The following is a 122,843-nucleotide window of genomic DNA, read 5'->3' as shown; positions in this document are numbered from 1 at the left end:
GAGCACTTACAGGGCAAACACACTTTTCAGGGGAAGCCAGTGCAAGACTGAGACCTTCAGAAGCTGGAGAAGTGGTTAGACTTAGGCCTTCAGAAGCTGGATTCATTTTAAGTGGGCTAGAGAATTGTCTCGGGGTAGTATTAAATGCAATATTGTAAGGCCAGTATAGAATCAGAGCTTACTTTTGCAAGCACAGAAGAGCAGTATAATTTTGGTGTGTGTGTACACACACACACACACACACACTCACTTCTTCTTCCAGAGTATTTCCCATAGGTCAGTGATGAATTATGGTTTCCAGAATGCTGTAGCTGGGTGCTGTAATGTTGCAAGAACAAACAGAGTGTTTTATTTTTAAGGTGGCTAGAGAACCAATAGGGTGTGTGTGTGTTTGTTTGTTGGTTTGTTTTAAAGGTGGCTAACATTATAAAGCAATAGGTTTCTTTTTTCCTCAGTCTTAGGTTAATGTGATTCCTCTGGCAGACAGAATTTGAATGACTGAGCAAGTTGGTGGAAGTTTGTAGTTTACATGTTAGAAGCATTCTATGCCAGTTCAAAATGACACTAGTTCCAAATTTTAAGCTGGGCATGTGGAATTTTTTAAAAACCCAGGTCTTTGTCACAATGAGCTTTTTTAAAAAGAAGAATAAAAGACTTCAGAACTAATTGCAAAGAACTGTGATTGGTACAGAAATTTCATGTCAAGAGGACAGTGGAATGTCTTTGTTAAAGACCAGCTGAATTATTTATTGTAAGGGGGGAAATGCAGTGCTAAGTTTCTGAGGCTGGCACAATATAATCTTTATGCGGGCAATATTAAGTATTTTGGATACCAGCCGCCTTGTTAGAGGCTGGTTCAAATGAACTTCAAATCCTTTCCAACACTACAGTGGTGGTAAGTGTCTACTTTGGAAGGCAACTGCTGACCACCTGCTGCAGACATTCCTCTTACTTCTAGTTGTCACCAGCTTTCTTGAATTCTGTTTTTGAATGTGCCTCTTAGTTGCAGGCAGCATGATGATGACTCTTCTGCTTTCCCATCGATACCTATATACTCAGTCACCCATCTCCTCCAGTGTTGATTTACTGCTAGGCCAATCTTCTTTTAATGTTGTGTGAGAGGCTGATTTCATTGTCTGGGTGCTAGAACACAAGGTTCACAAAATGGAAAATAGCACCAACCTCGGGTGCGAGGGAGCAGTTTGCAGTAAAAAGCAGTGTGGCAGCAGCAGTGATGGCAGCAGTGGTCAAGTCTGGTTAGGCTCTGGCCTGGGTCTGGTACTGAGCCATGCTCATGCACCAGGCCTCAAATGGAGCCTAGTGAGACCAGGCACGCTTCTGTCGCCAACACCATCACAACAGAAGAGGGGTGAAAATCAGGACCTTTATTTGCACCATTGGGCGAACTGGTGTTGAGTGAACATGTGGCTGGAAAGGCATACATACTTACTCACAGAATACTGACTTACTGGTTTTAGTGAAATGAATGAAAATGGTTAATTCAGGCCTTAAGTATCTTACAGAGAAATTAAGGGAAAATTAAACCTATATGTGTCATGTTGGGGAACTTGACACATTGATTGGCAAATACTCAATCCATGTGTCACATCCAATCATACCAAATTATCAGCCTCTTTATCCCCATTATTCAATACAGATTTCACCAATACGTTTATCAAATGTGTAGGTCTGAATTTCTTCTCTGGCACTTCAGTATCTTGTCTGTCTAATTGAAGGTACTAACACACAACACAATAGATCTGGACTGTGTTACTGGACTAGGAGTCACACTAGACAGTGTGTCATACAACTTATTGCCTTCACTGAGCTGCCAAATGTCATTCAAGTCCAAACAGTCATTCTTTGCCTTAAAACCAGCTTTCAAAAAAGACTTTGTGTGCCTCATTGGAAACAAACAATGGGAGAGATGAATTTTTGCTTCTGAATGTAGACAGCTTTTACTAGCTGGAGAGGTTACATACTCTTTGCTTGGGCAAACATCCAATATGGGTTGCTTCTGTGAAGCTGCTTCACCCTTATACAAACCCTTTTCCTATTGAACTGTTACTGCATTACTGTAGTTTCCCAAATCTACTGTCAAGTGCTGATATTTCAGGAAAGGATGCCCATTACTATCTTCTTTGGTTCAGTGCCATTCGTTTCCAGTTCTTTATTATTATTTCTTGTTTACACAGACAGGTGTTATTGACTGGTTTGTTTTATCCAGACATCGAGTCCCTCCCAAGGACCTGGGATGCCAGAATTTTATTGTCAATGTAGTTGCTGTTGTTATAGATATCGTTGAAAAATATAGACTGTTCCCAGTAAAGTTGTTTTTTGTAATTGGCTGGTGGTGATTTCTGTGGCCCCTATGGTGTTGAGGTGCTCTTCAAGGTCTTTTGGAACTGCACCCAGGGCGCCAATTACCACTGGGAGTATTTTGGTCTTCGTCTGCCACAGCCTTTCAATTTCAGTTGGTATATCTTTGTATTTGGTAATTTTTCTCTATTTCTTTGTCTTCTATTCTGCTATCCCCTGGTATTGCTATGTCGATTATTTTGACTTGTTTTTCTTTCTTCTCGACTACAGTGATATCTGGTGTATTGTGTGGCAGATGTTTGTCTGTTTGTAGTCGGAAGTCCCATAATATTTTTACATTATCATTTTCTTCAACTTTTTCAATTTTATGGTCCCACCAATTTTTGGCTACAGGTAGCTTGTATTTTTTGCAGATGTTCCACTGTATCATCCCTGCTACTTTGTCATGCCTTTGTTTGTAGTCAGTCTGTGCGATCTTTTTACAACAGCTGATTAGGTGGTCCACGGTTTCATCTGCTTCTTTACAAAGGTGGCACTTGCTATTTGTGGTGGATTTTTCAACTTTTGCTCTTATTGCATTTGTTCTTAGTGCCTGTTCTTGTGCAGCCAGTATTAAATCCTCTGTTTCTTTCTTCAAGTTGCCATTCTTAAGCCATTGCCAGGTCTTGGTGATGTCTGATTTTCCACTTATATTGTGTAAATATTGACAATGCAGTGGCTTATTTTTCCATTTTTCTGCTCAGTTCTTGACTTGTTCTTTCTTGTAAGCCTGCTTTGTTTCATTGGTGTTGAATAGTTTCGCGTTATTGACCATTTGAAGTGCATCTTCTTCACTGTCCTTGATATATTCTTCAAGGCCTCTTTTTTCCTCCTCTACTGTTTGATGGACTTGCAGCATTCCTCTTCCACCAGAGCTGCGAGGGAGGTATAGCTTATCGACATCACAGCGGGGGTGCAGAGCATGATTGATGGTCATTATTTTCCTGGTCTTACGATCTAGCATCTCTAGCTCTGCCTGGGTCCAGTCTATTATTCCTGCAGTGTATCTGATAACAGGTATAGTCCAGGTGTTTATGGCTTGTATGGTGTTCCCGCCATTGAGTTTGGACCTGAGGATTTTTCTAACTCTCCTGATGTATTCACTTCCAATTTTTCTTCTAACTTTAGTGTGTGCAAATCCGCCTGGAGAATGCCCAAATATTTGTTATGTTCTTTCTCTTCTGGGTTCTTGATTTTGCTTCCATTGGGCAGTTCTATTCCTTCTGTTTTTCTTATTTTTCCTCTGTTCATTATTAATGCAGAACACTTGTCTAGTCCAAACTCCATTGCTATATCGCTATCTAATATACGGACAGTGTTTAGCAGTGATTCACTTTCTGACTGGGACTTTCCATACAGCTTCAGATCGTCCATGTACAGCAGATGGTTGATTTTACTTGATGTTTTAAATGTTTGGTATCCGAGGCCTGTTCTGTTTAGTATTTGTGAAAGTGGAGTCATGGCGATTACAAACAGCAGAGGGGATAGTGAGTCCCCTTGGAAAATGCCTCTTCCAATGCTAACCTGTCCAAGTGTCTCCCCATTGATTGTTAACTGTGTACTCCACATGCTCAGTGCTTTTTTTATAAATATCTGAATGTTTTTGCTGACACCAGTTGTTTCTAAACATTTTAGTATCCATGTGTGAGGCAATGAGTCGAAGGCTTTCTTGTAGTCAATCCATGCAACACTTAGACTTGTTTTTCTTCTCTTGCAATTTTCTAAAATAATTGTGTCAATTAGCAGCTGGTCTTTCGTGCCTCTGGTGTTCGGACAATTTCCTTTCTGTTCAACTGGAAGCTGTTTGTTAGTTAATAAGTGTTGCATCACTTCATCTGCTATTATTCCAGTTAATAATTTGAACATGGTTGGCAGGCAGGTTATCGGTCTATAATTACTTGGAACTGCATCTTTTGCTGGGTCTTTCATGATGAGATGGGTTTTCCCAGTTGTTAGCCATTGTTCAATATCACCTCCTTGCAAAATGTGATTGAACTGTTTTGATAGTTGTTTATGGAGGCTTGTTAGGTGTTTAAACCAAAAGCCATGCAGTTCATCGTCGCCTGGAGCAGTCCAATTTTTAATTTTCTTTGCTCTTTCACTTATTAATTCTGGTGTTATTATTAGATCTTGCATTTGTTGCTTACATTTTTCGACCTCTTTTACCCAGCCTGCTTTTTTATTATAATACATTGGACTGTCCCATAGTTCACCCAGAATTGCACAGTTTCTTTTTTATATGGTGTTTCTAGGTTTCTTGCAGTTTCTCCTATGCTTTGGTAGAAACGTCTCTGATACGACTGGAATTGGAGATTCTACCTGTGTTGTGTAATTCTGGCTTCGTATGTGCTAATCTCCTTTTACACTGCTGTTTTATTATTTCCAGGACTTCTCTAATTTTCCTTGAATCTAGGTAGTATTTTTGGATCAGATACTGTTTGGTGTTTTCATTCTTCAACTTCTTGTCTTTCATATCTTTCAATTTACTAGCATCCGATCTAAGCCTGGCGATTTTATTTTCTAATCTAATCTTCCATTTAGGTGATGTACTACTTTCTTTTTTGACAGGTCCACTGATCTTATATCCGAACTCTTGTGTTGTTATTGTTGCTGCACTGTACTTTAGTTGGTTTGTTTCTTGCAAATTATTGATTGTTATTTCTGCAAGTGCAGCATTAACATCTTTTAATGCCTGAGCAAGTTGTTTTTTGGCAACTGTTTTTAGAGCTGGAAGTCAAACCCTGGTGGTTGTTTGGTTCATGTGCTCAGTTATTTTTTGCTTTAGTTCTTGTTGCTTTTCTGTTAAACGGCATTTGGGTTTTTGAGGTGAAGGCAAAGGGGAGGTTGCCTAGTTTTGATTTTGAAACAGTTCAGCAACAGTGGCATCCTCTATTTCCAACACTTCCACCTCTCCTCCACCTGCGCCTGAGCAACTTCTTCAGTTGGTGGTAATTCTTCTTCCATATCTTGAGCCTGTGTTGCTCTTTGCAGTTCTTCCAGCTCAACTTCTGTAAATACTTTATTTCTTATTATGAATCTTCTCTGGTCTGCTAGCCTTTGTTCTGTTATTTCTGTATCTGGATGCTTCTCTTTCCAAATTTGGTACATTCTTTCTAAATAACCTCTTCTAATTGGACTAGACTTGTAATAGCAGATCATTATTTCCTTGTTGGCATTTTTTGTATATTTTTTCCGGTTAAGCGACGTTTCTTCCAGTAACCTTGCAGTCTCCAGCCCTAGTTGCTCAACTGAAGATTCTAAGTCCTGTTTCCCACTTGCCACCAGATGTCCAGGGACTATAGCACCTGGCGCAGTCCTTGTTGACCCGGGCGACGACCGATCCGATATAGATTTATTAAGGTTACATCTCACCATATTGTTGATGGGAGAGGCACTCTTTGTCTGGCTCCTTTGGTGAGATCTGTCCAGTATGGTTGGACCTCTGGCATAGCTCTCACCTTCCTCGGAGCACGCAAGCCCCACAACCACAGCAAGGTAGTGCCTCACTGGGGGTATTATATTATTATTATTATTATTATTATTATTATTATTAACTCCTATATTATTTCTTGTTTACACAGTCAGACAGGTGTTATTGACTGGTTTGTTTTATCCAGACATTGAGTCCTTCCTATTATTATTATTATTATTATTATTATTATTATTACACTACATACCTTTTATTTTATTTATTGTTGAATTTGACGATAAACTTGAAGACAATAGAAACTTGAGTTTCTCCTCACAACAACCCTGTGAAGTAGGTTAGGTTGAGAGAGACGTGACTGGCCCAGAGTCACCCAGCTAGTACCATGGCTGAATGGGGATTTGAACTCGGGTCTCCCCGGTCCTAGTCCAGCACTCTAACCACTACACCACGCTGGCTTTATTATTCTCCTCCACTTGTGATCACGTAACCACCAAGATCACACATATATCAGTTTCCTCATCTACCTTGTCTGTCAAAGTATTAAGTGGCTGGCTCCCTTGCCCACCTTGTTTTGCATGAACATTTTGATTCTCAATAGAATACAGTTGTGATGGGGCTATTTTTGTCCATTGCTGAGCAGAGGGGCCACTGTGGGCAGTGTACCCCTATGTTTCCCAGTCCTCAATCCCCATAATCCACTGCAGGAAGGCATGTGACCTCATCTCGCAGTGTAACATGTGCCTGCCTCTTCTCAGTGGGAGAGTCTTTGGTCTCCACTCCTGAGCAGCTGCCCCCCATGAAGTGACAGGTGCCACTCTCTTGTCTGTCTTGTATTTGTCTTGGCTTCTGCCAGCTGCAATTTTCTCTGCCCTCTTTGCTCTCTTAACCCAATCTGTAAAACTTCCATTCTCAATGGGCTCAGTCCCTATTTAATGGCATATCCCAGACCCTCATAACAAATCTCACGATCCTCTTCATCTACATGCAATATACCTTCCTGATCAAAGTCAACATAGTTTGTCAACACTCTAGTGATTTGAAATCTCAAGGAAAATTCAGACACAGACTCTACTTCTTGCTGTTTACAAAAATTGTCTCTTAAGCTGTATAGGAATCAAAAAGTGAGCACCAGTTCTTTGCAAAATATAACCAATGCCTTCGTTGCCCTGGCCTTCCCATTCTGCCATGGCATCTTCTAATTCTGCTCTTGACGGTCTCCCTGCCTTAGGCGCACAAGTCAAGATAAGATCAACCACATCCTGTTCCTCCAGTTGTCCATGAGGCCACACTACAGATGCCCATTCAAAAATATCTTCTTGATTTAAGGGACCCAGTGTTTTTGCTAAAGCCTGCGTCTCTCCTTCATCTAGTCTTCTGCATATTGTTTCAGTCGTCTTTCTAGGGGGAGGGGGAGGCGCCTGAACAATGATTTGGGGAGTGTAAATTCCTCTCCAGTTACTTCTTCTCTGGGTGCTTCCTGTTCTTTCTGATACTGGTTCCTTTAAGAGTATATGTATGAGGTGTGGCAGGGTGAGTAGTCACCGAAGGAGGGGTCTCTTGTTCAGATGTATCTACTTGGTAGGTTTTTCCTGGCCTCGTGGTCACAGCCACTTTTGAGGAAGTGTACCTGGAGGTGGCGCATTGGCAGAGGGAGTAACCTCTCCTCTCCTCTCTGTTTATTACAGCTTCCCATTCTTGCTCCTAAGACTTCCGTTCCTCTAGGGAAATGTCAAGTGGTATGGGTCTCCTAACAACAGAACAGATACATTTTTCTCACTCCCAATTCATCCTTTAAACCCTGCACCAAAACCATATTGTGTGCATGGTTTCCCATGCCTGTTGGTCTGGCTGAATCATAGGCTGCATTTGCACATAACGTGAAAGTGGAGGTTGATGAACTCATGGCTAATGTTTGAAACCGTGAATTGCTTCACAGATGTTTGTCCAACCGTGGTTTGGCAACCTCCGGTTTCAGGGCAGGGTGGCCCTTCCCTACTCCTCAGCCATCAAGGCCATATTCTAGGAACCCACGTGCCGCTCTCGTCACCAGACTGAGGGGGCAGGGTCAGCATGACATGCAGGTGGTCACACTGGCTGCGTGTGGGTGGTGGTGGTGGTGGTGTCAATCATACTCAGTTCACTCTGGCTTTGCTGGATAGCTTCGTCGGGCCAATGACAGTTTAACCCCTTCCTAACTCTACTCCCAGCTATGTCCTCTTAATAAAATTGCAACATAACATGGAATTGTGCACTAGTTCCTTAATGGGCAGGACTGCTGAGGGGTACATCCACATGTGGGGGGATTGGAGGGCACTCATCAAGACAGGGGTGGTTTATTCTTTAACCCCCTAGGCATTTGACTGGATGTGGCCAGCGTTGGGATGGGCGTCCCAGGGAGGCCTGCTTGCCATTCCTGTTCTTGGCTGCCAGATAACAAAGCTTTTCCTCCCTCTGCACCCTGAACCAAAGGACCCATGGACTGACACATCTCCAGGTTGAATAAAAGCAAATCCTCCACACACCATGTGTACTCACAGCACAGTCCACTCTGTACACTGACAAGTCTTGGGGTAGGAGATCCCATGGCCTCCCCTGCTCCATCCAACCACCCAAACCACTTGTCTCCCTCCTCACCACTGACCAGGTGTTGGGGGGAACCGTGCACTTGCATTTTGAAAGAAACACATCAGTTTATTTAAGTCTGCTTTCACTTTGACAGGCACTTTTTTTCATTAGTGTGGTGAGGACAGGTGTTTCCAATCTGATCTCGCTGATGGTGCAGCTGTGGACGATGACACCGTGCTACCATCACTGGCTTAAATGGCGGCATGCCTTTCCAACACCATGTATCTGCCTGCCTTGTCAGTGGGCTGGAGGGAGATGCTCCCAGGTGTGGCTTGCGAAGGCACTTCTCATTGCCCACACCTCTCTGCTGCCACCAGCAAAAGGACTGGGACAGCATCCCAGGCTCCGCTGGATGCCCTTGCACCACCACTGTCACTCTCTGGATGTGCGGGCAGTTCTACGGACTTCTCCAGTAGGATGTCTCCCCTGGACTTGCATATTTTGTGCAGGATGTGGCAGGCCACAATCACGTTTGGCACTAGCTCCTCCTTGACATCCAGCAAGGTGTAGAGGGTGAGCCACCGGGCCTTCAGCCTCCTGAATGCCTGCTCGACCACGATCCTCATGCTGCTGTGATCAAAGTTGACGTTTTCTCTCCAGGGCACCTCTAGGTGCACGATAGGAGGTGATCATCCACTCCTCGAGGCTGTATCCCTGATCCCCAAATATGGGTGGGACCTAGAGAGCCATTGGGAGGAAGAGAATAATTCTTTGTTAGAAGAAGCAGGCTGGGAATGCAGAGAGGAGGACATGTGGCCATGAGAACTGGCTGCAGGAGAATGTCCATTCTGCAGGTCCTGGGAAGCCAGGAGGGCAGGTAGCTTGAATTCTCATCCAGGTTTTGGTGAGTTCAAGACAAAGGAAGCCAGGGCTTGGGCTTTGGGAAGTTTAGTCTAGGGGAAGGTTTGTTTAGTCAGATTTTGCATTAGACTTTTAGTTTATTTTGTGTGTGCTTTGTATATTTGAGATACTGGTCTATTATTGTTTATCTGCAACGTAACTAAACTAAGAAACACTAGCTGTTGTCCATCCAACCAGGGCATTGCAAAAGACTCTATAAGCTTTTAAAGGTGCTTTTGTATTTTCCTACATACTAGTTCTTTGCAAATGGGTACCACAATTTTTAAAGTGTGCCACCCCAACGTCATTCAGGGTGCTTTTTGAAATATTCTTGTAACTTACTGAATATTTTTATCTGTAACTAAAAGCTGAGAAAGCTACAGACAGAAGCAGTCTGTAGCATTTGAATAAAACTGTTTTTCTTTTTGTACTGTTCTTGTACAAGCCTCTCGGAGTGGATTTTTAACTCAGGAGAAAGTGGGGGCTGAAAAGGGGCTTTTTCTCTCTCTGGTGCAAACATGCCTCAGGAGCTCAGCAGTGATTAGTTTTTCCACCACATGTAGGCTTACACATGGAAGATTTTTGTACTTTTCCAATAGCAAAATGTAGAGAGTTTTCCCAGGGAATTCCACTCCAAGCCCAGGGAGGTTCAAGCTATGTAATAGAAAGGAGGTGGCAGCAGCCATTTTTGAAGCTACCAAAAATACAGAAGAGTTTTAGGAATAGCCTTTTCCAGAAAGCGTAGCAAGGAGCTTGCTCTGAGACAAAGGCTATAATCCGCAACAGGGGGGTGCTAGAATTTCCATGTGTATGCCATCTGTACAGCTGATGATGCCTGGGAACCCCTTCTGCTGGAACCCCAGCATCACCTCCTATGGGTCGCTCATACAGATCATGTCCTCCAGGAACATTTCCACCAGGAGGTCCACCACTTCCTTGACTATCTTGCAGACAGTGGAGGTGCCAATAGCAAACAGGTTGCTTAGGGCCAGGTAGCAGTTGTGGGTAAATTTTTAAATTGTTATTGCAAGCAGCTTGCACATGGGCAACATGTGGCACATTACAGTGTCCTGCCAGTGGAGCATGGGCTCTATCTCACTAGCCAGAAAACCAAAGGTTCCCTGAGAAGTGTTCATCGTCCCACTCGTCCGTGTCCTCCATAGACCTCCAGGTGCTGTCGTACCTTGGCAGCACCCACCTCCTTTCCACTGTCCAGTCTTCATGCAGTATGTGGGAAGCAGAGGAGAGGGCCACCACATGTTTCTGGGCTGTTCCGATGGCTTCCGGGAGCACACAATCAGCCCGTCAAATCTGGAGACAGCAAAGAACCTTGAAGCCTCTTCATGGGCAGCTGCTGCCCAGAAGACCCCAAACACTCCAGAACCCATAGCAAGTGCCTCGTTTGATGGGCTCTGTGTCTTGCTTCCTCCTCCATGGTGCTTAGCACCATCTCCATCATGCTGTGAACAGTGATGTTGGGTCCTGTGCCCATCGTCACAGAACTATTCCTCTCTTGCGGCAGGGAGATCGGGTGAAGGTGCATGCCTACATGGGAGCTTTGACTGTGCATGTCACCTGCTTGGGGCTTCCAGGGTGCTAGTGGTGTACCTACCTAACTCGCACAGCAGCAAGAATAAAGGGGTGGTGTTCCAAGGAGGGAGGGAACCTCCAATCTTTGTGCCCTGCCTGGGACAATTTTTCAGCCAGCTGTTTGTGGTGCCAGCATACCATCCTGTTTCATGCCCACAAGGCGCATGAGCAAGCCCCATTTATTCCCCCCTTTTATTTCTGATTGTGTGTGGGGGGGGCCTCTCTTCCGCACAGCTGGAGTTTCCAGGGCCCTCCAAGAATTTAGATGCTGCTATGTGTATGCAGCCCTTCAGAATATCAGCGCTGCCCCCTTCTTTCATCATGGACAGGAACCCCCTTGTCCTTTGCTTGCTGACAATGGATGTGTGGGCTGAAAGAAGTGCACAACCATTTTCAAAGCAAAGAAAGAAGCTTTAGTCCCAGAAACAAACAGCATACTCTTTGCTAACTTCTAATAGGAAAACAACAAACTTGGTAGCTGTGAACATTGGACTAGAAGCTGTGTGTGGGCTTGAAAGCTTGTGGTTTCAGGGTTTACAAACTTGCGGGGGGGGGAGTATACAGCTACTGTAAAGTGCCTTCATTCTAAACAAGGTGGGGTGCAGCTATGCCCACTAGGTGGCATGCATCTGCTCAGGAGCACATAGTCGAAGATTTAGTGGTGAGCCTACATAGTGGAGAAGGATTGGGTGGGGATTTCTTCAGACTCTCCTCTGCTCTGCTCTTGGGGAGCAGTGGCTTGTGCATGGTCATCTCTTCCTGTCTCCCCAGTCCTTCCCTTCGCCTGGGAGCAGCCCAAGCATGAGTGTGGCTGTGCCCCCTTTCATGGTGGCTTTCTTTTTGCAAGGGGAGGAAAGGGTGGGGGCAGTGGATTTCTGAATGCACGCCTGAATTCCCTTACCTACGAGGCTCCTGGTCTGGGGTGGTGTGTGGTAAAGAAACCTTGTCTTGGTGGGGGCCTTGCTGTGTGGTAGCTGCAGGGCTACACCAGAGGGCCCTTCTCCTGCTTGCCCAATGCCCAGGACCCAATGCCAGGTGCAGAGGGGCTTGTGCTGGGACCATGAGCTCCATATGCACAGCTGGCTTGCTGCTTGGACATGCCTGCTGGGCTGACTCCCAATGGCCCTGTATGTGGACTCACAGAGGGAGGTCACTGCGCCACTCCATGGGCTTGTCTGTGACCATAGGTGGAGGGGGAAGTCGTCTCCAGTGGTCCCCTCCCCCCCGGCCTCCATTAAGTTCTTAAAAGCCCAGTTTGGGTGATCTGTGGCCTGTTCTGGGCCTGATCTCAGTGGCGGCGACCATTTTGGATGCTGCCATGCATGTCCACTCAACCCCCAGAACCACTGGACTAGAACGTCCACCCCACTTCTGTCATGGGAACCACAGTACCCCCCTACCCCCCAACCCCAAACACTAGCTAACACATCCACCCCACTACCATCCACAGGAACCACCCCACCCCACCCTCATCCTAAAACACTGCAGGACCTTTTGCAGGAATCATGTTCACTGAGCTGGCCAATCTGGCAGCACACAATGTTCCTCTCCACAGGTGTGCTGACAGGAACTCACACCTTCAGCCACCACCTCACAGGACAGCCATCCCCTGGCAGCTTTGTTGGCCGAACACGACACACCACATCAGATGGTGTGTAGGCAAACAGAAAGGTCTCTTCCTAGGCCTTGGTCCTGGGGCCTGCCAATTCCAAGTCCAGCTCCCTCCAGGATCTCATCCTCTAGCAGGGAGGCCTAGCTGTCCCTATCGAAGAGGTGGGATGGGGACAGTGGGTTCAGGTCTGATATCTGTCTCATCGTGGATTCTCTTTTCTTACCAGAGAATCAACTCTCAGAACCCCTGACACTGAAAACCCAGTGTCCCATGGGCTTGCCATTTGGGGGCTGGCTGGCATCCTATGTGCACTACATCACAACCTGCTCTGGGCCTGGGCCACCCTGGTGCCCCCCAAGTGGAGTTATGGGGCTGCTGAAAGTCCTATTATTCCCTATGGGGAAAAGATTAAAGACATACAAAATACAGAAAAAAATTAAATATCACCCCTTTCACCAATTTATTTGAAATCTGGTTAGTAGCAGGCACCCACTACCGCCTGACCCACTCTTCTGCCCCTGAAACCTCTTTTCTGCCCCGAATCTGCCACAAAGACATGCCAACTTAAAAAAGAAAATTAAAATACCCCATTGCCCAATTTCTTTAAAATATGGGTAGTAGCCTCCTTGCACCCATTGGGCACTACCACCCACCACAACCCACTCTTGGCCACCCTGGTGCCCCCCAAGTGGAGTTATGGGGATGAGTGCCTCCAATGAGTGCCTGCTACTAACCAGATTTCAAATAAATTGGTGAAAAGAGTGATATTTAATTTTTTTCTGAAGTTTGTGCGTCTTTAATCTTTCCCCACATAGGGAATAACGGGGGGGGGGATTAAAATACCCCATTGCCCAATTTGTTTAAAATATGGGTAGTAGCCTCCTTGCACCCATTGGGCACTACCACCCACCACAACCCACTCTTGGCCACCCTGGTGCCCCCCAAGTGGAGTTATGGGGATGCTCAAAGTCCCATTATTCCCTATGGGGAAAAGCTTAAAGACACAACAACTTCAAAAATTATTTAAAAATTACCCTTTGCCCAATTACTTTGAAATTTGGGTGGTAGCTTCCACCCATTGGGAACTACCACCCACCCCATTGTAGTAGTAGTAGTAGTAGTAGTAAGGCTCTTCTTCCCTGACAGTAGTGTTGTCATTTTGTGCAATGTGTTTTAGCTTCATGTTAAATCTTACATCTGGTTTTTGTTAAATCATAAAGCATTGATAAGCGGCATGTCCCCCTCTAACTTCACTTTTTGCCTCTTTTGACCAAAAAGATATGGGATATGTAAAAGGAGCATTTAGGTTTCCTAAGAGCCTAACCCTCATGCATGTCCTGAAGTTTCATCTCCCCAGGCTTCCAGGAAGATCACCTGTGCCTTCCTTTACAGGTAAAGTTGTGCCATCGAGTTGTTGTCCTCCTGGTGACCACAGAGCCATGTGGTTTTCTTTAGTACCCTCCTTTATACAGTTGTGCCGTCGAGTCGGTGTCGACTCCTCGCAACCACAGAGCCCTGTGGTTGTCTTCGGCAGAATACAGGAGGGCTTTACCACTGCCATCTCCCACACAGTATGAGATGATGCCTTTCAGCATTTTCCTATATCACTACTGCCCAATATAGGAGTTTCCTGTATTCTGGGAAAACACACCAGCAGGGATTCAAACCAACAGCTTCCTACTCTCTAGGCAGCTTACTTCCCCGCTTTAGCCATCTCTAAAGACTGACCAATAGAAGAGAAGGAGCCTCTGCCAAGAGCTGGTAGTATCATAAGAACAGCCCTGCTGGATCAGGCCCAAGGCCCATCTAGTCCAGCATCCTGTTTCTCACAGTGGCCCACCAGATGCTGCTGGAAGCCACAAGCAGGAGTTGAGGGTGTGCCCTCTCTCCTGCCATTAGTCCCCTGCAACTGGTTCTCAGAGCCATCCTGCCTTTTGAGACTGGAGGTGGCCTTAGTGTCTGTTGGGAATTCTCTCTGATAAGAGATACCCTTCTATTACAGTAGAGTGCACTGAGGCACAACACAACGGAATCTGCCTAGCATGCATGTATGCTGAGAGTAAAAGAGACTTGGAGCCAGTTCATAGTTTCAAATCAATATATATGGCATTTGTTAGAGAACTCCATTCTAGATAAGAAAGTGAGGAGTTAGGATCTCTAATCTATCTAGCTTGCTGGATGCAGAGGGATGGTTTCTGCATCTCTGCACACATGGTGCAGCGAGAGAGGAGATTGTGTGTTGCAAGGGAGAAGAAAGCGGCAAGGCAGGAAGGAAGTTCCTGAGAGTAGCAATCTACATATCAAAGGGATAGTGTCAGAGCAGTAGAGAAGGGATGACCAATGTCTTGACCCTTCTAGCCCTCTGACTCACTAGTCTGTCCCCCTCTGTCACTGAGACATGAGACAGCACAGAGTCCTTCACTTCCAACAGTGTCAACAGCTACAGTATGTAGTTTCAAATGTTTCAGCACTCAATGAAGCTATTCACAAGGGTGAGCCCGATCCCGGCGCTGCCTCATCCCCAAGCCCAGGAATTTACCCCAGGCTGTAAGAGCGCAAGTGTGTCCTTAACCCCAGCTTTAGGGTCATGTGTGTACGTGGGCTGCAGGCAGCCCGCACACACACAAAGCCGAGTGGCAAGAGTGCCCTGGTGCGGTGCATTGAGGGATGCCAGAGGACTTCCACCTCCAGCTCCGTTCTGCTGCTTGCTGCGGTACTGATTGTGTGTTGGGCAAGCGGCAGAGCCAAGGGACCAAGATCAATCATGTGCAGGGAGGAGCCTTCCTCCCTGCCAGCCTCCTCCCCACCTGCTTATTTTGTCGTGTGTATGGCCTTAATATGTAAGAAGATGCCAGTCCAGAATTGAGAGCAGGTAGTTTAAAAGGGTAGGGGTGTGTGTGTTTTTAAAGGCTCTAATCTATTTCAACTGTCATCTAATTGAAGCATTATTAACAGTGTGGAAAAGAATTATAGGAACAGGTGTACATTATATCACAAAACAATTGACATGTAAACACTGATCAAGTTTTATTTTCTGCTTAGATGATAACATCCAGTTGAAAATAAACAATTAAAAATATATTCTGTTACAAACACATGACAGACTTTAACATCATGCTATAATACAAGGTTAAATTTCATGGTGACATTTGTTTCACGGGCAGGTGTGTGTAAGCAATACACACCTTTTGCACAATGCAATGCTAACACAGCATAACACACTGGCAAAATGTGATGGAAGCCATAATTTCATTTAATAAGGACATGTATGGAACATTTTAAAAACCATCTGTAGCTTATATAAAACTAAATTGAACAATGGTTGTGGTATTTTCAGAGGCACTAGCTGAAATCTCGAAGATTAACACATGTGCACAATTTTGATTCTTTCATATTCAGATCCACTACTGAATACTCTGTTTCACTGAGTGGAATGAAAGAGCCATATTGATCAGAATACACATTAACTTTTGCAGTGCTTCTTTTCTACTTTTGATACTAACAGCATTCAGAACGGTCACAGTAGAGAGAGAAAATGTGATCCTAGCATCATTGATCAAAGTGTCAATAAATGTGCTCTACTTGGGTTTTTCTGTAGTTTTCAACCAACCTTCCAACGGAGTCACAAAAAGGTATTTCAAATTTAGAAAGTGATTTGGCAGTTCCTCAAGTGCCTGTCTGTCTTAATCTGCTGAACCAAAAACTACAGAAAAATGCTGGTTCTGTGTATTGCTTCAGAGGTGGCAGCTATTCATACAGACATATCAAATATTTGCTATCATAATCCCATTTTTCAATGCAATAAACTGTGTGTGCCTGTGTAAAGTAAACTGAAGGACACACACACAAATGCTATGTAATATATCACAGCCTTACATTTTGATCCTAAGCACTTTCAGGAGTGTTATGTCCCTGCAACAGTGTTGTAAAGTCACGTCACTGGGCAGGTGTAAAGGTCCTTAGAAGCAAGTATTTTGCTGGCACAATACATATTAGTACCAGACTGCTCATTATAAAACACAAGACAAACCTCCAAAGTGAACTCAGATTTAAATCATCTTGCAGTAACTTACAACAAATATTTAATTCCAAGACTTAATTTTTAAAAATGATTTTGCAGTATTTTTCCTAAACCTGAGAAACAGTATACCAGTAAGCAAGGCATTTTCAAACCAGTTATGTGTAAAAAATATTTTTTTTAACTAGAAGCTTTGATATAAAAGGCAATAAGAAATATAAAATCTACCCTCCTTTTAGGACTACATCTTCTCTATGGTCATTTGTACTATTACATACAGTACATTCGGTTCCCTACACAGCAAATGTACATACTTGTCCCTGATATTATATTGGCAGTGACAGCAAAATGTTTTACTATCAGCACAATTTCTTGTAGCTTATAGAAACAGCACCAAGATTTATGTAAAACACACACATCCACGTGCAGCTCAACTTTTCCAGAAGCTGAAAAAAGACAAAATCAGAATTTTTCAAAATCCCCACACGTTCTTCCAGAAATCTTCCCAGAACAAAATAGCTCAGCGCAACATGAGAATCTGGGAATATTGCATAGTGCAGGGAGTTCCCCTGTATGAATCCACCCACCCATTGATTGTTTCTTACCCTCACCCTACCCCCCACCCCTGTAATGCAAAGCAAAGCAGACAGGTGTTCATGAACAGTAAGAGGACACATTCACTTTTAGCCAGCAAGGGCAATCTGTGTGCAGCAAAGGTTGTCTTGTGGGTTAAAATCCTGCACATTATTAAAACTGCACACACAGTAAATTCTTGCTGGACTACATATGACCTAACAGACTTCAGTGCAGTCAGTCCTGAAAGCATGAAATCTCCTGTTTGGAGTGACCGAGGAACTGAATCTAGGCGCCCCCCCCCCCTTCTCACCCTGGCCCCTAGCAGGTGAGACAAACACTTGTTTGCCCATGTGTTTCACGAGTATATGTCTGGAGATCCTAATGCACTGCAATGTGCACACAGCCTGCTATTGTGCCTGAGAACCATGCTTTGTTTTTCACTGGTTAAAAAATTTGCTCTCTACAGTTTCATCTGTCACAGTGCAAAAGTACCTTTAAAAAGAATTTTTTAAATGAACACATATGTACAGAATATATGTATGTACCACACACACACACACACATAAATATACAAGTGCATGAACATATTCCTATTCATGCCAAGCTCCACAAAGAGATGGAATGTTTAAAAATTATGGGCAATGTATTCCAGAGAGCAAGCTGGAAGTCTGATCATCCATCTGGAAGTGGACGATCAAATCAGCCATGAGAACCTCCTTCTCAAAAAAGAAATATTGCCAGCTTACATTGTCAACATACTGCAAAGCTTCCTCTCATAATTTAAAAAGAGAAGTCATAACTATACTTTAAACACACAGCACGTGTGTGTGTGCACACACACACACACACACATTTCATATGGCTATTCCCTTTGTGGAAATCTATATAGCGTAGTGATCTGAATATTAACCCCCTGGAGAACCAGATTTTTAAAATGTTAATTGATAATTACAAAAAATATATATTCTTTTTTCCTTTAACTTATTAATTCAGCCATTATTGTTAAAACTTTCATATCCTCAGGGCTCAGGAAATCCACTAGTCTATTTGTCTGTGATAAGTGAGAAATTATGTCTGACAAGTGAAAAAATCCTGACAAGAAATGTACCAACATAGCTCGATGAGTGAAATTTTTGTCTGGCCGATCAACGTTTAGTCTGGCCAACATTTCTTGACCCCTGCAAATCCTGATAAGATTTTTATTATTATTCCTTTGGAATTCAGCTATTTTGGTTCAGCATGAAGATGCACCAGCTGAAGCCATAGTCAATAGTACATGCTGCAGCTTCCCATGAAAATACAACACTGCCTTTTCTGGTACCTTAAAAAAAACATATTAAGTACTCGAATGTACTAATATTCTTTTCCATGGAAAACAAATATTTTGTATTCTGAGAGGAAACTTCTGCAAACCAAGGATGTTTCAGGACTTCACAATGCTTTTTTTTAAAGGACACAATCTGCTGGGAATGAGTTTTGCTGAAGTGAATGGGGCCATCTTCCATCCATTTCTAAAGACACACGATCAGGCAAAACCCCTTGCCATCTTGTGCCCACTGTCTTTGTGAACCTGAGAGGTTGTCCAACAAACACACAGCATGATTGTTGTGCACCCACTGCTCAGTACTTTCCTTGCTTGAGTCTCTCAATGTGGTAGCACAGCTTTAATGCTGGCCCCAGTTTTAGCCCCATATATTTCATTATCATATCACTTCTCAGTAGGAGGAGAGCCTTTCCATCAATTTCCTGGGGAAAGAAGACAGTAAGTATTAATGAACTGGTAAATGTTTGCTTCAGCACGTGGCTTGATGAGAACAGCTCACGACAGCGTGTCATATCTGGACCATAATAGAGTGGGATACAAAGATTGCTCTCATCTGAATAGAAAAATGTTTGTTTCCAATATTTATACAGTTTTCTATGTAAATCTCAAAGCAAGTGACATTTAAACTAGTTAAGATGCTGGGGGGGAAATAGGAGTTTTCACTCCTACAGAGACTGACAATAGTTGATTGCAGCTAATAACCAAGTGTAGCATTGCCCCATAATCAGGACACAAGAACTACAATTTAGGAAATAAAGGCTTTTCTCTCCCATTTGCTTTTAATACAAAAGTAGAATTAGTAGCCAATAATGGAGTGGGGGGCAGACCCATCTCTTGAGCCTGATACTTCACATCCCCCTAAACTCATAGAAAACCAGCACTGTGTTAGATTGCTAATTAAGTACTCTGCAGGGTGGCCTGATTATTATTAGTAGCCTCTTCTCTTTTGAGAAAGTCAGGGTCATGCAACTAGGTAGTGAGGAGCTCAATATAGAATCTATATATTTAATTCGCTTAGCTGGTGCGTGTCCTGGATTTGGTGGTGGAACTCTCGCGACACATTGCGAGAGTTCCTGGGCCTAGCGAGAGTTGAGCGGAAAGAAAAAAATGGCGGTGGTGAGGGCGGGGCGGGCTGCAAAACGTCCAGAGGAGGTGGCCTCGGGGCGCCGGGACGGTCTGTCCAGGCCAGACCGTCCCAGATACGGAAGAGGCGGTGGCCCGACCTGGTGGGAGGTGGCGGGGTGGCCTTGCCTGGCCAGGTATGAGAGGCGGTGGCCTGACCAAGCAGAAGGCGGAGGAGGCGGGACGGCCTGGGCTGGCTGTCCCAGATATGGAAGAGGTGGCGGGCTGCAGGAGGCAGGAGGCATCGAAGGCCAGGATGAGAGGGAAACTTTCCGGCCCGCTGCCACCGCCCCAGCAAGAAGAACCTGGCTGTGGGGGGAGGGGGAGGGGGAGAAGAGAGAGTGGGGGAGGGGGCCGGAGGGAAGGGGAGGGGGGAAAAGAGTGTGGGGCCGGAGGGAAGGGGAGGGGGGAAAAGAGTGTGGGGCCGGAGAGAGGGGGAGGGGGCAAAGAGAGTGGGGCCGGAGGAAGGGGGAGGGGGGCAAGAGAGAGTGAGGCAGGAGGGAGGGGGAGGGGGCAAGAGAGAGTGGGGCAGGAGGGAGAGGGAGGGGGAGGGGGGCAAGAGAGTGGGGCAGGAGGGAGGGGGAGGGGGAGGGGGGCAAGAGAGTGGGGCAGGAGGGAGGGGGAGGGGGCAAGAGAGTGGGGCAGGAGGGAGGGGGCAAGAGAGTGGGGCAGGAGGGAGGGGGCAAGAAAGTGGGGCAGGAGGGAGGGGGAGGGGGGCAAGAGAGAGTGGGACAAGAGGGAGGGGCAGGGGCAGGAGGGAGGGGGAGGGGGCAAGAGAGAGTGGGGCAGGAGCGAGGGGGAGGGGGCAAGAGAGTGGGGCAAGAGAGAGTGGGGCAGGATGGAGGGAAGGAGGCAAGAGAGAGTGGGAGATGGGCAAGGGAGTGGGACAGGAGGGAGAGGGCAAGAGGGAGATGGGCAAGAGAGTGGGGCAGGAGGGAGAGGGAGAGGGAGGGGGCAAGAGAGTGGGGCAGGAGGGAGAGGGAGGGGGCAAGAGAGAGTGTGGCAGGAGGGAGGAGGAAGGGGCAAGAGAGAGTGGGGCAGGAGGGAGGAGGAAGGGGCAAGAGAGAGTGGGGCAGGAGGGGGGGAACAGCAGGCCCCCAAAGAGCGCACAGGTGCTCTGTGCGGGTTGGCTAGTGTGATTTATTGCAGTAAATAGTTCCAAGCAGGCCTGCTTAAATTAAACAAGCACGCAAGCAAATAAACAAACAAAGCAAAGCAGGGGCTAGGTTGTTCCCTGCCTGGCCCTAAATACATTATCATGCAGGACAGGAAAGAACTTTCTTACATGTCTTCTGAAGAGTTCTGCATGGGGTGCTAATGCCTGAGGATCAGCTTCTTTCACAAATCTCATTACTTCATCGATCGACCACGTAGAAGGGTCCTTACTGGGTATTCGGGAAGGTTCCCGTTTTAGTGCACTGAGGTCAGGTCCTGTTGTAGAGCTTGCAGCTTAAATATGGGCAGCAATAAGAAAGAAAAAAGTGCCGTTGATGTAACCACCACTTTTTAGACACACCATACATATAGGAAAGATTTTTAATGCCCATTCATGAATAGAAAAATTACAGTGACATTTCCCTGCCATCCTTGTGAGTGCCTCTCCATATGATCATGGTCACATTTAATCGATCTGAAAGTGTTTAATACTTTTTATTATTTACACTGTACATTTAACCACTTCTGACCATGTTAGAGGTGTATCCATAAGGAAATTTTTACTAAGGAAGAATATGAGATTCCTATTTTCCTACTTATAAATGATAATAGATACTCTCCCTTAAGGCTCCTTCACAAACAATGTTTCTTCCTAAGTAACAGGGAAGAAAACAATATAGACGTGTGAAGTGCCGCATAAATGTTCATTTTACCACAGGTACATGAGTTAGAAAGACTTGAATAGTTACACACGACAATTTACACCATGGTACAACTAAAGCACAGCAAGTTCAACATTAGATGGGAGAACTAGAGAAATAACTGGCTACTAACTCCTGAGATATCAAGAAGAGTGAGGCAAGTACCTAAAGTTCTCTGGAGGGGGACAGACACTTTCAAGAGTGAATTTCTACATCTATTTGGTCATTTCAGCAGCGGATCTTCATTGATCTACAACCAGCCCATCCCTTCTAAACTCACTTTGGCAGCAGGAAGAATGAAACAAAAGGAAGAAGAAATCATGTAGGTTATATGAGAAGATGATGTTAACTCGATTTCTGCATTCAGACATGTTTGCTAACTTTGCACGTTTTGATTCCTTTTGCAAAGCCTTGAATGTCAAAGTGCTTTCAGAGCCCACTCTATTAATTTACACACAAAGAAGCAGAAGAGCAAAGCAGCTTTTAAAAGGTTTGTGTACCTTCAATCCTCCTCTGCAGTCTATTCCTGTTGACTTCATAGTAATTGCTGTTCCCAGCAGAACTTGAGGATAGCCTGCGTAGGATTGGTGCGGCATTTGAGGTAGCAGTCACAGGTGGAAGGGAATTCCTGTAATAGGCTGCACTCCCCAAGGTACAATATTCAGTGGAACTCCGACAGTTAGGACTGGAAGGATTGACTGAATTAAGTGCAGAATCCATTGAGTCTTCAGAAAACCTGTGTTCTTTGGGAGTGCCATTTTCTTCGCTTGGCAGGGTTTCTGCTATATGATTTAACACAAAATAACACCAGTAAGCTACAAAGACACATTGGACGGCATGGTGTTCTTGGACAGTGCAGACAGAGCATTGTTGACACAGCTTTAAATCCCATCTCTTAATAAAATACCTGCCAAAATTGCTTTGACGAGCCAGTTTTTCTTATTCTCTACTCCCTAATCTTTACATTGGGAATAATCATCCCCCACCACACAAAGTTGTTACTAGGAGTAGTGACTGTGATATAGCGCCCTATTCGCCTGCTAGGTATTTCCTCTGTTGTACACACAACGTCTTTTAAATAAACTGGAGGATTGGGAGGCTTTGATTGAATTATTCCATCCTGAGCAGGCTGGATTTAGAAAGGGTCATAACACCATCAACCACTGTGCTACTTTAAAAGCATTAACAACAACAACAACAATTTATATACCGCTTTTTAACAAAGGTGTCCAAAGCGGTTTACATAGATAGATAGACAAGATGGATATCTGTCCCCAAAGGGCTCACAATCTAAAAGAAACACAAGATAGACACCAGCAACAGTCACTGGAGGTACTGTGCTGGGGGTGGATATGGCCAGTTACTCTCCCCCTGCTAAATAAAGAGAATCACCATGTTAAAAAGGTGCTTCTTTGCTCAGTTAGCAGGGGTAATACATATGTATTAAATACATTTAATACATAAATATACAACTGGGCACAGTAGACAACTATATGTTGCTTTTATTGACCTCTCTTCAGCCTTTGATTCAGTCGACAAACTCAAGTTGTGGGGAAAACTTCAGTAGTCAGGATTGATAAGCGTCTCCTTAGACTGTTGACGGAACTGCATACAGGAACTAAAGCTAGGATTTGGGTAGGCAATCAGGGGTCCCTGTCTGAACAGATAACATTAGAGCTTGGGGTCAAACAAGGTTGTCTTTTAGCCCCTTTTCTATTCAATTTTTATGTTAACGACATTGTACCAGCTATGGAATCTTCAAGGTTTTTCCCTCCACCGCTTGGTGGACGTAAAATCTAAATTTTGATGTATGCAGATGATATGGCCCTTATTTCCTAAGCCCAGGTGGGGCTTTGTTGGATGCTCTCTAGTTTAGCTACCTACTGTAAGAATGAAAAGTTGAAAATTAATTATGATAAAACTAAGGTGGCAGCTTTTGGTAACAGCAAAACCAGGCATAAATGGTCAATCAATTCACATCAAATTGAGCAAAGTTCTTCCTTCAAGTATTTGGGTATTCATTTTAATAAAACTCTCATTTGGAAGAACCATTTGGAAACCACTTTGATTGCACATCATTCCATTGGGGCTATTTTGAATTTTTTCTTTTCAAAAGGTGGCCAGCTTATTGCCCCAGCTCTAAAGATTTTTCAGGAAAAGGTAATTCCCCAGATGCTTTATGGGGTTGAGGTATGGGGGTGGGAAGAACAAATTATCTCCCAGCTGGAAACAGTTCAAAATTCATTTTTAAGGCAAATCTTGTACCTCCCCCAGGGTTCCCCTGCAGCCTACCTAGGAATGGAGGTAGGACTCCCCTCTTTATTGGTTAGAATACACCTTGCCTTGATCACTTACTTCAAGAAGTTAGACAATCTTTTGGATTAGCCTCTAGATAAATGTGGCCATAACTACTGGTTGGAAAAGAACCTATGGTCTGCATTGTTATCTTGCTTGACAGGGTTATATTTCTTGCCTCCATCTGCAGAGTTATGGCTTTGGAGTAGAGATAGAATTAGAGATTGGCTGTTCGCACGAGATGCTGACAGGGTTGCCATCATGACACAACGGCTTCTCTTCCTGTTGTGTTTTTCAACATTATAAAAACACAAAATTTGTTCACATATCTAATTAACTGCTATTCTCCATCTCTGAGGAAAGCTTTTACTGCCTTACGTTTCCAAACTATGCTGTTGGCCTATCTTCATGGAAGATTCTCCAAAATCCCTGTGGAGCAACGATTCTGCCCTTGTGGGTCTGGATAGGTGGAGGACATTATTCACTATGTATTTCACTGTCCTTGGTATGAGTCAATTAGAGACAAGCACCTAAGACAAATTATCAATAACTTTAGGGATTCCACTAGGGGATGCCTGACATTTCTCTTGGTTGATATATTTCCATATGTTACCCACCAGGGTGCCATCTTTGCCTTATCTATGAAATTGAGAAAAAAACTCACTAGTTGGGGGCATGGTTCTAAATTATAACTCCTGTTTATTGGGATAATCCTCTTGTGATATATGATAACTGATATATGACTACTGTGGTATGTATCTTTTCTGTTTCTTTTTTTCTTTTTTCTCTTCTTTGTTTTGACCTGTGGTTTTAACAATAAAGTTACAACTGACTGACTGCCTGGTCAGCAAAGGGTGACTGTGATATTATTATTATTATTTCTTGTTTACACAGTCAGACAGGTGTTATTGACTGGTTTGTTTTTATCCAGACATCGAGTCCTTCCCAAGGACCTGGGATGGCTGAATTTTATCATCAATACTGTTGGTTATTATAGATATCGTCGCAAAATATAGGGTGTTCCCAGTAAAGTTGCTTTTTGTAATTGGCTGGTGGTGATTTCTGTGGCCCCTATGGTGTTGAGGTGCTCTTCAAGGTCTTTTGGAACTGCACCCAGGGCGCCAATTACCACTGGGATTATTTTGGTCTTTTTCTGCCACAGCCTTCCAATTTCAATTTGTAGATCTTTGTATTTGGTGATTTTTTCTATTTCTTTTTCTTCTATTATGCTATCCACTGGTATTGCTATGTCGATTATTTTAACGTTTTTCTTTCTTCTCGACTACAGTTATATCTGGTGTATTGTGTGGCAGATGTTTGTCTGTTTGTAGTCGGAAGTCCCATAATATTTTTGCATCTTCATTTTCTACAAGTTTTTCAATTTTATGGTCCCACCAATTTTTGGCTACAGGTAGCTTGTGTTTTTTGCAGATGTTCCAGTGTATCATCCCTGCTACCATGTTATGCCTTTGTTTGTAGTCAGTCTGTGCGATCATTTTACAATAGCTGATTAGGTGGTCCACTGTTTCATCTGCTTCTTTACAAAGGTGGCACTTGCTGTTTGTTGTTGACTTTTCTACTTTTGCTCTTATTGCATTTGTTCTCAGTGCCTGTTCTTGTGCAGCCAGTATTAAACCCTCTGTTTCTTTCTTCAAGTTGCCATTCTTAAGCCATTGCCAGGTCTTGGTGATGTCTGATATTCCACTTATATTGTGCAAATATTGACCATGCAGGGGCTTATTTCTCCATTGTTCTGCTCAGTTCTTGACTTGTTCTTTCTTGTAGGCCTGCTTTGTTTCATTGGTGTTGAATAGTTTCTCATTATCGACCATTTGAAGTGCATCTTCTTCACTGTCCTTGATATATTCTTCAAGGCCTCTTTTCTCCTCCTCTACTGTTTGATGGACTTGCAGCATTCCTCTTCCACCTGAGCTGCGAGGGAGGTAGAGCCTATCTACATCACTGCGGGGGTGCAGAGCATGATTGATGGTCATGATTTTCCTGGTCTTACGATCTAGCATCTCTAGCTCTGCCTGGGTCCAGTCTATTATTCCCGCCGTATATCTTATAACAGGTATAGCCCAGGTTTATATGGCTTGTATGGTGTTACCACCATTGAATTTGGACTTGAGGATTTTTCTAACTCTCCTGATGTATTCACTTCCAATTTTTCTTTTAACTTCAGTGTGTGCAATGTTTTCCGCCTGGAGAATGCCCAAGTATTTGTAATGTTCTTTCTCTTCCAGGTTCTTGATCTTGCTTCCATTGGGCAGTTCTATTCCTTCTGTTTTTCTTATTTTTCCTCTGTTCATTATTAATGCAGCACACTTGTCTAGTCCAAACTCCATTGCTATATCGCTACTGAATATACGGACAGTGTTTAGCAGTGATTCGATTTCTGACTGGGACTTTCCATAGAGCTTCAGATCGTCCATGTACAGCAGATGGTTGATTTGACTTGATGTTTTAGATGTTTGGTATCCGAGGCCTGTTTTGTTTAGTATTTGTGAAAGTGGGGTCATGGCGATTACAAACAACAGGGGGGATAGTGAGTCCCCTTGGAAAATGCCTCTTCTAATGCTAACCTGTCCAAGTGTCTCCCCATTGATTGTTAACTGTGTACTACACATGCTCATTGCTTTTTTTATAAATATCTGAATGTTTTTGCTGACACCAGTTGTTTCTAAACATTTTAGTATCCATGTGTGAGGCAATGAATCGAAGGCTTTCTTGTAGTCAATCCATGCAACACTTAGATTGGTTTTTCTTCTCTTGCAATTTTCTAAAATCATTTTTATTATTATTATTGTTGTTGTTGTTACATTTTATATCCTGCTCTTCCTCCAAGGAGCCCAGAGCAGTGTACTACATACTTAAGTTTCTCCTCACAACAGCTCTGTGAAATAGGTTAGGCAAAGAGAGAGGTGACTGGCCCAGAGTCACCCAGCAAGTATCATGGCTGAATGGGGATTTGAAGTCGGGACTCCCTGGTCCTAGTCCAGCTCTCTAACGACTACACCATGCTGGCTCTTCTGTAAAGGAGAGCATTCTGTAATGCTCTCCTTAAAATAAAAAAAAAGTTGAGCACTCCCGAGTTCTTGTCTGGCTTGAATTTTAACCTGAGCTGGAGAACTCCACTCATGCACAGGACCACTGCTGCTACTGCTCCAGTGATGGGAAGGCAGGGTGTTGCTCATCTCTTCCAGGCACAGGGAATGCTGGGAAATGTCATTTCAGGTCAATAAATGTCTTGGGGGAACTATATTTTCCCACATTCCAGGGGAGGAGGAGGAGGAGGAAAAAAAGAGACTCTGACCTTTCTGCAGCTACCACGGAAGAGAGGAGGGCAGCCAGCAACCAAATAAGGAAATTGGGGAGCAACAATTACAAGCAAATTTAGAGTATTCTGAGTATCTTTTCTCTCCAAGTGTTTCCCTCTTTTGTTCATAATCGCTGGTCCCAATCGAAATTGAGCCTGCGGGGACTCTCCCATCTCTAGTGCCCAGAGTGTTGCATTTGAATGTGCGAAGCCAAAATATTTATAGCACATCTTTGGTTAAAGCTTTTAATTTTCTTCAGCCTAAAGCAAGACAGAGAATTGCAGGTTGTGAACCTTTAATGGTATTTCTTCTCGTCAACTGTACCTTCACACAAAAATGGGCTTCAAGCATGCATGGTAGCCCAATCAGGAACATTCCAAGCCCTCTACGTTTTTTGGTAGTAGCCCCACCCCCTAACCTGCATGACAGCATGGCTATTCCCCTCCTTTCAGTTCTGGAGTCTGCTGTATTAAAGATACACCATCCACCTGCAGAGGGAAGAATGGGCGGGTGTGTGAAGGTACAGGAGTTGACTACCAGAAGGACCACCATTACAGGTAAGCACCTTGCCATTCTTCTAAGTGGTCACTGTAACTCATACAAAATGGGCACATGCTAGGCTGCCATACCTGATGGAGGGAGCAGGTGCTCATGTAGGTGCTCACATAAAAATGGAGTTGAGAACTGCTCAGCCAAAAGCCATGTCCTGGTGTGCCTTATCATCTAGAGCGCAATATTTAACAAAAGTGGATGGAGCTGCCCACATAACAGCCTGGCAAATAGAGTCCAGAGGGATGGCCCAGTCAAAGGCTGTGGAGGTAGCCATAGCACGTGTAGAGTGAGCAGGCAAGCTCATCAGTGTTTTGTGAGCAACTTCATAACTCAGCTTGATAATGGCCACAACGACCTGGAGATAGATCGAGCAGAGGCTCTCTTTCATTAGGATTAACATCATCATAGGTGAAGAAGAGGAACTTAGAGGTGCGGATGGTCTCAGTTCTCTTAATATAGAAGGCCAATGCACTTCTAACATCTAGGGTATGGAGTTTCCTTTCTCCCTCACTAGCCAGGTTTAGGATTAAAAAAACTGGGCGTAATAACAGTTGGGATCTGTGAAACATGGAAACAACTTTAGGTGGAGACTGCATATCAGGGTGTATCAGCACTTTATCCTTATGGAAGAATAGGTAAGGGGGGTTGGACCGAAGGGCCCTCAGTTCACCCACTTTACAGGCCTATGTTATGGCAACAAGGAACACAGTTTTCAAGGTAAGGAACCACATATTGCAAGAGGCCATAGGCTCGAAAGCCTTTCTTGTAAGATCAAGGAAGACCAGTGGTAGATCCCACGGGGGAGAGACCTTGGGTATATCTGGTTGCAAATTAGCTAGCCCCTTCAATTTTTGGATCATAGGGTCTGACCATACGGATGTCCCTGTAGGTGCTGTCCAGTGAACTGCTGTGGCTGCAAGATGTACACGGACTGATGACACTGACAGACTAGATTTCCTTAGTTCCAATAGGTAAGATAGAATATAAGGTTTAGGTGCATACTTGGGAGTCACCCCTATATGTATTGCCTATGCAGAGAATATTTTCCATTTAGCAGCATACGAATGCCTCATTGATATCTTCCAGGATGCTGCCAGTACAGAATCTACATCATGAGGCCACTATTCAGGATTCTCCATGCCATGAGCCTGAAGGTGCAGACATCCAGATGTGACAGTGAACCCTGACGTTGAGCAATGAGATCTGGGAGTTGTGGGAGACCCAGGTAAGTGCCGTTGGATAACTGGAACAGATAAGGAAACCAATGTCTCCTCGGCTACCAAGGCACCATCAGTATACACGATGCCCTGTCTTGCCTGATTTTCCTGGAGTATCCTAGGTAAGAGTGGGATTGGAGGGAACATGTAGAAGAGGTGACTTCCCTAGTGGTGTGAAAATGCATTGCCTATTGAGACATGGCCTGTCCTGCTCTGGAGTATAATTTTGTGGGGATAAAAACATGTCGATCAAGAGCACGCCCCATTCCTTGAATACAATCTGCAGAAGTCCCACGGCCAGGGTCCATTCATGATCCCTTGAGGTGTTTCTGTTTAAGGAGTCTGCAAGTGTATTGTCCTTTCCTCTTATGTTTATTGCTCTAAGTGCAATGTTCCAATGGACAGCCCATTCCCAAATGTGAAGGGCGAGGTACAGCAGACAGTGGGTCTCTGTGACACCCTGAAGGTTGATAAACTTATTCGCTGTGGTGTTGTCAGTCCTTATTTGAACCAATGTTCCCCAGATGTACTGGGCCAGGCCTCTGAGGACTTTGGGAACTGCCTGGCATTCGAGATAGTTTATGTGATGATGTTTCTCTGCTGTGGACCATAAATCCAAGACCTTTATGTTCCGAAGTTGTACACCCCAACCTAAATTTGACACATTCACTGTGGTTCAGGTTGTGGGGGTAGGGGAGCAGAATTCTCTGTGTTTGTTTAGGTTCTGGCAAAATGTCCACCATCGGACTGCTTGGCACACATGTAGTAGCACTGTGAGGACAGCCAATTGAGATTGGCGGCAAGGGTTGTAGGTATCTAGAAACCATCTCTGAAGGGTCCTCAAGTGCAGTTGCAGGACTGGTGTTGTGAAGGCCATCAGGCCCAGCAAACATTGCACACTCCGGGTGGAGTGTCTTGGGTGGTTTATGAGTCATGTGTCTAGATTGAGAATAGCCTGGACCCATTCTGGAGGGAGAAAAAAATAGCCTCTTGAACCAAGTCAAAAATGACGCAGAGGAACTTTGATTCTCATTTGTGACTTTTTGTAGTTTATCCTGAGACCTAAGTCTGATAGGAGGGCTATGGTGTAGCACAAATTGCGCTCTAGGCTGTCCCTGGTGATTCCAGCAAGGAGCCAGCAATCTAAGTAGGGGAAGATTTGAATTCCTTGTTCTTGAAGGTAGGCAACCACTACAGCCATTAACTTGGTATAGACTCGGGGTGCCGTTGAGAGGCCAAATGGCATCAGTTTGAACTGGTATACCAGGGAGCTATCTGGAAGGACAAGAATTTTCTGTGTTCTGGGCAGATTGAAATATGGTAGTAGGAGTCCTCGAAATCCAAGGTTGTGAACCATATGTTCTTTGTGATCATAGGCAGAATGGAAGATACCATGAGCATTCTGAATTTCTTGTATACTACAAAAGCATTTAAATTCCTAAGGTCCATGATGTGTTGCAGACCTACATCCTGTTTTGGTATGGTGCAATATCAGGGCGGAGCAGGGGAGAGGAAATCTGGTGGTGGTATGCCTCTTCACAGGTTCAATAGCATCTTTGGAAGCAAGGGCTGTATTGTCTCTTGAAGTTCCAATGACAGGTGTGTAACTCTCATCCGAGAGTTTGGGGGAAGGGACATGAATTCTATGGTGAAGCCTATACCCAGTGATCCAAAGTGATGCATTCCATACACTCTGATAAGGGTTCGGCATGTTGTGGATTTGAAGGAGTCAAGATCTTTTGCTATAGGCAGAGGATTTGGGCTTAGACTGTGGCTTGTTGAAGGATTATTAGCGCCTGCGATATGGAGTTGACTTAAACTGAAAAAAGGAGTGGTCTGAAGATTGAGATAAGGTTGTGGAGCAGAAAGAGGAGGACCTATTAGATTTGCTGCCCTTATTACATTTATAAAAGGAGGATGGAGCTGTCATAGATTTTGCTGTATTCCTCCACTTTCCCCCATCGCTTCATCCATTTCTCCCCCAAAGAATGCCTGACCATGAAAATGTAAGTTTTCTATCCTTGTTCTTGTTTAGGATTGAGGTTAGATGAGCGCATCCAGGCATGACTACATAAAGTCACAGCCACCGACATAGATCATGCCGTACGGTCATGAAGTGTGTAGCAGCTATTTGGAAAGTCTATAAGCCTCCCCATGGTAAGCCAAAGCAGAGTTCCACTTTTCCTGTGGAATATGGTCTAAATATGGTGCCATCTTTTCCCACAGAAACAAATTATGCCACACCATGCAGGCTAGGTAATTAGCCATTTTCAGGTGGAATTAGATGTGGAGTAAATTCTCCTACCATCTTTCTCCCTTCTCTATTGTCAGGAGCAGAAAAGACTCTATTTTTAGACCTAGACTGTGTTGCCTCCAATATGACCAAGTTAGGGGTAGGGTGTCTCTGCAGAAACTTATTATCTTCCACTTGAACCTTATAAAAACTTTCCAGTTATTTAGATGTTGGTGGCAGCAGAGCCGGTTTTTCCCAAAATGCCTTGACAGCGTCCATGAGTGCTGAATTCAAGGGCAGAAATATAGATTGTGAAGCAATCAGTGGGTCCAAATATAGCGTCTGGAGAAGGTTTAGGTGGTTCTTTGGTCTGTATGCCCAGAGACGTGGCCATATGAATTATTTGTTCTGCAAATAACTTCAGATTCTCAGATGGTGATGGGAGTTTAGAGTCCTCAATCAAATCTGAAGGTGTCAAGCCCAAAGCTAGGTCTACTAAGATCTCCTCTTCTGAGACTTCATTGTCTGAAGGTGTGAAGCCCGAAGCTAGGTCTACTGAGGTCTCATCTTCTGAGACTTCATTGTCTGAATCTGGGTCTGGTACCAAGGACTCTGTTCCCTGTGGGTCATCATCCTTTCCTTCCTTTTGTGGCTGGAAGTCTGGTGGTGGGTTCAGGACTGGGTCATCAGGGAGAGAGGGAACAGAATGGGGAGGTCCCTAGTTGGGCCCGAGGACTGACCAGCTCCTGTGCGATGGGAAGAAGTGGGAGGTACTTTGTTTGCGGTAAGCCCTGTTGGGCCTCCAGGGGGTGACCTCCTATCTTGGGATTGGTAAGCCCTGTGTCCATGGGGCTGTTGGGCCTCCAGGGGGTGACCTCCTATCTTGGGATCGAGACCAAGACCTGCGTCTCCTTGGCAATTGGGACCCAGATTTGGTGTCACAGTCACAGGAAGTACAAACCCAATGGTCTGCTCCTTCTGGGCAGCAGTGTCGGTATGGAGCAGAGCAGCAGTGGTGCTGGTAGTGTTCCTTTTCTGTAATTCCATAGCAATCATCAAAAAAGTATGCGTAATGATCTGGAGAATAAATTGTGGGAGATATGTAAGGGTGATAACTGCTCTTTGACAGGGAGTATCTATAATGCTGGCGCCAATGATGATCTGAGGGAGGAGAGTAGCATCTGGGTGAGTCCCTGCAATCTGGTATTGAGTGCCAGTGTCTAGGTGACCTTTCAGGGGTTTCCACCCCTTCCAAATAAGGTGGCTCCAGATCATAGCCCCGGCTGGGATCAGAGGCCAAACTGGGAGAAGCGTCTCAGGATGCATCCTGATCTGGGATGGAGTGCTCTGGAGACCACCCGTCTGGGCTGAAGTGTTGCTGTGATTCCGGAGGACTTAGGCACTGACCCCATTAGTACTGGTGGCAGGGGTTTCTTCGGAATCTTAGGCAGCTTTGTGGTCATTGCTGTGGGTTGCACAAGCTTGACAACTCCAGTAGACAGATCGGGGAGCCAAAGTGGCTTCTTTTTCTACAGGATCTGTTCTTGAGATATCTCCTTTTTACATTTTGTTTTCAGTGGTGGAACAACTCTCGAGGAGCTTGCTAATGCTGAGGTGCTCAAGAATGGGGCTTTCAGATTTGGAGTTTTCACTGGTTCCAAGGGACATGGAACCAAAGAGTCTGACTTGCTGGCGTCCTCCATTGGAGCTGCGGGGCTAGTCTCATCAGGCACCCCAGTCAGCAGACTGGTATGTGGAGTGGTAGCCATGTCTGCTTTCCCACAATAAGGCACATAGCCTGGATACCCTGTTCTGTCTAGCATGCTTAGTAAATTTTTGGCAGTGCGCACAATGGTCTGCTACATGAGCTTCTCCAAGGCAAATCGAGCAATATTGGTGGCTGTCTGATGAGGGTAGTTAGCTCCACATTGAATACATTTTTAAAAACAAAATCTTTGTCCCCATACAAGTGTTCAAGTTGAGCTCTCTGCAGGGAGAGGAAAGTGGAGAGAGGCAGAGAATGGAGCAAACAAACAACACCAAACACAAAGAAGGAAAAACTAAGGACAATCAAAGATAGAATAAACTGAAATCAATAAAAGGAGTGAAAATTACTAGGCAAAGCGTAGAAAGTTGTAGGAACAGTCTCTGACTGAACATAGCAATGTAAAGTGTGCGGCAGATGATGAAGAACTGAAGGGAAGGGAATAGCTTCACTCTCATGTGGGCTGGGGGCGGGGCTACCACCAAAAAACTTGGAAGTTTGGAATGTTTCCAATTGGGCTACCTCGTGTGCACAAAGCCCATTTTGTATGAGATACAGCGATCACTTAGAAGAACCACAAAGCTGCTGTGATAGGGAACTGCATCTGTAGCATACAAGTAATGACTTAAAAAAACAACCACCCAAAGATGCTACAAGTTACTATGATCCATTCCTAGTAGGATGTATCAATAAAATACTGAGGTGATTATCTGGAAAAGCTTATCACTTTAGCTCTGCTGAAAGCACGGAGGTTTAAAATAAGAGAGGCGCTTCAGCAAAAGCTCGATGGAAGCCATGCTCTCTCAGCTACAAATCCTGCCTTCCAATTGTACAGAAACCGGTTGTGGGTTACTCATTGGTGAGGTAAAGATGCTCTGCCATGTGCTCAGAGGTCCTCATCCCCCCACATTCACTTTGCTTACAAAGGAGCATTAAAGGCTTGCTTGGCTGATAATTAAATACCCTAATCAGGATTGGTTTCAGTTTGTGACTCCTGAAGATGTGGACAAGCTGCTTGGAACAGTGCATCCTACCACCTGTCTACTTGATCCTTGTCCATCATGGCTTACACTATCCAGCAGGGAGGTTGTTGTGGAGGGCCTGGTGGCAATTATTAAGGCCTCTCTGAGGGAGGGCAGGATGCCCCCTCGTTTAAAGGAGACAATTATTAGACCTATTCGTAAGTAGCCTATCTTGGATCCCTCTGAGTTTAATAACTACAGGCCTGTCTCCAACCTCCCATGGTTGGGTAAGGTGATTGAGAAGGTGGTGGCCTCCCATCTCCTGGCGGTCTTGGAAGAAACTGATTATCTAGACTCATTTCAAAATGGTTTTCGGGCAGGCTACAGGGTGGAGACTGCCTTGGTCGGCCTGATGGATGATCTCCAATTAGGACTTGACAGAGGAAGAGTGACTCTGTTGGTCCTTTTGGATCTCTCGGCAGCTTTCGATACTATTGACCATAGTATCCTTCTGGAATGTCTGAGGGAGTTGGGTGTAGGAGGCACTGCTTTGCAATGGTTCCGCTCCTATTTCTTGGGCAGATTCCAGATGGTGTCACTTGGAGACTGTTGCTCTTCAAAACTTGAGCTTTTAAATGGGGTCCCTCAGGGCTCCATATTGTCTCCAATGCTTTTTAACATCTATATGAAACCGCTGGGAGGGATCATCCGGGGATTTGGTGCTGGGTGTTATGAGTACGCTGATGATACCCAAATCTATTTCTCCATGTCAACATCATCAGGAGAAGGCATAGCCTCCATGAATGCCTGGCTGGAGGCGGTAATGGGTTGGATGAGAGATAACAAACTGAGACTGAATCCAGACAAGACAGAAGTACTTGTTGTGCAGGGTCGTTACTCAGGAAACGATATTTATCTGCCTGTTCTAGATGGAGTCACACTTCCTCAGAAGGAACAGGTACACAGTCTGGGAGTGCTTCTGGATTCACACCTCTCCCTGGTTTCTCAGGTTGAGGCAGTGGCCAGAAGCACTTTTTATCAGCTGCAGTTGATACGCCAGCTGCGTCTGTTTCATGACCTCAGAACAATAGTACATCTGCTGGTAACCTCCAGACTTGATTACTGCAATGCGCTCTATATGTGGCTGCCTTTGTACATACAATTAGTACAGAACACGGCAGCCAGGTTGGTCTCCGGGTCATCTTGAAGAGATCATATTACCCTTATATTACAGGAGTTACACTGGCTGCCAATAGGTTTCTGGGCAAAATACAAAGTGCTGGTTATAACCTATAAAGCCCTAAACAGCTTAGGCCCACGGTATTTAAGAGAGCGGCTGCTTCTGCACGATCCCCATCATCCACTGCGTTCATCAGGGGAGGCCTGTCTGTGGCTACCTTCAAGTCGTTTGGTGGCCACTCAGGGACAGGCCTTCTCAGTTGTCGCTCCGAGACTTTGGAATGCACTTCCCGTTGACATAAGACTCTCCCCACTTATTTTAACCAGGCCTTTTAACTTTTGTAATTTAAATATTGTAAACTGACTTTGTTTTTAAGCAGCTTTTGGAATTTTAATTTATTTTAATGTTTTATAGTTGTGAACCGCCCCAAGACTTTGGTTTGGGGCAGTATATAAATGTATTAAATAAATAAATAAATAATCCTGGACACATTACATGGAAATAAATTGAAACCAACAAGGTCTTACTATTACAGAGTAGTTGTGAGCTCATCAGACCCACATCCGGAACTCCCCATGGTCATCTTGGTGAGGCCATCAAGGAGTAAGCAAGGAGTAAATGTAAATAACAGATTTCCCCACAAAATTCAAGCTGGGTGCTGTGGCTGCTGCTGCTGAGGTAGGAGTACTTATTCATTTCCTTGGCTAAAGATCCTATACAAGCCCTGACTGCATGTAGAATTCACATGCATACACACATCCGGGATTTTGGCCAGAGTGTTTCAAACTGCAGTGAAAGCTGTACAACTGACTTTGCTTTGCTACTTTAAGATCACAAAAGTAATAATTAAGCAATAGTTACCTTCTGATGGATGTGCTTCAGTTCTTGGGAGTTTAGGAGACAGTGGGGCAGTATAAGGTGGCGAATCCTGAGAATACCGTTTGGTGTTTCGGTTATCCAGTATTTCCTCTTTTGCTGTAAAGAAGCAAAACAGGGAAATTCATTTCAAATGAATAAGCAGTATGTGTTCATTTTTTGAATTGCCTTATGAAATCTCCAGTTGTTTGCTGCAATAGCCTTCCACCATGAAATGCTTTGGTTGGTTCTTGTACCAGAATACAAAGGGAAAACAATGATTAGAAGTTAACAGTATCTTGCTCACAGACCTTTCTCTGAAAACGTCATGTGGATCTTTCATTCTGGTGTAACTTTTTAATACAGGTATTCCTTTACAGAAATAATTCCAAAGAACTCCTATGGAAAACCATTACACTTGAATTGGATCTAAGACACGGCTCAAATACAGGATGGGTTGTTTATTTCCCAGTGAGAGCTGTGTCAGAAATATATCATGAGCTAGAGAGCTGCAGCTAATCTGCTCATTTCAGCATGCAGCAATTGACATAATAGGCAATAATTAAAATGTGCATATTTAGCCATCTGTGTATCTTTTTCATGAACATGGCAGATGCCACAATTCTTCTGAAGTACTGAAAGCACAACCTCAACACACTACATACAGCTCCTGAAACACTTTTTTGTGGATACAGAAATAATAACGCCAGTGTAGTATAGTGGTTAAAAATACAAGCTATGAGCCAAGATAGCAATCTCACCCCAACTATGAGTGTCCTAGAAGGCCTCAGGCAATCCACAATTATTTCAGGCCCTTTCCCTCATTATTAGTGTGGCGATAATACTTGCCTAACAGTAGAAGGATTACTGAGAACACACATGAAACACTGCTTAACACACACTCTATACATGCTAACTACTATACTATACTACTGCAGTAATAGAGTGTAATTTGAAAAATATTTTTGAATTATGATTGTGCAAAGCAGCCTGGATTCAATCAGCACTCCACCTACCACTACTATGCTACTACTGCTAGGAATATTTATATACTGTTCTTCAACCAAAAGTTCTCAAAGCGGTTTACAAAGAAAAATCAATAATACATAAATAAGATGGATCCCTGTCCCCAAAGGGCTCACAATCTAAAAAGAAACATAGGGTAGACACCAGCAACAGCCACTGGAAGGATGTTGTGCTGGGATTGGATTGGATAGGGCCAGTTGCTCCCCCCTGCTATATATAAGAGAATCACCACTTTAACAGGTGTCTCTTTGCTCAGTTAGTATGGAGGGAGTAATTGGGCTTAGTACTTTGGGAGGAGCTCTGAGCTCTAGCACTTCAAGTTTCCAATTTGGGTTCAATTCAAAAAGTTCCTTTGATTTGAGTCTGACATGTTGAGGGCCACTCCAGTTTAGAAAGACAAATACTCCTGCCCACTCTGTAAGTAAAGGGGCACTGTGGGGTTGGGGTGTAGGTCTGAGTATGAATCAAATCTGAATTGAATCAGGCCCAATCTTATTCATTTTGGCCCAATTTGGATAGTGGTTCAATTTGGACTGAAGCAAATTGGGTCTGATTCAATCCAATCAAATTCGACCTCCAAATCTTCACAGTGCCCTATTTTTTTAACAAGCAATGTGGAACAAAGGTTTCTGTAATGAAAAATGTTTTTCAGGTGATTATCACTAACTATTAATAAACATTAACTTACATTTCTCTCTCATATACACAGTTTATTTGGGACTGACACATTTAATTTAATGTGTTAAATTAAAACCAAAAGCCCACATAATTAAACCAGAAGTCAAGTTATGAATTCAACTGACTTCTATGAGTCAGATCCAACCAAGGCTAAAATTCTTATTCTGCTTGGAAGACTGCAGGTGAAAACAAAAACAAAACTAAAGCCATGCTTAGGACATGGAACCAATACTAAACACAGGTGACAAAGTCTCATTTCTTTGTTGAAGAAGTTCCCTTTGAAGTCCACCACTGTGACTCATAAAAATACGTCCCTGAGGACTGTACAGCCATGATTTTAAGAAACGCTCCTTTAGGACCTTCTTTCAGTCTGCATATATTTTAGAGCTCCTGCAGGCCAATGAACAGCAGACTTGAGGATGAGAGAGAGTATTCCAAACTTAAATTGTCAAATGGTTTTGTCAGCTTCTCTGACCTTCATCTGTAAAAGCCAATGATCTATGTCATGCCTAATGAGCTGCTCTACAAAGAAAAATGTGGTGTGAATCCACCACAGCAGAAGCTCAATATTTGGGGGAAAGGTACAAGCTATACTTTAATTAAATGATGGGGCTTGTTGCTCTTTATAGCAAAAGCTGTGAACATCTAAGACATCTGACTGATGCCTGTGCAATCAAGGACCATGGCAGTCCTATTCCATCACACACACTCCTTGTAAGACTAAAGTGGTAATCCTTTACACCAGGCCTGCTCACCTTAGGTCCCCCCAGCTGTTTTTGAACTACAACTCCCATAATCCTCAGCCACAGTGGCCAATAGCCAGGAATTATGGGAATTGTAGGCCAACATCAGAGATGTAACTTTTGGGCGGTATAAAAATATGTTAAATAAACAAACAGGAGGGCCAAAGTTGAGCAGCCCTGCTTTACACGCTTACAAGGGAGTAAAAATAAAAGTTGTGCCATCAAGTCAGTGTCAACTCCTGGTGACGACAAAACCATGTGGTTTTATTTGGTAGAATACAGGAAGGGTTTACCATTGCCATCTCCCTCACAGTATGAGATGATGCCTTTCAGCATCATCCTATATCGCTGCTGACCAATATAGGTGCTTCCCAAAGTCGGGGAAACACACCAGTGGGGATTCAAATCAGGGAGTATACTCCTCTGAACTCATTTGGGTGTACTTCCAAGTATGCACACACAAGATCAGGCTGTAAAGATCTTATGCAAAAGAAACATGCTTTCATAAACCTTCATTTAATTAGTTTACACTGTGACACACTGTTTCTATCAAGTTAAAGCTCTAGTCTACTGCAACTAAAAAAAACCCAAAAAAACCTATCAGGAATACTAGAAATAAAGCCAGGACAGGGTGGGGAAGAATGGTGCAGCATTACCTGGCTTGTTTCGATCATATTCGGTAGGACTGTGTGTGCTCCCCATGTAAGGGCTGAAGGGCTGACTACTAAAAAGATTATCACACTGTAGGCTGTGGCAGAGTTTCTCCAGGAAGCGCAGGACAAAGGATGCACTGTTTACAGAAGGAAGACTGATGGCGTGCTTCTCTCCATCAAAGGAGGCTGCAGTACAAAGAAAGTACCAATGTCAACACACTATCCCAATACTGTGAAACACTGTTTTGGTTTATATTTGGCAGTGGCTGGACAGTTGTTTCCTTGACTTGGAGGCTGAAGATGACAAAGTTTGAAAACTCCTGCTAAACATCTAAGAAACATCATTAGCATTTTACAAGCTATATTTAACTACATAATTTATGAACAAGGTACCCAGACTACTGGAAAAAAAATCTACTGCAACCTCTTTGCATCAGCTCAATGTGGAAGAGTAAATTCAGTCTCCCGTATTATTCAGAGAAGTAGCCTATGTAATATAGTATCTTGCAAATGAATCGTCGATCATATCTGTTTCATCTTGGCTGAGAGACTGACACTGCTCCTCATGTGTGTAAAAATATGCAAAAGATGTGCACAAGTGCACTGTGCAGGTCACAATATCACATTTTAATATTGCCAGACAGTGGGTTTATGGGGGCTTAATTACACCCACATACCATGGATCAGCATCCCCATCCGGTATTAATCTAAGAATACCAAAGTAAAGCAAACCATTTTTAATTCCCATGAATTATGAATTGACGTGCTAACTTTTGTCCTAAAGATTGCTGTAACAAGCAGCAGTGAAAAGCAGTGGCTCCTAATTCAGAACTAGAGAAAATTTTAATCAAATCAGCGGCTATTAGAGCAGAGAGGGGAAAAATGATTCTGTAGCAGATGACACAGGTGCTTGGAGCACTGGCCCTTGCACATCTCCAGAATCTTTTCATAGGAAAAGAAGCAGCAACAACGGCAGCTGAATTAAAACATAAGGTGCGTTTTGGGGGAACCCAGACTGATTAGTCTGAGGACTCCTCATGTAAAAAAAAGCAAAATCATGGTGTGGTTTTGTTGGTGAATAATAACAACATCTTAAGTCATATTTAAATATTTAGGTGAGGTCCACACAACAAAAGCCAAGAAATATGGCATCACCGACTCCGTTTACCATGAACCAAAGAAGTGAAATAAACTGAACCATTTTACAAAAGTGTGCTACCCTGACCTTTGGCCTTGATTTTGTACCTAACTGAACACGTTTTACTCTTCTTGCAAAGAAATCCTATGCATGTTTACTCAGAAGTAAATCTCACTGTGTTCAATGAAATTTACTTCCAGATGTGTACACAGGATTGGAACTACAAAACAAATGAAAATTATTGCAATTACCATTTTTCTGCCTTAAACCCTGCCCAAAGTTTATCAAAAACTGGTAACAACGGAAATAATTAAATGCTTTCCCATTACCAGTGATCATCTCTCCTGCATGATGCCCCGACTTCAGGAATCCAAAGACTGTTTTTGATTGATGGGCAGAGTCTACACAAGCTTGCACAGCCTGCTGAAGCACCACGTTCACAGGACCTGGTCCAAAATGATCAGGAAGCTGCTGTACCTTTTTTTTATCCAAATGGGGCCCAGAGTTCCCATGTTTGTTCACATAGACACAAACTATAAAGAAAAAACAACATTATGGGCAATTTGCTTTGGAATCTGTTATGCTTCAGGAACAAGCAGTATGCTCTCAATAAAATCTTATTTCACAAAATTGTCTCTAAAAACAGTGATCAACATGTATGCATAAAAACATCTTTTCCACATTTATATTTAAGTCTAAAGCTTGCTAATGGCTGACAGTTTTGGCTACAATTAATGGTGTTTTGCCTTTACAAGCTCAGTCTTGCTCACATGAGCTACTCACCCTTCTTAACCTTGGCCCAAGTGGGGGGGGAGGGGAGTCCCAACAGTGGTGTAGCTAGGGGAGAGGGGGCCTGTGTTCACCCCTCTTCCTGATGGCCCCTCAGAGTAAAGGAAATAATGAAGAAAATAGGGAGGGTTGGAGCTGGGGGCCCCGCAGAAGATGGGGGCCCAGGTTCTCTGACCCCATTGGCTCAATTATAGGTACAACCCAAGTCCCAAATTCACATACACTTGGCATATCTATGCAAGACTAACTGCATATTAACATGCCTTTCAGTTCTAAGGGAATACCAACACCCTGTTCCCTGCTTCATCTTCCTTCACCCAGAATTAAGAGAAAACAAAAATGCCTTGAAACCAATGCTGCTCCCTACAGTCTTTTTCAAAATGTCCTCACAGCACCTCTGAGATGTAGCTCATGATACTATTCCAATATTCAGATATAGAATTCCAGCTGAAAGTGACTTGCCCAAACTCAGAGAGTGAATCTGTGCAGGAAATTCTTAGGCAGAAACAATTAATTCATAGTATGAAATCCATCAACGTACACAGTGAACCCATAGTATACCATTAATTTACATTTTATAGTTGGGAAAGTTAGATTAAGAGGGAGCCTAAGCCCAGATGGTGAATCACTGTCAGAAATGGTACAGGAACCCATGGTCCTGTTGATTATAGAGAGTATTGTGGTGTTGCCTCTGCCTGCTACATGAACATGATGAATGTTCACAGTGAGGGCGAAGGACAAGCATAGGATAGCTAGAGAGAGAGAGACAAACAGGAAATAGAGAGAAAGACAGAAACAGAAGTTGGAAAGAAAGGACTGGGAGAATGTGAGGTAGGAAATAACCAGATGGAAGACAGATGAAGGGAGGGCAAAAGGAGGTTAAAACTAAGGTAAAGAAAAACAGGAACAAGATGAGGCAGGGGGAGGGACAGGCAAAACAAAGAAACCTTGTGAGTAGGGAGCACAAGAGACAGTAAAAGATAGATCAGAGGGAATTATGTGGGGCCTGGAGAGTGAAAGAATGAAAAGAAGGAAAGTTGAGAGGCTAGTTGTGAGCTAGATGAAGATACAGTAAAGAAGGAAAGGAGATAGTTTAAAAGGTGAATGGTTATTAGATAGAGAACTGGGCAGGAATGCCAGGGCAGGAATAGGATCAAACCACACAGAGACTTTATATACAGTTTGAGGGTGGAGGGGTGATAACTGTCTCTATCTCTTTGATACTGTCAGAGAATTCTTCTTTAGCACAGGCAGATTGCTGGCTGCCTAAGAAGAGGCAGCTGACAAATGGACAATATGCAATGTCGCTGGCCCTCATTAGGGCAGTAAAATAATGTCCACAACAAAAAGAGGCTGCTTCAATCAGGGTGTTTACAGATGCATGCACCAGAGGTCCATTCTCTATTTATGGAGTATGTCACCACTGTGTATACTAGTTTGAAATAATATGCAGTCAGCTCCCTTCCTAAAAGCCAGACACAGATGAAATAGTACATGTTATTTGTTTAGTGATCTTACATGCATAAAAGTTGCTATTTTTTTAATGGTTATTTGGGAGCTACCAGTGATAACCTATATCTAAGGGGCTTCAAACGCACAAGTAAAGTAAGGATTCAGGTCCAGTTTCAAAGCTTCTTAAATGGCTGTCTTCGGAACTCTACATTATCCCAATAGTTTTGTTCATTTCGAAAACCCTTATTTTTTTATAACAACTCAGGAACCAGCTGGCTGTGCATGCAGAAAAGAGCATTATAATTATTATGTGATAAAACTGTTTACCTGTTGAAATGACAGCTGTCATTGCACCAGTAATAGTAGGCCCATCTTTGGGTATCTGTGGGGTGATATTATCCACTTTTGCAGAAATAAGCGGAGGAGAAAATACTGGAGATTGCACTGGTAAGATTTTTTTCTGTTAGAAAAAAAGGTTTTATTAAATTAAGAGGATAATTTCATCCCCTGCAAAAAGAAAGACCACCTTCATATCATCGTTTGCTGAAACTAAAATCTCTCTGAACTACAGAATTCATCAGAAGAGTATCAAGTTGAATAGTTCCAGTCATTATCTCAACCTGGATTAGAGATGTGTCAGAGTATTCATAAAATTATTTGCCACACAAAAATCAGCTCAAGATGACTTTATCACATCACTGTCATATCACAATCGGTGTAACATGCTTGTAATAAAAGTATCCACAGTCAGCACCTACGGATAGCAACTTCAGCACTGTCCCACTTGAATGGTTTTCCAGTGAGTGAAAAGTTGCTAAAATGAAAGTGGATAACAATGGCAAGTGTTGATGTCATTCTTCCTTAGCACTGTTTTTGTTACACACAAATTTGTTTTTTTGTGACTGTCACACACAAATGCATCTATTCTAAAGAGTGATCTTCCGTACGTACTAATTTTCACTGATTAAGAAATACTTCCTAAATGGCTAGAGGCAGAGCCATCTCAGTAAAGGGATATCTATGTCTTTTGGCAGCTTAACTCAGATTTCCAGCTGAGCATGTTTCCTGATAGATGAAGGCTAAAGGAATGGCTAGGGACAACTATTGAGTGCTATATAGGAGAGAATCAGCAAACTTTAAACATTTCCAGTCCAAAAGCAAACATAGATGCCAATACATCTAACATAGTCTAAAAGAATAAAATATATTACTTGCACTACATACTTTGTAGGAAGGAATACTGAATGGAGACTATGAACTCTGTAAATCACAGTACACAGCTTGAACAAAATATACAGTACATCTAATAATAATTAATAATAGAAAAGAAGAAGAAAGAGAAGAAGAAGAAGAAGAAGAAGAAGAAGAAGAAGAAGAAGAAGAAGAAGAAGAAGAAGAAGAAGAAGAAGAAGAAATAGTACAAAACCACTCAGGAAAACACAGACATCTTCTGCCAATACATTTGAAGATAAACAGGTTTGCTAACCTTCCTGCCTGGTTTCAAGCCTTTTTTCCTTTTTTTGAGATTTTCCTTATGAGTTGTGTTTTTTGTCACAGGAATGTTTTTGGGAGACCTGCCCTTCCTAAGAGATGGAGCCGGTGTTTTCCCCCGACCAGGCTTCCTGCCTCTCGGCACAGGAGCAGGAGCCAGTTTCTGTGGAGATTGCATTGAACGCCGTGTCACTTTGGAAGGGGACGCTTGGGCTTTTGTATTATTCTTTGTACTAGAAACTGAGATGAAAATAAAAAAATACATGTATTAGAATCTGAAAGCATACATCTAGGTGACAGTATCTTGAAATCACTTTTTAAAAGCTTCTTACTCCATAAAACAGGCGTACAGTGGAATATCTTCATGCAAGTTGTAGCTGAGACTAGGATTGCCAACTTTTCAATTAGGCAATAAAACAGTGCCTTTGCCAACAGTTTGATGTTCAGAAAATTGCAGGTGACCATGTTTATTTCTCTGCTGTGAAAAGACGGATCTGTAAATCAAATTCTTATTAAAGACACAAAAGCAGACCAGTTTGTTTTTGTTCCAGTCAGCTGGCCACTCTCATTGGGACACATCTGGCTATAAGAGGACTTGAACTAACTGAATGTAATTCAATTGAGCTTTTTAGCCCTAAGAACTTCTTTTGTACAGAACCCACTGAAGTTAATGGAGTTTATGTAAGAATATTCAGGGTAACTCTGTGTGTATAGCAAATCATGTTTTTCATGCTTATGATCCACTGAACATTTTGGATTATACTCCTCCCCTTCCAGTCCACTTCCTGGCCATTTGATTTCTGTGGCCCATGTATTATTTTGTTGAGAATGTGCAGAATCCAGTTTCTCCATCTATATAGTAACAGGAAGATTGTGTCACACAAGGGATATCTTTAGCAAAATAGTTTCATTTCAATGAATCTATCCAAGAAGAATCTCAAAGTGACAAGTTCCACAGTAGTTAAAAGAACATCTGCCCACATCGGCATGCAGCAGCTTCAGTATGAAAAGAAAAAGCTATTCAGATTCACTAAAATTTAGGCAGCATGATTTTAGACAATTAGAACATATAAAGGCTGTTCACACAAGCAGCCCTACCTAGGCTTGTGCAGTCCTGCTGGGGTAGGGCTGCTCCTTTGAAGCGCTGGATCCTGGCTGATCCCGGCACTGCCCCACCGAATAGAACAAGATTTCCCCCCAGGCTTTTACCCAGGTAGAAGGGTGCAAGTGTGCCTACAGTCCAAGCAGACACTGAGCCGGGCAGCTAGAGCTCCCAGCTCTGGGGAAATCCCCCAATGCACTGTGTAAGTATTGTGGGATTTCTGGAGGCTGGGCTGCTTTTCCCCAGCCTAAAAATGGCTGTGCAGCTCCCAGCAGAGCCACTCGTGTGGGCGTGCGAGTCGCACAACCAGAAGCAGAACAGAGATCTTCTGGGGGTAAGGTAAGTGTGAATGACCATATAGTTTTTCAACTGTCAAACTATTTTAATTGTGTTAATGTTTTAATTGTTGTGTTTTTAGATTGTGAACCGCCCAGGGACTTGCATATGGGGCAGTAGAAACATTAGTTCTTAATTCTGAAAGAACTAAGGTTGCATGTTCTTTTGTAATAATGGGGAAATTCAATAGGAAGAAAATAGCAATTGACAACAGAAGTAAAGATTTCATTGTGTAGGGCAAACACTAATTGTAAGTAAGACAAACTGGCTTAGCTCTACTTAGTTTCTCATGCTGAATTAAATCATAGCCTGAGAAGGCTAGGTTATTAATTCCATTATTAATGCTTCACTTCCACATTGCTTTCTTCAGCTAATTACTTTATTCACTTTCCTAATCTGTCTTTGAAGTTTGAATGCTGTATTCATGATAGTATTTACTGTGAGGTAATTTCTAAGTTGGGCAAGCAGAAACAGACTTCTGTTTATGTTTTATAAATGCTATAAACCTTTTAATGGAATTGTCCATTTCATGAACTGTAACAACTTAACTGAAACAACTGCTTTCAGTACTGGGCAATATTTCCATTCATTTCATTAAAAAGACATCATCATGTTTCCACTTAATGAAACCCTTACAAATTACAAGTAGTTTTTCCCTCCTTCCTCCCTATCCTCTCAGCAACTAGCATGTTTGGTAACCAATGTGAGGCCTACATTTCCTCAGCCACCCACCCTATCCCTCAGATTCACTCCAAGCCATAAGCTTGGCAGGAAGATGGGGAAAGGGGACCAAATACACCCTTAATCTTCCTCCAATACAGACACTGCTCTGCTGCATTTATGGGGAGGGGGGGCTCCTCTCGCTAGAGTCTTTCTTCTCTCCCACCCCCGCTGTGATTTCTTAAGTAGTTAGGAATAAAAAGATATATAGGAGGCAACCAGGCCTATATGTTCAAAATGCACAGTTTTGAAATCATGCGATTATTACACAATCTGAGCAGTTCATGTCATTTACTAACATCCAGACTAACACTGCACCATCATGAAATGGATGAGGGGTGATTTTGAACAATCTCCTCTTGCCTCTTAAGCCCACTGTGCCTCCTAAAAATATGTCTCTGAAGGCTGCACAACCCACTCAGGCTTATTTTCAGGTGACAGAGTAGGCTTCAGAGGGAATGGGAGATCATCCCTCCCTCTTTGTGTGACAGTGCAGCATTTATTTGGATGTCAGCTACTTTTGCACCAGCCCAGTGCTAGCCTAGATGTCAGTCATCCATTTCATGACGTGGGAAAATGGGATTATCTACTTTAGAAAAACTTGCTGTAATTTTTAAATGTTTAAGTGCAGAGACATGATCTTCTTTTCATGAAATAGACAGGAAACACTGTCCACACGAAATTCATAAGAGTTTCATTAGGTGGAAAGACGTGATCTCCTTTTCATGACATTGACTTCCTTGATTATAGCATTCTTACACATGAATAGGTTATTTTTCAGGATGGATTTTAAGCTAATTAGAAAAAATGCCCCCCTTTATATTCTATTTGTAGCTATTTAACAACTTGTATCAAAAGCACCTTAGCAAATCAAACATTTAACAGAATGTGCCAGCAATATTTATTGGTAAGGTTCACTCATGCAAGATAGATTTCATAAACTAATATTTTGAAAACATGTATTGATAAAAGATTGAAAAATGTATTTGTATAATACTAAAAGATAGGGATTTCATCATACACACACAGAGCCAATAATAAATGTTATATATATATGCGCATGCTGATCTTTGATCATAATAAACTGAACTGAATGACATACTGGCTGACATACTTATTAAATACTTATTTAAATTTACTCAAGGAAGTCCCATTGAAACCAAGTTAGGCATGCCTAACTTATCGTTTTCAAGAGGATTTGCTTGAGTAAATTAAGTCAGGATGTCAACTATTGACTTGTGAGCAAATCAGCCTTAAAAGCCTTTAACTAAATAAAGTTATTGCAAGGCAAATCAACAAGAGTGATTCACTCAAGATACAATTAATGGGGGTGGGGGCCTTGCATAGGAACAGAACAAAGGTTTCCCTCCTTTGATGGAAGCGGTTTTTAAAGTTTTCAGTACTTTAAAATGCATTTATTTTAATATTCCTGGTTACTAAGACAAACATTGTTAAAGGGCTGCAAAAATATGACTATGCTACTGTCTATTCTTGTCTGCACTGGAATTGTAATGGATTCCTGTGTAGTAAAAATCAATATTGTTCACAAGTACAAAGAAAAGAAGCTTCAGTTTAACAAGCCACAGGCTGTAAAAGCACAGGTACATGCTTTTATACACAGAGAAATATTCTACTCTTTGGGGGGAAAATGATGGATAGCACTTTCTGAACAAAGACTGGCAATGCAATAATACTGAACCCTTGCTGGAATGCCATTTTTTAAATTGTTCATTTAAACAAGTTTCCTACCTTTATATTCCAGAGATGCACATGTCATTTATGTTAGCCACTGTGAAGTTTCAGACCCAATATGATAAGATTGCCTTTTACTAGGACTGAAAAAGCAAACTTGCAACAAAGCCCATGCTGCTGCTTGGACAGCGGCATGGAAATGTGCTAGCAAATCCGGACGAAGCTATTTGCATTTGTTGGTTTAAGAGGAGGAGGAGGAGGAAACAGAGTGGAGTGGATACTGCTAAAGCAATTCACATATTGTCTGTGGGGCCTATTGACAGTGACCATCAGTCATGGGCTCATACTTCCTTCACCCCTGCCTTCAGGAAAAGATCAAAGGTTACTTGGGGTCAAGGAATCTAGAAAGAAGTGAAAGGACATGCAAAGAAAATCTAGCTGCCAGCCCACTGCATCTGTGGACAAAATTATCTTAAGTGGGTCACAACAGCCAAAAACCTTAAAACCATTTAATAACCTTAACAGGATTTGTTTTTAAAAAATTAGTGAAATGAAAAAGGTGGCCTCTGTTATTAATAAATATACAGTGTGTAGCTGGAAGGAAGGAAAAGCACTTTTGCTCTTTTCAGGGTACTGCTTTGCATCACAATGCCCCACTCAATTCCACAAAACAAAACAAAGCATTTTGTTTCTTGCTGCTCTGGCAAAACAATTAAGATATCAACCATTCAGGTCTCTCATCTGCTGTCTAGTTATGCGGCAGCCCCTGCTTATGTCTCGGATCCTAAGCAACAACTTTAATAAAGTCGTTTGAAATGTAACAGTCTTATAAACTGAGCTACAATACATCTTTGCAACCCAGCAGGAAAACAGGAAGAATAGTGGAAGCAAAGAATGTTAGTTAACATGCCTTCCTGCATTCAAAGTATGAATAGGTTGTACAGCTTTTTAGTGGTAGCGATCATTCTTTACAAGTATATATGCCAGCAATTAGGATGCTTCAACTGCTTTCACAATGATCAAGAGTGAATTCTTGTTTTCAGAAGATCTCAAATTATTAGTGTGAGAACATGGTCTAAACATTCAGTGCAGACCCATGAAAAGGAAATAGTCTTGTTCCGAGCTAGACAAAAATATCACACATTCCTAGGCACTGGCATTGTCAGGGGGCTGGGGGTTCTGCCTACTCCATGGTCCATTATAAGCAGATCCAATACAGTGCCAGATGTTCAAAACCCCGCACATGTCCATTTTATTTTACATGTTTAAAGTTAAAATGTCAAATTCGGCAGTACAGTGACAGTGACATAAAATAATAATGGAATTTGAAATAGTGCTCACATATTTACATATTCTAATCAAGAGGAAATCCAGCAGCCTTGAATCAGCTACTAGTTGCACATGACCAAGAAGCTTCTGCAAATTTAAATGAAAGTACATGTATGCTCATGGAGTGGCTCCTACTCGGAAGTGAATGGGGAAATCTATTTATGCTCTCAAGCCCCTGTGGAGTTCTAGCTCAGACATTATATTTCATATAGATGTGCCTGAGCCAAATATACTACACAGCAATGAATCATTACATCATGTATGAAATATCTTCTGTGTTGTTTAAACAAGCATGTTAGCTGCACAACACTTTTTTAAGTAGCTCAAGCAAAAGGTTTCTCCCCCAAACCCCCATGTAACTTGTATTGCTTTCCAGATCATACCAGCCCTCTTCCTCTTCTCTAGAGAAAGAGTCCTGAGGAAAAAACTGTCATTTCCTATCAAATAATAAGATTAATCATTTAAATGCTCAGAATCTGCAAAAGTTACATATTTGTCTTGCATTAATTTAACAGTTTGTGTTTCTGCAAAAGGGCATTTTGTTCTTATGTAATTCATAAATCTGCAACAATAGATTGGTTGGCAACATCATGGCACATTCAACAAGCTGCCCTACAGTGTTAAAGTAGCAAATATTAATAGAAAATTAATACAAACTAGCTGAACCCACACAGAGCATCTGTGTGCTAGGACTTTGATGTTCTCCTTACCCCCCACCATAGTCCCTGCTTTATTACTCAATGACTCTCAGCCGCCCCCTCCTGCTCACTCGCACCCTCCAACCCTGCCACTCACCAACCCCCCCCGCTTGCCTGCTCCCCGCCACTCGCTTGCTCACCCCCTCTGCACCACTCGCTCACCCCGTCCCCTCCACTTGCTCTCTTACTCCCTGCTCGCTCTCTCACTCACTCACTCCCTGCCTGCTCGCTCACCCCCCATTCACTCATTCACTCCTCCCCCTCCCTCGCTCTCTCCCCGCTCACTTGTTCGCCCCCTTCCCTCTCCTCTTCCCTATCTGCATATGGAATCCCCACTGCTCAATCAACACGGTGCTTCTGTCTGTTACCTCCAATTGGTAAAGCACTGTGTGGTCGGGGCTTGCCAGGTACAAGCTTAGTGTATTATATACCGTGTTTCCCCGAAAATAAGACAGTGTCTTATATTAATTTTAGCCCCCCAAAATGCATTAGGGCAATTAGAGGTACATCAGAAATTACTGCTAGGTCTTACTTTCGGGGAAACAGGGTATATACTAGCTGAAACTGCACAGAGCATCTGTGCACTAGGACTTTGTCACACTCCTTGCCCCCCCACCACAATCCCTGCTTTATTGCTCAGTGTCAGACACCCACTGTCAGCTGCCCCCTCCCCACCACTTGCTCGTTCACTCGCCCCCTCCCTGCCACTCGCTCACTCCCTGGTAGCTCACTCACTTGCCCCTTTCCGCAGCTTACTGGCTCACTCGCCCCCTCCCCACTGCTCGCTTGCTCACATGCCCCTTCCCCATAGCTTGTTCTCTCCCTGTACGTTCTCTCACTTGCCCCCTCTCCACCACTTGCTCACTCACCCTCTCCATGCTGCACACCCACTCATTCACCCCCTCCGTGCCACTCGCTCACTCATCTGCCCACCCACTCCCCATCGCTTGCTAACTCATTTGCCTGCTCTGCACTGTTCACTCACCTGCCCTCGCTGCCACTCACTCGCTCCCCCGCCTGCTCCCCGCTGCTTGCTTGCTCACCTGCCCGCCTCCCCACCAGTTGCTCGCTCACCCGCCTCTTCCCTACTGCTCACTCGCCCCCTCCACACCACTCTCTCTCAATCCCTGCTCGCTCGCTCTCAATCCCTCCCCACCTCTTGCTCACTCACTCGCTTCCTCCCTGCTGCTCACCCCCTCCCCACACCTCGCTCACTCACCCCTCCCTGCTCAGTCGCTCACCTCTTCCCCACCGCTTGCTCACTCACTCACCCCCTCCCTGCTGCTCACTCACTCACTCGCCCCTACCCACTCCTCTTCCCTATCTGCATATGGAATCCCCACTGCCCAATCACCACAGTGCTTCTGCTCTGTTACCTCTGATTGGTAAAGCACTGTGTGGGCGGGGCTTGCTATGTACAACCTTAGCATATTATATATGGAGATATACAGGGTACTTTAGGTTTTATTTCATTCTATTTAGATTTTTGATGCACTATTAAATTATGAGAAAATTACCAAAATAGAGAACATATCTGAAAAAAGTCGTTTTTATCACCTAACCTACGCCTTAAAGACAAAGCAAGACCAGATTGAAGTAAATAATGGAATTTAACAACTAAAAATGCCTTACCACTGTTCCCTGGCGGTTGTAGAGCGTCTCCTGTTAAGTCACACCATCCAACTGGAAAGATATCCCGAGAATCATATTTACACCAATAGTCAAATGCCCCTCGCCATCCGTCAAACGTAATAAAAATGTCATCTCCTTTAACATCCCCAATAGTTGCAGGGCATATTAAATAAGGGTTTTTTCTGTCTATTGCTTCTAGCTTCATTCCAACTTTAAAACAGTTGGGAGCAGGCTTTGAAGGTTCCTACCAAAATAAGAAGAGCCAATTATGTGCATACATCTGAAATCTTGAATGTTTTCTACAACCATGTTGCCTCCAATTATTAACACTCCAAAAAGATACACTGGACTGGACACAATATGCAGACATTTCCCCCACCCCTATCTTTTCTATGGCCCAGATCGCCTCAGTGAGAGAAAAATATCTTCAAACTAAATGGCAGGTTTTATGGAATTTAATTAGAGAATCAAAAAGAAAGACTGCCAATACAAATGGGACATTTTTGAGAATTTAAGATGTGTTTTCTTAGACAAACTGATCTGATTAATTACCAATTCAGACAAACACAGGCATCAAGCAACATTTAAAGGCTGTGCAGCCCTAGTTCTGATGGTTCTGATCGCCTAACAGAACAAAAAGGAAAATGTTTTATTGTTGTTACAAAGGCAAATAGTTTCCAGTGTCACACTTGTCAATGTCAAAGAGGCCATGAATTGACCATTTACAATCTTGAAGACTTTGCCTAAGGCAGGTTTGTAAACTAGCAGGAGACTCTCTTATAAAGCCATTCAAACTTGCATAATGTGACTTCAATGAAAGCTGAAATGATGAATTGCCACCATGATAAGTTTTGTTCCCCCAGCCCAGCCACACTTTTCTAGCGAGTTTTGTGGTTAACATTTTCATGTTATGTTATACTACTATAGCATGAAAATAAAAAGGTGGAGTCTATTTAACAAAACCTTCATTGTCATTAAGACAACAAATAAAGAATTATATTTTCTTACATAATTTAGGCACATGGTTTAATTCTTTTTGTTGTCAGATCAACTCATTTCCTTCTCTTCATAAAAACCAGACACATACTGTTCCAGTTATGAGGTACAATGCAAAAGGTTTGTCATGTATCAAGGAGGAAGAAAGGGATAGCCAACTTTGAGTTAAGCAGGCAGAGGGTGCTGAAATAGCACCTATTTTTACTTTGACTCCTGTTCTTTTCACATAACCTCCTTATTCTTTTCCATTACTCCTGTCTACTGCTCCCATATCCTTGTTATTTTCTTTACCTCATTCCATCCCTTCCCAGCAATTTCGTTTCTCTGTATAATGTGAGAATGTCTAAACACACCACCTTATCCATGGCCACACAGTTAGGAACACTGTGCCCCAAGGGCTACAGAGGCTGCCGTTTCATTGTCTATTTTTAGATGTAAAAAGTTTAAACTCCTACAGATTGGTTCCATTACACACAAGATGCAGAGACCCTAGGAATATGATGACTGGCCACTTTTGTCCATTAATTCACGCCAGAAGATAATAATGCAAAACAATTTTAATTTCCAAGATGTAGTTTCCAAAGGCATACAATTATTCTTGTTAATCAACAAAATGTTCTGATGGAGTCAAAAAGATATTCCTCTTATAAACAGTTAAAAATGTGTGCTGAGCTATTGTGATGTCTGTGTAAGTGTGACAAACTGTGGCAAGCAGGAGAGAGCATTAATGTTTTGTTTTTAATATGGATTTGCATTTCAGAGGCTTGGACTCCCAAATTATTTAAACAAATATATTGAATTCTCGTAGACGTGCCTGTGGGGATGCGTCCCGGCAGCAACCCAGATGAAGCACTGGATTGGCTGGGAGGTGGGAGCTGTTGGGATTGGCTGGCCGGAGGTGGCTTGCAACGTGAGCTGAGATGCAGCTGCGGGGGGGGGAAATGGCGGCGGCTCCAGCCGCACGTAACCTCCCGCCGCGCTCGGTCGCTGTGAGGAGGCGGCAGCTGCTGCCAGCCTAGCCCAGCCGTGGTTGCGACCGTCGTGTCCGCAGCCTGGGCTGGGAGTACGCGGGAGGCAGTAAAACAGACTGGCCCTGGCGGGCTGCCAGGGGTGAAGGGAAAGGACAGTAATGGTGGTGGTGGGGCCTTTTTTGGCCGCCCGCCACTTGGAGTGGCCAGGGGCAGCCCAGCCGCTGTGAGGAGGCGGCGGCCGGCTGCGGTTGCGACCGCCGCAGCCTGGGCTGGGAGGAGGCAGGAAGCGCTGCTGGCAGGGGTGAGTGCGCAACATGCGGTAACGGCAGCGGCGGGGCTCCTTTTGGCTGCCCGCCGCCTGGTGTGGCTCCGTGGCGGGAGAGGAATGGAAGCGGGGAGCACAAGAGAGCGCAGGGCTGGAGGAAGGGAGAAAGAGGAGAGACCTGGGCAGGAGGGGGAAACAGCCGGACCGAAAGCACACAGATGCTCTGTGTGGGTCCGCTAGTTTAAACAAATACCCGTCTTCACCTGAGTGAAATCTCAATGTAGGAATGCACATGCTACATTTGTCTAGGTTAAAATGTAAAAATTACACCATTATACACTATGATACATGAATACTTAATATATGAATTTGAATTTTGTTCACAACATGAATATAGAACTATTAGCCAGTGAGGCTGTTCTAATGAGTAGTCTGGGCCAAGCTTAGGCAGCCAAATCTGGGCTTGGCTGCCTGTGAGAACCACTAGGATCCACGAAGATCCCGATGTTGCCTTGGCGCCAAACTCTGCACCAAAGCCCGGCTCTTAGGTGAGGTTAAGGGCACAAATGTGCCCTTAACCCAGCTGCCAGGATAATGTGTCAGCACGAGCTGCATGCAGCTAGCGCTGACCACTGTTCCCTCTAACAGGGATACCCAGATGTTGTTCACTACAACTCCCAGCATCCCCAGCTGCAGTAGCCTTTGGCTGAGGATTCTGGGAGTTGTAGTCAACAACATCTGAGAATCCCTGTTAGAGGGAACACTAGTGCTGACACAGATGAGTGCCTAGAGTGCCCATCCCCTTGGGGAATTCCCTAGTGCCCTGCGCTTGGCGCACAGTGCTCTGTGGGATTCCCCGAGGCCAGGAGGACGAGTCCCAACCTCAGAGAGATCTGTGCTACTCCATGATGTACAGAGCAGCAGGGAGCATGTATGAGCACAGAGCACACTCCCACCAGACTAACAATGATTGTGTGGGTGGAAGGCAAGGTTTGCAAAGCCCACCCACTCGGCAGGTCATGTGAATGATCCCAATGAGATGCATCTTGAATTTGTAAACTATAAATCAGATTTTTTAAAAATTCCAAATAATTTAGCAAAGCCTTAAACAAATGCCAACACTGGGGAAGGGGTTGCCCATGCATTTTGATTAGAGAATTCCTCACAGCCCAGCAATATTAAATAATTTTCTTGCCTCCTTATATGCTGGAGAGAACAGTATAATGCACTGGAAACTTCAATAAACAATGCAACTACAGTCCAACTTCTTACCTTCTTGAAAAATGCTGCAGGTGCCATTTCAGCTCCATTTAATGTTCTTAGGAGAAACATTGGCCAAGAAGATGCATTCATCTGGAACCCTAAATTAACAATATATTAGTTATGTAAAATAGATTTACAAAACCTATTTCTACAAACAAGATACTTCATAAAAGGTATGACCTCACAAGATACATTTGTGTTAAAAACAGAAGATGAGTATGTTGATGAACCAGACTTTCCACTATAGGCTGCAACTATAATTAAGTGATATTAAGTTAAGTGCCTGGTGCAAGACATAAGAAGTACAATATTTAAAGTTAGGTAGAAAATGAGAATTTTGACTGGTGTTTTATTACAAGAGAAACAGGATGCTGAGACCAGAAGGTTCCATGCCACTTGGGAAATATCAGTTTTATATAAAGCTAGCAGGAGGCAATTATACACACAATTAGCTCTCAGCATAGCCTATGAAGAATATTCTGTAAAACTGCCAACAGAAATGTTTGAAAAATGTATTCAGCTATGCTACAGCATTTGGGCATTGGAATTTAGTCTATCTTCAAACAACATGGAAGGACAGAATTCAACATAGTATTTTTAATCAAGGCCTCTCTTTGCAAGATTGGCCCACATACAAATTATTTCAAGACACTGAATGCTACACAACAGGGCCATCCTACATGTAGACATCAGACAAAAAGCTTGTTTCCCAAACCAGCTCAGTACAAAGTACGGGCTCAGTAAATTAGTAGGTACCAATTTACATGACCTGGAGAAGCAAACTAATTACATAATAATATATGGCAAACATTATTTGAAACATTAGAAAAACACCAAACCTCATTTTTTGATGATGTGGAAACGCTTAAATTCAAGCAATTTTGTTTCCAAACAATGACATGCTGAGGTTATTCACACAATAAAAAATCGTGTTCTACCCGAATTTGGGAGCTGCATATGCTCCCAATTTTTGGTTGTGTGGAAGCAAGGTAGGAGGAAAACCTGGGTAGAAGTGATTGTGTGGAAGCAAGGTAGGAGGAAAAGCTACCTTGCTTCCACACAATCACTTCTACCTTGTGTGGTATACTTGTGACCATTCTGTGGAATATGGTTGCAAAACTCTAGGTACTTGTGATGTAGTTAGTGGCAAGTGTCAGAACTCTTCTCCTCGTATGCTTATGCCATGTTATGAACCTATTCCACTTGTAGAAGAATTTTTAAAATTAGTTTCTCAAGACGTACTAAACAAATCTATCAAATATATATGTAATGAGCCCCTGGTGGCGCAGTGGTAAAACTGCCGCCCTGTAACCAGAAGGTTACAAGTTCAATCCTGACCAGGGGCTCAAGGTTGACTCAGCCTTCCATCCTTCCGAGGTCGGTAAAATGAGTACCCAGAATGTTGGGGGCAATATGCTAAATCATTGTAAACCGCTTAGAGAGCTCCGGCTATAGAGCGGTATATAAATGTAAGTGCTATATATAGATATAGTCCATCTATATGTTGTCTTTAAAATGGTGAATACTAGTGAAGTTATTCCAACTCTACCTCCTCTACTACAATGCATAATCTCTCTGAATTTTATTTTAATTCTTCAGAAACTGCAGTTTTTTTGCAGTGCATAGAGTCATGAAAAGCTTCCAATAATTTTCCCTCAGCATGGCATTCCAGCTTACTTACATACAGGCAAATAGGATACACTATCATTACTTAAAAGAGATTTCTGAGTGTATCATATGAGGACCTTTAGATATGAGAGTGAACAAAGTTTCATTTATTCCGTATTCCCTTCATTACTACCCAGAACCCTGTCTGGCTGTTGCTATTTTGCTAAAACCATTCTTCTAAACTTTCAACACAAACTGAGATTACATATATGTCAAGATCAGTAAGTGTTTCTTACCTAGTGGAGGCTGAAGCATTCCTCCTTTCTTCTCACAAGTTCCAATCGGTTGTATGTCAGATGAATCTACTAGCCTCCAAAAATCATTTTTGTTGTCACTTCCATCAAGCCGCAATCTTAATCTGGCACCCGTGATTCCAATAACTGTAGCTATACACACTGAGGTAACGTTACGAGGATCATGAGCTTCCAGTTTCATACCCACTTTGAAATCATTGCTAGGTGGAATTCTAGACTACAGGAATGGAAAGATAAGGCATTTACTGAACTATTTTGCCAGGAGGAATCAGTAGTACTTTTCTGGCCATTTGGTAACTTTTTCTGGATAGTCTGGAAGCATTATCAGGTTTTCCAACCACTGCAATTGCTTCTCAACTTTTTGAGCCAAAGTCAAAGTTCAGTTCAGATTATAATCGAAACCATCATTTAGATTATTGTGAATAAGCCTGCCCCCTCCGCTTGGGATCGCATACTCCCCTCCAAATACCAGGAGTAGGAGATCAAAACCTTCTGCTTTCACTTTTGAACTAACCACATTCAATAGTTCCCTATTACACTCAAACTCAGGAAACTGTGGCTTGTTAAAACAAAGTAGGGCCAACCTGTGGTTTGATATCCAAACCAGAGTTTGAACAAACCACATTTCCTCCAGTTTGGATGTAAGAGGGAACTGTCCTTAGTTCAAAAGCAAAAACTGAAGCTTTCAATTTTTGAAAGATAGGAGAAGAGGACCCATGCAAGTCTAATCAGAGGGCAGGCTTGTTCATAATAATCTAGACCATAGTTTTCATGATTGACTGAACTGGACCCAACTGTATCTCTTCAGTTACATGGCTGGAAAATGTCCAAATAACTAAATGTTTTATTCTGATACCTAGGGGTTTTCCAGTCCTAGGCTATTATTCCATGTGCATAAAGTATAATTATATAACACTATTCAATGTACAAAGCTGTTTACAATTTCTATTGTATCTTCAAAATAATGCAAAATGAAGGAGAGTCTAACATATAGTAACACACATAGAACAATCCAGTGAACGTAATGGCTGAGCAAGGATTCGAGCCAGAGTACTCACATCCAATATTCATGTGATTCAGTGTACCAGATTGGTTTCTTGCACAAATTCATTCTTTTGTTGGCACTTCTGCCCTAGACTTGTTTACTTGCAAGTTGTCCCATTTTTAATAGAATTTATTTCCAAGTAAGTACAGTTCTCATCACAACCTTAGAAGACCTATAAAATGTTCAGTATCTTCCTAGCAGAATATTTTCATTTATGTGACTAATACTGATGGTTTTTAAAGTCACTGGAAATATATTTTTAATCTAACCTTTTCTAAATATATAGAGAAAGAACAGATAAAATATCCATCTATGTCTATATTAAATGAGAGCAATTCAAGAAGCTACATTTAAAAAGAATATAAGACTATCTCTTTATTACCCCACCAATCCATTTATTATTTATTACAGTTATAGACCACCCCATCTAAAGGCTCAGGGCAGTGCACAACATGTTCAAAAAGACATAAAAACAAACACCATCCCAAACACACTGCTTAAAACAATATAAAAATAATTTTAAAACAATTCAAACCATTTAAAACCAATCAAAACACTTTAAAACAATTTAAAAACCTTGAGAGGCCAGGCCGAACAAATAAATTTTTAGGGCTCTCTTAAAGGCCAACAGTGAGCCTAAACTGTGGATATCTGCTGGGTGTACATTCCATAGGCCAGGGGCAACTACAAAGAAGCTATAACACATAACAAGCAAGTATATTCATCATTTAAATAGTTTACCTGTCTGAAACAATGTGAGGGAGCAGCTAGGGATCCTGTTTCTTTCAAGTAGTTTTCCCAGTTAAAATACTCTAGAAAAAGGTATGAAACAAACACTTTTCAAATACATTGTTTTAATTACATAGAAAATATATTGGACAAAACGCAGATCTCCATCTTAGCTCAAGAATGTCTGATATTTCCACTCCACCCTGAGTGCTCTGAATGGGGGACATTCCTCCCTTTTGTTATTGAGTGAGGACAATCCTTGTCTTTGTCATTGAAGGGACACATCCATAAAGCAATAGTCCTAAACCATTTTTACACCAGGTATCAAGCTCTAACCAAACCTACCTTTAGACATGCAAGTTCAGACCCACTGAGGAGGAGAAACCTCCAGTTTGGAGGGAAAACCTGAATGGGCCAGCATTATATTAAAGATACGCTGGCTCTTTCATTGGCTTCCAGAGCTGTCTATCTCTGGAAGAGTGTGCAAGCCCTCTCCTTCTTTAATCACTATAAAATAGCGTTAACCTGTTTATTTAATTTGGTTAATTTTATTACTTGTATTTTACATTGTATATTTTATTGTTGTGAGCCGCCCCAAGCAGTAGTGTACTGGTGTGACAGGGTATAAATATTTTTAATAGATAGAATAAAATAAAATAAAATCTAGTGTGCGTCGGGAGATGGCAATGGTAAACCCCTCCTGTATTCTACCAAAGAAAACCACAAGGCTTGTGATCACCAGGAGTCGACACCTACTCAACGGCACAACTTTACTTCTTAGTTAGTGTAATATTTTGTATTTTCTTTTTTCTTTACTCTTTGAATTCCTGTGTGCCATCTTCCCCTACCTTCCCCAATCCTTTATTCTATGTGCAACCCTTATTTACCTAATACATTTCATATACTTAGAAGTGGCATCTGGTTTTAAAGGTTCTGGAGGATTACTTACAAAACCCTTCCCCATGTGCCTTGTAAGGTCATGCACTACTGTTTTAGTTTTAGAATAATAAATGTTTGTCTAGAGCTGGTGTGTGGACTCCAGCTGTACAATGTATGCAGGTCCCAAGCCAGGCACTTCTAAGTTATTGAATCCATGTCTGAGCCTAGTCAGTGGGTTTAGATCAGTCTTCAGCTAGTGGCAGCCTACCTCGAAGGAGTGGTGTGTGCATAAATTGGAATCCGAGCAATATTTCTACTGAGGGTAGATCCCATCAAAGCATAGAGTAATGCCTGGTCCAGAGTGAGAGAGAGAGAGAGAGATGGACCTTCAGTCTAAGGCTGTTCACACATGCAGCCAAGAGTAGGCTAAGGCAGCCAAGCCCACTCTTGCCTGTGCGTGTGAAGCCTCAGCAGCTGAGTGGCTGCCAGCGGCACCAGGGCAGCAAACCCACTTGCACAGCCACCCTCTTAAATGAGGATAAAGGAGGACTTGCTCTCTTAACCTCATTTCCCTGCTTGTCTGTAGCGTCGGCTGTGTTTAGCTGGTGCTGCGGCAGCGACAGGTGCCTGCCCATCACTGCTGGGATACCCATCATGCCCAGCAAACTCATGCAGTGCATTATGAGGGTTCCAAGGGCCAGAAGGATGTATCCCCGTTCTCCCCCCCCCCCCCGTGCTGCTGGGGGCTGCAAGCAACCGTCTGGGTGGGTGGTCCGCCTGCCCACGATCCGCCTGCCGAGGGATCGTCTGCGAGGAAGATACGTTTGAGCAGGCTTCCCTATCTCCCTCCAAAAGCCCTCACTGATTGTGAGAAAGGGCTCTGTATGTGTGTATTCTTCCACCACTTTTAATAGATGTCATCACTTGCGGGCGAGGAAGAAGTTGGCATTCAACTATGGAGACCACGAGGATGCAAAGAAAGTTTTTCAGGTATCTTTCAGGTATATTTTTACACTTGGGGATTATGAGGTTTTTCTTCCCATATTTAACTGTTGGAAGAAATTAATGGATCTTACTGCATTTGAGAAGGAAAAATAAAATAAAATGTTGTGTTCAATGTTCTGCAACTCCACGCTCCAGGTCAAGGTCAGCCTTAATAAGGTCAAGTGCCCTGTGGTGTTTCATCCACCATCCCCTCATAATATTGTTTAAATGCCATTTTTACTAATATCAGTATTGGGGCAGTTATAACATGAGGAATCAAACAGATCCTACAAAATGCTATCACAATACTATAATTCATAGAAGCATTTTCTCCATGCTTTCATGTGAATAGACAAAATTGCTAGTGTATGCATTCAACTCCCATCAACCCCAACATATTATTATTTTTAAAATGTATACTTTGCCAATTGTGAGTGCAATGTGAACTCATGAGCTATATTCAAATTAAGCCTCTAAAAATGATAACATATTGCCACCTAGTGGTTTTGTTTGATAATACATAATTGTCTGTACATTGCATTTTCTGAGTATTGATCCCATGTTCTGCTGCTAGTAGAATTCTCCTCAGGATTGTTCAAGTAAAGCAATTGGGGACCTCTCTTAGCCCAACATTACATTTGAAGTATGTTTTTGTTTGTTCATAGTCTACTGGTCTTTTATTGTGAGATAAACGTCATGTGTTGAGCTGTGATCATTAGATGACAGAATATTGGAACATAGGACGCTGCCTTATACTGATTGAGACCATTGGTCCATTTAGCTGAGTATTGTCTACATAGACTGGCAGAGGCTTTCCCAAGGTTGCAGGCAGGTGTCTCTCTCAGCCCTATCTTGGAAATGCCAGGGAGGAACTTGGGACCTTCTGTAAGAAAGCATACAGATGCTCTTCCAGAGTGTCCCCATCCCCTAAGGGTAACATCTTACAGTGTTCACATGTAGTCTCCCATTCAAATGCAAACCAAGGTGGACCCTGCTTAGCAAAGGTGACAATTCATGCTTGCTACCACAAGATCAGCTTTATACACACACACACACACACACACACACACACAAAATGGGAACACAGGAAATAGCCTTATACCAAGTCAGACCATTGGTCCATCTAGCTCAGTACTGTCTCTACCCAGACTGGCAGCGGCTTCTCCAAGGCTATACCAGAGAGGGAATTTGTTTCAGACTTCACTAGTAACCCACTAATCTCAGTTTCAGACTTCACTAGTAATCCACATGTCTAAGACTAAAAGTGTTCTAATTTGGGGGACAATATTGAAGTAGTTCAACCATACTAGACTGCATTTGACACTAAATTGCAGCTTCCTAAGTAATGTGAGGGCATGAGATCCAAATTATCTTTTGTATGAAAGTCTTTGTCATTTATTTTGCCACATCCCAACACCACCTCAAACTGTTTACCACTAATCCTTGAGGGAAAGTGACAACAGTATCTTGAATCTTATCGTATCAAGCATAAGTGAGCAAAAACTGAGGGAAGTCATACGTATACCCTGGAAAACTTGTTTTAATGAGCTCAGAGGAAAATTAGGTAAGATCCCATGACAAGAAATACTAAAGGAGAAAAGAGACCAAGAGGAATTCGAGATTCTGAAAATAAGAGATACTGAAGGCACAATTGCAAACCATCCCAATGAGGAGGAAAAATGGAACACATCTGAAGGAATCAATGTGGATATAGACACTACCTGAGAAGCAAAAAAGGCATGTGTAAGAAACTAAGGAGAGGCATATAAACAAGGAACAAAACAAACGAGTAGCCTGAATCTGAAGGGATGGCGTCAGAAAAAGTAAGGCTCAGAATGAAACGGGGGCTTGTGAGGGACAACGCAACCTACAGTAAAGAGTTATTTGCTATACTTGAAGCAAGAGAAAAGTTAAGGAAGCAGTAGGTCTGTTGGCTAGAGAAAACAATGAAACAATAATGGCTTACAGAGAGAATGTAGAGCTGTTTAATTGAGGCTGAATAGTGGTAACAAAAAGCATAGTAAAATTTATTGTATATATATGAACCTATGTGCCACAATAGAACATCACCCTAAATTATTTTTTTAAAGGTTTTGTAAATTGTGGACGATGCAAGTCATTTAATGGTACTAGAGAAAGACATACTGTTCTGGTAGCTCCAGGTCTTAACATTCACATCAATTTTGGAAGATGAATACAACTGAAGGAAGCCCGGGCAGATGTGCGGCTCATGTGACTTGCCTCGGGGGGGGGGCAAGGCAGTGGGCCCCCAGACAACTGTCTCCCCTTGCCCTATTATAGTTACACTCCTGATACAGAGTTGGATACCCCTAATCATTGTGTTACACCACATAATCATACTATATTTCCTCTCTTCCTACTACTTTCTTCTCATTTCCTTTTTTAAAAAGATTATTGAGAATCTTATTTGTTTGTCTGTTGCATTTGTATGCCGCCTTTCTGCCTTGTCCATGGCAACCAAGGCAGTTTCCAATATTAAAAATAAAATAAAAAGTTACATTAGATTTACAAAACAGTGTTGTCTCAGGCTGTTGATGGTCTTTTCAGGACAAGAGCTCCTTGGCCAGGGTACCTCCTTTCTTGCCTCCCTCTCAGGGCAGAGTTCTTTCAGAACTATATTCCCTTCTTAGAATGACAATTACACTTTATCGGTAATGGCTGAAGATGCCCTTGTTGATTGGTCCTAGAAAAAGAAAATATCTAGGAGAGGGAATACCAGAAAAAGGTCTGGGAAGTCCTGTTGAATGCTGGGTAGAGAGAGAGATGGCAGTGGGGTTATATTAGGGTAGACTTTCACAAACTCCCATTGTGACAAGAAGTTACGTCATGATCATCATCAATTTTTTACACTTGAAATACAGACAATAAGGCTATTCACACGCACGTGCAAAACCAGGCTAAGGGAGCCCAGCCTGGTTTTGCACGCATGTGTGAACTGCTGGGATCGGGCCCGATCCCAGCGGCTACACTGTGGCAAATCCGCCTAAGTAGCCTCCCTTTAAAATGAGGTTAAGGGAACGAGCACTCCCTTAACCTATCACTCAGGAAGGAGGGAGATCCCAATAATGCATCACGCACTTGCATGATACATTAATGGAGCTCCAAGGGTGAGGCGATGGCACCCCGACCCTCGAATGCAGAGAGCAGCCGCCAGTCATTTGGGCGGATGATCCACCCACCCAGGGAAGCAAGCATGATCATCTGCAGGGAGGGTAAGTGTAACCCACTCTCCCCACAGACTGCCCTAGAGTTTTTCTCACTCCAATAAATAACAACTCCAATAAATAACTACTCCATAAGAGCTCCAATAAATAACAACTAGCCTATATCAAAATTGACTGTATGCTTGGCATTTGGAAAGGCCCTGGGCTTTTTTTCTTTTTAATAACACATATTGGCTGTTTCAGCAGTACTCTCAATGAACTCTGCTGCTTTCCACATTTTTGTTTCTTAATTTTGCTCAATGAATGTGCATCTGTTCAGCTTTTTTCTTTGTTCTTTTCCAAAATGAATCTGACTTCTTTACAACTGCTCCACTCTGTTAATGCATGGGTTTGTATATGCTTTGGATGCATCCTTTGCTTAGTTTTTGACATCTACCAACCTTTTATAGTTGTCTTTCTGGATAGAAGAAACCTTAACACCTTCAATTACCCTCAGTCTAAATTTCTAGATGGCTATTAATCTTCATGGGTGGACAACGATACACACATGGTGGAACATAATATTTGCGCTGTAGTACAAGTGCAAAAATTATGCAGACAGAATTGTGTGACAATAAAACCATTATATAGAAATGGCCTGACTGTCATACAATTCTGTGCCATTTTTGCATTTACATTATATTCCACCATGTGTGTAATGTTGCACAGCATGTCAGCTAGTGTATGACAATGTAAATTTTAATTCAGTCTGTTTTACAAACATTCCCTTTTGTTCCCTCAGTTTTATTTTTGTCCACCAATTTTTATGCCACTCTGCTCTGAACAGTTATTAACGCCTGGAGTGTTAATCCCACTACACCTTTATGTCAGTCTTTATTGGGCTATAAACTGACATGGGGTTGTCACCCTTCTTCTCTCTAGATTTGGCTGTTACAACGTAAGCAGCGATATTTTTTGCACAATTTCTATCTTTGCACTCACATTCATGTGTTTCATTTAACCTTAATTATGTTATTACAATTCCTTTTCTAGCATTCAACAACTGCTGCTATCCAAAACTTGGACATCTTATCTATGTTTTTTTCTAACTGCCAGTGAGTAATAGGAGGGCTTTGCTCAGGTACAGTCCTTGTCAGAAGGGTTTGGGGGATTTTGGTTTTCTTTAAAAACAAAAACACCAAAGTAACATTTTCCTGCATACCTGGGGATTCAGCCCCCATCCGCACAACTATGCAGAAACCCCTGCCATGTATGGATGGTCCTTACTGCTCTACTAGTTGGCATAAGGCCATCAAGTTCATTTTAGGGAATTTATATATACAGCTTATAGTGGAAAGGAAAGCACGTATTCTAGTAGAAAGATAGCACACATTTTTTGCTCCTTCTGGAAAGAGAGTTTAAAAAATAAAATCATCATCATCATCATCATCTATAATAGAAGGATTGGCAAAACCCAGGCACCAGGGAGCCATGGTGCATAGAAATCTAACCATGACACACAAACTAGGATATTCAGAGGAAGAGTTATTTAATAAAATCTTCATTTGCACCAAGCTAAATATAATTAAGTATACTACTTATATAGTACCAAGTATAGGATATACAAGAGGCCCTCTTTTTTCCTCAGAGGTTCCATTCCAGTCTATTGCTACAAACACAGAAACTGCAAAAAAGGAACCTTGAACCAATGGGGATTGAGGATTAGGTTCCTCAGCACTCTTAAATGTGCTCAAATAGCAAAAAAAAAAAAAAAAAGGTGGGAAGGGGGAGAATAAGAGGAGGAAGTGCATTACCTTGCTCCCCAACTCTCCAGAAATGCCTCCCAAAACTCCAGATCCTCAGGTTTGGGGTGGTAGGTTTTTTTATTTGGGTGTGGGGTGGTAAAAAAGTCACAAAATGGCCACCAGAAGTGACACTAGAAACCATTTCTAGGTGGCATCAAACCTGAAAATACTGGAAAATAGCACTAGTTTTAGCATGGGAACAAAGAAACCAGGTCTCTATAGAGTGAAGAGCTGAAAATAGGCCTATTTTGAGCCCATGGTCACAAAATCGGTTCTCTATAACCCACCCGCAAATAACAGAAACTATGATATGAGAACCTGTAAAAAAGCAGGGTCTCCTGTACTTAATAAGTATTGTTGCTAAGTAAGTATATTACTTGAAAAGGGGATAAAGAGAACCCCATTTACCCATCCCCTACACAGTGTCCATCACTAAGCCTGTTAATTTTGTCAAGTGTCCATTGTCTGGCTCCCAAATTCTTGGGCTGGCTCCTTGATCCAAAGGAAAGTTATAAAGGCCTGCTATAATATTTTAAACAAGTGATCACAAAGTTTACATTCAAGTTACAAAAAAAGAACAGATTAAGGACTTTACATTAAACAGAGATCACAAAAGCTCGACAGCTGCTTAAAAGCAGCTTTGGGAGGGAGATTTGGAGCAGAAAAATGGTGAGATGAGGGAATGTTCAATGCCCCTTGTTGTCAAGAAAGCCCTTGTTTCTCCACTCATAATTTCCACTAATTAGTGTCCATCACATAGACACTTTTCTTTTCTCTCAAAACAATCATTTAGAAACTCATGGAAGGGTGAAGCGGTTTGAAGGCAATTTGGAGTGGAGATTTAATGAGGAAATGTTTATGAAACCCTCTTCACTGCTCTGTTCCAAATCCCCCTTCTGAAAGCCTTGCAAACATATATAGAGTGATTGATCAAGTGCCATCAAGTCGGTGTCAACTCTTAGCAACTACATAGATAGCTTCTCTCCAGGATGATCTATCTTCAACTTGGCCTTTAAGGTCTCTCAGTGGTGCATTAATTGCTGCCACAATCTAGTCCAGCCACCTTGCTGCTGGTAGTCCTCTTCTTCCCTTTCCTTCAACTTTCCCCAGCATTATGGACTTCTCCAGAGAGCTGCGTCTTTGCATAATGTGTCCCGAGTATGATAGTTTGAGCCTGGTCATTTGTGCCTCGAGTGAAAATTCTGTATTGTTTTGTTCTATGATCCATTTGTTTCTTTTCCTGGCTGTCCATGGTATCCTCAAAAGTCTTCTTCAGCACCAAAGTTCAAAAGCGTCAATACTTTTTCTATCTTGCTTCTTCAAAGTCCAGCTTTTGAATCCATAGAGTGTCACGGGAAAAACCATTGTCCAAATGATTCTAATCTTTGTAGGTATAGACACGTCACAGCATCTAAATATCCTTTCCAAGGCCTTCATTGCAACCCTACCAAGTGCTTGTCTACAGAGTATTTCTTGGCTACTGGATCCTTTACTGGTGATGGTCGATCCTAAAAGGCAGAAGCTATCTACCACTTCAACGTCTTCATTAACAATTCTGAGGCTGGTTGCTGTACCCGTTGTCATTAGTTTAGTCTTCTTTACATTTAGTCATAGTCTCATTTTTTCCACTGTGTTCCTTGAGTTTCATTACTAGAGCTTGCAGATCATCTGAATTCTCAGCTATCAGAGTGGTATCATCAGTGTAACGCAGGTTGATGTCTCTTCCTCCAACTTTAAAACCATGCTCATCTTCTTCAGCTTCTCTCAGTATATGTTCAGCATATAAGTTGAATAAAGAAGGAGAAAGTATACAGCCTTGTCTTACTCCTTTGACGATCTGGAACCAGTCCGTTTCACCATATTCTAGCTGGACTATGGCTTCCTTTCCTGTGTATAGGTTTCTCATGAGAACAAGAAGATGTTCTGGGACACCCATTTTGCTAAGGATATTCCACAACTTGACTTGGTCGATGAAATTGAAGGTCTTTCTGTAGTCAATAAAGCACATATTGACTTCTTTTTTGTATTCTTTGGCTTTCTCAATTATCCAGCATGCATCAGCAATTATGTCTCTTGTTCTTCGGCCTTTTCTCAAACCAGCTTGAACACCTGGCATTTCCCTTTCCATGTAGTGCTCTAATCTGCATTGGATGATCCTGAGCATTATTTTGCTAGCATGTGAAATTAGGTTTGCGCAATCTGAAGTCTCTTTTCTGTGGTATGGGTATATAGACTGCTTTCTTCCAATCTGTTGGCCACGGTGTTGTTCTCCAAATGTGCTGGCATAGTTTGGTTAGAGCCTTGCTTGATTCTGCTTCTGTTGCCTGCCATATATCTGTAGCTATTCCATCAATTCCTATAGCCTTCCGACTTGGTGATGACCAGAGTGCTGATCTAACTTCATCTTCCCGTACTAGAGGTTCTTGCAAGTAGGGAATATCTTCTAGAGTATCTTGGATGTTGACGTCCCTGCTGTACAGATTTTCTGTATATGCCTTCCATCTCTGTTTGATCTCTGAATCAGTTACTATCTGTCCTTTGGAATCCCTTAACATACCAATTCGAAGTTGGAACCTCCTTCTGAGTTCAGAGATCTTGAAAAACAACTTGCCTTGTTTTTCCATGTCTATTTCCATCCTCAAGGTCTTTACAGATGTCATTGTAGTACTGCTCCTTGTCTCTTATAACAGCTTTCTGAAATGCCCTATTAAGTTCCTTCTTGAGGTCTTTATCTTTCTTGACTTTGGCTTCTCTCCTCTTCTTGGCAATTTCCACCGTCTGTTCTGACATCCATTTTGTTTCTTCTGTTTCTTGGTCTTTGGCAGTCTCTTTTCACATTCGTCCTTAATAACTTCTTTGATTTCATTCCACAGTTCCCCTGGTTCCCTACCAATGAGGATCAGAACTTCAAAGCGGTTCCTGATGTTTTCCTTGAAAACGGTGGGTATATTCTCAAGATCATATCATGTAAACTGGATAGCTTTGTTTTTCTGCTTTAGTTTGACTTGGAACTTGGCATGAGCAGTTCGTGATCTGTTCCACAATTGGCCCCCAGCCACGTCTTTGCTGTTATAACTGAGCTCTTCCACCTCCTTGCACCAATAATGTAATCAATTTGATTTCTGTGTACTCCATCTGGTGATGTTCATGTGTATAGGTGTCGCTTTGGTTGTTTGAAGAATGTGTTAGCAATGAAGAGATCACTGGCTTGGCAGAAAATAATAAGTCATTCTCCTGCTTCATTTCTGTTTCCTAGGCCATACAGTCTGACTGTGGTTTCCTCCTTACCATTTCAAACTTTGGCATTCCAGTGTCCAACCAGTAGCAGCACATCTTGCTTGCATGTTCTGTCATTTTCAGACTGAACTTGAGCATAAAACTCATCAACTTCCTCTTCTCCTGCATCAGTCAATGGGCATAGACTTGAAAAACTGTCATGTTAAAGGGTTGTCCACAAAATCTAATTGATATTAGTCGATCACTGACCACATTGTACCCAAGTACTGTCATTGCTATATCTTTCCTGACTATGAAAATGACACCCTTCTTTCTTTGTTTTTCGTGTCCTGAGTAGTAAACGGTATGATTTTCTGACTGAAAGTGTCCTATTCCAGTCCATTTTAATTCACTGATGCCCAAGATGTCACTCTATAGTTGATTCATTTCATCTTTCACTGTGTCGAGCTTTCCCATATTCATGTGTCTTACGTTCCACATACCCACTGTAATTCTGTCTTTGCAGCTTTGAATTTTCTTTCCCACATGGCAACAACCGCTAAATGTCCAAAAGGTTTTAATCTAACCGTGTCATAAACACTATCAGTAATCTGAGAGATCCTCAGCTCTTCCTCAGTAGCATAATGAGTACCATCTCACCTGAGGGGTCCATCATCCAGCACTACGTCAACAATAATTCTATTTTGTCTATCTATGTGTTACAATATCTATCCATAGATTACCATAGATTATCCATAGTATCCAATATATATCCATAGGTTACAATAATCTATCCATAGATTACAATATCTGATTAAGAAGATGCATTTTAAAAACTCTCATTACTGGTTAGTCAAACTATTTTGAAGCGTAACCTCTTCCTCTTCCAAACACAAATGCATTTTGAAGAGAGAACAATTGTAGATTTATGCTTCATTTGCCATTGTTGTTCCTGAAAGGGCTGGACCAAAATACCCTCCCATTCATAAGCAGCAAAAATTTGAGGTATTTCAGCAGTCTTTTGGGAGGAGGACTCTCTGTTGTAGTGGAGGCATAGCTCCTCCCAGCAGCTGTCAGTTTTTTCCACAATCACCCTCAAGATATACTACATCATCACATGGCACTGTTCTGAGGAAGAATCTAGAAAAAAATTGTGGCCATGATTTTCCCCCCAATAACTCCATTAGAAAACTGCCATGAGATAGGGATGCGCAGAACTGGTTCAGGATTGAACCAGACTACCACAAACCAGGCTGGTTCAGGCGGTTCTTTCGTGAACTGGTTTAGGATGGTTCATCGAACAGAACCGCACCAGCCGGTTTGTGCACACCCCTACCATGAGATGGCGTAACATGACTCTGGGAGATGGGGGCCACTATGGGAATAAACATTTGAGAAATTGCCCTAAAGTACAATATTGTATAACTGCTGCACTCTGGCATTATATGAGTAGCTTGTGCTCATCAAGCCCTGAATCTCCGCAACCTAGCACTATTGTTCTGCTGCAATGCTTTTAATAGGTTCTTTGCAGACAAAATTTCTTGTATTCAGGTGGACTTGGACTCCACTGTTTTTTCAGTCTATTAGGATGGTGTCCAGCAATCCCTCCTGCAGTATTAGATTGGATCAGTTTAAATCTGTGATGCCTGAGGACATGGACAAGCTGCTTCAGGCAGTGCAGCCTACCACTTGTTCTCTGGATCTTTGCCCAACTTGGCTGCTCCTATCTAGCAGGGAAATTGTTGGAGATGGCCTATTTAATATCATTAATTCATCGCTGAGGGAGGATAGGATGTCTCCTTGTTTGAAGGAGGCATTGATTAGATCACTTCTTAAGAAGCCTTCCCTAGATCCTTCAGTGATGGATAGTTATAGGTCAGTCTCCAATCTCCCATGATTGGGCAAGGTGATTGAGAGAGTGGTGACTAACCAGCTCCACGCAGTTTTGAAGGAAACTGATTATCTAGACCCATTTCAAACTGCCTATAGAGCAGGCTATGGGGTTGAGTCTGCCTTAGTCGGCCTGATGGATAAGCTTTACCAGGAAATGACAGAGGGAGTGTGACTCTGTTGATTCTTTTGGATCTCTTGGCTGCATTCTATACCATCAACCATGGTATCCTTCTGGATTGCCTGGGGGAGCTGGGGATAGGCAGCTCTGCTTTGAAGTGGTTTCGCTCCTATCTCTCAGGCAGATTCCAGATGGTGGAGCTTGGTGACCGTTGCTCTTCGAAACGGGAGCTATTATATGGAGTTCATCAATGCTCCATTCTATCACCAAATGCTTTTTAACATCTACATGAAACCGCTGGGTGAGGTCATCAGATCTGGTGCAGAATGTTATCAGTACGCTGATGACACCCAAATCTATTTCTCCTTATCATCATCATCAGGAAACGGCATCCACTCCCTAAACGCCTGCCTACGGGCAGTAATGGGCTGGATGAGGGATAACAAATTGAAGCTGAATTGAACCTAATGGAGGTGCTCACTGTGAGGGATCAGAATCTAAGGGATAAGTTAGATATTCATGTGCAGGATGAGGTTACACTCCCCCAGAAGGAACAGGTACGCAGCCTGAGAGTGATCTTGGTTTCCAGGTCTCACCATGGTATCTCACGTGGAGGCTATGGCCAGGAATGCTTTCCATCAATTTTGGCTGATTCGACAGCTGTGTCCATTCCTTGATGAAAACTATCTCAAAAAAGTGGTGCATCAGCTGGTAACCTCCAGGCTTGACTATTGAAATGCACTCTACGTGCGGCTGCATTTGTACATAGTTCAAAAACTTCAGATAGTTCAAAATGTGGCAGCCAAACTGGTCTCTGGGCTAACTCGTAGAGACAATATTATGCCTGTTTCGAAACAGTAGCACTGGCTGCTGATATGTTTCCAGGCAAAATACAAAGTGATGGCTATTACCTTTAAAGCCCTGAACAGCTTGGGTCTGGGCTACCTTAGAGAGCGCCTCCTTCTGTATGATCCCCATCGCACATTGAGGTCATCTGGAGTGGTCCAACTCCAACTGCCACCGGTACATCTGGTAGCGACTCGGAAATGGGCCTTCTCTGTAGCTGCTCTTGGCCTATGGAATGCACTTCTGGCAGATACCCGCAGTTTAGTCTCACTGTTGGCCTTTAGGAGAGCCCTGAAAACCTATTTGTTTGGCCTGGCCTGGCAAGGTTTTTAAATTGTTTTTAAGTATTTTAATTGGTTTTAAATGGTTTTGTTGTAAATATGTTAGCTCGGCTAACCCAACAGGATTTACAACCCCCTTCAGCACTCCCCCTGTGAGTTAACAGAAAGTAGCAGCGAAGCTACACAAAGGAAAATAAAAGGCTCACAAAGAAAAATAGTAAATGAATTAAGTCCCCTGAACTGAACTAGGTACCCGCCTCTCACAATAACTGAGTAATAACTGAAAAGAAAACAAAGAGCAAAAGAATGAAAGAACGAAGGACACCAGAACAAGGAATTAATGGAACAAAGCAGGACAGCATAAACAAGGGCAAACTGGAACTCAGAAAAGTTTGGAATTCAAAATAGCACACAGTCTGCAGTCAGTGAAAGTTGCTAACAGCATCTGAGCAATTGACAGACTGCTAAATATATATGGCTCAAGAGAACCAGCAGCCAATCAGGCTTCCCTGAGTCAGCACTTCTGCTTCCTCTCTTGTGATCTCCTGTGCCTGCATGACTCCCACTGAGCTTCCCTCTTGAGACATCTTCTCAAGACAGGTGAAGTCCCAGCCTCCTCCTCCTCATCAGAAATCATGTCCGGCACCTGTTCCAAATCCTCAGCTCCAGAGTCTGGTCTCCCTGCCAAATCCTGTTGCTGTGCCTCTGAGCCCTCACTAGCAGGCAGATCCTCCCGTTCCTGCTCTGACTCTTCTGAGACAGAAGTCTGAGCCATGACAGGTTTTGAATTGTTTTAAATTTGGTTCAAATAGTGTGGTTTAGATGGTGTTTGTTTTATGTCTTTTTAAACTTGTTGTGCACCACCCAGAGCCTTTGGATGACGTGGTCTATAAATGTAATTAATTAATATAATATTTATATTATATTAATCAATTAGATTAATAAATAAATAATGCAACTGCTTTATAGCTCTGATGGCTGAACTCTGGGCTAGGTGAGTAAAATGCTATTATCTAGTCCCAGAATGGTGCAATACAATACAGGGAGAAGGACCTGCCCCTATCTACACTGGAAGGGAGAGTCTAGGAGAGGGGGATTAGGCATAAAGAATGCATGCCTTAATATTTATGCATAGTTTGATTTCTATACTGCCTTTCTTAAAAAAAAAAAAAATCCCAAGGTGGTTTACAAATCACATTAAAATACAACAATATTTTTTTAAAAAACACACACACACAAACTCAAAAAAGAACTAATACAACACACCTACACAAGCAGTAATGGCAAAACAATAAACAACCTGCATCTACTAAGGGTCAAAGGTCTGGGAACAAAAAGTTATTTCTCTCCTCAAGGCATCAAGGAAGGCCAAAAAGTACACATGATCTAGGAGAACAACAACAATTGAGGTCCTGTCCCATATGCAAGACAATCAAGCTGCTCTAAATGCTAGCACAAGGGATAGGGTCCACCTGACAAGCTGATTGGGAAACAGAAACATTTGGGAGCAAGCAATCCATCAAATATCTAAGGCCCAAGCAGTTAAGGGCTTAAAGGTTTATATAAAGGTTATTAGAAGCACCTTGAACTGGATCCGAAAACAAATTGGCAGGCAGTGTAGCTCTTTTAAGATGGGTAATATGGGCTTAATGAATAGTTCCAGACCAAGCCCTGGAGACTTTTTGTACCAGCTGAAGTTTCCAAATAGCCTTCAAGGGCAGTCACACATAAAGTTCTCATGAGCAGCCCAACCCTGGCTAGGGCAGCCCAGCCTAGATTGGGCTGCTCATGTGGAGCGGCAGGGTTGAGCCCGAGCCCCATGCTGCCCTTGCAGGTGGGCTGACTTTTTACCCCAGCCTTCAGCCGGTGTCATGTGTGTGCTCGGGCTGCATGCACGGGGGATTCCCCCAATACAGCTGTAGTGACCAGTCTCCCCTCCCTCTAAAGAGTTAACAGGAAGTGAACCCTTGTTTTGACTGATAGGGTGGTGAACTCCAGGGCCCAAACAATCAGTACACCTGGTGGTTGGGACCTAGAGAGCTGTTGCTGGGAATTCTGGGATGAAGAAAGGAAGTCTCTGCAGGAGGAGCAGGGGACATGCAGCAATGGAGTTTTGCTGCAGCTGGATGACTGTAGTTCCTGGTAGGACAGGATTGCAGAAGGCTTGATTCTCATCAGGAGCTTGGTGAGTTCAAGGGAAAGAGACAAGGCTTGTGGCTTTGGGAAGTTTAGTCTAGAGAAAGTTTGTTTAGTCAGACCTTGCGTTAGAAACTTATATTTCTTTATGTGTGTGCTTTGTATATCCCTGATACTGTTCTATTATTGTTTACCTGCAATGTGATTAAAATAAGAAACACGAGACTACACTGAACCCACTTAGGGCATTGCAAAAGACTCTGTAAACATCGAAGTGTGCCTAAATGCAACCTAAAACGGAAGCCTAAGACAACCTATTTGTGTAACCTAAGTATTTTTGAGTGTATTTAAAGCTAAAAGCCTCAGATGGAAGCAGTCTATAGTAATTGAATAAAACTGTTTTTGTTCTTTTTTACAAGCCTCTCAGAGTTGGTTTTTAACTCAGGAAGAAGGGGGGCAGAAAGGGGAATTTCTCTCATGCAAATATGTCCTCAAGCACTCAGCAGCTCTCAGTTTTCTCATCACGTGTAGGCATACACATGAAAGAGGTCTTTTTGTACTTGTCCAATAGCAAAATTAAGAGAGTTTTCCCTGTGATATTCCACCCCAAATCTCAGGGGAGTTCAGGCTCTGTAAATAAGGGCAGCATTTTAAACCTACCAGAAATACAGAATAGTTTTATGTGAAGCCCACCCAGGCAGCTCAGCAGGGATGACTAGGCAATTTCTTTCCCTCATGTGAGCTCTGAGAGAAAGGCTTTGATTCCTTACAGTACCATGCTCATTATGCGGTGCATTGTGGTATATCCAAAGGCATATCACATTATCCTGGCTTCTGGAGATCCACGCTGCTCAAAGCAGCATAGATCATGTGGGTGCGCAATCTGCACATCCCATAACAAACATGGTCTGGGGGAAAGGTAGGTTTGTCTCTGCCTTCCCTCACCACCACCAACCCTGGCCGCCCTCCCCACTCCAGGATTAGTTTTGAGAATAGCCTTATAGAATGGATTGTGTAAATCCAACTGCAATGGGACCAAGGCATAAGTAATCATGGCCAGATTTGCCTTCTTGAGAAAGGGGTGAAACAAACAAAACTGTACAAAGGCACCCCAGGTCATATCTTCTACTTGGGCTTTCAGCAGCAAGTCCAGATCAAGCATTACTGTGCATCTGTGTCATGCCCCCACTCGAGGACATTGGAGAGGAGTGGGGGGCAGGCGACTTACTAGAAAGTCGGGAGGTGCTTGAGGAGGAGCAGGCCAGTGATGTGAATGGGGAGGTAAGTGAGACAGGCCAGGGCTTGTGTTTGGTGCAGGAGGGGCCAGCAAGGCCTGGTAATCTTTGGAGACAAGGTTCAGGATCTGAGCCAGAGTCTGAACGGCCACTATCTCCTTGAAAACTCAGACAGGGAAAATGTCAGCAGCAGGTGAGGGCATTATGGAGGAGTAGTTGGCTGGCGAGAAGACAGGGGCCGGATTGAATCTATGGCAGCTGGCGGAGGTGGAGTGTTGATTAAGTGCACGTGGCTGCCGACTATAAATTGGGCAGCCTATGCCTTGAACAAATGGCTGAAAACAACACATCAAATCTGCTTGGAGCTTTTGTCGGAGAGAATTGTGACTTTGGAATTTGGGCTTCTCACTCCTCACTTCTGTATTCTTAGTGAGACTGTTAAAACTGACTATTTAGCAGTAAAACTGAAACTTGAGCTACTTGCTACTGTGTCATATATTTCTGGCCAGTGTCTTCCATCGAGTGAGCTCATGACAATCTGCTCTTTCAAGTAGCGGAACCCCATCAAGAACAGGTTGAATCCCCTTATTTTGATTGGCTCTCCTACTGACTAGCAGCCCCTCTGTCTCATCTGGATTAAGTCTCGGTTTGGTAGGAGGGATGTGCACAAAATATTTCATGCAGATCTCAGGGGGGGAAGGAGGGGTGCCTTTAAAAGGAGGCACCCCACCCCATAGTACCCCATGTCAGCGCTGTTAGCTGGAAAGCTCCTTTGTGGCAGGGCACTTTGTGCTGCTTTCACGGAGTAGCTTTCCAACTAACAGTGCTGTGATGGGGTGGCGCAGAGGAAGTTTGCAGTAGGGGCAGGTAGGACCTTCCTGCCTCCTTTTAAAAGGTACCCCTTGCAGAAATGTTTCGTCTGTAGGGAGCCAAATCATTTCAGCACCTCTTCAAAGGTGCCCGAAATTATTCAGGCACATCCCTATTTGCTAGTCCACATGTAGCCCATTACTGCCTTCAGTCCCTGGTTCAGGACATTTATTGCCTATGATCAAATGACAAAGTTTGCTAGATTTGGCTTATTTTAAGCTAAATTCTGGGTCATGGCCCATTTGACCTACGAGTATACCCCTTGGGTTCTGGCAGCCTTGGCAGAGTGTCATCAGCACATTGAGGACACTTCAGTCCAAATCTCCAATTTCTCCCAGTAGTTTCATGTAGACATTAAACAGCACAGGAGACCCTAGCTTTACAAGACCCCATAGGCTAGAGGTCAAGAGGTTGAGCAGTAGCCCCCTAACACCACTTTCTGGGCTCCTCCAAGAAAGAACTAGAGGCAGTACAGACTGTATCCCAATCCCATGCCTGAGAGCAGTGCAGTAGGATACTGTGGGCAATGGTAGCGAACACTACTGAGAAGTCCAGCAAAACAAATTGGGACCCACTTCCCCTGCCTACTTCCCAATGTAGGTCATCCAACAAAGCAACCAACACAGAATCCCATTCTAAGCCCAGAACAGAAGCCATCTTGAAAAGGGTCTAGATAATCTGTGTCATTGAAGATCCTCAGCAGCTAAGGGTTATTAGGAACACATACTCAGCTCTATTCTCACTTTGCATTCCAGGGTAATTCAAGCTGTTAGAAGCTCTGTTCTCTTTATAGCTTAAGGAGTCCTTGAAGGTGTGACTAATTAGAACAGGAAGAAAAGTACTTTCTTCAAATCTAATTAATGCCTCCCCACCAGCCTTTTAGCTTCAAAGTTGACATAGCCTTTAAAAGCCTGTTGTGTTCTAGGCTGGAGGTGGAATAGGTGTTGGCTGCAAGGCTTTCCGTAAGAATTCTCAGTTGCTGCCTAGATGGCACTTTACCTATGCTGCCCAGCTTTTTGCTATCGCGACCTTGCTATTTCAGCAATCATATACTAGCATTTGGCTCTTCCTTTTTGTCTTAGTGTCTCTTCCTTTTTGGAAGGTTCCCCGAGCTTGCTTGCAAACCCTAAGCTGATCTCAGGTTTATCTGGGGGATCTCCCATAGCATGGAAAACACAAATGAAGGGGGTGATCTAAGTTAGTGTAGTAAGCATCCCAAGAAGATCCTGATCATTTGCTTCACTTTGCTTTGGCAGAAAGTTCAGCTAAAGCAAGGTGTAACTGACAAAGAACAAAAGATGCCTCAAGGGCGTAATGGCCATTAGGCAAGGGGAGAGAGTTATCTCTTGGCCCGCTGCCTCAAAGGGCCCCCCAGAGGCCAGTCGTGCACACCCGTCCACCATGGCTGCGGTGGCCATCCGATTACAGCTAGCCACCTGGGTGGGCAGCACAGTGGGCGGCGGCCTCAGTGTGGTGAGGGCGGCGATTGGCGGGGTTTCCCTTGCCTTCAAGGCAAGACCTGAGCAGCTGTGCCTGTGCGCCCTCTCTCTTCCCATCCGGGTGGGGGCGGGTCAGCAGCCGCCTACCTGCTTTGTCCGGCACCGAGACCATTTCCAGGATGCCCCAGCCTGTTGTGTCCCGATCCACAACCATTTTCCCCCACCTGCTGCCACCTCTCTCTCCCCTCTCCTCCACCCTCCATTCCGCCCCACTCCAGCCAGGTCTCCTCCTCCTCTCCATTTCTGGCCTCAAACCTCATCCAAAATCTCCTGGGAAAGCCCAAAGTCCCCTTTCGTGAGAATTGTGTATCTGCTGGTGGAGGGGGAGGGCGGCAGTGTAGCCGTCACAGGAGCAAAAGCCACCATCGGACGCAGCCAGGATTGTAGGCAGATCTCACAGCAGAGAATGCCACTGGGACGAGAGAGTGCAGTACTGTAGCCCTAACTGTTTTCTCAATTTTCACAAGACCTCTTTCAGATAAGTTATTTCTTTGTGATGCATCTGAAGTGTTATTAATCATAATTCGTAAATTGTTGCATTGATAGTCATATTAACTTTAGTCAGTACTAGATAACGCCAGTTTATGAATAAATGTGCAACAAATTTATCTCCCAGATGTCCTATATAGCCAGCATCTCTGCCCACCCCCCACTCCCAGTGAGAAGCAGACCCTTTCCATGGCACCAGGAAGAGTGGAAGGGGCTGGTACCGCGTATGCGTTCTCCATTTAATTTTGTTCTTATTAACTGTCCACAGCGGTGTCGAAATGTAATAAATGGATGCCATTAGCCAGCAAAAGCTTTCCAAATATACATGCAGGAAGTTGGGAGGCACACAATCTCTGTGTGTGTGTGTGTGCCTATGCCTGTGCCTACCCTTCTCATTTAGCAGACATTTTTCCATCCCTCTAAGTGCTGTTTAAGCTCACTAAAGTCCAGAGAGTTGGACTCAGACTTGGGAAATGTGTGTGCTCAACTACCATTCACTGAGGGAAAGTCACAAATCTGTCAAACTTAGTTCCCCATCTGCATAAATGTGGCCCAACCCAGCCTTGCTAGACCATTGGAAGTATTTGTCCATGGTTTGTCTTCAGACAAATGCTGGAGGCATGGACAGCAAGAAGGTGGTGCTTCTGCACGCATCAGCATGGGGATTAAACCCCAAGGTGTGCTCTTAGGACACTGTGCATGAGTACAGTGTCCCTGCTTTATTTTTTTTAAGCATCTGAAGAGGGCTGTAAGTGTTGTATAAGTGTTGTATAAATTAGTGATAGTCAGCTTCTTTGACCTTGGGGGCTGGACAATCCAGTGAGAGGAGCTGGATCGCATGCCTCCATTCTCCATGCATGCATTTGAATGTCTCTAAAGAGTCCTCGTGTGTACATGCATTGGGCTCTCTCCACATGATTGGGAATGCTGCTTTTTCAGGTTTCCTGATTGCTCAAGGAGAGCCCGCTGTGTATACAGTTATGCATGCAGTTCTGTGCAGTGGCCCGTTCACTGTTATGAACATGGTCACTTGATGTTCTGGTCATTATGTGTTGACTGCATTTGTGAAGCAGGCTGATAATGCTTCTTGGGTGATGAGTGGGATCTCAGTATGCTAATAAAACAGCACAAAGAGCCTTACAAGGTAGGCCCCCTGCCACACACATTTGGTGGATGCAGAGCTGAGGCCAGATCAGATTTCTCTCTAATTTTTTTCATCTGTGTGTGGTATGATTCATGTTCTAGGCAGCAGTGTGATAATACTAGTTCTACCATACTAATTTGAATATTGAAGTATTATCACTTTCAGTAACTGTTTGATGAAATATTGCCTTGTTTTTATTATACTTTGTAATAAAATAGAGCAGAATTGTAAAATACACTTCTTTTCCCTTCCATATTTATGGTGCTTATATATTTATTAGAAACATTTAATATACCACCCACTTCAAAGACTCCAGGCGGTGCACAAAAACATGCAAACAAGGCAACATTAAAAATTCTAAATTAAAAACTAAAGTAACTAACAAAAACAAATGAAGTAAACTACAGGGCAAAAGCCCTGTATTTATGGTGCTTAGTCATTAATAACTAGTTTCACTGTTGATTAATAAGCTGCAGAAGAAGAGGAGAGGTGGGGGCGGGAGATTAAAAATTTTTTAAATTAAAATTAAAAGTTGGGTGGGGCCCACTTATTTCTTTGTCCCAGTGGTCCCCTGTGTACTGAGATCTGTTCTGCACCTAGTAGAAGGAGAAGGAGAGGAAGACAGTGAGGGACCCATTTAAAAATCTGTCTCCAGGCCCACTACAACCTTGGTACGCCCCTGGCCTCTCCTAAGTGTATCTGTCACATCTGTATTATCCCTATTGTAAGGCGTTTCCAGACTCTCCCCACCACCACCACTGCATATGAGATATCACACCATTGTCACGCCATCATTGCACAACGGTTGGTGGTGGATATAGACAAGCCTAACACACTGATTTATCATGTGGAAAAATCCTTAGTATATAATTCCCTTCAATATTCTTATACTTACTAGTGTTCAGCTCTTCTAATTAGTGCACTTTCTACAAATAGCTAATGCCACTGTTTTATATTGCCATTAAAAATTTACCAGCACCACTCTTGTTCTTCTCACCTTATGCAAAATTGCATGCTTGCTGTGTGGAGTAGTGGTGTGGGGGGCGGGGTGGAAGCTAAGCCAGAGCAACCCTGAAAAGGCACAGATTCCACATGGATTCCACAGACAGTGGGGAAACAACACCTAATGAGAACCAGTTGATATCAAATTGCTGCCTACAGGAGAGCATGTCACTAGGTTCACAAGTCAGCCTTTTTGTTTCAAGTACATTTACCCCTGCATGTCAATCAAAGTGGCAATGACTTGTTTTTCCTCAAAGAATAATGACAGAGGGAAATTCCAATACCCTGGTACTACCAGCGGAAGAGCATCTGCTTGGCATGCAGACAGCCCCAGGTTCAATCACTGGCATCTCCAGGTAGGGCTAAGAGAGACTCCTGCCTAAAGCCTTGGAAAGCCACTACCAGGTTGTGTAGACATACTTAGCTAGATTGACCAATGGTCTGATTTAATATAAGGCAGTTTTCTATGATCACATGCCACAACCAGAGATGTAGGTTTTCCAGAAAATTATGAACTTTTTCTTAGAAAATTTTCTGATGCACTAAATAGATTGTGATATTATTTAGCATGTTTGACATATTTATACTGTAAGGAGAAAACAAGCCTCCACCATATTAATTTCCCTTCATTGTATTCCAAATCAAATCAAATCTTTGTTACGGTCATTTGATCAGCAAAACACAAAGTACAAAAGCTTTACATAAAAGCAAGCTTTACAGAAAAATGGACTTGGTCAAATAAGTAATAAACTGTTAAAACATAAAACAGAACCATAACACCCGAGTTCATCCATTACATAAAACAGAGGGTTCCATGCATTATAATAATCTAAAATTTAATTCAATCCAACCCATATCTCGCTTCTCAACATTTCTTATCCTAGTCTTATTAGCCAGAAAACAATACTTCGCCACGTTATAAGATACTACATCCCTACTGTCTCTCAAAAGTAATTCCAGATAGAACTGCTCAGAACTGGGGTATGCTATTAAAAAAGGACTTATATATCTCTCCCGCAAAGTTCAATAAAACTGACAATTCAAGTTAACATGGGCTGTTGACTCCACTTCCCCAGAACCACAAGAGCAGACACACTCCGTGTAGGGAATCTTACAGTATCTCCCCTCCCGGACAGCCGTTTCTAAGGCATTACACCGGGCCAGCATCAGAGCCATCCAGAAACTAGTACTAATATTTTATTAAGGTATCTTGCTGGGCCAGACGGAGATGTTTGATTACCTAAATAAGTGTCAACCCCTGTCTGGCTTCTGTCCATCTGTTTCTTCATATCCGTAATGCGTTGGCACAGACATGATCTCGCTCTCCCATCGCCCAAAACAACCAAAGCATCGCTCTGGAGAAGCCAGAGTTGTTCAACCCCTTCTCCACATAGTATTTCCACCTAGACCTATATATATCATTCAACACTAAGGGTGCTACCCAACTGGCTGAAAAATCAACTTCAGCCAATATTCAAATGTTACCAGCCAAACACTTGCCTCCACCCAAATCCAGCCTGCTTTCAATCGTAGAAATGCACTGGAGACACCCCAGGGTAGTTGGAGCACACTTCTCAAAAACTTTGATTGGATTGCCTCCAGCCTGGCAAGGTTGGAATAGATACCTAGCTGCGCTCCATAAAGGAGCAAAGGCCGGACTTTGGCCAAAAAAAGTTTAAGGGCAGCCGGAACAAACTGTGCACCTTGCCTCCTATGAAAGGAGTTAATAGCTGCTGCTGCCCTCGAGACATTTTGCATTATATATTCCTTATGTGCATTCCTCCTAGTATTGGTCTGGAAGACTATACCCAAATACTTAAACTGTGTTACCTGTTCAAGCATTGTATTTCAAAGGTTTTTAAAGTAGAAATTTTAGAAGTGGGAAATTTTCCAGAGAAAAATAAAGTAATATTTCCCACCTCATATCTCAGGTCACAATCACAAAACAGAAAACAAAACACTATGCAAAAATCAGATGTGCTAATGGTTTAAAGGTATTGTGCATTGTCAAATTGGTGTCAACTACTGACGACCACAGAGCACCGCGGTTGTCTTTGGTAGAATACAGGAGGGGTTTACCATTGCCTTCTCCAGCGCAATATGAGATGATGCCTTTCAGCACCTTCCTATATTGCTGCTGCCCAATATAGGTGTTTACCATAATCTGAGAAACATACCAGCAGGGATTCAAAAAACAGGTTGCTTACCTGTAACTTATGATCTGGAGGTGATCTGTTGTCAGTCATAAGAAATGGGCTACTGCGCCTGTGCAGGGACCTTCCGGGTGGATTAATTAGCTCCTCTCTGGCACCCCTCCCTGCCATTCACGTGCTCCGTGCCTTTCCTTTTCTCAGCAGTCGGGCACCATTTTGTCTCAGTTTCTTGGAGATCCGTCTGATGATAGACGATCCACACTTTGTGTGATCCAGTGACCAAGTAGGTCAGTCAGTCTTGTTCCTAAAATGCTGCAGCGGGGAGGTACAGGTGGGTCTCATGATTGACAACGGATCACCTCCTGATCATAAGTTACAGGTAAGCAATCTGTTTATCTGAAAGTGGTCCATTGTCATCATGATAAATGGGTGACTAGCCAGCTTTTACCTCCATGGAGAAGGATGCAGCCATTTCACCCACTATTGAAGAACTCTCTTGAGTACCTCTCTTCCAAAGCTGGCTTCCGCCGCCATACGTAAGTCTATGGCATAGTGCTTTATGAAAGGTAAGTGTGGAGACCATGTAGCAGCCATACATATGTCTTTGAAATGAAGACCAGATAAATGTGCAGCGGAAGTAGCATAAACTTTCGTGGAGTGCACCTTTATCAGCTTGGGAGGTTGTTGATGCTGTAACTTATACATTAAGAAAATCACCACATCTTAAAAAGGACATTGTTGAACTGGAGAAGGTACAGAAGAGGGCAACCATGATGATCAGGGGCCTAGAGCACCTTTCCTATGAGGCAAGACTACAACACCTAGGGCTTTTTAGTTTAGAAAAAGACGACTGCGGGGAGACATGATAGAAGTCTATAAAATCATGCATGGTGTGGAGAGAGAGAAATTCTTTTCCCTCTCACACAACACTAGAACCAGGGGTCACTCCATGAAATTGATTGCCAGGAGGTCTAGGACCAACAAACGGAAGTACTTTTTCATACAACGCGTGATCCACTTGTGGAACTCTCTGCCACAGGATGTGGTGACAGCCAACAACCTGGATGGCTTTAAGAGGGGTTTGGATGACTTCATGGAGGAGAGGTCTATCAATGGCTACTAGTCGGAGGGCTGTGGGCCACCTCCAGCCTCAAAGGCAGGATGCCTCTGAGTACCAGTTGCAGGGGAGTAATGGCAGGAGAGAGGGCACGCCCTCAACTCCTGTCTGTGGCTTCCAGCGGCATCTGGTGGGCCACTGTGCAAAACAGGATGGTGGACTAGATGGGCCTTGTGCCTGATCCAGCAGGCCTGTTCTTATGTTAAAATGAGCTCCACTAACCAATGTGAGGCCCTTATTTTTGCCTTTGAATAAAACTAAGAGCATCTTAGTTTGTCTAATACATTCCGTTCCTTTTAGATAATACAGATGGCACCTCCTTACATCTAGAGAGTGCAATGCTTTCTCCAATCACATTTCAGGCTCTTGAAAAAAGGATGGAAGCACTATGTTCTGATTCAACTGGAAGTCAGTCACTACCTTTGGTAAGAAAGCAGGGTCAGTCCACATAATCACTTTATTAGGATAAAACTGTGTATAAGGCACATCCGCCCTTAAGGCAGCTAGTTCACTTACACGCCGGGCAGTAGTACTAGCAATCAGAAAGACGGTTTTGAGGATCAAGTAACGTAGGCTTGCCACACAAAGCGGTTCAAAAGGGGTTTCCATCAGGGAGGCTTCTTATTTCTTTGGGCATAGCTCTTTTTTTGATAAAGTTTAAAAGGCTTCCTATAGTCTTTGCAGTCCTGGTACTTGAAACCGGAATGCTGACGGTTATAGGTCCGGTAACGAGAGGAGCCTTGGGTCGAAACAGCAGCAGTTGAAAAACTCTTGGCCGTAAATTTCAACTTTTTAAGAGTTTCTATTGTTGCATCCGTGGATTCACTAAAAAGGTCCTTCCCATAGAATGGAAGATGCTCAATCTGGTCTTTCATGTCATTATGCAATGTGGTAGACTGTAACCAGGCATAACGTCTGAAGGAGACTGTGGTGGTCATTATTCTAGACTCAGTCTGCACCAAGTGTTGGAAAGTGCTTAATTGTGGCCTGGTGAGGTCACCTGACTTATTAAGCATTTCATCAAATTTCTTAACAAAGTCCTCTGGCTTCAATGTGGTAAGAGCTTTGTGCAAGGAGTCCCAGAGACAATAATTATAGCAGGCCATGCAGGCTGCATAATTCGCTATGCAAATAGAAAGGCTGGCAGTGGAATAGATGCAGAACCCAAGGACATCGGGTTTCCTACCTTCTTTGTCAGAAGGGGTAGTATGTCGTTGCCCGGACTTAGAAGTCCTATAACTAAGGAGTTTGGGATGGGATGTTTCAATAAGTAGGAATTATCATCATCCTGTATGCGGTACAGAGTCTCTAAACGTTTTGACATAGGTGTGGATGTTTGCAATACTTCCCATGCAGTTTTAGCCACTTTAGTAATGACCAGCAACACGGGCAGAGCAATAGGCTGTGTGGATTGTACAGCTGCCATCATTTTGTATACGGGGTCTTTGAGGTCAGCAGTAGGGCACTTGACCTCTAGATCCAGCATTTCCACCATCTGCTGAATCATTTTGGTGTATGATTTCGGTTCTTCATTGAGAGAAGTGGACGTCTTCGGAGGAACATCCAAAGGTGGATCCAAAGGATTTTGTGGGGCACCATCCTCCTCTTCCGTGTCAGTATCCGAAGACTCTGAAGAATCATATGAGTCATCAGAGGACTCCATAGGCTCAACCAGGGTCAACAGCTCCACTAGGCAGGAGGGTGGAAGCGGATCTGGAAATCCTCTAAGGGGCACAACAGGAAGTTGAGGTGGTGGCTCCACGGGCACCAGGGACACTTCCAATGGCACCAGCATAGTTTGAATACATTGGCTTACAACCACTAGAGCCCCAGTGGGCCTAGGAGGTAAAGGCACCAGAGGTTGAACCGGAAGTACTCATTGTTGAATGGTCCTCACTGGTTGACGCGGAATAAGGCCTTGAAGCATGTGTTGCGTCTTCCATAATTGGAACTCTGTCCAATCTAACTGTGCCACTGGTGAGAATTTATGACGAAAACTGTATGCATGAATGGGGTCTTTTTGAGGCACATTCTGTTGAGGAGGAACAAACGTAGACATTGGTTTCCATGTCGAAGTATTAGCAGGTGTGACTACCATCGGAGCTTCAAAAAATGAAGACCTGGCTCCTGTTCTGAAAGGAAACATTGACGGGGTCCTAGGAGACACATCGTCTTCTCCATCAACCTCCATGTCCAAACCGCCAGTCAGGAAACCTTGAAACGTGGAACCAGAAGGAATACTTGTGGAAGAATCCAATACGTTCAAGTAGGGATTTTGCAGTCCCCTGATCCAAGAGGGCATCATTATTGGTATCAAACAGCAACAATGGAGATTTCAACAGAGTTCTAGCCAGAGAAAGAGGCAACTGTTTGTACGGTTGTGCAACAACGGTAGCCCTTGGAGAAGCTGGTAGAGCACAGTGAAGGGTGCTAACTTCGGTATCGGACGACACCAAGGAGGTTGGGGGCGCAACCAATGTTGATGGCACCGGAAAATTTGGTGTCGATGTAAAACTTGCTGTCGGTACCGATGGAAGTGTTGATGTAAACGTATGTGTTGATGCCGACAGTGGGACAAACAGCACAGAGGGCGTTACAGTAGAGGACGGAATCGACAGGTCTATCAACAGTAAAGGTGGTCGATACTGGACTGTCAACAGCGAAGGCGTCCTCGACCTCAGTGAGTGACACAATGTCGCTTACACTTCTTATGCCCAATGTCGGTAGACTTGGCTTTCTTGAAGACAATTTCCTTGAGATAATCCCTCAGGGTTTGAGACTATGCATGCACAGACCCTGGGTCGGACACTGAGAAGGTAGATGTCAGCCTTGGTGTTGATCCCGAAATCGACGTCGACTCCTGCCTTGGTGTCAGCGAACGCAGCACATCTCCATACAGCGCTGCCCTGAGGCGCAACGAGCGATTCTTTAAAGTCTGCTTCGAAAAGGATCTACAAATCCTACAAGAAGCTGGGACATATTGTTCACCCAAGCAGAGCAAACAGAGATCATGTTAATCAGTCAAGGGTAGTTTAGCCCTACACTGAGAACAACGCTTAAATGTAGTCTTTTCCCTCTCAGCCATGTCTTCTCCAATGGCAAAGCCGTGGAACCGTAACAACTAAGTCCAACGTCCAAAATACTAAGTATAGTCAACTCACAGTCCGAAGCCCACAAAACTGAAATATCTGTCTGAAGTAACGTTTTCTTTTCTATAAACTGAGGAGCAATAAACCACAGGTCTCAACGCATCAGTGGTTGAAAAGAAACTGAGACAAAATGGCACCCGACTGCCGGGAAAAGGAAAGGCACAGCGCACGTGCATGGCAGGGAGGGGCTCCAGAGGGGAGCTAATTAATCCATCTGGAAGGTCCCTACACAGGCGTGGTAACCCATTTCTCATGATGACAATGGATCACTTCCAGATCCGGCAACCTCTGGCTTGCTAGTCAAGTCATTTCCAACTGCACCATTATAAACATGCTTTGTTAGGTTGCCATTCACCCACTAGGGATATGCCCGAACTGTGGTTCGAAGAGCAGTTCGAGCACTTTTAGGAAAATTGTACATGGACCTTTAAGAAAAAGGAGAGCAGGTCCTTACCTGCTATCTGCCACCCTATGCAACTTCCTGCTGGGGTAGCTCACATCTCATGCATGCGTGGGCACCATTTGAGTGGTCAGAATGGTATTTCTGACCACACAAATGGCACATGCACAGACACCATGTGCATGCTGGCGCCACACAGGGGGAAGGGGTATTGGAATGCATGCTGCCCCAGCAGGAAGCTGCATGTGGCAGCGGAGAGCAGATAAGGACCTGTTCTCCTTTTTCTTAAAGGTACAATTTCCCTAAAAAGGCTTGAACCGTGCTTCGAACTGCAGTTCAGGCATATCCTTACAGCAACATTCAACAACAACTAACTGAAACAAAAACATTTTCACATTACTGAACAAACTAATTTATGTACCATTCATTTGTGATACATACCATTATTTAACAATTGGTTACTTGACTGATTACTCTTCCCATGTTTTTCTTTTTTAATAGTCTTAGAATCTAGAAAGATATAAAACAATATTTTACAAAAGTGTACATGATGAGCACTATATTAATGCAGAATCTTGAAAAGAGAAATTCATGAAGTTAATGTTTAAGTTCAGGAGTATGTTTACTTGAAATGGTACTATCATTTTTAAGGTCCCTTAATAAATTAATGGTTTTGGTAAGGCGAGTACAGTATGAAATAGATAGTATTTTGAGTAAAGTGAGTCAAATAAGATGTTTACTTAAAATAATAACAATATTATCATCATCATCATCATCATCATCATTATTATCTATTTACACACAGTCTACCAGATGTTATTGACTGGATTTGGTACTTTAATTATCAGGCCCTTTCCAAGGGTCTAGGATAACTAAAGAAAAATTAAAGATAATGTCGTAGTGTTCGTGCTGTTGTATTATTATTATTATTATTCCCTGGCAAAACAAAGTACCTTACTTCATATAACACAGAATCTATCTGTGGAACTGAATATGTGTTAAAAAAGTAATGAGTATCACGACATGAATACATTATGCACTAGGGATATGCAAAGAGGTTCACGATTTTTATTTTTATTTATTTTTAATTACCTTTTTCCCCTTCGGGGGAGTTCCTTGGGGTGGCAGGGGAGGCATGGAGGTTCCCCCACCCCCCCCAGCCTATGTAATCACCCCCTCCGGCCGTTTTGGCCACCGCACATGCACAAATGGCCTCTGCAAGGCCTGGCATGGCCCAGGGTCTCACAGAGACCATTAGCGCATGCGTGGCAGTCGCCATTTTGGGCACCGCACCAAATTACGGGCTCGGCATTGCACCCAAAATGGCAGCCACCATGCATGTGCAAATGGTCTCTGCGGGGCCCTGGGCCATGCCAGGCCTTGCAGAGGTCATTTGCACATGCATGGTGGCCCTCATTTGGGGTGCCACGCAATATTATGGAGGCCCGAACAGTCCGAAAAACTGGTCAATATGACCAGAGGGGGTGGTTACGGAGCCTGGCGGTGGAAGAGAGAACCTCCACGGACCACCACCCCCGCCACCTAAGGAACTCCCCCCGAAGGGGAAAAAGGTAAAAAACAATTTAAAAAAAACACCAAAAGGTAAAAAAACAAATTCACCCCCCCAGAACGAAGTGAACCATGGTAGGGGGGTTGAGGGGGTGCCGGACCGAACTGGTCCAGTCAGCTTCAAGTCCGGTCCAGACTCAGACCGAACTGGGCCAGACGGTTCCGTGCACATCCCTATTAAGCACAAAGGATAGGTTGAACCATGGTTAGTAGTTGCTGGAGGTGAGGGGATGCTATCTTGCCTTAATTGCTGTATAGATGATATCCAATCTAGAGACAAACAGATCACCAGCCTAGCCAAATATGGTAGTTCTTAACTCTCACCCAAATAATGAAGTCAAGCCCAGAGAATTGGGAAAAATTTATAAACCTTTATTTCAACTCCACTCTCAATGTGTTCCACAAACTCAACACAGTCAATTTTAGGGGTGTGTCCGAACTGGTCCGGCAGCCATTCTAAAGAATGGCTGAACTGCCAGACTGGTTCGGCCCTGGTTGGTCCGGGTCCGGGTGGGGAGTATTGCTTTAAGGGCGGGAGGGCTTGCTTACCCCTCCCGCCTCTTTGCCCCCTCCAGCGCCCGTATTTAACAGAATAACGGGGCGCTGGAAACCAGCCGCCCCCCCCGCCGCGAGCAGATTTTGCACAAAAGCTACCAATACCCCTGCTGCCGCCGCCGTCGCCCGCCAGCCCTCCCTCCCTCCCTCCCTCCCAGCTGCCCGCCCGCCCGAGTCCTCACCCGATGTTTTCGTAAAAAACGAGAGGAGCTCCTGGACAGAGCTCCTCTCGCTAGCACGGCCTCCATCATACTGAAGCTTTGCGCGCGCGCGCATGCGCGCACCACAAAGGACACCAATTGCCAGAGGCCCGGTCTACCCGCCGGGAAAAGGCCGGGTAGACCGGGCCTCCGATCGCCGGAGGCCCGGTCTACCCGGCCTTTTCCCGGCGGGTAGACTGGGCCTCCGGCAATTGGTGTCCTTTGCGGCGCGCGCATGCGCGTGCACGCAAAACTTCAGTATGATGGAGGCCGTGCTAGCAAGAGGAGCTCTGTCCGGGAGCTCCTCTCGTTTTTTACGAAAACATCGGGTGAGGACTCGGGCGGGCGGGCAGCTGGGAGGGAGGGAGGGAGGGAGGGCTGGCGGGCGATGGCGGCGGCAGCAGGGTTATTGGTAGCTTTTGTGCAAAATCTGCTCACGGCGGGGGGGGCGGGGGCGGCGGGGGCGGCTGGTTTCCAGCGCCCCGTTATTCTGTTAAATATGGGCGCTGGAGGGGGCAAAGAGGCGGGAGGGGTAAGCAAGCCCTCCCCACCCTAAAAGGAAGGCCCCCCTTCGGTGCCGGTCCGGACTGCTCCGGACCGTGCACATCACTAGTCAATTTCCTTGCAGCATTTTATTTCCCGTCCTTTCTGGTTTTTTGGAATTTCCAGGATATAAACACTAATGGGCTTAGGGGCATCTTTATTTGAACTGTAAAATAACATGAAATTGAAGTTAAGCTGCACCTGTTTGTTTCATTTTTATATGTACCAAAAAAAAATCATTATTATTGCTCCATTATTTTTGCAGCTGTTTTATTCCTGTATTGTCTGGTATTTTTCTTTGCAGATGATACCTTGCTCAAGGCAACCCTCCCAGGTTGTGGTTTTTATGATGTATTTAATTTGAATGTATTTGGGTTGTTTTCAACCCCGATTAGTAAAGCATGCTTTTTTTTCCAGGCAAGACTCTGGTCATATACCAGAAATATTGCAAAAATTGAAGTTGTTTAAGCATTTTAAGTGATGGCTCTACAATAAACTGCAACTGCAACTTTATTGTTCTGTGTACAATTTTGTCATTATACCTGTTTGCAAAGTCAGATATCCTGTCCAAAGTATTAAGAGTTATTCCACCTACAATCATATATATTAAGCCTGTGCAACAGCTGCACCAGGTATACGTGACATGTTTAGGTAATTTGAAAAGCAATCACTTGATGTGACATCTGCATTTCAGACAAGCCCAGATAGGTTTGCAAATGTCAGCAGTGCAATAGAACAATTACTCAGGGCTGCTTCACACATTTGATAAAAAGCAAATACTGTGCAAATTTCAGTCCCAAAACAGCAGCTTATCTGTGTTTTCTTATCTCTGTGTTATCCCCTGCTAACTGGGCAAAGAGGCACCTTTTTAACATGGTAATTCTCTTTATTTAGCAAGAGGAGAGTAGCTGGCTCTGTCCACCCCCAACACAGTACTTCCAGTGACTGTTACTGGTGTCGATCACATTTCTTTTTAGATTGTGAGCCCTTTGGGGACAGGGATCCATCTTATTTATTTATTATTTCTCTATGTAAACTGCTTTGGAACCTTTTGTTGAAAAGCAGTATATAAATATTTGTTGTTGTTGTACTCCAGAAACATGCATCAGGAACCCTGGGCTAGCTGTGCCTTCCTGCAAAATGCTTTCACAGTACAGACATTTTTTTAAAAAATGCATAGTCAACTTAAGCATTAAAGACAGAAGTAGGTGTGTGCTATAGCTCTAATATGCCTCTTGCTAACCCCTACTAACTGAGCAAAGAGGCACCTTTTAAAAGTGGTGAATCTCTTTATTTAGCAGGGGGAGAGCAACTGGCCCTATCCAACCCCAGCACAGCATCCCTCCAGTGGCTGTTAATGGCTGTCTTATGTTTCTTTTTTCGACTGTGAGCTCTTTGGGGACGGGCAGCCATTTAATTAATTAATTAACTGCTTTATATAAACCGCTTTGGAACCTTTTGTTGAAAAGCAGTATATAAATATTTGTTGTTGTTGTACTCCAGAAACATGCATCAGGAACCCTGGGCTAGCTGTGCCTTCCTGCAAAATGCTTTCACAGTACAGACATTTTTTAAAAAAATGCATAGTCAACTTAAGCATTAAAGACAGAAGTAGGTGTGTGCTATAGCTCTAATATGCCTCTTGCTAACCCCTACTAACTGAGCAAAGAGGCACCTTTTAAAAGTGGTGAATCTCTTTATTTAGCAGGGGGAGAGCAACTGGCCCTATCCAACCCCAGCACAGCATCCCTCCAGTGGCTGTTAATGGCTGTCTTATGTTTCTTTTTTCGACTGTGAGCTCTTTGGGGACGGGCAGCCATTTAATTAATTAATTAACTGCTTTATATAAACCGCTTTGGGAACTTTGGCTGAAAAGCAGTATATAATTACTCTTCGTCTTTGTCTTCTTCTACTACAGAAGGAGCAATGGCTCTGTGCCTAGCAAGTTAAAGTGTTAAAATAATTATGTTTTCAGCTTGCATTTTGTCTGTCGTGTATAAAAGATCTATATATGTAGACTGGATGTCAGCATGGAATCATGAATTTTAGGAAGATTATTATCTCATTTTTGTTGCTGAAACAAAGCAAACGACTGAGGCTGTTCACACACGCAGCCAAGAGCAGGCTAAAGCACCCAAGCCCGCTCTTGCCTGTGCTGCCCTGCCATGACACCAAACCAGCCTGTGCAGCCACCCTCCTAAATGTGGTTAAGGGAGCACTTGCTCCTTTAACCCAATTTCCCTGCTCATTTGCAGCACCGGCTGCTTTTAGCCAGTGCTGCAGCAGCGACAGGCACAAATCCAGCACTGCTGGGATACCCTTAATACACCGTGCATTTGTGTAGTGCATTATGGGAGTTCCGAGGGCCAGGAGGATGCATCCTCCCATCCCCTGACCCTCTGTGCTGCCAGGGACGACGGTAATCCCAGGGAGAAACAAAGGATCGTCTACGGGGAGGTAGCTCTCTCAAGTCCTTTCTCACCACTTGTGAAAAAGGGCTCCTTATCTAACCAACTTCCATAAAACCAAATGTTACTGGCTGTTGGTATACCCCAGTCATAACCTTTCTGTAGTGACAGACCCCAATACCTCAGCCAATAAGAATGGCAAATAAGCATTCAGTTATGAAATTTGAGTTTTTTCAACCCACACCCCCCCAGGAAAATGCTTAAAGATTTTCCCAGATCTCTTTCAAAGCAGTTAAAAGCTCCTAAAGTCATAAGGTTCCATTAAAAAGATCTAGGGCCTATCCACTCATTACCATAGTTCAACCTATGATAATATCAGGAAGTGTGTGGCTCTGACTAGCAATCTTTCCCCTTTCCCTCATTGAGGGGAAAGTAAATGATTGAACCAGGAAGATCCTGCATTTATTCAAATGCAGACTCTTCTTGATCCCCAGTGATAAAACTGGCTAGGCATTCAGATAAACACAAGATTTCCCCACTCCCATTATTTAGTTCTTCCTAAAGTAAGAGAAGGCAAGGAAGAGCAAGCAAGCACACAGCCCAAGACTCATTCTGTAGAGGGAAGTAATGAACCTACAGACTGTAAAGGTAGCTTTTAAATAAGGCAGCTTAAATTGAAATGTATTTGTACTGCTCTGATTACACAAACAATCCAATCCACTTCCCATTAAGCCTGAGTACTTAGACCTGAGGCAATTTACAGTGAATCCACAATTTAGTTTGACAGAAGTACATTGTTAAACTTGAAGCCAACTGCAGCATGGTCCTTGTGCCCAGATGGGTAGGAAGGGAAGAACCAGAGCCTGGCTGCCTGCACCTTTTTATTGCCCTGGATTCAGGAAAACTGGGGGAGCCACACAGTCCCATTGTCTCGAGCTTTAACTGATTCAGGGAAATTGTTTCTGGGCAGTGAAATATTTCCTGAGCCTTGCTCCATCTTATAAGGCCTATCAGGAGCCTGGGGCTCCCCTAATTACATGCACATTCCAGTTGCTAGTAAAAAATGCTTCCTATTTTACTGTCCTTTTGTTTAAACTACTTTACCTTTAGCTGCTGTTTTTCCCATGGTAAAATGTCTGGTTCTCCCTCTCACAGTCACAAACGTTCACTCTTCTTTTCAGTACAGCAGTTTCCTGTAGAGCCATAATACAGCAGGTTAGGTCAAATACAGAATAAATTTATAAAGAATTTTATAACAGTCTTGGGAGGCCTTTCAAAGTTATATTGAGATTTAAAATGCACGACTTAAGAAAAAAATTAAAACCACACCTCGTCCTTCCTTCTTCAAATCTCTCTTCCTTCCTAACAGAAAAGGAAGGAAGGGGGTGAAGAAAAGCAGTGTGGTGCATCTATGGGCCAGATTATGGCAGGCTGCCCCTGAGAACTTGCCCACAATCTGCCCACTTAAGTGACTCATTTTATTCTGGTTCACGGTAGGGCTGCCCACATTGTCCCTGTCTTCCTGAGATGTATAACCTTGATTAATGCTGGTCATTTCCTAGGCCTTATATCCACTTCAGACCAGGGAATTGATTAATACTACTTTATCCTCTAGGACCAAGGCAATACAATAATATTTACCAGTTTCCTATCCTAAACAGGGTTTAGATGTAAATACTGTGACCAAAACCACTGCCTACATAAAGAGAAAGCCCTTCTGCTCATGGTGGGAGGGGTTACTGATTTTTCTTTCCAAAGCAGTTCTTCATCCCACATCAACTCCTACCTGCCCAACATGGTTTCCCAACCTTCTGGAACAGTTTTTCAGGGAACACAAGGGGCTTCACTAGGAAGGTGTCTGGTGCATTGCCATAACCACGATTCCTGTTTATGCTACAAAAGGCAGTCATCTCTTCTTGCCTGGTACCCCTCCCTGTCCCAACCCCTGTTGCTTGCTTTCTGGGGACCTGGTCATGGCTGCAGTACAGCATTGAGTCAGGAGGGAGCACTGTGACAGAAGGATAAGGGGAAAACTCCACTGAGCATACAAAATCCTGGAGACAGCTCTTTGGATTATAATAAAAATATTATTAGATCAGTATTAAGCCAGAAGCCTATCCCAAACTAGTTTTTATAATCTAATAGTTTTTAATACTATGACTTTCTAAGGAAAGAAATAATGATAATAAAAGAAACTGTCTCAGCCCAAACCTATGCTCTATTTGCTGCAAACAAATTAATTTACATGTTTACAGTTTGGTACAAAACAAAGAAGAAAAATTTCAAGACAAACAATTTCCCATTCTTTTATTAAAATTTAAATTTAGGGCAATAATCTATAGGGTAATATATCTACAACTACAGGGCAATAATCCTGATATGAAGTGCTATTTACACATATATTTGAACATATAAATTGGGTCCTGTATCTATGGGAAGATGTCAACGTATTAAGCTAACAATCACTGGTGAATATCACTACTTTCATGGTAATTTTGAGAAAATATAATATTTTAGATCCACTGTAATATGCAAAATACATAAATACAATGTAATATTTTGTGTACTAATGAAAACATTTTAAGTTTCATTTATAAATAGTGCTGCAAAACCAGATGTTGAATATAGTAAAAGACACTTGAACTTCCAGCCCATGCTATTTTACACGAAATCTGATTGATAACTTGCACATATATTTTGAACATATAACACCTACATGTGTTAGGGTAGTAACAAGAGTACAGTTAAGTGTAAAGACAAACAGTCCATAACACATTTCATGTTTATACGAACTCCAGTAAACAGAATAAATGAAAATCCGTTTAAATGAAAGTGAGTCTGGAACATTACGAACAGTTGCTGAAGTAAAACACATTCCAAAGCTATTCCTTTGCCAGCAATAAACTATGAAAGGTGATGCTGAGTCCAAGCGGCCCTCTTTATATGTAGGCTACTTTAAACAGTGTGTGGTTTTTATCTTTTTTGTTGCTGTTCTAACCAGCAGATTGCACTTGCTCCTGTAATAAAGATTCCAACCCAGCAGTGATAATCATCCTTCTTAGCCACTGGAGTGCCTGTTAGAAACATAAAAAGAATTCCAGCAATTCAGGAGTCTGTGCCGCTTTAGAGAGGCATAACTGCCTGTTTAATACAGCAACACAATCCAAGAAAACATGGGAAAGCAATAAGCAGCCCTCAAGATATTGTTCTGGGACCCATCTTCCAAGTTTTCATTCAATGGACTGGGAATATGTTATATGCTTAGGCCATATGTCTATGGCCAAAGAGGTACTTGTACTGCCATGTACATGACAAAAGACACACTTTTCCAACATCAGGATAAGTTTTCACAGGGGGAGGGGGATGTGTGAAGATGCCTTAGATTTAGTCCAGAAACACAACTATGAAATCATACTGCTTCTGAATTCAACACATCCATATACAATGAAAAATTATACTACTATGCATAAGTGTGATTCCCCTCACCCTCTCATTTATCATTTGTAACTGCAACCCATTTTAGAATGCATTTGCTGGAACTTCTTTACTGATCAATGAGAGTTTTCAGCACCAACACTACAATGAAATGTTTAGAAATGAGAATATGTGAAAGATTAAATTCTGCAAGACTAAAAAGATTATTGTAAACTAAAGGAATTAGTTCTCACTTCAAAAAACATCTCACTTCAAAAAAAATCAATAAACCATATTAATTGTTTTAAATCTATTACAATCTCCTTCTTAATTATCAACTTTTAAAATACATTTAAAATGCTTCATTTCTGCAATCAGAAGGACGTTCAAGAGCCTTGTTTTATAAAAGATTGCTAATTTATCAGTGTGCTACAGACTTGCAGTTAGGTGACTGAAGTGACTTGAAGTTTTATAGCTCAGAATTCACTCTACACTAATAAAGATACTCAAGGGTATAACACTTGCATTTTATTCATCAGCTAACATAAAATATAACTACTACCTTAATTCCTTTGACTTAAGAACTTTAACCTATTAAATCAGCACATTAAGACAAAAATAATCACACGCCATTGATTTCTATAGACTAAAGCTTATTTGTACAAGGGTTGCAGTGTGACTGAGAAGTATTCCCAAGTTTTATAGTGTTCTTTGAAATGAGCATGAACAGCCTTTCAACTGATAAACAGTAGCATTTGAGCTATCAAAATGCTACCCCCACCCTTTATAATAACAACCCAGCAAGTCATTTCCTGGTTAAATGACACTTAGAGAAAGAAAGGCCTCATCCTGTAGTGCTGAAAACACTTTTCCCTAAAAGTGTTATTAGCAACAATGTTTCTTCTTGCAGCAACAAAGTATTGTATAACATTTGCACTACAGTTTTCTGACAGCTCAGGAAAGCACTGAGGGGGTTACCTCATTTTATCCTCCCAATATCTTTATGAGGTAGGTTAGGATGAGAGAATGCCTTCCTCATGGCTAGTCAGTGAGCATGAGACAACAAAAATTTGCACAGGTATCTTTAGCCCAAGTCTTGCACACTATACTCTACACTACACAAACTCATTTAAAGAGAGATACCCAATGATGACATTGCTTTTTTGAATAAATACACCATCTTACTCCACAGGGCTCTGAACCAAATTATTCAGAACCAAGTTTTAATTAGGGAATGTGAAGGGGAAACTACCACTACCACTGATGGTGTTTTGAACTTCTTATATTTAATTCTATACACAACTGAGACTAAACTACTATGTAATCAGCATTACTTTCTTCTGTAGTTATACCAACTAGCATTCTGAAACACCGGGTTCTAAATTTCAACAGCTGCTTTTCAATTACTTGATAATTTTTCTGCACATTAGAGCTGGCAAGTGCCTGAAATCTCATTTAGCTTGGATTCATTTTTTTCTAATTATCAAGGTTATCCAGTTTATTATTTAGAACAGAAGCACCAAAATGTACATTATCCTTCAGAGTACCTCTCAATCTATAATTAATAACGTCCACTTTTCCACAGTTGACCCAAAGTTCTGGAACTGTTTTCCTAAAAAAGGTTCACAAACCTCTTCTTTTATTGTTTTTAGAATATGCAAAGCCTGCCATGATATGGCTGACAGTTATTTGCTCATATGTATAATAAAAGGTAGTTTAATTTATTTTAACATTAGCTGTTTTACTTTGCGTAACAGAAAAAAGTGGGAGTCAAACCTGTTCAACAACAACAACAGTATTCTAGGTGAGAAAAGCACAATATCATGTGCTTATATAACATAAAGACCTATAGGAAAACTAGAGAAACAGAAAATACAAAATCAAATATGCTTCTACAAAATTAAAAATGCTAATTCATGTGTGTTTATTAAAGTGACACACTATCAGATTTATGAACAAAAATCCAGCCACTGAGGTGAATAAGAATACTAGTAATATGTAGCAAACTGAATGGAAAAATTGAGAACAAAATTTTGATCTTTATTTTTCTCAAAGATTACACAGTAAACTTACTCTTATAAATTGAAATTCTGGCTTACACGTTGTACTTTATCACTTGCTGAAGGTGGCTCCACCCAATTTCCAGGGATTTCCTCTCACCTAATGGCCCCTGCACCCTATCCCTTCTAAGAGCTCCCAACCCTTAGGAGCAGTTATTCAGGGGGCACGAGGGTTTACTGAGGATGAGGAGGTGAAGATTGCTTTATTTCAATCAAACAAGTTAAGGTCAAATCCAGAGTAGTCAAATAAGACATGCAAGGATTTGACTTATGGTAGTTTAGATTTTGTAACAAATCTAAAATACAGTATTGCTTCCTATATTCAATAGGAACCTAGGAGTCATTGACAGAGCAGAGTTTCTAAAGCTACACATCCGTACACCTGATCAGTAACCTAGATGAGAGACTACTGTACAATACATACTTTTAAGAAGTATTAGCTGACATTCAGAAATTACTCAGAGTAGTCCCACTGAAATTAAAAGTATAAGTTACACAATGCCTAACTTGTCCTTTCAATTTCAATGGCAATACTTTGAGTCATTTTCCTCATCATGTCAGCCAGCAACTTTTAAATATTCACATTCTCCCATATGGTCATAATTAAGAGTTGATTCTTGAAAAATCGATCACAGTAAGGGATCTTATCATCAGGTTAACAGCTAAGCAGACTCAGAGGTAGGGTATCCACACCCAAAGTTAAGCACATTTAATTCTCATTAATATAATAAAGAATTCTTAACTTTCTTATTGAAAGCAACGGAAATATAAAGCTCTTAGCCAGATCATATGATGAGTGATTTGTAAAGTATCCTAGGGTTCTCAGTATGTATCACTTTTTACAGATTAAGAAGCAAAAACATAGCCCACATTTTCTGTGTTTCAGAGTAAGCTGCTGATGCCATGCAGGACACCAAAAAGTTCATAACAACCTGCCTCGGGATCATTATTCATCTCAAGAAAACAGGCCTATTGATCAGCTAAGTGATTAGCACCATTTTATAAATATAAATATATTACTGATACAGGTTATCAGCTATTGAAATAATTTCATTCAAATTTTAATTGAAGACTTCACTTCTAATGAAAGTAAATTATACTTAACTGCCTGTTCTTTGCAACTGTATTGCTTTACTTCATATTGCCAGCAGAAATTTGTGTTGCATTTTTTGCTGCTCAATGTATAAGTTAATCAGTGGCCACTGAAGTTCATAAGAATGGATGACATATGGCAAGGGGGGGGGGGGTTCTTCATTCCTTCTCATCCAGAGATTCCAATTTGTCTTGGTTTAATTAAAAATACATCAGAAGATGTTTAAAATGTAAATATTCAGCTACATAATTTAATGCTGTTCAGGTTAAGACTTCCATCTTCAATGGCTTATTGCTCTCAGTATCAAAGAGAATAGAGTGGCACATATATGTTTCAGAGAAACGTCTAAATTCAAGAACCAGATGCAGAAAATTCTATGTGTTTGATGCCCAAGGGCACAATCCACCAGGAAATTATCCTCTGTTGTCCCATTAAAATGAATGGGACCTGTGTAAGAGAACATACTATGATACAGTGGCGATTACAGTGTAGTGTAAGTGTGGGACTAGGACCGTGGGTTTACATCCCCACTCAGCCATGAAGCTAACTGGGTAACCATGGACCAGACACAGGCTTTCAGCTTAACCTATCTCACAGGACTGTTGTGATGATAAAATAGGGCAGGGGGAAGAACCACATACAACAGCCTGAGCAACTTAACAACAAGTATTTATATACCTCTTTTCAACAAAAATTTCCAAAGTGGTTTACACAGAGCAATAATAAATAAATAAGATGGATCCCTGTCCCCAAAGGGCTCACAATCTAAAAAGAAACGATAGACTCTAGTAACAGTCACTGGAGGTACTGTGTTGGGGGTGGATAGAGCCAGTTACCCTCCTCCTGCTAAATAGAGAGAATCATCATGTCAAAAAAGTGCCTCTTTGCCCAGTTAGCAGGAGAAGAGGAAAGACCACTATTAGCAATGATGCTACTATCATCATAGTATAGGCCAAATCATGGAGTGGGGAAGGGTTTCTGCTGCCACATCCTGGTCTCTTCTCCCCATCCCAATGAAACAGTATCCCCTGCTAACATAGCAAAGATGCACCTTTTAAAAGTGGCGGTTCTCTTTATTTAACAGGGGGAGAGCAACTGCCCCTATCCATCCTCAGCACAGCATCCATCCAGTGGCTGTTGCTGGTGTTTATCTTATGTTTCTTTTTTAGACTGTGAGCCCTTTGGAGACAGGGAGCTATTTTATTTATTTATTTATAGTTCACTATGTAAACCACTTTTTAATTCCCTCCTTAAGATTGGGAGGCTTTTGGTGGTTTCAGTAATATACCCTAGGGTATTGTGATATAAGTGGTATTATGTTTTTATCTTGAACTGTGTTGTATGTTCTGTTCTGTTTCCTTGTTGTGCTGGTCGTGGACTGTAATAAACCTTGAACTGAACACTTTGGGAACTTTTGTTGAAAAGCGGTATATAAATATTCATAGCGGTATGACACAGAAGCAGAATTAGCAGGAAGCAAGTAGCCTTTTACTGTGAATACAGTACTGTTCCTAGACCCAGTGAGACTAGGAGGTAATTCACACAAGCAAAAACTGTGTTCTACCCAGGTTTGGGAGCTGTGTGTGCTCCCAATTTTCGGTTGTGTGGAAGCAAGGTAGAAGGAAAAGTTCCATAGGTTTTCCTAATTGGCAGCCAGTCTAGTTCTTTTAAAATAGGACTAATGTTATCTCTATAGGTGGCCCCCAGAGATCAACCTGGCTGCCTCATTCTGCACTAGTTGCAGTTTCCTAACTACATACTAAGGCAGCCCAATGTAGAGTGCATTGCAGTAGTCATATGCACCACTGTTCTAAGGTCATTTGTCTCAAGAAATGGACATAGGTGGAGTATCAGCCGAAGCTGATAAAAAGCTCTCCTGGCCAAGTCCTTAGTTCTAGAGATCACTCACACAAACAAAAACTATGTTCTACCCAGGTTTGAGAGCTGTGTGTGCTCCCAATTTTCGGTTGTGTGGATGTGGAAGCAAGGTAGGAGGAAAAGCTACCCATAGATAATACATTAGTTCTATTTTAAAAGGAACTGCACTAGTTGCCAATTAGTTTCCAGGCAAAATACAAAGTGCTGGTTATTACCTAAAGCCCTGAACGGCTTCAGCCTAGGGTATTTAAGAGAGTGTCTTCTTCTTCATGAACTCTGCTGCCTATTAAGATCAGCAGGGGAGGTGTGGTTGTGGTTGCCACTGGTTTGCTTAGTGGCAATCCAAAACTGGGCCTTCTCTAGAGTTGCCCCTCTGGAACACACTCTCAAATGAAGTTAGAATCTCCGCATCTCTAGTTGTTTTAATAAATAAATAAATCTGTCCTCAGTTAACACTAAGCTCATTTAATGCACAAAACTGAAACAATTCATTCACTACATTTTTCATTAATAGCTATTTGCAATATCATATATGAAAGGCAGCAAAGGTATGAGTAATATAACAACCTGAAGAACAACATGCTGAAGTATTAGTTACCATTTTCCTAGAACAAACAGGCTTAGCATATAATAGATGCCATTCAATATATAATATTTGTAATATAGCTTTTTACACTCCAATGAAGCAAGTTCCAATGAAATCAAAAGCATCTACTTCCAACCTCAGCCCCAATTCATGGCATTCCCAATTGCAGTAACATGTCTTGTGCATGGGGCTGCCCAGGGGCGTAGCAAGGTTGGAGTGGGCTGCAGGTCTTAACACTCACATCAATTTTGGAGGATGAATACAACTGAAGGAAGCCCGGGTGGGTGTAAGGCTGGGGGAGTCAGTCATGTGACTTGCCTCTGGGGGGCCCCCAAGGCAGTGGGCTCCCAGACAAATGTCTCCCCTTACCCTATTATAGTTATGCCCCTGGGGCTGCCTGTGACATTACAATGAACTGGAAAGACACTACTCCAGAGCGCCATTTGTGCATCCCAGAATCTGCACAACTATGGATCAAGCTCACCACATTCATATCAGAGTCTACAGAGCACGTGGGGGAATAAGACAACTTGTTAGCTAGATTGAAGCTTTTGTACTCAGTTGTTTCTATCTGCATTTTAGGTTCCTTTGTAACATCCAGTGCTGGATTTAGGCACAAGCTAAGTAAGCTACAGTTTAGGGCAGGCCTGCTCAACATAGGCCCCCCAGCTGTTTTTGGACTACAGCTCCCAGAATCCCCAGTCACAGTGGCCAACAGCCAAGGATTATGGGAGCTGCAGACTAACATCTGTAGGAGAGCCAAAGCTGAGCAGCCCAGGCTTGAGGCCTCACATTCTGAGGGGCCTCTGAAAGGAGTGGGGGTCTCTAAAACACACAGTGTCATTCTGATAGGGGAAAAACGCACTTTTTTGGCTACACAATTATTTATCATATTGAGTATATAAATATGTGGAGAAATTATATTGAAATTTTATTAGACCAGGGCCCGCCTGGGTATTTATTAGTCTAATGCCCGCCTCTTCAGAATAATGCTGCTATAACTGTGAGCGGGGGGTGGGGGAATTGAGTGACACATGCCAGAGTAGGACATCCAACACATTTTGAAATGTTATGGGGCCTTTTAAGGTCGCTATAGCTTAGGGCCTCAACATGTCTTAAACTGGTCCTGATAACATGATATCTCCTTTTTACTAATTGCTTCCTCCACAATGGCATTATTATTCACTGGAACATCTCTATTGTCATTTGCAATTCATTTAGATGAAGGCCATAGAGATAACACAGCAGAAGATTTAAACAATATTTCACAATCAGCTGTTGATACTTCAATCAAATGTGCTTTTTCAAGTCATGGGCAAAAATTGTGTTTATTTCCATATATAACTTGTATCTCAAATACCTGAAATGGAAAATTATGAATTAATAACATAAAATATTTGATTAAAATACCCAATGATACTAGCTGCTTCCCCCTACCACAGCCTTGACTTTTTTTTAACTCTAGCTCCTTCATACCAGGCTATTTTCCCTCTTTTAATGAATAATTGTGTGTTTGTTATATTTGTACACTGCCCCAAACATCCATCTTTGGGCAGTTTACCGCAAAAAAAATTTTTTTAAAAAATTATATAATTTAACCCAAATTATTCTATAAAAAATTGAAAATATCACTACCAATATGAACATTTGTGGTCCTATTGTTTAGAGTTAGAGAAGTGTTTATAGTTAACTAATTCAACATGTCTTTTATAGTTAAGCAATTCAATTATTAAGAAATATGGTGTCAAGAAGAAGCAAGAAATTAACATATTTTAGGCTACAATAAGTAACTATTTAGAAAAGAAGCACATATGAAAGTTCTTTTTATTACTGAAGTTTAACCAAGCATGAAATGTAGCTATAAAGTAAGGTTCCACTTAATTATTACCATGCTGCAATCTGTACTGCAATTTGCTGAGCCATCAGCAGCAGCCAATTCATAAAATATTCTTTTCACAGCATCAAAGTTAACATTTAATTTCAAGCTTGATCTAAAACACATACAATATCTGAAAACGATGTGTGTTTGTGTCTAAAAGATACACTCCACTGTTACACCTTGATCTTCATGTTAATTCCATAATGCTTATTTCCACATCCTAGGGTGAAATCCACTGAAAACCGAGTATTTCTACATCCCAATAAAATCAATGGTGCTTTTAAATACATGCATTTCTTTAGATTGTGTTCTTATGCATATGATGATGATTCTACAGTACACAATCACAAGTATGTTCTTTTACACTTGTGTTAACAATGCACTTTGCTTTCCTAAATCTGTGTTCAGCATTTCAATGGGAGAGTATAAAGATTAACTGATCAAACACATAGTGCTCTACTCTTAAACACACTCTTTAAGTATTTTATTTGTTTTTCTTTTAATTTGTATTCTAAAGTTGCAAACTATTTCATCTGCATTAGTCCCATAGATTTTAGTGTGTCTGTTCTTCATCGGCAATTGTCTCTTATAAAACCATCTTCAGCAAACTTTTAAAATTTATCTTCTAACTTACTATGACTACAATCCTTTGAATAAGTCAGTGGGACTTAGCAAATATGTATATGATTGGGATGTTGTGTTGCAAGTATGTAACACAAGCCTATGCAACCAATTCTCACTGTGTTCAATGGATTTATTCTCAGGTAAGTGTGTTTAGGCTTGCAGCTTTCAGCACACAATCTTGGGGTGGGCTAAGTCTTATTTTTCAAGTAAAGTATTGAGAATACATAAAGTTCTACATTTCCTGACATGGCTTATTCCTGTACTTCCAGCATTTCCAGACAGGCATAACTTGTACTAGGGCAACAGTCGGCTAATTGGCTTTCCACCCATCACTTTAGGCCAAACCCTGTTGATTTAAAAGTATGTTTTGCCCTCCTCGAAACGACAGGAGCAAGAGCAACGTCCTAGCAGGAAAAGATTCGTTGGCGATGAGACGCCAAGCAGATCTACTCTTCAGACATGCCCATCTGTCCGGCTCAAGCCGCCTGCCCTAGATCGATAGCTGCAAACGGTCCTCAGGCAAGTGAATTTAGGCGCCGGCACTCCTGCTGCTGCAGAAGTAACAGGGAGGGGAGCATTCAGCCTGCGGGGAGCTACAGTTCCAGGAGGTGTGTCCTCTCTCTGCTCCTGTCAAATATACACCAAAGCGATACCAATACCGCCAGGGGAAAGATGGGAATGGGCGGGGGTGCAGAGAACCTCGGCGAGGGGGGAAATACGTTATTTCAAAGCGCTGAGCCCTGTGAAGCCTGAAAAGCTTTCCCTCTCGCTTATTCCCCCAAACCTCGACAAGCACTTCTAGTCTACTTCTGCGAAAAAGTTAGATGAGCTTCAGACTCAGAGGCGACCCAGAAAAGCCCGGATTCCCGATTTCTCCACCCGTTGGGCTCAGCGCGCCAGCTGCGACGTCTCAGCTCCGGCCAGGAGGCGTCAGAGCTTTTTTAAGTTAAAAAGAGAGAGAGAGACCTCTAGTCAAAAACAGGAGTGTCCATCCCTATGCCGAGGCACGGGCAATGCAGTTCTTGCTGCTCCTAGCCTAAACCTAGCTAGGGGGCCTTCCAGAGAGAGATCGCGCGGGAGGGAGGGAGAGACCTGCCATGCCCCCTGGCTAAGCACAGGGCTAGCTCCCTTTGCAAGATCCCCCGCCCCCCCACCACCTCCTGCCTCTCCCCAAAGAGGAATGCATTTCTCCCTCTCCTCCCCTCCCCTCCTTCTCTTTTTGATCACAGGAAGGTGGACATGAAAAATGTTTAGAAGAGGGAAGGCAAGCAGCCCCCGCCCTACCCTGGTGGGCTCTGCTCGCCTAACAGACAGACGCCAAACTAAAGAGCAGAGAGAGAGAGAGCTCCAAATTGCGCGTAGACCAAAAGGGACGACAGCGCAGCACAAACGGTTGGGGGGCTGAGGAGGGTGCAGAAGGCCAAGCCGAAGAAGGCAGCTCAGGAGAGGCGCGGGATGGCAGAGTCGCTTCCTCCTCCTCCCCAGCCAGACCCGCCTAGAGAGACAGAAGGGGGTCGGTGAGCGTCTGGGCCAGTGGCCGGGAAAAGTGACCCAGTCAGTGTCTGCATCCATGCAGCGTGTGCCCTCCGGAAGGCGGGCTGCAGTTGCCGCTGCCGCTTCCTTTTCTCCGCTCCTGCCCGCGCTCCAGAGTGCGGGAGTCGACTCGGGAGACGCCGCAGAGAACAGAGAAGGAGGCGGCAAAAGGGGGAGGCGGCTCTGGCTTCGCCTCCTTTTCTTCCTCATAGACAAAACCAAGAGGCTTCTGAGAGGCCCCAGCACAACGCGAAGCCTCCTCCCCGGAGCCGCCGGCACTCACCAAAGCAAAGGGAGCCGCCGGTCCCTGAAAGCGCCGGCGGCGCGGCTCGCGTGTCTGTCAGCTGCGCGCTGCCCCGGTCGCCTGGATTCACGCCTCCGCCTCCGCCATGTTCCTGGGGCGCCGCGCATGCCCGGCAGCGGCATTGGGGGCTTCCCTCCGCCCTCGCGTCCTCCCTTCACAGCCCACTGACAAGGGAGCGGAGGGCGCTGGCGGTAGTTCACCCACCGCTGCCGCCGCCGCCGCCGCCGCCACCATACTACTGACCCGTGTTTCTGTAAGCTATCCACGCCCACACAGGCTACTCCTGTGCACTTGCTGTTCGGGAAAGCGGGCGCGCGCTTCGGCACATACACATTGCACAGCTCCGATGTCTCATGTTTAGTGCCTTACGGTTACCACGAATACGACAGTCACAGTCTCCAAGACCAGGCTGTCTCTAGGAATCGCGATAACCCGAGGTGGAGACCAACTATATAACACCGGTCTCTTAAAAGACTGCACGGGCTACCAATATGCTTTCGAGCAAAATTCAAAGTGCTCACGGTTATTACCTATAAAGCTTTGGGTCCCCGGTATTTAAGAGAGCACCTCCTTTGTTATGAATCCTCCGGTCATCTAAGGAGGTCCGGTTACAGCTGCCACCTGCTTGTTTGGTTGCTACTCGGGACAGAGACTTTTCTGTCGCTGCCCCAGGACCCTGGCATGTACTCTCAAAATAAGAGCTTCTCCATTTCTGGATACTTTTAAAAAGACGCTTAAGACACAACTGTTTTCTCAGGTTTATAGTTAATTTTGAACTGCTTGTTTTATTTCATAAAGGTATGTTATTCGTTTTATCCTGTGTTTTATACTTGTATTTTAAATTATATATACTGCCTAGGGATACACATTTCAGGCGGTATATAAATATGATAAATAAATAAAAATACGGGAATTAGAGTTCTATGTGCTAAGGGGAGCGAGGGGGGAGTGCAATGATTTAAGTATGCTTTATATTAGCCTTACTACTGCACCGACTCGACGACACTACTTTACTTTACTGCTTCACTTACTGAAATCCACAGCAATGACCAATGCAAAAACTAACAATTTTTTTTTAAACTACACTTAAACCCTACCAAAAATATTTCTACAAACAAATGTCCTCCAGTAAGAAGACACTCTGAAGCTTGTGGGAATTCCATAAAATAGGCAACTGCTGAAAATGCCCTGCTCCTGGTCTTATCAGAACATGCTTCTCTCAGCAAGGAATTTTTAGCAGTCTCTTAACTAATGGAAGGACTTGTGTTAAAGGAGGTGTGCATAGCTCCAAAGGCTACAATCAGCAGCAATTTGAGTTGTGCCAAGAAGTAAACTGTAGCCACTGCACATGTGGTTTGTGGGGACTCAACCAGCCCCAACCATGGAGTGAGATGCTTGAGGACTCAAAGGGCACTTAACAGTGGATCGACTGAAAGATAAAAGAAAGATAAAATTGTTAAGCATATAGAAGAATAGGCCCTGCTGAAGGAAAACCAACATGGTTTCTGCAGAGATAAATCTTGCCTCACCAAACTTTTGGAGTTCTTTGTGTCAACACAACAGTGGTATGGATCAAGGTGATCCAGTTGTCATAGAATACTTGGACTTTCAAAAAGCTTTCAACAAAGTTCCTCATCAAAGACTCTTGAGAAAACTTAGCAGTCATGGGATAAAGGGACAGGGTCATGTGTGGATTGCTAACTGGTTGAAGGACAGGAAGCAGAAGGTAGGGATAAATGGACAGTTCTCTAAATGGAGGGAAGTAAAAAGTGGGATTCCCCCATGGATCTATACAGGGACCAGTGTTTTTTAATTTATTCACAAATGTTCTAGAAGTTGGGGTAATCAAATTTGCAGATGACACCAAACTATTTATAGTGAAATCCAAAAGAGATTTCAATGAGCTCCAAAAGGATCTATCCAAATTGGGGGAGTGGGCAACAAAATGGCATATGTGGTTAAATGTTAGCAAGTGTAAAGTGATGCATATTGGAGCAAAAAGAACCCCAATTTCACATATACGCTCATTTGGTCTAAGCTGTGACCAGGAGAGAGATCTTGGGGTCATGGTGGACAGCTTGTTGAAGTGTTGCGACAAAGTGTGGCAGCTGTGAAAAAGGCCAGTTCCATGCTTGGAATCATTAGGAAGGGGATTGAAAATAAAACTGCTAATATTATAATCGATGGATTGATTGTTTGATTAAGTGCTGTCAAGTCAGTCTCAACTCTTAGTGACCACATAGATAGATTCTCTCCAGGATGATCTGTCTTCAACTTGGCCTTTAAGGTATCTCAGTGGTGCATTCATTGCTGTCATAATCGAGTCTATCCACCTTGCTTCTGGTCGTCCTCTTCTCTTTTCTTCAACTTTCCCCAGAATTATGGAGTTCAAAAGGGAGTTGGGTTTCCACACAATATGTCCAAAGTATGATAGTGTGAGCCTGGTCATTTGTGCCTCAAGTGAAAATTCTGGATTGATTTGTTCTGTGATCCATTTGTTTGTTTTCCTGACTGTCCATGGTATCCTCAAAAGTCTTATGCAGCACCAATATTATAATGCCTTATAGAAATCTGTGGCACTGAGCACCATACCTCAAAAATGACACTATAGAACTGGAAACAGTGTAGAAGAGGGCAACCAAGTTGATCAGGGGCCTAGAGCACCTTCCTTACAAGTTAAGGCTACAACACTTCAGACTTTTTAGTTTAGAAAACATACAACTGAGGGTTGATATGATAGAGTTCTATAAAATTATGCATGGCGTGGAGAGAGAGAAATTTTTCTCTCACATAACACTAGAACCAAGAGTCATTCCATAAAACTGATTGCCAAAGAATTTAAGACCAACAAAAGGAAGTACTTTTTCACACAATATATAATTAACCTATGGAATTCTCTGCCACAAAATGTGGTGACAGCTACCAACCTGGGTGGCTTTAAGAAGGGCTTAGATAAATTCACAGAGGACACTTTTGCCCTCAACTCCTGCCTGTAGGCTTCCAGCACCATCTGGCAGGCCACTGTGAGACAGGATGCTGGACTAGATGGGCCTTGGGCCTGATCCAGCAGGGCTGTTCTTTTGTAACAGAAAACCAAGTGGATGGATCTAATAGAACTCAGTGGTGAGGAGGGGATAGGAGGGCTTGAACCAAAAGAGCAGGACATTTCTCAGCTTGAAGAGTACTCTCTCAGGACAGTCACTCACAACACTTTCTGCTTCCATGGGGGAAAGGTGTCTAAAACTTTAGTTTTCTCAAAGGTCATTTCACACCTTTGTATTGCAGAAAGATCACGAAGTTTGATTCTGCAGCTTTTTCCTGTCTAGCTTCTTTAGGGGACAATCTTAAGCATATTTGCATTGACGAAAGTTCAACTTGAAATCAATGTGAAACGATAAAGCAGCATGGAGACATTGGGACACTTTTTCAATCCTTTTTAAAAAAGTAAAATATATATCACATTTGTATCCTGCCTTTCTTCTAAGAAGCTCAAGATGGTATTTCTTGGTTAACTCATAACAACTGCATGAGGCAAGATAGATCAAGAGGTAGTGATAGACCCAAGGTTACTCAGTACTGTGATACACATATCAGGTGGTATTTAAACATGATAAATATATAAATACAGAAGTGTCAAGAAGTATTTGCTCTGTTTCCTCACCCCAATTCTCCCTTCTTGTGGATGAAACTTAAACCTTGTTTCTTTAGGACTAACCCAAAATATGTTGTTGATTGAGACTGGGTAAATTGTTATTGAATGAGAGAGGAGTGAAGATTGCTGGTCTTTTGAAAGCAGTTTTAGTTCCATATTCCTTGGGGAAATAACTTTAATTCTGGTTTGGTGTATCTTTTTTGGCTGACCTTTTCAATATATGATTGACTTGGAGCCATTTTGGGGTGGATACGTAGGGTAGAAATTATTCAAATAAATACATTCCAAAGAGCCAAAAAGAATGGGTTACATTTTCCAGACTCCTTTGAAGGAAGGACTTTGTCAGTATCCCAAGTCTATGCTAGACAGTGGAGAAATTAGGACATCTAACTTTGGGAGTATAAACATTCTGAAAATCTTATTTTAACAGCCATGTTACCACTCTACTGCATTTCAAGAGTTCTGCAGCCTGAGATACAAAGAGAAACCTTTGCTCTGATCCAGGAAACAGGGATGCCTAGGATTTCCTCAGCAGATTCATGTCACTGGTTGATTTGACAATTCTCTTACCTTCCTGCTATGCAAAGCATCTGTTCATTCTAATCCCTTCTTTCAATATACTACAACATGTCATTATCAAATAGACCAATTCCCCCCATCCTCACCTCAAATCCTCATCACTTAATCTTCATCAGGCTCCTTTTTTCTTCCATTTTTAAACCTATATTATACTTCATACCTGGTGACTTTTCTGGGTATTCAGAAGCCACTACCTTGCCTGTTGCTGGCTCCATTTTGCTACCAAACTGCCAGCCATCAATTTAAGTGTTAGATGGAACACATAAAGACCCACAACAAAATGTTGCCAAGTATCCCTGAAAAGGAGATCTCCTTTTCCGGACGCTAGCCTGTTGGAAGTTAAGAACTTTGCGCTGTCTCGTCTCAGACAGTGGAGGGCAGACTAGTGTGTCAGAGGGCTAGAGGGTCAAGACATTGGTCATCCCTTCTCTACGGTTCTGACACTATCCCTTTGGATATGTAGATTGCTAATCTCAGGGACTAACTTCCTTCCTCTCTCTCTCTTCCCTTCCTGTCCTTCTACCTTGCAACATGGCAAGCCTCTCTCCCTGCACCATGTGTGCAGAGAAGATGCAGAATCCATCTGCATCCAGCTAGATAGATAGATTAGAGATCCTAACCCCTCACTTTCCTATCTAGAATGGAGTTCCTTAATAAATGCCTTATATATTGATTTGAAACTATGAATTGGCTCCAAGTTACTTTACTCCCAGCATACACGCATGCCTAACTAAATCCGCTGTGTTGTGCCTCTGTGCACTCTGCTATAATGAGAAAGGGATTCTCTCACCACAGAGAATTTCCAACACAGCCAGCCTGGAACAGGAACTTGTAGTGGGGCTCACAGAGGTGAGGAAACCTCCCCAACTCACTCTATCCAAGGAGGTTTCAGAAGAGAGGAAAGAGAAAATAAATCTTCCCCCACTGTATGATAACGTGCTAAAAGATGCAGGAATAGGTGGAGGTTTCTGAAAGAGTCAAAATGGCAAAAGGTGTCCTTTCCTCTCTCCTGAAACATCTGTGTATAGAATGAAGATGGAAGATTTTAATCTCATGGTTTAATCTCACATATCCCAACCTAATCCTCACTTCCAAGAGACTATAAACTGTTAGGGGCTCAAACCAAACAATATCCTCCAGCCCATTCTCTTTTTTATTCCCTCAACCAATGTTCTAAATTTTCCATATAAAAGGAAAATAAATACATACCAGGCCTTTTAGTCTGTGATTTTTATTTTTATTTATTTATTTATTTATTTATTTATTTATTTTTTGCTGGTGGTGTTTTGTTTTGTTTTTAATTGTATTGATTTTGTTTGTTGGTTTTTAAAAATTATTATTATTATTATTATTATTTTATTTGGTTTTATTTATTATTTCTTGTTTACACAGTTTACACAGTTTGTTTTATCCAGACATCGAGTCCTTCCCAAGGACCTGGGATGCCAGAATTTTATTGTCAATGTTGTTGCTGTTATAGATATCATCGCAGAATATAGGCTGTTCCCAGTAAAGCTGCTTCTTGTAATTGGCTGGTGGTGATTTCTGTGGCCCCTATGGTGTTGAGGTGCTCTTCAAGGTCTTTTGGAACTGCACCCAGGGCGCCAATTACCACTGGGAGTATTTTGGTCTTTTTCTGCCACAGCCTTTCAATTTCAGTTTGTAGATCTTTGTATTTTGTGTTTTTTTCTATTTCTTTTTCTTCTATTCTGCTATCCCCTGGTATTGCTATGTCGATTATTTTGACTTGTTTTTCTTTCTTCTCGACTACAATTATATCTGGTGTATTGTGTGGCAGATGTTTGTCTGTTTGTAGTCAGAAGTCCCATAATATTTTTACATCTTCATTTTCTTCAACTTTTACAATTTTATGGTCCCACCAATTTTTGGCTACAGGTAGCTTGCATTTTTTGCAGATGTTCCACTGTATCATCCCTGCTACTTTGTCATGCCTTCGTTTGTAGTCGGTCTGTGCGATCTTTTTACAACAGCTGATTAGGTGGTCCACTGTTTCATCTGCTTCTTTACAAAGGCGGCACTTGCTGTTTGTTGTGGATTTTTCTACTTTTGCTCTTATTGCATTTGTTCTCAGTGCCTGTTCTTGCGCAGCCAGTATTCAACCCTCTGTTTCTTTCTTCAAGTTGCCATTCTTAAGCCATTGCCAGGTCTTGGTGATGTCTGATTTTCCACTTAAATTGTGCAAATATTGACCATGCGGTGGCTTATTTTTCCATTTTTCTGCTCGGTTCTTGACTTGTTCTTTCTTGTAGGCCTGCTTTCTTTCATTGGTGTTGAATAGTTTCTCGTTCTTGACCATTTTAAGTGCATCTTCTTCACTGTCCTTGATATATTCTTCAAGTCCTCGTATTATTATTATTATTGGTATTATTATTATTATTATTATTATTATTATTATTATTATTATTATTATATAGTTATATATCTTTTTACTGTGAACCACCCTGAAAATATATATTGAACTGCTGTCTATACAAAAGGTTCCTGTTGGGTCATTTAAAAATAAAAATATGTTTCTTTTAATGTATGCACTAATATAATATATAATAGTTTAATTTATGTACTAATATAGTATAACTGCTTACCTAGGGAGTCCCCAAGTAAGTGAACACTCCATCTGAATATGAGAATATCAATACTCACCTACCTTATAGAGTTATTACAGAATGTAGGTCAGATACTTTGACACTCAAAAGCACTATACAAGTGCTATGTGATATTATTAATACTACATGTTTTTCCTACTATACTTTGAAGCAACTCTGTGGTTTGTGTGATGATATTTGTACATGTTAGCATTAAAAAGCACATGTTTCTCACCCTTCTAGTTGAAAGAACTCCCAGCAGATTACTCTGCTTCAATTACTCCCTTTAAATTTTCTTTCTGAATTTTTAAGTTGACTTTATGCCACGGCTCATTACTTGAATGACTTTATGTAAGTAGTATAAAAAGCATATAAATTATGCACAGCAATATTGTTTGAATTAAGATAGCTATATAGTTCAGACACATTTAAGAATGCAGTCTGCTTCCAACTGAAGTCAATGGCCAAATGCTCATTGAATTTAAAGGGTTTGGGTTATCCCTAAAATTGAATTCTGTTCCTGAAAATATGAATTGGTTTATGTACATTAAAGGAAAATATTTGATCCTCCTTTGGGAATAGAAGCAGAGAACATAAATTAAGCTGGATTCTGTAGAAACTGCATAGCTCAGTTTCAGATGCCCTGCAAGACACCAGTTTGACATTAACTTATGTTTTTAATAATATATTTTCCATTATGCTTTTATGTTTTGCCTATAACAAGAGAAATTCCATCTCCTACTTCCTGGAATAAATGCATGTAGCTTCAAAAGGGTAGGCAGGAAGAATTTTACAGCTGGAAAACGTAAGCAAGTTGCAACCCTAGGAGCATGCTCTAGGATCACAGCCTCCGGATCATGACTGTTACATGCCCTGAAATCTTATTCACATTTACTCAAAAGTAGGCCCCATTGAGTTCAATGGGACTTACTCTCAAGTAAGTATGCATAGGTTTGCAGTCATAGGTGATAAGCACACACCTGCTGTTGCATTACTAGTTTCAAGTCAGTAATACTGAATATGTGTGCATGTACTTTATATAGAAGTATAAAGAAACAAAGCTAGACTTCTCTTTAGCACTAAGTAATATAAAGAATTACTCCACCCTGTAATAGATTAGTAAGGCTGTAATCCTGTACACATTTATGTGAGTGTAAGCCTCATCCAAAATAGTGGGGCTTACTTTTGAGTTATCATGCATAGAAATGTGCTGCAAGACTGGTTTTGTATGTTACATGTACAAGATCAGTTGCAGCACTGATTCTTCTCACATTCGAGGCAGCCCTAAAGACCAATTTTTTCAGCCTAGTTTTTAATAATATTTAATTGGTTTTAAATGGTTTTTAAAATGAGTTTTATATTAATATCTTAACGGCTTTTATTTTATGTTTTATGTGAACATCCCTGTTCCATTCTGGGATGGGTGGCATATAAATGAAATAAAAAAATAAATAACTCCAGAAAGACTATGCAGGAGTGGTGCACAGGGACCAAGTGAGAATCGTGTGGCGAAGAGCTGAAACATGGGCTCCTCCTGCATGGCCCAGGGCTTCTCACATGACCCCAGCAGGGCAAGAAGGAATCACAGTGCTGTGACACCCATGCCCACCACATGATATAGGAAGCAAGTACGTATTAGTAATGTATTACAGAACACATTATTTTAAAGAGGTGATAAAAACAAAGAGAATGGGAAAGCAAGCAGTCTGCATTAGCTGAGCCTGAGTTCTTATTTTACCTCAGTAATATAAAGAAATCTTATGGATTAGTTGGTGCATGGAGAAAGCCAACAGCTGTTTCCACAATCATAGCTGAATGTTTTCTAGCCACCAGGAAGGTAGAAATCTCAACTACTTTATCTGTGTATTTCCTGATCCAGATTAATATTTCCCTACCACTGGTACTAGAAGACTAAACTAATGACAACAGGTACAACAACCAGCCTCAGAATTGATAATGAAGACATTGAAGTGGTGGGTCGCTTCTGTCTTTTAGGATTAACCATCAACAGTAAAGGATCCAGCAGTCAAGAAATACGCCACAGACCAGCACTTGGTAGGGTTGCAATGAAGGCCTCAGAAAGGATATTTAGATGCTGTGGTGTGTCTATACCTACAAAGATTAGAATCGTTTGGACAATGGTTTTTCCTGTGACATTCTATGGATGCAAAAGCTGGACTTTGAAGAAGCAAGATAGAAAAAGTATTGACGCTTTTGAACTTTGGTGTTGAAGAAGACTTTTGAGGATACCATGTACAGCCAGCAAAACAAACAAATGGATCATAGAACACACACAAAAATCCAGAATTTACACTCAAATGACCAGGCTCAAACTCATACTTTGGACACATTAAACGAAGACCCAAATCCCTTGAAAAGGCCATAATGCTGGGAAAAGTTGAAGTAAAGCGAAGAAGAAGACGACCAGCAGCAAGGTGGATGGACTTGATTAGGACAGCAATGAATGCACCACTGAGAGACCTTAAAGGCCAAATTGGAGATCATGCTGGAGAGAATCTATGTGGTCACTAAGAGTTGACACCAACTTGATGGCACTTAATCAATCAACCAACCATCCACTGATCATGGTATCTAGGTTGATTCTCTAATTCAAAACAAGAATAGTTATATCCTCTAGTTATATAGCCTTTGGAAGGGCGGTATAAAATGTAATAATAAAACAAACAAACAAACAAATATAAAAGACCTACCCATGCATATGCTCTAAATCAACTGGAGTGCCTTAGACTGTGTTAGTAGTGTCACCTTGGTGGCATGGGAGCTGCTCTATCAACCTTTCTGCATTGCCAGGTTCATATGAGAATGAAACTTTTCTGTCATCACCTTTTGATCCATAATGTGCATTTGAAAATTATTCTTTTATGTGTCATTTTATGTTTTTAGCTATATTTTCATCAGAGAGATTTATCTGAGCACTGCTGTTTGCTCAGGTAATATTACAAAAATCCACATTGCCAAGCAGTGTTCTCAAAGTTACATTATTATTTACTTCAGTTCAGCAATATGCATTTGCTGTATTATCCAAATAAAAGTGGAGCAATTAATTTTAATTGACTCCTAAGCATTGCTAATCCACCCCACCCACACACCCACCCCGCTACATTATTGAAAGTATAGTAAACCTGCAAACCAGCAGTGGTGGTAAAGTAAAGTAAAGTATGCCATCGAATCAGTGTCAACCCCTGGGGACCACAGAGCCCTGTGGTAGTTTTTGGTAGAATACAGTAGGGGTTTATCATTGCCATCTTCTGTGCAGTATGAGATGAAGCCCTTCAGCATCTTCCTATATCGCTGCTGTCTGATATAGGTGTTTTCCATAGTCTGGGAAACATACAAGCAGGGATTCAAACTGGCAACCTCTAGCTTGCTAGTCAAGGCATTTTCCTGCTGTGCCATTAGGTGGCTAGCAGTGGTGGTACAGTTAAACAAAAAAATAATGAGGGAGAGGCACAGAAGGAGCAAAACATATTTCTGGTGTGACAAGCTTTGTCCACATTAGTTTTCTGAAGGAAAATTATGGTATATTTCATATTAATGCTCCCATCCTAAACATGTTTTTTCTGAAGCAAATTGATTTTTGAAGCTATTGATTTTGATTGAGCTGACTTTCAAGTGAGCATATTTAGGATAGATAGATAGATAGATCCTCCACTGTGTTTCCAATGCTACCCTACACTTGGAAACTGGCATGATAAAAGTTGAGGCCAGAGTATGGATTACCATTCTCGACCATTGGCTCAAACTTGCCCTGTGCCCCCAGGGACTAGCTCCGCTAACTCTGCAAGACAATTTCCAATCCTCATGGAGATGGACAGTCTGGAACTAAGTGGTGCTACTGGGCTACTCCCCACCCCTCCTGCTTGCTATGGGCTATGACAAAGCAAAATCAATGGTCTTGGATACAGAATGTCAGGTGGACCTAGGTAGGGCACCTGACTTCCTGACCACAGAAAGCCTTAGATTCACTGTTTTCCCTGCTGCATATTTGACACAACTGGAAACACCAAGCCACAGAAGGGTATTCACCCTTCCCCCCGTCATGCTCTTCCCTCTGCCTTTTTGGAAGGCAAATACAGGAAGATCTCATTCATGGAAAGGCTTTCCCCTTGTGACAGTGGGGAGGTAGAAACCACTGAACATGTTCTCCTCTCCTGCCCCTTTTATAAAGACAGTCACAACAAGTTTATACTCCCACTATCCAGATCGTCCCAGTTGAGATTACACCATGATGCTACTCTTGGATGATAACTGGACTTTCACATATAATACTGCCAAGTTGTGCGCAGCAACGTGCATGATCAGCTGAAACCTGACTACCACTTCATAATCAGTGTAGTAGATTTTACCTACAGTCTATTCTATCTGACTTCTGTGCCTCAGTTAGTTGTCCTACTTACATCTTAGCTTTTGTGCCCTATATCTTAAATGTTTTATGTATATTTTTATGTATATTATGTATATGGACTGAGTTGTCAGCAATATGCGGATGACACTCAGCTCTATCTCTCCTTGTCATCTGATCCTAGGGAGGCGGTGGATGTCCTGAATCGGGGGCTGGAGGCCGTGATGGGTTGGATGTGGGCTAATAAACTGAAATTGAATCCGGATAAGATGGAGGTACTGTTGGTCAGTAGGAGAGCCGATCGGGATGAGGCGATTCTACCGGTTCTGGATGGGGTTGCACTCCCCTTGAAGGAGCAAGTACGCAGCTTGGGGGTACTGCTGGACCCAGCTCTGCTTTTGGAGGCTCAGGTGGAGGCAGTGGCCAGGGGTGCCTTTTCACGGCTTCGGCTGGTGCGCCAGCTGTGTCCCTTTCTCGAGAAGGCAGATCTGGCCACGGTTACCCACGCCTTAGTCACGTCACGGCTGGATTACTGTAATGCGCTCTACGTGGGGCTGCCCTTGAAGAATATCCGGAAACTGCAGCTAGTGCAAAACGCGGCAGCGAGGGTGTTATCCAGAGCTGCCCGTTGGGAACATACCACCCCCATTTTGAAAGAGCTGCACTGGCTGCCGGTTCGTTTCCGGGTCCAATTCAAGGTGCTGGTTTTGACCTTTAAAGCCCTTAACGGTTTGGGCCCAGGGTATTTGAGGGACTGCCTGCTCCCAAGGGTTGCTGCCCGCTTGACAAGGACATCTGAGGGGGCCCTGCTCCGGGTGCCGACAATGAGGGAGGCCCAGCTGTCGTGCACTCGGGACAGGGCCTTCTCTGTTGCTGCTCCTAGACTCTGGAATGCTCTCCCAGTGGCCATTCATTCTTCAGACTCCATCATGGCTTTTAGAAAGCTTTTAAAGACTTGGCTTTTTACCCAGGCTTTTACATAATCGTTTTTACTGCAGCTTCTCTGTGTTTTTATCTGTTATCTGCTGTTCTATTTTTATGCTTGTTTTATATGTTTTTAGCTTGATGTTTTTATTGCTTGATGTTTTTATTGCTTTTATTGTATGTTTTAATTTTTGTAAACCGCCTTGGGGTTTTCTTTTCATGAAAGGCGGTATAAAAATTTAAAAATAAATAAATAAATAAAATATTTTGCCTATTTAGTTCCCCACTTTTTATCTCTATCTTACTAGCTTCCTTACAATAGTAGAGTAATATTCTATAGTATGACAATTGATTTACGTTTTTAATCAATAAACTATGACTCAGTTGCCTCAGAACTTGCCTTATGACAATGATTATGCTGCCTTATAATCTGTATCATGTTTTTTTTTTGCTTTTACATTTTAGCTATGTCCTATATCTTAAATATTTCATGCATATTTTACTTATGAAGTTCCCCATTTTTATCTCTATTTTACTGTCTTCCTTACAAAATTAGAGTAATATTTTATAGTATAATTTTTATACTTTTATTCTATAATTGATATAGTAACTATAGTCATATAGTATAATCATAGAATGACAATCATGACTCAACTGTCTCATAGTTTGTCTTATGACAATGATTATAATGTAATCCATAACTATATAACATTTTTTTGCTTTTATCCTGTGCTAGTTTGACCATAATAAAGATGATTTGATTTATTATTATTATTATATTATTATTATTAACATTTTTATATCCCGCTCTTCCTCCAAGGAGCCTAGAGCAGTGTACTACAGACTTAAGTTTCTCCTCACGACAACCCTGTAAAGTAGGTTAGGCTGAGAGAGAAGTGACTGGCCCAGAGTCACCCAGCAAGTATCATGGCTAAATGGGGATTTGAACTCGGGTCTCCCCGGTCCTAGTCCAGTACTCTAACCACTACACCACGCTGGCTCTGTATCTATTTACACACTTACACACACACACACACACACACACTCACTGCAGTTTACATAGACATGAGGCTGCCTATGGAAAAGGTTCAGAAGAAAAAGGTCCAGAAGAAACAAACACAAAACACTATAGCCAGGTTATCTATTGTGAGAACTACCATGCTGAACATATTTCAGAGTTGGTAAAAGTTGAATGCCTTTTCTGTTAGAGGTTGTTGGTTTTTACCCACAATAGGTAAAACAGCAGAGCACTAATAAGCACACACTCCAGTTACAGAGTAGGTAGCAGAGGATGGTTTGGATATTGCAGCTATTTAGAGAAAACACATGGAGATCCTTGTATGACTAAACACTAAACATTTATTGATTAAATACACTTAGACAGGAAAGACCTATATCTAATCTAAAGGACTACATAGTGGATAGGTAAGGAGAGAGAGAGAGGTTTCCATCTGCTCTCTAGGAGGAAAGGAAGGATTGTGACTCAGCACAGGAAGTGCTGCAGAGTCAGTTCAGGGGTCATAGAGTAGGGAGAGATAGGGAGACCCTGACTCACTGTCTCTACTCCCAATGCCCCTAGTGGTCATTAGGACAGTTGGTGCAAAAGGTCGATGCACTGGAAGTTCATCTCCAACACCCCTTCTCATCGCCTGTTGCACCTGGTCACGACTCCCATCTTCTCACGAAGCATCTGGAATCTGTCTCTGGATAATGGCTTAGTTAATCCATCTGCCAGCATCTCTTCTGTGGGGCAGTACCTCAGCTGGACCACCCCTTTTTCTTGCAAGTCTCGAACATAGTGGTACTTTATGGGAATATGCTTAGTTCAAGATTTCATCTTCTCCATTTAGGAGATCTGGATACAACTTTGGTTGTCCTCAAACATCACTGTGGGTTTTGGTTCCTTGATGCCAAAGTCCGATAGCAGTTGGTGTATCCATACTGCTTCCCTGCATGCTTCACTTGCTGAAACGTACTCCGCTTCTGTGGATTATTGTGCAACAAGTGACTGCTTGCGGCTACTCCAAGTTATGGCTCCACCTCCATACAGGAACAGGTGTCCACTTGTGGACTTGCGGGCTGTTCTGTCCTCACCCCAGTCTGCATCCACATATCCCACAAGTTTGGGATTGCTGTTTGCTGGGATCTCCAATACATAATGTGCAGTACCTTTCAGGTACCTTCCCAGTCTTTTGACCGCTATCCAGTCCTTGTTCGTTGGCACACTCACTTTTCTGCTCAGGATTCCCACTGCTGAGGCAATGTCTGGCCTTGTCACTGTGGCTATGTACAAGAGTTTTCCAATTGCCTTTCTGTACTGGTTGTTGGCTGGTAAAGGCTGGCTGTCCTCATCTTGCTTCCAGAAATCAGCATCCATTGGCGTGCTGACTTCATTGGCATCTATCAGTCCCAGGCATTCTAGAAGATCTTTTATCTTCTGTTTTTGGTTGAGAAGGAATGTTCCATTCTCTTTTCTTTCTGTTTGGATGCCAAAGTAATATGAGATGCTTCCGAGTTCCTTCACCTCTATTTCCTTGTTCAGGTGTTGTACAATTTCATGACTGTCTTGCATTTCCTCATGTGCAAGAATCAAATCATCAATGTAAGTCAGAACGTAAGTCCATCTATTGTCTCTGAGTAGAATATAGGCAGGGGTCAGCTTTTCCTTGCGTGAACCCCTCCTTAAGTAGTAATTGATTCAGTTTCTCATTCCATGCTCTGGCTGCCTGCTTTAAGCCATAGATGCTCTTTTGCAGTTTGCACACTAGCCCCTTCTTTCCAGGTTCCTCAAAGCCTGGTGGTTGTTGCATGTAGATGTCTTCCTCGATTTCCCCATGTAGGAAGGCAGTCTTTATATCCAAGTGTTCAACTTGCATCCCTTTGGCTGCTGCCACGCTGAGCAATGTTCTAATTGATGTGTGTTTCACAACTGGTGCAAAAGTCTCATCATAGTCCTGACCATAGACTTGGGAGTATCCTTTGGCTACTAGTCTGGCTTTGTAGCGCTGTACATCCCCTTCTGCATCCTGCTTGACTTTGAAGACCCATTTGCATCCCATAGTCTTTCTTCCAGCGGGTAGTTCCACAAGTCTCCAAGTCTCATTTTTGTGCAAGGAGTCAATTTCTTCCATTGCTGCTTTTCTCCACTTCTCAGCTTCATCAGCTGGCAACCTTTCTATATCTTGCCACGTAGTGGGTTCTTGCATCTCTCCTCCTTTAGCCATGAGTGAGAGTCTGTTAGGAGGAACCCCTTTGTTATGCCTCTGTGAGCACCTCAGTTCTGGTTCTGGTTGTGCAGCCCCTTCTGAATCTGGCACTGATTCCTCGGGATCACTGCTTGACTCCAGATCCATTTGAGTCCAATCATATGGCTCTTTATTCATCTGGATTTCTGGGGAAATCTTTGATGCTTCACCTTTATTTGGTCTTTGTCTTTCATTAAAATACACTGCATTGCAGACTTTGACCTTTCCACTTTTTGGATCAAGGATTCTGTATCCTCTAGATTCATAGCCAACAAAAATTCCCAGTTCACATCTGCAATTGAGTTTGGTCCTCTTTGCTTTGGGAATATATGCATAGGCCATTGAACCAAACACTTTGATATGTCTTAGGGAAGGTTTTCTGTCATGCCAAAGTTCAAATGGTGTCTTATTTGTTGCCTCGGTTGGCAATCTGTTTTGCAGGTAGTTAGCAGTCATCACTGCTTCACCCCAGAACCTGTCTGCTAGATTGGCATCATGCAGTAGACATTTGGTCATTTCCACTAGAGATCTGTTCTTTCTCTCAGCTACCCCGTTGAGCTGTCCAGTAAATGGAGGGGTAGTCTGGTGAGAGATACCATTTGATTTCATAAATTCTTTCATCTGGTTTGACATATATTCCCCTCCATTGTCTGACCTCAAACACTGGGGCTTCCTTCCAAATTTGTTGTTCACCAGTGCAATATATTCTTTAAATTTCTCAAACACCTGGCTTTTCTCTCTTAGAACATACACATAGCAAAATCGGGAGTAATAATCAATGAAAGTCAGGACATACCTATTTCCACCTGAACTGACCAGTAACGGCCCACAAACATCTGAGTGCACCAGTTCCAAAATGCTCCCGGACTGTACACTTCCCCTTGCCGGAAAGGTTGGCTTGACTCCCTTGTTAAGAATGCAACACTGACATCTGCTGGCCATTTCTGGACATGCCCTTATATTAAATCCCTCGGTTAGTTTCCTCATTTGGGAGTCAGTTTTAAAGTCTAAGCTTCGGTGGCCGAATTTTCTGTGCCATAAGAAATCACAATTTTTGTGTTGGCAACTACTTGCCACATTTGCTTGTGCAGTAGCACAGTCCACTTCAAAAAGTCCATCATCCCGCATGTGGGCAGTCATGATTAACTCATCACCTTTAGAGATGTAGCACACTTCATTTTCAAAAATTGCTTTGCACCCCTTCTTGAGTCCATGCTCAATTGAAATCAAGTTGACTTGCATCTCTGGCACGAAAATTGCATCATTTATCTTAACCTCATAAGCTTCAGCAGCAGAGCCACACAGTATCTTTGCTGTCCCCTTGTCAGCCACGCTTAGCTTCCTTGAATCTGGTAGTGTCACAACTAATCTGTGGCTTTTATCGAGTTCGATAAATAGGCTAGGATCACAGATTATGTTCTGGGATGCACCTGAGTCTAGGATGAAAGTGTGACCCTTCCTTGGCTCTTTTAAGGCAATGTAGCTCTTGGAATTACTACTGGCCCTTTCAGATAAGCCACCTTGTCTGTGCTTCTCCTCCCTTCTTTGTTTGTCACCATGACTCATCCCTGTGTTTACTTCATTGCCATGGTGACCAGGTCTGTGCCCTCTGAGTTTCCCACTCTTTGGATATGCTGATGAGTCACTGAGGCTACTTCGCTTGCTAATGCTGGAATTACTTTGCCTGCTGAAATGTGCCAGAGTGCCATTGCTTTCAAATTTCTCCTGCTGCAACTTTATATTAAAATTTCTCAGACTGGACACGACATAATCAACATTCAGTTCACAGTGAGACAGTTCAAGAGCGACAATTAGGGGTTCAAAACTTTTAGGCAGGGATTGTAGGATTGCCCCAATTAGAATAGTTTCATTCAATTCACATTGGTTACTCTTCAAACGCCTGTTAATTTCTAAGATATCTGCTGTGTGGGCTTCAAAGTCTCCCCCTTCCTGCAGTTTGCTTTCACATAGCCTTTTATACAGGAGAAGAGCTGCGTTTGCAGAGACTTGGCCACACTGCTTTTTCAGTCTATCCCACGCTTCTGAGGCTA

The 122,843-nt window shown here is 42.7% G+C and overlaps 1 protein-coding gene across 5 annotated transcripts; it reads right to left on the bottom strand.

Moving 5' to 3' along the window:
- Positions 1-15,457: 15,457 nt before the first annotated feature.
- On the bottom strand, positions 15,458-105,648 carry SCML2 (Scm polycomb group protein like 2). 5 transcript variants are annotated; one of them, XM_053306649.1, is made up of 15 exons: positions 105,406-105,648; positions 93,160-93,248; positions 87,222-87,290; positions 58,413-58,483; positions 56,609-56,843; positions 54,714-54,802; positions 51,210-51,453; positions 43,696-43,940; positions 42,537-42,669; positions 40,298-40,501; positions 38,834-39,016; positions 35,737-35,850; positions 21,852-22,133; positions 20,781-20,944; positions 15,458-18,795 (listed from the first exon to the last, which is right to left on the bottom strand). In XM_053306649.1, the coding sequence occupies exons 2-15, from the start codon at positions 93,179-93,181 to the stop codon at positions 18,670-18,672; spliced, it is 2,181 nt and encodes a 726-aa protein (XP_053162624.1). In that variant the 5' UTR covers positions 93,182-93,248; positions 105,406-105,648; the 3' UTR covers positions 15,458-18,669. The 5 variants fall into 5 exon arrangements, 4 of the variants coding, with proteins under 4 accessions (XP_053162624.1, XP_053162626.1, XP_053162625.1 ...); XM_053306651.1 differs by having other exon boundaries at positions 15,458-16,919; XM_053306650.1 differs by having other exon boundaries at positions 21,852-22,130.
- Positions 105,649-122,843: the final 17,195 nt, after the last annotated feature.

This window comes from Hemicordylus capensis, chromosome 3 (genome assembly GCF_027244095.1).
Source record: "Hemicordylus capensis ecotype Gifberg chromosome 3, rHemCap1.1.pri, whole genome shotgun sequence".
In the NCBI taxonomy this organism is placed as follows: domain Eukaryota; kingdom Metazoa; phylum Chordata; class Lepidosauria; order Squamata; family Cordylidae; genus Hemicordylus; species Hemicordylus capensis.
This window is presented reverse-complemented; position numbering and strand designations above follow the sequence as displayed.

Coding starts and splice junctions, on each gene's coding strand:
- SCML2 (XM_053306649.1), bottom strand. CDS start 93,181: ATGGGAAAAACAGCAGCTAAAG. Junction 39,017..40,297: donor TGCAGGAGAGATGATCACTG/GTAATGGGAAAG, acceptor TTTGTACTGCAG/CCTCCTTTGATGGAGAGAAG. Junction 22,134..35,736: donor TGAAGCACATCCATCAGAAG/GTAACTATTGCT, acceptor TAAATCATATAG/CAGAAACCCTGCCAAGCGAA.